General features: G+C 45.2%; 1 protein-coding gene across 1 annotated transcript; it reads right to left on the bottom strand.

Annotated features, from left to right (window-relative positions):
- Window positions 1–65925: 65925 nt before the first annotated feature.
- LOC124716868 lies at window positions 65926–143225 on the bottom strand. Its single transcript, XM_047243421.1, has 7 exons — window positions 143176–143225; window positions 119258–119566; window positions 106267–106660; window positions 98055–98437; window positions 88432–88591; window positions 81934–82222; window positions 65926–66742 (listed from the first exon to the last, which is right to left on the bottom strand). Exons 1-7 carry the CDS (start codon window positions 143185–143187, stop codon window positions 66430–66432), a joined length of 1860 nt encoding a protein of 619 aa, XP_047099377.1. The 5' UTR covers window positions 143188–143225; the 3' UTR covers window positions 65926–66429.
- Between the last annotated feature and the right edge of the window lie 954 nt (window positions 143226–144179).

The following is a 144179-nucleotide window of genomic DNA, read 5'->3' as shown; positions in this document are numbered from 1 at the left end:
TCTCAGGACTGAAGACCACAACAACAACAGCGGCCAAACAATGGAACTACAAACATCAAAAAAAGTTTTGCATCATCCCAGTTCACAAAACTCCTGACGACAGACGTTGACTATGGATACTGTATCACAGACACAGTCCTCTTGACTGTTCAGAGATGTCACTAAACCCGCCTGAAGATGTAAACAAACATGCATGAACAGCGCCTATTAGACGGAGGGGGTCCGACAGCCGATCAGTTACATTCATTCCACCAGGAAGGAGGTACACGGCTCGTGTTGTCTGTAGTTCAACCATGCCTAGGCGGTCAATACCGCGACTCGATCGCGTCCGCATTATTACTTTGTGCCAAGGGAAGTGTCCAGGCGTCGCGGAATCGACAAAAGCGATGTTGTTCGGACATGGAGGAGGTACAGGGAGACAGAAACTGTCGATGACATGCCTCGCTCAAGGGTATGACCGCTAACCACGGGTTACGGCACGGAGGAACCCTGACAGTAACGCCACCATGTTGAACAATGCTTTTCGTGCAGCCACAGAACGTCGTGTTACGACTCAAATTGTGCGAAAAAGCCTGCATGATGCCAACTTCACCCCCGACGTCCATGGCAACCACGACACCATGCAGCGCGGTACAGATGGGTCCAACAACATGCCGAACATCGTGAGGTGTTAGGGGTCCTCTTTCACCACACAAAATTTCGGACAAATCCCCGACCCCACGCTCGTGCCGCCTCGTTGTGAGTCGTAATTTTCATATTTAATGAGAAAGCTCGAAAACTGTATCAATAATTTGCTCGAGGCATTTCTCGTTATTTTTTTGTGGTATTTAATGCTGCAGAAGGAGAGGAACTGGGAAGGCGGTGGCGGCGCGCCCACCTGGACGGCGGCGGCGGCGTGGGCGGCGGCCTGCGACCTCTGCAGCGCGTCGGCGGCGGCGGCGGCGGCGTCGGCCCGCTGCTGCGCGGCGGCGGCGGCCGCCTCCTTGGCGGCGGCCACGTGGGCGCCCTCGGCGGCGGCGTCGCGGGCGGCGGCGGCCTTGGCGCGCGCCGCGGCGGCGGCGTGGGCGGCGTCGCGGGCGGCGGCCAGCGCGGCGGCCAGCTCCGTCGGGCTCGGGCCCACCGGCACTGTGCGGCAGGGGGGCCAACTTAACGGGCTGCACCTCCGGCCGCGGACTGTGCGCTGACATGGAACTTCCTGGCAGATTAAAAATGCGTGCCGGACCGAGACTCGAACTCGGGCCACTGGGCCAAAGCTGTGAGGCCGGGGCGTGAGTCGTGCTTGGGTAGCTCAGTTGGTAGAGCACTCGCCCGCGAAAGGCAAAGGTCCCGATTTCGAGTCTCGGTCCGGCACACAGTTTTAATCTGCCAGGGAGTTTCAAGAAGCTCTTTGTTAGTCACATTCATTCCATTCCATTTTGACCGGCTAGTGTAGCAACATTTTTGAATTATTTTAAATTGAAAAAAAAAGTCTGGGTTGCAAAGTTATTTCATTTCAATAAGACGTTTTTTCCTTTCTGGGCAACATCAGATTGTCTACAAAACATTAAAATGCGGCACAACTACACTTACGAGCGCCCCCGCAGACATAGGTACCCAGAATGTGGTGTGTACAAATTGGAATGCATTGACTGCGAAATGGCTTGTATGGTGTGTTCGTTTCCCTTTACAGACAAAATTATATTGAAGAGCGGAATTTTACGTGTCCATTGGACAGAGCACCAGGAGATTAGTCTAATGCGATGTTCCTCTTATGGAATCGTATTAACGAGAACGCCAAAACACGGAGAATAATCAGTAGCTACTCAAGCAGCGACTGAGCGGCGATGCTGCATTGGCGTCTCCAGGAAACGTGGACCAGGGCAGTGTTGTGGCTGCTGGAGTACCCGTTACTGTTCGAGATTTTCTGTCCCTGTTAGTACATATCTCACGACTGATTTTGAAGAGCTCTATCGTGCTGGCATACAAAATTCGTTGTAACGGGAAATAAACCTACATTTTCCCCAGAAAGGGCGTCGCATGAAACACGTGATGAACAGTATTGTTTCATGGTTCAATTCAGCTACACAACGGACTATCGAAATTTCAGATACCTGCCGGCACACCAGTGAAAATGCACCTGATGACTCTCAGGTGGGACATTCTCTATAGGCCAGACCCGCAGGACGCTGAAGACTACGTTCAGTGAGCATCTTTTACCTGACAAAGGCCAGGTTAAACAGTGTTCCGCTTCTACCGAGCATCTTGAGTCAAGGGGGGTACCAGTCTCCCACATTGGGAAACTTGAGAGTGGTACATCTTGCTCAGTATGTGGGGGGGGGGGGGGGGGGGGGGGGAGGGAACTGCATCTGCTCGAAGTAGTTAGAAATGGCTGAACACCTGTGTGTCGATGACGATAATTCGCTGAACGACCAACTGATTTCTAAAAATAAAGTGTATTACCATTCCGTACGACAGATTTTGACAATGTTGGTGCAATGATACTTTCTGGTTTCCGTTATAAGTCGTCTCACACGACAGGATTATTCTGTTATTGGCCTTTTGGTTTGAGAGAAGTTACGGCAAGATTTGCTACTAGAGTTTTTATATTGTATATGACATATCTTCTTTTTTACATTTCTAAATTTTTGTATTTGTTCCCTTTTTAATGTCTAAGGACGCGTCTTTTTTTTATTTTGAAACTCCTGATTCCGGTACCTTGATATTCGGACTTTTTCATTATTGAGTAACTGCTCTGTCAAGTACATTTCAAATGTTAGCAGTGTTATGTTCTTACACAATTCGTATCATTTGTTATGTTTTGCACATACGCCTTGTAACCTATTCGTCTTACATTTATATTCATGTACTCGCCTTATATCTAGTTCCGCGCGCCACCTAGCCACCTTTTGGTACACTAGCGCCGCGCGTGCTTTCTGGCCTGCCATAATATTTGTGCGAGCACTAAACGGACATACTGTGCCGTGCACAGCGTGATGGCGCATCTAGACTCGAGTAAGCGTGGTCCTCTGCTCTGCTGCTATGGCGTTGTCTGCTGTTGTGCTTAAGGTAAGACGGTTTCTTGAAATATTTCTTGTGGCATATTGTCGTATTTTCTTTCTTTTAGTAAGGTCCACCTCTCGTTCTTCACGTCCCTGTCACAGATGGGTTTTACATCCAGCAACTTTTACTTCAGTTTTAATAAATGCTTTAGTTTATTTATTCGCTTCGTCGTTCAAGATAGGACCATGTCCCTCCCTCTAATTGTTCTTATGGATTGTTTTGTTATTTTGTAGATAGTTTGCAGATGTCCCAGAAAGGTGAAACGCGTTATGAAATTAAATAACTTTGCGACCCAGTCTGCTTTTCTTCCTATTATAAATCATCTGCCGGCTGTGATGGCCGAGCGGTTCTAGGCGCTTCAGTCGGGAACCGCGCGACTGGTTCGGTCGCAGGTTCGAATCCTGCCTCGGGCATGGATGTGTGTGATGTCCTTAGGCTAATTAGTTCTACGTTCTAGGGGACTGATGACCTCAGACGTTAAATCCCATAGTGCTCAGAGCCATTTTCTTGAATTTTTTTTTTTTTTTGTTCATGGGGTCTGCAAGTTAATTTTCGAATTTGGCAACATTAATGTGCAGAGAGTGGACGTATGCCCTTAATGTTGCCAACTCTGCCCTACCTAGAACGGAATTTGTGTACCGCGAGCTGTCTGAGTCTTAGTGTTATCCCATGTGAAAGTGTACGAACGTTTTCTAAATATTGGTTTATTTGGTGGGGAGGGGACCAAATAGCGAGGTCATTGGTCCCATCGGATTAGGGAAGGATGTCGGCCGTAGCGTTTCAAAGCAACCATCCCAGCACTTGGCTGAAGCGATTTAGGGAAATCACAGGAAAATCAGGATGGTCGGAGGCAGGTTTGAACCGTCGCCCTCCCGAATGTGAGTCCAGTGTGCTAACCACTGCGCCACCTCGCTCGGTTCTCTAAACGTACGCAACAGTTTAACTAACGTCAAGTCCGGCCGCTGCCCCAGCTGGCCACACAGGTCTCCTGCTCTGACAGTGTGCGACTGCTGCGCGTGGGGAGAGCCCAAGCCCGAGGTGTATCGGAACAGCCCTCGTAGTCTTAAAGAGTTGCAGCAAAACGTTTCGGATGGCACTGCGGCAATTCCAGCTGTCTAGCTTCCGTCCGCCTGCACAAACTTGCTGACCAGGGGCCAAAAATGGTGGTCAGTTTCAACATTTGCTATAGTCAGGTTAGTACTGTATTTCCTCTCCTCTCTTGTGTTTTGTGCGCCGGTCCTCTGTTCTCCGGGCCACCTTTATTTGCCCCACCCTGCAGCACGTTCTTGCCACTACATCTGCACTACTGGCCATTACAATTGCTACACCAAGAAGAAATGCAAATGTTAAACGGATATCCATTGGACAAATATATCATACTAGAACTGACATGTGATGAGAAATCAGTACCCAGAACAACCACCTCTGGCCGTAATAACGGCCTTGATGCGCTTGCGTATTGAGTCAAACAGAGCTTGGATGGCGTGCACAGGTACAGCTGCCCATGCAGCTTCAACACGATACCACAGTTCATCAAGAGTAGTGACTGGCGTATTGTGACGGGCCAGTTGCTCGGTCACCATTGACCAGACGTTTTCAATTGGTGAGAGATCTGGAGAATGTGCTGCCAGGGCAGCAGTCGAACATTTTCTGTATCAAGAAAGTCCCGTAGAGGACCTGCAACCTGCGGTCGTGCATTATCCTGCTGAAATGTAGGGTTTCGCAAGGATCGAATGAAGGGTAGAGCCACGGGTAGTAACACATATGAAATGTAACGTCCGCTGTTCAAAGTGCCGTCAATGCGAACAAGAGGTGACCGAGACGTGTAACCAATGGCACCCCATACCATCACGCCGGGTGATACGCCAGTATGGCGATGGCGAATACACGTTTCCAATGTGGGTTCACCGCGATGTCGCCAAACACGGATGCGACCATCATGATGCTGTAAACAGAACCTGGATTCATCCGAAAAAATGACGTTTTGCTATTCGTGCACCCAAGTTCGTCGTTGAGTACACCATCGCAGGCGCTCCTGTATGTGATGCAGCGTCAAGGGTAACAGCAGTCACGGTCCCCGAGCTGATAGTCCGTGCTGCTGCAAACGTCGTCGAACTGTTCGTGCAGATGGTTGTTGTCTTGCAAACGTCCCCATCTGTTGACTCAGGGATCGAGACGTGGCTGCACGATCCGTTACAGCCATGCGGATAAGATGCCTGTCATCTCAACTGCTAATGATACGAGGCCGTTGGGATCCAGCACGGCGTACCGTATTACCCTCGTGAACCCACCGATTCCATATTCTGCTAACAGACATTGGATGTCGACCAATGCGAGCAGCAATGTCGCCATACGATAAACCGCAATCGCAGTAGGCTACAATCCGACCTTTATCAAAGTCTGAAACATAATGGTACGCATTTCTCCTCCTTAGACGAGGCATCACAACAACGTTTCACCAGGCAACGCCGGTCAACTGCTGTTTGTGTATGAGAAATCTTCTTCCTGTGGGTTAAATTTCGCGTCTGTAGCACGTCATCTTCGTTGTGAAACAATTTTAATGGGCAGTAGTTTAGTTATGAGTGCCATTTCAGTAAGTGTCAATGTATTAGGATAATCATAGCAGCAACCTTAAAAAGCGGTTTTTTTTCAGTGATAACAAATGGCTTACTGTATCTCGCGGTACAATCATCTCCATATGTTTGTAGATGTGCAGCTTCACTGTTCGGAGTTTGGCATAAAGGTCAGCCGAACTTTCGTTCTTTTCTAGGCGATAAATCCTAGTGTCGACCTACGATTTAATAGTTAATTTGTCTGGATGACATTTCAGAATTATCGCAGCTCGTGGTCTTGCGGCAGCGTTCTCGATTCCCGCGCACGGGGTCCCGGGTTCGATTCCCGGCAGGGTCAGGGATTTTCTCTGCCTCGTGATGACTGTGTGTTGTGTGTCTTTCATCATCATTTCATCGTCATTGAGTCGCAAGTCGCCGAAGTGGCATCAACTAAAAAAGGACTTGCAACACGGCGGCCTAACTTCCCCGCATGGCCAACAATGCCATACGATCATTTCATGTACTTGACTTGCTGCAGGAACGTAACTATTTCGCAGTCATTTCATTTACTTGACCGGCTGCAGGACCGTAACTATTTCGCAGTCTTGCATGTTGTGGGGCAGTGTGCGAGGGAAATGAAGGTTCTCAGCGAAACAGAAGCTAGTGCTGAGGAAAAGTTACCCGCCCCGCTTCCCACACACACGACGACAAGTAACCACTCTCTCCCCCGCCATCTGACACACGGTACAGGGAAATTACAGAAAACGTAGCTGCCAGTATCAGGTGTGGATTATGTGTGCAGTCCTTTCTAATACGAAGCGAGAATGTTACGACACCTCGCTGAGTCTTGCGATGCCATCTCAGGTGAGCTGCAGAATTTTGTTAGGTGAATACGTAGCACTACACTATAAGAACAGCCGGCCAGAAGCTGACACGCTGGTGTACGTCGTTATTGCTTCTGCCAGCTAGTATCAACAAGCAGTAACGAGTTCAAGTACTCTTGGGCCTAGCAATTCGGTGAAGCAGGTGTGGCACCTCTACAACTGACAGAGTAGCAAATACCTGCAGCCCTACATCTCAGTAATAGCCACTCCCAAATAAGCACAGTGACGTGTCATATTCCTAGTACCACCACCTAGTATCGAAAACCGATACGCAGTTTAATAGCACATGTTCCCAGTAGCTCAGTGAATGGGAGATACAAACTGTAGAAATGACTGTGTAGCTCATACCAATAGCAGTACGCATTATGGGCACGTGCTCACGAGCAGACACACAGACATGTCACGCTGCTGCGATCGCCAGCTAAAGTGCGCGTCATTTACGACGGCGGCCGAGTTTAGGTTCGTTCTGTGCATCTGACGTCACAAAACACAGTCAGCCAATGAACAGAGAACGACGTTGCCAGAGCTCGACTGCTGTGCAGAGCATGGACGAGTGTCTTCAGTTTTAGAAACGGTCAGTCGTAAATAAAGTAATTGAACAAAAGCAATGTCTTGATAGAAGACTTTCTATAAAAGAAAGTTTGGAAAAAGCATTCTTTATACCAACTGCTTCATATTCTATTAATTAATTAAACCAAACAAGCAATAAGCCTCCTAATTCAGGCGATAGCAAGGAAATTCATTCTCACCAACCGCTTTTTCGCAGTAAAGAACAGCGGTAATTATTTATTTCCTATTGTACTTCGGCGGAAACGTGAGTAATTCATAGTCATACCAACATTGTTTGTCGGTATTTTGCGTGACGTTTAAACTACTCCAGGAATTCTACTGAACGACGAGCTGCGTTAGCGTAACGGCTAAGTGTTTCGCTGCTAAGCGAAAGGTTCCGAGTTCAAATATTTTTCAGCACTTAATATTTTCTTTATTTAAAAACAATATCGAAGTGTATTACTTCATGAATTTTATTCGTTTGAATGTAATTTTTTGAAATTTCTAGTGGCAACTGAAATCGACCATACGGAAAGTATACGCTGTAGACTTTTATCTCTGCAAACTCTTCAAATTTTCGTGCAATGGTTTACTACATTTAATGCTGTACAATAACTGCGTTCAACATCGAAACAAAATTAAGTCATTTATGGGGGGAAGGTATAAGTCAAGAAGATGTGTAAAAATCAAATTTTTGGGCCAAATAGTTTTTGTGAAATCGAATGATAAGTGTGTCAAAGCAGTCGGAACACGATGTGTCTGCACAGGCGAGCAGTGCAGTGATGACAAAATCGCGCACAGCGCGGAATGCGGGGAGCACGTCTCTCAAAAATGGTTCAAATGGCTCTGAGCACTATGGGACTCAACTGCTGAGGTCATTAGTCCCCTAGAACTTAGAACGAGTTAAACCTAACTAACCTAAGGACATCACACACATCCATGCCCGAGGCAGGATTCGAACCTGCGACCGTAGCGGTCTCGCGGTTCCAGACTGCAGCGCCAGAACCGCGCGGCCACTTCGGCCGGCGGAGCACGTCTCTGAAGCAGCGAAAGGGTTAATGCGGCCGTGGTGGCTTTACTTCATAAATTGCGCGATCCCTCCTAAATGTAAGTTTGCGAACTATGTTATACTATGGCGCTGCTTCTCTTGGCGCGTGCAACTGGCAGCGCAGCAATCTCCCGCTTCTGGGCGGACATGCGCGAACCGCCAAGATAAAAGAATTGAACTATAGAATCAACAGCCAATAACCACTTTAATGGCTCTCTGGCGCTATATCTGAATGAAATAAGATTACCAACCGTGTTACCTCAATGTGTAATTGATACTGTCTACGCTGAACCTTAAGAATGGCTAGTCACAAGCTAATTAACTAGCACGTCACAGTATTCTATCAAGTATTATCTACAGCCAGCAACTAGTTTGATGGTACTGGGACTCACCATCTACCTAAAGCATGGCACCAATTTTATTACCTAAATGTTTACCCCATACGTCTTAAATTTCCTAGTCACAAGCAAATATACTGGCATGGGACATTACTACGAGCACTTGCCAGTGCCCATAGCCAGTTACCCGTTAAACGGAACTCGGACGAACCAGCACAGACAAGCGAAAGTATCAACCGTATTAGCAGAACTGTAGCCATTATCACGAGCTTACGAACTGATGTTGAAAAGCAAATATACTGGCATGTCAGTATGGTCAAAAGATGTTGTCCACGGCCAGTAACCAATTCCCTCAATGGATCACGGGTACCAACTACATTGGCATTAGCTTTATACTTTCAGAATGATTAGCTACTAGCCATTACTTTGGCATTTCGAATTATTACGACGACCAATTAGAATTCACAATTTGATAGCACATTGGTTAATGAGCAAAGTGAATCAGTGGTAACAACTGCATTGGATGTGTTTACACTCCTTTACTAGAATTTCCTGCTTGAATTAGGGACACGTTTCGAAAACAGTTGGTTTGCAGTGCAGCAATGAGTGACATCGGATGTTGGCTGTGGGAAAACTGTAAATGACGAAACTGCCGCTGATTGAAACTTATTTCAGTGTACATCTACATCTGCACCATACTCCGCGAGCCACCTAATGGTGTGGGGCGGAGGTACTTTTGGTACTGCTTACTGATCCCTCCGTCCCCGTTCCACTCGCGAATTGCGCGTGGGAAGAATGACTGTCGGTAAGTCTCCGTATTGGTTCTAATTTCTCGAATTTTCTCGCCGTGGTCATTTCTCGAGATGCATGTGCGACGAAGTAATATGTTGATCGACCCGTCCGAGGAAGTCCTCCCGCAAAATTTCAATAGTGAACCTCTCCGTGATGCATAACGCTTCTCTTGTAGCGTCTGCCAATAGATTATGTTGAACATCTCCGTAACGCTGTCGCGCCAGCTAAACGACCCCGCGATGACACTCGCCGCTCTTCGTTTGATCTTCTCTACGTCTTCCACCAGACCTGCTCGGTAAGGGTCCCAGACAGATGAACAATACTCAAGATCGGCCGAACAAGCGCCTCGTAAGCCATGTATATCGTGAACGAGTTACATTGCCTTAAGGTTCAAATGGCTCTAAGCACTATGGGACAACATCTGAGATCATCAGTCCCCTACATTTAGAACTGCTTAAACCTAACATCACACACATCCATTCCTGAGTCAAGATTCGAACCTGTGACCGTAGCAGCAGCGCGGTTCCGGACTGAAGCGAGTGCCTTAAGGTTCTTCGTACGAATATCAGTCTGGTATCTACTTTTCGTACTCTTTATTTTATGTGGCCTGTCCTCTTAAGGTCGCTCTGGATAGTTACTCAAAGATATTTCACAGTAGATTCTGTTTCCAGCAGTTTCTCATCAATAGTGTAATTGTACAGTAGTGGCTTTCTTATCCTATGTATGCACAATATGTTGCATTTATTATTTACAATGTTAGAGGTTAGTTCGAGAAATGAACTACAAAATGAAGTTAAGGCAGAAATTGTTACAAGATGGAGGGATAGGCTGAGAATTATTCCAATCTGGAACGTGGCAAAGTACTTCAAAGGAATGGAACTTAGTTCGCAGAAGAATCACGGAGATTATATGGAGAAATGAAGTAGAAAAAAATGGTTCAAATGGCTCTGAGCACTATGGGACTTAACATCTGTGGTCATCAGTCCCCTAGAACTTAGAACTACTTAAACCTAACTAACCTAAGGACATCACACACATCCATGCCCGAGGCAGGATTCGAACCTGCGACCGTACCAGTCACACGGTTCCAGACTGAAGCCCCTAGAACCACACGGCCACACCGGCCGGCAATGAAGTAGAGAATGAATCGTGAAATCCATGGACAACTTCTCACAAGAAGAAGAAACCATTTGTCAAACATCAGTCTGCATGGAAGCAGATATAATTTCGTAATACAAGATGCTCGACAGAGGTAATTTACAAATTAAGAATAGTATGTAAAAGAAACTGGAGAAATCTGGACCGAAAGAAGCAGAGTACGAAGTCAAAATAAAAAATTGGCGGGATAGAAAAAAAAAGAATTTTAATGAGAGATGGTGGAATCTGGACCGAAAGTATGACTCAGAGCGATAAATTGTCAGAGTAGAAGAAGGGAGATATGAAATGAAATCGTGAAGTGAGAAAACAGGTGGAAGATAAAAAGGATACTGTAGGAAAAAGACGAGAAAGTAGAAAAGAGATGGAAGATTGAAGAGAAAAGGAAGAAGAAGGAAGAGAGAAGATAGATCAGAAATAAGAGAGGAGAAGGGAAGCTTAACTTTGTGTCTAATGTGTTTGAGACACCGTAGTCTGGATGTAGATAGGAATGAGTGAAAATCTAACATCGTGACGTAGGCAAGAGCAGAGTCGTGTGGCGAGTGAGAGGATGAAGTTCAAGAAGAGTAGAGCGAGGGTGGGGATGAAGAGTAAGTTAGGGAAGCCAGTGGAGAGAGAGAGAGAGAGAGAGAGAGAGGGGGGGGGTGGGGGGCGGTCGTGCACTCACCGGCGATGTGGGGCTGCGACTTGGCGAGCAGCTTGCCGACCAGGAAGGGGTCGTCCAGGGGGTATGCGGGGGCGGAGGGGGCGGGCGGGTAGCCCAGGGCCAGCACGCCTCTCTTCGCCAGCTGTCGCTCTCCGGAGGGCAGCGACTCGGCGAGGCAGGCGACGGCCAGGGAGAGCAGCACCTGCAATCAGAGCCACCAGCTGCCGACAACCAAGTACCTCGCTAGCTTTGTCAGTGTAGGTGACTCACATTCAAATGTAGTAGCTACAGTTCTGGAATACCTGCACAGATGTTCGAGGGGTAGCCATAAAGTTTTAAATGTTGTTGTTGTGGTCTTCAGTCGTGAGACTGGTTTGATGCAGCTCTCCATGCTACTCTATCCTGTGCAAGCTTCTTCATCTCCCAGTACTTACTGCAACCTACATCCTTCTGAATCTGCTTAGTGTATTCAATTCTTGGTCTTCCTCTACGATTTTTACCCTCCACGCTGCCCTCCAGTACTAAATTGGTGATCCCTTGATGCCTCAGAACACGTCCTACCAACAGATCCCTTCTTCTAGTCAAGTTGTGCCACAAATTCCTCTTCTCCCCAGTTCTGTTCAATACCTCCGCATTAGTTTTGATCTACCTATCTAATCTTCAGCATTCTTCTGTAGCACCACATCTCGAAAGGTTCTATTCTCTTCTTGTCCAAACTATTAATCGTCCATGTTTCACTTCCATACATGGCTACACTCCATACAAATACTTTCAGAAACGACTTCCTGACACTTAAATCAATACTCGATGTTAACAAATTTCTCTTCTTCAGAAACGCTTTCCTTGCCATTGCCAGTCTACATTTTGTATCCTCTCTACTTCGACCATCATCAGTTATTTTGCTTCCCAAATAGCAAAACTCCTTTACTACTTTCAGTGTCTCTTCTCCTAATCTAATTCTCTCAGCATCACCGGACTTAATTAGACTACATTCCATTATCCTCGTTTTGCTTTTGTTTATGTTCATCTTATACCCTCTTTCAAGACACTGTCCATTCCGTTCAACTGCTCTTTCAAGTTCTTTGCTGTCTCTGACAGAATTACAATCTCATCGGCGAACCTCGAATTTTTTATTTCTTCTCCATGGATTTTAATACCTACTCCGAACTTTTCTTTCGTTTCCTTTACTGCTTGCTCAATATACAGATTGAATAGCATCGGGGAGAGGCTACAACCCTGTCTCACTCCCTTCCCAACCACTGCTTCCCTTTCATGTCCCTCGACTCTTATAACTGCCATCTGCTTTCTGTACAAATTGTAAATAGCATTTCGATCCCTGTATTTTACCCCTGCCACCTTCAGAATTTGAAAGAGAGTATTCCAATCAAAACCTTTCTCTAAGTCTACAAATGCTAGAAACGTAGGTTTGCCTTTCCTTAATCCTTCTTCTAAGAAAAGTAGTAGGGTCAGCATTGCCTCACGTGTTCCAACATATCTACGGAATCCAAACTGATCTTCCGCGAGGTCGGGCTTCTACCAGTTTTTCTATTCGTCTGTAAAGAATTCGCGTTAGTATTTTGCAGCTGTGACTTATTAAACCGATAGTTCGGTAATTTTCACATCTGTCAACACCTGTTTTCTTTGGTATTGGAATTATTATATTCTTCTTGAAGTGTGAGCGAATTTCGCCTGTCTCATACATCTTGCTCACCAGATGGTAGAGTTTTGTGAGAACTGGCTCTCCCAAGGCCGTCAGTAGTTCTAATGGAATGTTGTCTACTTCCGGGGCCTTCTTTCGACTTGGGTATTTCAATGCTCTGTCAAACTCTTCACGTACTATCATATCTCCCATTTCATCTTCATCTACCTCCTCTTCCATTTGTACACTCCTGGAAATGGAAAAAATAACACATTGACACCGGTGTGTCAGACCCACCATACTTGCTCCGGACACTGCGGGAGGGCTGTACAAGCAATGATCACACGCACGGCACAGCGGACACACCAGGAACCGCGGTGTTGGCCGTCGAATGGCGCTAGCTGTGCAGCATTTGTGCACCGCCGCCGTCAGTGTCAGCGAGTTTGCCGTGGCATACGGAGCTCCATCGCAGTCTTTAACACTGGTAGCATGCCGCGACAGCGTGGACGTGAACCGTATGTGCAGTTGACGGACTTTGAGCGAGGGCGTATAGTGGGCATGCGGGAGGCCGGGTGGACGTACCGCCGAATTGCTCAACACGTGGGGCGTGAGGTCTCCACAGTACATCGATGTTGTCGCCAGTGGTCGGCGGAAGGTGCACGTGCCCGTCGACCTGGGATCGGACCGCAGCGACGCACGGATGCACGCCAAGACCGTAGGATCCTACGCAGTGCCGTAGGGGACCGCACCGCCACTTCCCAGCAAATTAGGGACACTGTTGCTCCTGGGGTATCGGCGAGGACCATTCGCAACCGTCTCCATGAAGCTGGGCTACGGTCCCGCACACCGTTAGGCCGTCTTCCGCTCACGCCCCAACATCGTGCAGCCCACCTCCAGTGGTGTCGCGACAGGCGTGAATGGAGGGACGAATGGAGACGTGTCGTCTTCAGCGATGAGAGTCGCTTCTGCCTTGGTGCCAATGATGGTCGTATGCGTGTTTGGCGCCGTGCAGGTGAGCGCCACAATCAGGACTGCATACGACCGAGGCACACAGGGCCAACACCCGGCATCATGGTGTGGGGAGCGATCTCCTACACTGGCCGTACACCACTGGTGATCGTCGAGGGGACACTGAATAGTGCACGGTACATCCAAACCGTCATCGAACCCATCGTTCTACCATTCCTAGACCGGCAAGAGAACTTGCTGTTCCAACAGGACAATGCACGTCCGCATGTATCCCGTGCCACCCAACGTGCTCTAGAAGGTGTAAGTCAACTACCCCGGCCAGCAAGATCTCCGGATCTGTCCCCCATTGAGCATGTTTGGGACTGGATGAAGCGTCGTCTCACGCGGTCTGCACGTCCAGCACGAACGCTGGTCCAATTGAGGCGCCAGGTGGAAATGGCATGGCAAGCCGTTCCACAGGACTACATCCAGAATCTCTACGATCGTCTCCATTGGAGAATAGCAGCCTGCATTGCTGCGAAAGGTGGATATACACTGTACTAGTGCCGACATTGTGCATGCTCTGTTGCCTGTGTCTATGTGCCTGTGGTTCTGTCAGTGTGATCATGTGATGTATCTGACCCCAGGAATGTGTCAATAAAGTTTCCCCTTCCTGGGACAATGAATTCACGGTGTTCTTATTTCAATTTCCAGGAGTGTATAATACCACCTCGAAAAAAAAAAAAAAAAATCGAGCCGCGACCAAGAAAAGGTGATATTGTTACTGCCTGACGTGTTCAGCGAGGAGAAAGCGATCTTACGCAATATTCCTAAAATTTAAGAAATACTCTTTTTTCAAAAATCTTTAAATTTCCGAGATGTCGCACATACATAAGAATTAAAATATGACTACTACACTAGTTCCAGTTGTCCATACAATCTTCCTCAGATAAATGACAAACACGATTTAGGAGTTTTTTTTCTTTACCACTGATGGTAAAAATGCCAGAATATGACGTGCGGAATGAACATCATATACAAGCTGATTCAGCTGCCCGTGCCTATGCGTTATATGCAACCCACATCGCGCGAGATTTTCATATTCTCTCGCTTGCAACGTGTGAAATATTAGTCCTACAGAAAAAAGAAACAGCATATTTCCGTAGGAAATTCAGTGTAGTTAAATTTTGTACTGGATACGTTTTCGCAGGAGGTCATGCTTTTCTTGTTAATCAAGAAAAACGCGTTCGAAGGTTATTTCTGCACGTTTTCCTTGAATAACTGGAAAGCTACAGGCTCTAACGAAAACGTATCCCAGTATGAAATTTAACTACGTTAAACTTCCTACAGAAAGGTCCTGTGGGACTAATAGAGCGCACATAAAGAGCGAGAGAATATGAAAGTCTTGGGTATTAGAATTTTATGACTTTGTGGATGCATAAAACCCATAGAAGGTGCAGCTGAATAGCTGAATCACTTTGTGTTACACCGAAGAGAAACTTTATGATCCCAAGAGACGAAAGTCGAACAAAAACTAGATGTACCTCTGATAACCATATCACACAATAACTTTCACGAACCTCTCTGTATAAATGTTAGATGAACGTATACAGCTATGCAGAGTTACACCGATGAAACATTTTGTGATCGCAAGAGACGAAAGTTGAACAAAACATTCATGTACCAGCCGGCTGAAGTGGCCGTGCGGTTAAAGGCGCTGCAGTCTGGAACCGCAAGACCGCTACGGTCGCAGGTTCGAATCCTGCTTCGGGCATGGATGTTTGTGATGTCCTTAGGTTAGTTAGGTTTCAGTAGTTCAAAGTTCTAGGGGACTAATGACCTCAGCAGTTGAGTCCCATAGTGCTCAGAGCCATTTGAACCATTTTTTTCATGTACCAGTAATAAACATATCACGCAATAACTTGCGCTACTTTAAGAGGCAAGTTGAATGAAAAATTTGGTTGTAACAGTATAACAATAATGAAAATGGTTCTACACATCCGTGAATAGAGAAACCAAAGAAGTAAATAGTAAGGAGTAAAATATGACGTCTAAAGTTAGAAGGTGCGATAATATTCAAAAGGAAGAACGTAGTAAGGGAAGCAAAATCATAGTCGAAAGCCAAACAGGAAAATCTCATAGTTACACCATGTAAATTGTTGAGATAAAAAAAAAAGTTTCAGTGTCCAGCAGGGGTACACGCATTCGGAGCCATAGCATAACTGAACGTTTCCAACCCTTCTCCGTATATTCACCCTTCAGTGCGACACACTCCTCGAAGTAATGGAGCACTTGGCGAAGATCTTCTAAGCACAATTTCGACTATTCCTGGGACGATTCAGCTTGAAAATAACGTCGTCGCCGTTGTGGGAATGCTAACCAAGCAAAGGAAGAACCATTGCTTGGCTAGAATTTCCACAACGGCGACGACGTAATTTTCAAGCTGAATCGTTCCAGGAATAGTCCAAATTGTGCTTAGAACATCTCCGCCAAGTAACCCATCAGGGAAGACGAAGAAGTCACTCCCCTTATCATATGTACCACTGTGTCCTTTACAGGCAGACCAGAAGCGAAAGCACCCTCTTCGCGAGTTTCCGTAGCTCTTCGGCATAATCCCCTGCCGTAAGCCCTACGCATTAGAAGTGGTTTAAAATGGAACGATCATATAAAGTTGATCGTCGGTAAAGGAGATGCCAGACTGAGATTCATTGGAAGAATCCTAAGGATATGCAATCCGAAAACAAAGGAAATAGGTTACAGTACACTTGTTCGCCCACTGCTTGAATACTGCTCAGCAGTGTGGGATCCGTACCAGATAGGGTTGATAGAAGAGATAGAGAACATCCAAAGGAGAGCAGCGCCCTTCGTTACAGGATCATCTAGTACTCGCGAAAGCGTTACGGAGATGATAGATAAACTCCAGTGGAAGACTCTGCAGGAGAGACGCTTAGTAGCTCGGTACGGGCTTTTGTTGAAGTTTCGAGAACATACCTTCACCGAGCAGTCAAGCAGTATATTGCTCCCTCCTACGTATATCTCGCGAAGACCCCACGAGGATAAAATCAGAGAGATTAGAGCCCACACAGAGGCATACCGACAATCCTTCTTTCCACGGACAACACGAGACTGGAATAGAAGGGAGAACCGATAGAAGTACTTAAGGTACCCTCCGCCACCCACCGTCAGGTGGCTTGCGGAGTATGGATGTAGATGTAGATGTAGATGGAGGTTTCGGTAGCGAGCTGCTGTGACACCACGGCAGACCCAGACAACTACCAGCCAGCGCGATTCCGTCTGGCGTTCGCCTTTCTCGGTGACGGTGAATCCGTCGTCTGTCGCAGGCCCACAATGATACACCCAGCGCTCTCCCACGGTGATGTCTGCTAGACTGCCCCCTGTCACATCTGCAGCATATCAGACGCTGCCTGGGTGCTCCAGCTTCTCGAATGAGTTACTGAGAGCTGTCGCAGAAACCAGCGGATGGCGACTTCTTCACGTTCGTAACGTATTGCAAGATACTGAAAATTGATCCGTGGGTGATTTTTCACATTTTCCACTACCGCCTCGGTTGTGATACGCCGGGCTCCTCGGGAAATCAGCCGCTCCACTTTTCTTGTGGTTCCCGATTCGTCACGGAGAGACGGAAAGCCATCTCATTCGGACCCGCGTGACCGCACTGCAAAATCTGCCCCATCCAAGCACTGCGTCACATAATTGTGCAAGTTGCAGTGCACGGTCAGTTATTCCACGAAACTACCTTTGTAAGTCCAGAAGGAAGAAATAAGAAACTTTGAGGTTTGCTGATAACATGGTAATTCTATCAGAAACAGCAAAGGACTTGGAAGACCAGATGAGGGTAATGAACAATGTCTTAAAAGGAGGATATAAATCAACATCGACATAAGGATAATGGAATGTAGTTGAATTAAATCGGGTGATGGTGAGAGAAATAGATTAGGAAATCAGACACTTAAAGTAGTAGATGAGTTTTGCTATTTGGGGAGCAAATTAACTGACGATGGTCGAAGTAGAGAGGATATAAATGGCTCTCAGCACTATGCGACTTAACTTCTCAGGTCATCAGTCGCCTAGAACTTAGAACTAATTAAACCTAATTAAGCTAAGGAATCACACACATCCATGCCCGAGGCAGGATTCGAACCTGCGACCGTAGTAGTCGCTCGGCTCCACACTGCAGCGCCTAGAACCGCACGGCCACTCCGGCCGGCTAGAGAGGATATAAAATGTTGACTGGCAATGGCAAGAAAGGCGTTTCTAAGAAGAGAAATTTCTTAGCATCCAGTATAGATTTGTTAGGAATTCTTTTCTGGAAGTATTTGTACGGTGTGTAGCCATGTGTGGAAGCAAAATATGGGCGATAAACAGTTCAGACAAGAGGATAAAAGCTTTGGAAATGTGGTGCTACAGAAGAATGCTCAAGATTAGATGGACGGATCACGTAGCTAGTGGGGAGGTACTGAAAAGAACTGGGGAGAAAAGAAATTTGTGGCACAATCTGACTAGAAAAGCGGTCGGTTGACAGGACAGATTCTGAGGCATCAAGGACACATCAGTTTAGTATTGGACGGAAGGGTGAGGTTAAAAAATGTAGTGGGAGACCAAGAGATGAATACATCAACCAGTTTCAGAAGTATGTATGTTGCAGTAGTTATTCGGAGATGAAGAGGTTTACGCAGGATAGAATAGCGTGAAGAGTTGCGTCGAACCAGTCCTCTCGGACGGAAGACTACAACAACAACAACAACGACAACAACAACGTCGTTTCAACAGCAAACACGCAACAAACTAAAGTACTCCCTACCGTTTTGTCGTGATTCGCAAAATAACTTATCGCGTAGCTCTTACGCCTAAAAATGTGAAAAATTTTCTGAGTGAAATGGCCACCGTACTTTGTGCAGAATATACGAGTAAATTGAGGGTAAAACAAAGCTAAGGTTACGGTGGTGGCACTTAGTAAAATTAACAACAGCTAGTAGTTACTGGTGTCTAAACATTGGATGAAAAAGTCTAGCAGTTATATTTAGGATGTAAGAGTTAGTTAGTTACGTGTTCCATTGATCAACAGCAAGGAAAACCGTTATGATGTGCAACATGTCAAATGCACAAGAAATGCGCACAGGAAACAAGCTTCTTTTCTTTTTCTTTTTTTGTTTACATTATAGCGTTACATCTAAATATTTCTATTATCTGTCCCATTCCCTTACATGGCACAAAATGCATATAATATATCTCCAGATTTATTTACTCATGATCAAGAATTCATCTATGATATCGAAGGAGTTGTCAAGGAGGTATGATTTCAATTTGTTTTTGAAACTATTACTGCTGTCTGTCAGACATTTTATTTCATCTGGTAATTTATCAAAAAGTTTTATAGCAGCATATTTTACCCCTTTCTGTGCCAAAGATAAGTTAAGTAAAGGATAGTGTAGGTCTTTCTTTCTTCTGGTATTTTAATCATAAATATCGCTGTTGATTTTAAACTGGCCCTTGTTGATGAGAAAAAATTTCATTGCTGAGTAAATGTACTGTGAAGCAATTGTAAGAATACCTAACCTTTTAAACAGATGCCTACAAGATGTGCGACTATGAACCCCACACATTATTCTAACTACTTTCTTTTGAGCAGTGGATACTTTTTGCCTAAGTATTGAGTTGCCCCAGAATATTATTCCGTATGACATCAGAGAGTGGAAGTATGCAAATTATTTTAGCTTACTAATTTCTACATCATCAAAAGTGGCAGTTATTCTGATTGCAAAAGTTGCTGAACCTAATCGTTTTAGGAGATCCAAAATATGAATTTTCCAAATAAGATTCTATATGTACACCCATAGGAAATGAGACGCTTAAAGTAGTAAATGAGCTTTGCTATTTGGGGAGCAAATTAACTGACAATGCTCGAAGTAGAGAGGATATATTATCTAGACTGGCAATGGCAAGAAAGGCGTTTCTAAGAAGAGAAATTTCTTAGCCTCCAGTATAGATTTGTTAGGAATTATTTTCTGGAAGTATTTGTACGGAGTGTAGGCATGTATGGAAGTGAAACGTGGACGATAAGTAGCTTAGACAAAAAGAGAACAGAAGCTATGGTGCTACAGAAGAATGCTGAAGATTAGATGGGTAGATCACATAACTAATGAGGAGGTATCGAATAGAATTAGGGAGAAGAGGAGTTTCTGGCACAATTTGACTAGATGAAGGGATCGGTTGGTAGGCCATATTCTGAGGCATAAAGGGATCACCAATTTAGTATTGGAAGGCAGCACGGAGGGTAAAAATCGTAGAGGGAGACCAAGAGACGAATACACTAAGGAGATTCTGAAGGATGTAGGTTGCAGTAGGTACTGGGAGATGTAGAAGCTTGCACAGGATAGAGTAGCATGGAGAGCTGCATCAAACCAGTCTCTGGACTGAAGACCACAACAACAACAATGTACACCCAAAAACTTAGTATGCTCTACCCTGGCTACTGATTTCTTTTGATGTGTTACGTTTATTGAAGGAATTATACTTTTTGCAGCAGAAAATTGGATGTACTGTGTTTTTTCAAAGTTCAGAGCAAGCCCATTCGCAATTAATAACTTTTCCAAAGACCTTATTTGTGTCATTTTCTATGGAACTTTCTTTCAGTGGATGAATAATTACGCTTGTATCATCAGCAAAGAGTGTCAGTTCAGCATCTTGTTTCACAGGCCGAACTATTGTCATAAGTTCGTTCAGCAAACGCGAAAGTGCCGATAAGGTTCGCAGTCAACTCCACTGGCTGACGCGACAAGCCAAGCGTTGTAGATCGCGGTGCAGTTTACTGTTGAAATTCCGTGAGCGTACTCAACTGTGCAGTTAACAGAGTAAACGTTTTGCTTAAGAATGGCTAGACAGTTCTAACGTCGTAGTGCACAAAACAAAAATAAAAGGGGAGAGCAATAACGGTCGATGCTGTGAACTTGTTTATTACTTGTCGCCTAGAACAGATAAGCAATGTATTGCTGCTACCTACTACGTATATCTCTCGAAAAGACCATGAAGCTAAAGTTAGAGAAATGCCACTTCAGACTCAGTCTTGCCAACAATCTTTTACCCGTGGGCCACTCGTGATTGGAAAAGGAAAAGGGTGTTAGTGAGAGTGGTACACCTAAATCTACTTTCATACTCTGTAAAAAAAAATAAAAAAAAATAAAAAAAAACCTCTGTCCGGTTCGTGGCGGAAGGTACCCTGTGCCAAAACTGTACCGTTCAAAAACAGAGCGAGGGAAAGAAGACTATATACCACGCTATCAGCCCTAATATCTCGTATCTTATCTTCGCGATCCCTACGCGATGTTGGTGGCAGTAGAATGTTCTGCTCTCAGTTTCAAATGCCGGTTCTCTAAATTTTCTCAATAGCGTTCCTCGAAAAGAACTTCACCTTTCCTCCAAGGATTCCAATTTGAGTTCTTGAAGCTTCTCCGCAAAACTTGGGTGTTGTTCGAATCTACCGGTAACAAATCTAGCAGCCCACCTCAAAATTGCTTCGATATCTTCCTTTAATCCTACCCAGTATGCATCCCAGACATGCGAGAAGTTAACAAGAATATCTTGTACTAGGGCTCAGTACCTGACTCCTTTACACACGAACCACTTTTTCCCAAAATCCTTCCAGTAGACTCCCCTACTACTATCCTTACATGCTAGTTCCATTTCATATCGCTTTGCAACATCACGCCTAGATATTTAATCGATCGGACTCTTTTAAGCAACACACTACTAATTCTGTGTTCCAACATTATGGGTTTGTTTCTCCTGCTCATCTGCATTAACTTACATTTTAAAACATTTACAATTAACTGCCAGTGAAAACAACATATAAAATTTTTGTCTCAGTCATTTCGTATCCTCCTACAGTAACTCAACTTCATCGCCCTCTCATGCACTACAGCATCATCAGCAAACAGCTGCTTAGTGCTGCTTATCCCGTTCGACAGATCATTTATGTATACAGAAAATAACAGCCGTCCTATCGTATTTCCCTAGGGCACTCGAAACGAAAATCTTATCTCTGATGAACACCCGTTGTTGAGGACGACATACTGGGATCTATTGCGTAAGAAGTCTTCGAACCACTGACATATCTGGGAATCTATTCCATATATTCGTATCTATGTCAACAGTCTGCAGTGCGACATGGTATCAAATGTTGTTGTTGTTGTTGTGGCTACATTCCATACAAATACTTTCAGAAACGACTTCCTGACACTTTAATCTATAGTCGATGTTAACAAATTTCTCTTCTTCAGAAACGCTTTCCTTGCCATTGCCAGTCTACATTTTATATCCTTTATACTTCGACCGTCATCAGTTATTTTGCTCCCCAAATAGCAAAACTCCTTTAAGTGTCTCATTTCCTAATCTAATTCCCTCAGCATCACCCGACTTAGTTCGACTACATTCCATTATCCTCCTTTTGCTTTTGTTGATGTTCATCTTATACCCTCCTTTCAAGACGCTGTTCATTCCGTTCAACTGCTCTTCCAAGTCCTTTGCTGTCTCTGACAGAATTACAATGTCATCGGTGAACCTGAAAGTTTTTATTTCTTCTCCATCGATTTTAATACCTAATCCGAATTTTTCTTTTGTTTCCTTTACTGATTGCTCAATATACAGATTAAATAACATCGGGGAGAGGCTACAACCCTGTCTCACTCCCTTCCCAACCACTGCTTCCCTTTCATGCCCCTCGACTCTTATAACTGCCATCTGGTTTCTGTACAAGTTGTAAATAGCCTTTCGCGCCCTGTATTTTACCCCTGCCACTTTCAGAATTTGAAAGAGAGTATTCCAGTCAACATTGTCAAAAGCTTTCTCTAAGTCTACAAATACTAGAAACGTATGTTTGCCTTTCCTTAATCTTTCCTTAAGGTATCAAATACCTTCCGGAAATCTAGAAATGTTGTATCTTTCTGTATCCATAATTGGTAGTGTTTTCTTGTCAGGAAAGGGGCGATGCTTTCTAAGACCATGCCGATTCGTGGCCATAAGCTTCCCAGTCTCAAGAAAACATATTATATTCGAACTGGGAATGAGTTCGAGAATCCTGCAGCAGACCGATGTTAGGAATGTTAGTCCGGTACTGATACACAAAGAACCCTCCGCCATACACCGTAGGGTGGCTTGCGGAGCGTGAATGTGGAGATGTATTGTGCAGCTTGACTGAAAAAAGGAATAGGTCGGGAGGACACATCCTGAGTCATCACAGCATAGTTGGTTTGATGACTGAGAGAAATCTAGATAGTGAAAATCTTTGTGCTCTACAGTAAGATACTTTGAGTGAATTTCGGCACAGGACCCACTACTGTGGCGAGCTGTATCAAATGAGTCTTCAGACCGAAGACCTCAGCAGCAGCATAGATGCCACTTCCTGCAGTATGTACTACTGACGGAGCTGATTTGTGGGCTTAATCTACTTGGTCTCAAGAAATTTATGACATTCCGAGAACACGTTCGGGGATTGTGCAACAGACCGATGTTAGAAATGTTGGTTGTTATTGGTATTTGAAGAACCCTCCGCCACACACCATACTGTGGGTTGCGGAGCATAGTTGTGGAAATGGATGGTGCAACTTGACTGGAAAAAAGGAATAGGTCGATGTTGTGTACATAGTTCCGCGTAGTCAGCGCGTACACAAATTTCCCACTAGAGCGCGCCCCGCTAAGCACAACAGCGCAGGCGCAGCGCTCGTCCGTCTCCGCACTACGAGATGGCGCTGCCTTAGAGATGGACCAAATTCTGCTTCCGCTGATCCGCGTATTAATATGTAACGCAGCCAATGAGATTGCTGCTAACGTAGAACCTTTACTCCTCGCGGATCACACTGGCGCAGTGATACCTGAACGCTCGAGGTATTATAACGAGTGTACAGACCTCCGATCAGTGAGTCTGCATTAGTCTGTACCAGTATATAGTCAAGTTTCAGTCTGCGTGTAATAAGATTTTCATATTCCTGTACATAGCCATGAAGATAAATGAATAGGCACTTTGTCAAGTATCAGAGATATGTGAGAATAAGATTAACGTACCAAGACCGAAGGAACTTCAGATTTTCAATTGTAAATAGCATCCAGAACCAAGTTAAGTAGTTTTTAGGCTTGTTATTATTTTAATAAATGTGTGCGAAAATTAATCAAGTTCTGTTTAAAGTTGATCACTGTCAATCTGCTACTCTAAGCGTGCAAGTGGCATTTCTATCGTCTGACCTAACGGCAGAAGATAAACACGCCACGATAAGACCACGAGACATATTGCTGACACTCACCTACTTCGTTAGAGCGACAAGTGAAATAATCTGATGGTGTGTGTACCGAAGGCCTTACAGTATGCACGGCACAGTCGAGAAGACATCTCCTGAGCCATCAAAGAATAGTTGGTTTGGCAACTGAGAAAGGTATAGATGGTGTAAATCTTTGTGCTATAGAGTAAGATGCTTCAGGTGCATTTGGGCACAGGGAAAACTACAGTGGCGTGCTGCGTCAAGCGAGTCTTGAGACCAAAGACAGCAGGAACAACAGACTCGTCAGTACCTGCTACAGAGACGCGCAGTGTACTCACCGCGACGTTCCTCATCATGGTTCTTGCGAGAGGATGTGGGCTCGTCCTGGTAGACGGAGGAACTGCTGCTGCCTGTGGAGCGACTGGTGCCCGGTCCACCGTCCAGCCCAATATTTATACTCCGGCGCCGCTTCCTCCAGTTTACCGTTCCAGCGGACCGCTGCCGGCCCGGCTGGGGTCCCCAGGGGTGGGGCCAGCGCTGATGATGATGACTCCAATTACCCGCCGCCTCCGCCTCCGCCTCCCACAGCCGGCCGTCGTGACGGTATTGTTCGCCGCGTCGCCCTTCACTCGACCCGTCAGCGGACGGTCACCCGCGGACGGCGTTCCAGGCCGAGCGGGCCATCAAGCGGATTGGCTTCCTACTTCCAGGTTTCTCCTCTAATACCAGGGCTACGATGTGTTTACGGCGGGTGGCTACTGCCGCTGGACAATCACCTCTCACGACACTCGACAAGACTGCTCTGCATCTGCACATACAGAGTGTTACAAAAAGGTACGGCCAAACTTTCAGGAAACATTTCTCACACACAAAGAAAGAAAATATGTTATGTGGACATGTGTTCGGAAACGCTTACTTTCCATCTTAGAGGTCATTTTATTACTTCTCTTCAAATCACATTAATCATGGAATGGAAACACACAGCAACAAAACGTACCAGCGTGACTTCAAACACTTTGTTACAGGAAATGTTCAAAATGTCCTCCGTTAGCGAGGATACATGCATCCACCCTCCGTCGCATGGAATCCCTGATGCGCTGATGCAGCCCTGGAGAATGGCGTATTGTATCACAGCCGTCCACAATACGAGCACGAAGAGTCTCTACATTTGGTACCGGGGATGCGTAGACAAGAGCTTTCAAACGCCCCCATAAATGAAAGGCACATGTTCTAGCAGCACAGGTAGAGTACCCCCTATCAAATCATGATAACGTGCTCCATTGAGCGTAGGTGGAAGAACATGGGGCCCAATCGAGACATCACCAACAATGCCTGCCCAAACGTTAGCATAAAATCTGTGTTGATGACGTGATTGCACAATTGTATGCGGATTTTCGTCAGGCCACACATGTTGATTGTGAAAATTTACAATTTGATCACGTTGGAATGAGGAAGTACAGTACATACTGACGAGACTAAAATTAGCTCTAACATGCAAATTAAGCGTTTCCGGACACATGTCCACATAACATCTTTTCTTTATTTGTGTGTGAGGAATGTTTCCTGAAAGTTTGGCCATACCTTTATGTAACACCCTGTATACTGAGTCGATGGAGGAACGTACATTGTACGACAATTATAGGTTTTATGCAGACTTGACATGACGTCGCGCTAAATCTGCAACAACTGCATTATTACTCTAGTATATTTATATACAGAAATACTGGAACACGTGAGGCAATACTGACTCTACGACTTATCTTAGAAGAAAGATTAAGGAAAGGCAAACCTACATTTCTAGCATTTGTAGACTTAGAGAAAGCTTTTGACAATGTTGACTGGAATACTCCCTTTCAAATTCTAAAGGTGGCAGCGGTAAAATACAGGGAGCGAAAGGCTATTTACAATTTGTACAGAAACCAGATGGCAGTTATAAGAGTCGAGGGGCATGAAAGGGAAGCAGTGGTTGGGAAAGGAGTGAGACAGGGTTGTAGCCTCTCCCCGATGTTATTCAATCTGTATATTGAGCAAGCAGTAAAGGAAACAAAAGAAAAATTCGGAGTAGGTATTAAAATCCGTGGAGAAGAAATAAAAACTTTGAGGTTCGCCGATTCTGTCTGTAATTCTGTCAGAGACAGCAAAGGACTTGGAAGAGCAGTTGAACGGAATGGACAGTGTCTTGAAAGGAGGGTATAAGATGAACATCAACAAAAGCAAAACGAGGACAATGGAATGTAGTCGAACTAAATCGGGTGATGCTGCGGGAATGAGATTAGGAAATGAGACACTTAAAGTAGTAAAGGAGTTATGCTATTTGTGGAGCAAAATAACTGATACTGGTCGAAGTGGAGAGGATATAAAACGTAGACTGGCAATGGCAAGGAAAGCGTTTCCGAAGAAGAGAAATTTGTTAACATCGAGTATAGATTTAAGTGACAGGAAGTCGTTTCTGAAAGTAGTTGTATGGAGTGTAGCCATGTATGGAAGTGAAACATGGACGATAAATAATTTGGACCAGCAGAGAATACAAACTTTCGAAATGTGGTGCTACAGAAGAATGCTGAAGATTAGATGGGTAGATCACATAACTATTGAGGAAGTATTGAATAGAATTGGGGAGAAGTGGAGTTTGTGGCACAATCTGACAAAAAGAAGGGACCGGTTGGTAGGCTATGTTCCGAGGCATCAAGGGATCACAAATTTATCGTTGGAGGGCAGCATGGAGGGTAAAAATCGTAGAGGGAGACCAAGAGATGAATACACTAAGCAGATTCAGAAGGATGAAGATTGCAGTAGGTACTGAGAGATGAAGAAGCTTGCACAGGATAGGGTAGCATGGAGGGCTGCATCAAACCAGTCTCAGGACTGAAGACCACAACAACAACATTTATTGCAGCAGATTTAAAATGATTCAGCCTTGCATTACTGGCCTCCAAGGTCACCGGACCTGACTGCGTGTGGTTATTACTTGTGGAGGTTTATAAAAGACTCTGTTTATGTGCCTCCGTTACCAACAAGAATGAATGAACTGAGACATCGCGTAACAGCCGCTGTGGAAACTGTAACTCGAGACATGCTAGCTGCAGTGTGGCAACAATTTGAATACCGTATTGACATATGCTGTGCATCTCAAGGGGGACATATCAAACACGTATGAATAAAACTTTGAGTTTCCAGTTTATGGAAAAACAAAATTCTTTGTATATGTTTATTAGCTTTAGAAATATAAACGCCCCAAATTGGATGATTCTTTTTGATAAGATGAAAACTGATTTCAAACTTGAGTGATACCACACACCAGAGATTCAATGAATTTTGCGGGGCGCCTTGGAAGAAGAGTTGTGATGCATTCAGAGCTCGAAGCCGATGTCCGCCACGTCAGTTGCGGCAAACAGCAGTTTCTGCTGGGTAATTTTTGATCGGAAACACCAGCTTGTGCCATTTACGGGCGTACTGATAATTCAAATTACAATCTACAGTGTAAAGGAATCATACTTCATTCATAATCTGACTCGTTGAATCGATATTTTCTTTCATGTACCATGAATTTTGGTTGTGATGACTACTTTTACTGTAGTGGTTTTATTTTTGGCAGTCAAATTTAAATTTATTACGACTTCAATTCTAAAAGCTCTATGGGTGGTCGCTGTGAAAAGGCAGGGATGGAAACCGACCAACATTTCAAAATATGTTCTCACTATTCGACAAGATGACATAGACCGAACATCAGTAACGCCTGTCCGTATTAAGGAAAATGCCAGATTACGGAATCAGGCTTGCCGCGTTACATACTGTACTTCTTGTTCATTTGATACATACAGGGTGGTCCATCGATCGTGACCGGGCCAAATATCTCGCGCAATAAGAGTCAAACGAAAAAACTACTATGAATGAAACTTGTCTAGCTTGAAGGGGGAAACCAGATGGCGCTATGGTTGGCCCGCTAGATGACGCTGCCATAGGACAAGCGGATATCAAGTGTGTTTTTTTAAATAGGAACCCTCATTTTTATTACATATTCGTGTAGTACATAAAGAAATATGAATGTTTTAGTTGAACTACTTTTTTCGCTTTGTGATAGATGGCGCTGTAATAGTCAGAAACATATGGCTCACACTACGCAGCTCGTGGTCGTGCGGTAGCGTTCTCGCTTCCCACGCCCGGGTTCGATTCCCGGTGGGGTCAGGGATTTTCTCTGCCTCGTGATGACTGGGTGTTGTGTGCTGTCCTTAGGTTAGTTAGGTTTAAGTAGTTCTAAGTTCTAGGGGACTGATGACCATACATGTTAAGTCCCATAGTGCCCAGAGCCATTTTTTTTATGGCTCACAATTTTAGACGAACAGTGGTAACAGGTTTTTTAAATTAAAATGCAGAACGGAGGCACGTTTGAACATTTTATTTTGGTTGTTCCAATGTGATACACGTACCTTTGTGAACTTATCATTTCTGAGAGCGCATGCTGTTACAGCGTGCCGGCCGGAGTGACCGAGCGGTCCTAGGCGCTTCCGTCTGGAACCGCGCCACTGCAACGGTCGCAGGTTCGAATCCTGCCTCGGGCATGGATGTGTGTGATGTCCTTAGGTTAGTTAGGTTTAAGTAGTTCTAAGTTCTTGGGAAATGATGACCTCAGATGTTAAGTCTCATAGTGCTCAGAGCCATTTGAACCATTTGTTACAGCGTGATTACCTGTAAATACCGCATTAATGCACTAAATGCTCAAAATGATGTCCGTCACTCTCGATGCATTTGGCAATACGTGTAACGTCATTCCTCTCAACAGCGAGTAGTTCGCCTTCCGTAATGTTCGCACGTGCATTGACAATGCGCTGACGCATGTTGTCAGGCGTTGTCGGTGGATCACGATAGCGAATATCCTTCAACTTTCCCCACAGAAGGAAATCCGGGGACGTCAGATCCGTTGAACGTGCAGGCCATGGTATGGTGCTTCGACGACCAATCCACCTCTCATGAAACATGCTATTCAATACCGCTTCATCCGCACGCGAGCTATGTGTCGGACATCCATCATGTTGGAAGTACATCGCCATTCTGTCATGCAGTGAAACATCTTGTAGTAACATCGGTAGAACATTACGCAGGAAATCAGCATACATTGCACCATTTAGATTGCCATTGATAAAATGGGGGCCAATTATCCTTCCTCCCATAATGCCGCACCATACATTAACCCGCCAAAGTCGCTGATGTTCCACTTGTCGCAGCCATCGTGGGCTTTCCGTTGCCCAGTTGTGTATATTCTGCCGGTTTACGTTACCGCTGTTGGTTAATGAAGCTTCGTCGCTAAACAGAACGCGCGCAAAAAAATCTATCATCGTCCCGTAATTTCTCTTGTGCCCAGTGGCAGGACTGTACACGACGTTCAAAGTCGTCGCCATGCAATTCCTGGTGCATAGAAATATGGTACGAGTGCAATCGATGTTGATGTAGCATTGTCAACACCGACGTTTGGAGATTCCCGATTCTCGCGCAACTTGTGTGCTACTGATGTGCGGATTAGCCGCGACAGCAGCTAAAACACCTACTTGGCCATCATCATTTGTTGCAGGTCGTGGTTGACGTTTCACATGTGGCTGAACACTTTGTTTCCTTAAATAACGTAACTATCCGGCGAACGATCCGGACACTTGGATGATGTCGAGGATACCGAGCAGCATACACAGCACACGCCCGTTGGGCATTTTGATCACAATAGCCATACATCAACACGATATCGACCTTTTCCGCAGTTGGTAAACGGTCCATTTTAACACGGGTAATGTATCACGAAGCAAACACCGTCCGTACTGGCGGAATGTTAGGTGATACCACGAACTTATACGTTTTGTGACTATTAAGGCGCCATCTATCACAAAGCGAAGAAAGTGGTCCAAGTAAAACATTCGTAATTCTTCACGTACTACAAGAATATGTAAAAAAATGGGGGTACCTATTTTAAAAAACGCAGCTGATATTGTAAGTAGGCTGTTTATGTTTTCTTATTGGCAACGTTACGTAGCGCTCTGTATGAAAATCACTGGCTGTGCTGTGTGCAGTCTGTGGCTAATTTGCATTGTTTCTGCCATTGTAGTGTTGGGCAGCTTGATGTTAACAGCGCGTAGCGTTGCGCAGTTGGGGGTGAGCCGCCAGCAGTGGTGGATGTGGGGAGAGTTTTGAAATTTGTAAGACTGGTTGTCATGAACTGCTATATATATATATTATGACTTTTGAACACTAGTAAGGTAAATACATTGTTTGTTCTCTATCAAAATCTTTAATTTGCTAAATATGCATATCAGCAGTTAGTGCCTTCGGTAGTTTGAATCTCTTATTTAGCTGGCAGTAGTGGCGCTCGCTGTATTGCAGTAGTTCGAGTAACCAAGATTTTTGTGAGGTAAGTGATTTGTGAAAGGTATAGGTTAATGTTAGGGCCATTCTTTTGTAGGGATTTTTGAAAGTCAGATTGCGTTGCGCTAAAAATATTGTGTGTCAGTTTAAACACAGTCATGTATAATTTTTCAAAGGGGGCGTTTCAATATCCTTTTGACCTATGGAAGCGCCATCTGGCGGGCCATCCGTAGCGCCATCTGGTTTCCCCCTTCTAGCTAGACAAGTTTCGTTCTTTGTAGTTTTTTCGTTTGACCCTTATTTCGTGAGATATTTGGCTCGGTCACGATCAGTGGACCACCCTGTATACATACACGACGTACAGTACAGATTGTAGACAGATGGTTCACGACATACGGGAGTTTGGGTTTGGCCCTGAAGCGTGCTCGGATAGACTAATTGTAAGGCGATCGCTCACAATAAGCGGAGAACCTGGGTTCGAATACCAGTCCAGCACAAATTTTCATTGTCGACATTCCATTATACAGCCGATGGTTGCCCATGTTTGTGACTGCAAATACATTTAACGTATGTCGTAACGGCTGTAGTCGCCGCATGCGTGTCCGAAGGAACATTGCACCAAACTTCTGAACAACACCAGCACTGCAATATCACGTTTATTTCTGCGTGCATCTCGTTTTCCAACTAACTATTTCTTCCACATCTACGTCGATACTGTGCAAATCACACTTAAGTGCCTGCCAGAGAGTTCATAGAAACACCTTTGTTTTAATTCTCTGTTATTTCGATCTCGAACAGCGTGCGAAAAAAACGGACACACATCTTTCCGTGCGAGCTCTGATTTCCCTTATTTTATTATGATGATCGCTTCGCCCTATGTTGGGCGGCGTCAAAAAAATATTTTCGCATTCGGAGGAGAAAGCTGGTGTTCGAAATTCCGTAAGGAGATCCCACCGCAACGAAAAATGCCTTTGCGTTAATCATGTCCACCCCAAATCCCGTATCATTTCAGTGACGCTGTCTCCCCTATTTTGTGATAATAAAACCGTGCTGCTCTTCTTTGAACTTTTTCGATGTACTCCGTCAGTCCTATCTCGTAAGGATCCCACACCGCGCAGCAGTACTCCGAAAGAGGACGTACAAGTCCAGTGTAGGCAGTCTCTTTAGTAGATGTGTTACTTTTTCTAAGTGTCCTGCCAATAAAACGTAGTCTTTGGTTAGCCTTCCCCACAACATGTTCTATATGTTCCTTCCAATGAAGTTGTTCGTAATTGTAATTCCTAAGTTTTAGTTGAACTAGCGGTCTTTAACTGTGGCTCATTTATCGTTCGAAGTTTAGCGGATTCTTTTTAGCACTCATGTAGACGATTTCACACTTTTCGTTATTTCAGGTCAATTACTAATTTTTGCACCATACAGATATCTTTTTGAAATCATTTTGACAATTTGTTTTGATCTTCTGATGAGATTACTAGACGATAAACGACAGTATCACCTGCAAACAACCTAAGATGGCTGCTCAGATTGTCTCGTAAATCGGTTATATAGATAAGGAACAGCAGAGGGCCTATAACACTACCTTGGAGAACGCCGGAAATCACTTCTGTTTTACTCGATAGTTTCCGATCAATTACTACGAACTGCGACCTCTCTGACATGAACATCTACATCTACATGATTACTCTGCAATTCACTTTTAAGAGCTTGGCAGAGGGTTCATCGAACCACAATCATACTATCTCTCTACCATTCCACTCCCGAACAGCGCGCGGGAAAAACGAACACCTGAACCTTTCTGTTCGAGCTCTGATTTCTCTTACTTTATTTTGATGATCATTCCTACCTATGTAGGTTGGGCTCAACAAAATATTTTCGCGTTCGGAAGAGAAAGTTGCTGACCGAAATTTCGTAAATAGATCTCGACGTGACGAAAAACGTCTTTACTTTAATGACTTCCATCCCAACTCGCGTATCATATCTGCCACACTCTCCCCCCTATTACGTGATAACACAAAACGAGCTGCCCTTTTTTTGCACCCTTTCGACGTCCTCCGTCAATCCCACCTGGTAAGGATCCCACCCCGCGCAACAATATTCTAACAGAGGACGGACGAGTGTAGTGTAAGCTGTCTCTTTAGTGGATTTGTTGCATCTTCTAAGTGTCCTGCCAATGAAACGCAACCTTTGGCTCGCCTTCCCCACAATATTATCTATGTGGTCTTTCCAACTGAAGTTGTTCGTAATTTTAACACACAGGTACTTAGTTGAATTGACAGCCTTCTCAGAATTGTACTACTTATCGAGTAATCGAATTACAACGGATTTCTTTTGGAACTCATGTGGATCACCTCACACTTTTCGTTATTCAGCGTCAACTGCCACCTGCCACACCATGCAGCAATGTTTCCTAAATCGCTTTGCAACTGATACTGGTCTTCGGATGACCTTACTAGACGGTAAATTACAGCATCATCTGCGAACAACCTAAGAGAACTGCTCAGATTTTCACCCAGGTCATTTATGTAGATCAGGAACAGCAGAGGTCCCAGGACGCTCTCCTGGGGAACATCTGATATCACTTCAGTTTTACTCGATGATTTGCCGTCTATTACTACGAATTGCGACCTGCCTGACAGGAATCATGAATCAAATCACATAACAGACAATACTCCACAAACACGTAATTTCACTACAAGCTGTTTGTGTGATACAGCGTCAAAAAGCCTTCTGAAAATCTAGAAATACGAAATCAATTCGAAATCCCTCGCCAGTAGCACTCAACACTTTGTGTGTGTAAAAGAGCTAGTTGTGTTTCACAAGATCGATGTTCCCTAAATCTGTGCTGACTGCTTGTGAATAAACAGTTCTCTTCCAGGTAGTTCATAATGTTCGAACAGAATATATGTTCCACAATCTTGCTGCATATCGACGTTAATGGTATTGGTCTGTAATTTAGTAGATTACTCCTATTACCTTTCTTGAATACTGGTGCGACCGGTTCAACTTTCCAGTCTCTGGGTACAGATATTTCGCCGAGCGAACGGCTGTATATGGTAGTTAAGCATGGAGCTATTACATCAGCATACTCTAAAAGTAGTCTTTATTCAAATTACTGACATTTTTAAACAATTTTATTTTCTGAATAACTGTTTAAACTAGATTATAAAGGAGCTCCTTACGTTACACTTGATTCAACAAATTACAGCCGAAGCATTCACTGAACAAGGACTCTATACAGTTTTCAAAATTACCATATTTTTTTATCATCTTCCGATTGCGAAGTATCTTCACGCGCACTTTGAACTTGTGGAATTCCTGTACTTCTTATCGTTTCTTCCGCATCCTACAACTTGCAAGCACTAATTTATGTTTCCGTAGTTCTTGATTTGTTAACCTGTGATGCCTCAGTAGAGAGTGCTGTCCACGGCAAAAGAGTCTCAAACAGCCTCTACTGCCTTCCTCATCCCTTAGCGTCGTCGTGTACGAATCCGATTTCCTACTCAGTTATATTACATTTAATTTCTGTTTCTGTTTGATTTCTGTTTCTATTTGATGTCACTTTCGTAATTATAATACTTCTAAAATAGTAACAAAAATAAGTTCAAATAAAATAAAAATAAAAAAATAGGAATTAGTTTTTTCACATATCAGCCCACTATTTTATGTATCGCTTTGCATTTACAGCATCATCCATTTTTGAATTATTGCTGCAGGGATATTTTGCATTAACTTTATTAAATTACGTAATCCCCTGTAATTATCAGAGCCTACTTGTGGCTATTTTTGGAAGTTTAGGAGTGATTTGCACTTTTATGTGAGTGTTTACTATACAAATTGATCTGGGTGCAAGTTGGTACATATTATTTACGTTTTAAGAGACATTTATTTTTCCGGTTATTATGTTGTTAAAGTCTGTGCAGCTAGTCACTGCAGTTCTAAGTTTAGTGCAGCAACGTATTTCTGCCTATACGGTGCAAGTGAATGTATGTTCTCTAGTGTTCTCATTTTGACAGTCTAAACGTTTAAGGGTCTTACATACCTCAAAGCTTTCCGTTTTCTGTAGTTGATCTCAAATTATTCACAGTTATTTTACCCTTTTACCTAACTTAACAGATAAATCTGAAACACTGTTCTTTCCCTCACCGAACTTAATGAGTTAAATACCTGATTTCAAATGGTTGTAGGAAAGATATTAGTACTGTTCCGGACATATACAAGAGTGGTTTGGTAAGTCTAGTAGAAAAGCAAGGAGAAGTAATGACCTTTGAGGAATGTACACTTGGTCCAGCGATACTCCACATTTTTCATCCCATAGGAAAAATAGACTGTCAAACTCTGCAAAATGCTCGTTGTCTTCAACTATCACTTCCTCATTTGACGACTGTTTCTTCCCAGAAAGCCAAAGTTTCATGTTAGGTAACACGAAGAAGTCGTTTGGGGCTAAGTCTGGTGAACAGCATGGATGAGAAGCCAATTCATGCACTTCGGCTGTTTCTGTCGCTGATGTGTGGGATGGTGCAGTATTCTGGTGAACAGGCACTTTTTTTGTGTGCCAACCTTGGTCTTTTCTCAGCCGACGCAAGCGTAATAGGGTCCAGTTTTGGTTTTGCCTTTTTCTAAGTAATCTATGAGGATTATTTCTTGGGAATCCCACGAAACAGTGGCCACTGCCTTAGCAGCTGACGAAATGGTCATTGCCTTCTACAGTGCACTGTCACCAGCGTTTGTCTATTTTTTTGACTGCCGTTTTGACTCTGATGTGTAATGGTGGATCCAGGTTTCATTAACAGTCACAAATCGGAGCAGAAAGTCATTCGGATCGCGATTGACCATCGCCGGACATTGTGTTAAAATGCTGTGCTGGATGCGCTTTTCGTCGACTGTGAGCAATCGCGACACCCACCTAGCACAGAACTCCTTCATAGCCAATTGTCCATGCAAGATATTATGTACTCATTCTGATGACATGCCTACAGTCTCAGAAACCTCAGAATTTTTATTCTGCTGTCTTACATTACCGTGTCATGGATTTTGTCAATGGTTTCACCTGTGGTGACTTAGATTGGTCGGCTGGAGCGCGCTTCGTCTTCGGTGTTTGTCCGGCCACATTCCAGTTGATCAATCCAAAAGTAAATGGCCTTCAATAAAGGTGCAGAATGCGTGCGAACTTTATCCAGTTCTGTTTTGATTTGCGCAGCAGTCCAACCCTTCAAATAAAAATGTTCAATAACAACACGAAACTCTGTTTTCTTAATTTTCAATCGCAGCTGATGCACTGACCATTTCAGACGGCCATCAGCAATGAACAGTATTTTTGTACATTGTTGAAATTCTTTATACGATCCTTGGAATAATCATGCTAACCAACCATGAACGCACTACAGAAATATTCCAATCTTTCATGTAAAATTACCAAGCATATCAAACCAACCCAGTTTATGTCTAGTAAGCCCCTGTAAACTTCTTAGACGTTTGTAAAGGGAATTCCCTAACACCTTCGCCGGCGGTTGTGGCCGAGCGATTCTAGGTGCTTCAGTCCGGAACCGCGCTGCTGCTACGGTCGCAGTTTCGAATCCTGCCTCGGGCATGGACGTACATGATGTCCTTAGGTTAGTTGGGTTTAAGTAGGGGACAGATGACCTCAGATGTAAAGACCCATAGTGCTCAGAGCCATTTGAACCATTTTTGCACCCTAACACCCTATATTCTTCTTTTGTATGAAGCGATGGTAACAGAAGAAATACTTCAGTTGATTGATGAAAGGAGGAGGTACAAACATGTTCCGGGAAAATCAGGAATACAGAAATACAAGTCGCTGAGGAATGAAATAAATAGGAAGTGCAGGGAAGCTAAGACGAAATGGCTGCAGGAAAAATGTGAAGACATCGAAAAAGATATGATAGTCGGAAGGACAGACGCAGCATCCAGGAAAGTCAAAACAACCTTTGGTGACATTAAAAGCAACGGTGGTAACATTAAGAGTGCAACGGGAATTCCACTGTTAAATGCAGAGGAGAGAGCAGATAGGTGGAAAGAATACATTGAAAGCTTCTATGAGGGTGAAGATTTGTCTGATGTGATAGAAGAAGAAACATGAGTCGATATAGAAGAGATAGGGGATCCAGTATTAGAATCGGAATTTAAAAGAGCTTTGGAGGACTTACGGTCAAATAAGGCAGAAGGGATAGATAACATTCCATCAGAATTTCTAAAATCATTGGGGGAAGTGGCAACAAAACGACTATTCACGTTGGTGTGTAGAATATATGAGTCTGGCGACATACCATCTGACTTTCGGAAAAGCATCATCCACACAATTCCGAAGACGGCAAGAGCTGACAAGTGCGAGAATTATCGCACAATCAGCTTAACAGCTCATGTATCGAAGCTGCTTACAAGAACAATATACAGAAGAATGGAAAAGAAAATTGAGAATGCGCTAGGTGACGATCAGTTTGGCTTTAGGAAAAGTAAAGGAACGAGAGAGGCAATTCTGACGTTACGGCTAATAATTGAAGCAAGGCTAAAGAAAAATCAGGACACTTTCATAGGATTTGTCGACCTGGTAAAAGCGTTCGACAATATAAAATGGTGTATTGCCATCAATCCAATTATGGATTGTCTCCTTCCTGATGTCTCGGGCTCCCTCTTTGTGGACGATTTTGCGATCTACTACAGCTCTCAACGGACCAGCCTTCTTGAACGACGTCTTCAAGGATGTCTCGATCGCCTCCACTCTTGGAGCATCGAAACCGGCTTCCGTTTTTCTCCCAGTAAGACCGTTTGTGTTAATTTTTGGCGACGTAAGGAGTTTCTTCCGCCCTCCTTACATCTAGGTCCTGTCAACCTTCCGTTTTCAGACGTCGCTAAATTCTTGGGTCTTATGTTTGACAGAAAACTGTGCTGGTCCTCCCACGTTTCCTATCTTTCGCCTCGCTGTCTGCGATCCCTCAACACCCTCCGTGTCCTGAATGGTACCTCCTGGGGAGCGGACCGAGTGGTCCTTCTCCGCCTCTATCGCGCCTTAGTGCGCTCGAAATTGGACTACGGAAGCATAGTCTACTCCTCTGCTCGGCCGTCTATTCTTCGGCGTCTCGACTCTATCCACCACCGTGGATTACGTTTAGTGTCTGGAGCTTTTTACACCAGCCCTTTGGAAAGCCTTTATGCTGAGACTCCTGAACCTCCGCTGTCCAATCGGCGAGCAGTCCTTCTGAGTGGTTATGCTAGCCATCTGTCTTCCATGCCTGCTAATCCAGCCCATGACATTTTTTTCGACGCCTCCTTTGATGTAGGGTATGCAGGCCCCCCCTCCTCCCTATTACCACCGGGAGTCCGCTTCCGTCAACTGCTCCATTCTCTTTCCTTCCGCTTTCCTAAAACCTTCTTCACAACTTGGGGTACAGCACCGCCTTGGCTCCGTCCCCGGATCTGCCTGCTCCGTGACCTTTGTCGATTTCCCAAGGATGGTACCCCTTCACTTGTTTATCGTCGGGCATTTGCTGCTCTATGTGCACAAATGACGGACGCCACATTTATTTACACCGACGGCTCGAAAACATCGTTAGGTTTAGGGAGTGCCTATATTGTTGGCGACACCCCAAATCACTTTCGGCTTCCCGACCAGTGTTCGGTTTATACTGCGGAGCTTTACGCTGTTCTCCAGGCTGTCCACTACATCCGCCGCCATCAGCGGATACAGTACGTTATCTGCTCAGTTTCTCTCAGCTCTCCTCAGTCTCCAAGCTCTTTATCCTGTCCACCCTCTGATCCACCGGATTCAGGACTGTCTGCGCTTGCTCCACCTGGGGGGCGTCTCGGTGGCGTTCCTCTGGCTCCCGGGACACGTTGGTATCTGTGGAAACGAGGCGGCCGATATTGCAGCCAAGGCTGCAGTCTCTCTTCTTCGGCCAGCTATTCAATCGATTCCCTTCGCCGATCTACGGAGCGTTCTATGTCGACGTGTTGTTCATTTATGGCACACGCATTGGTCGACACTTACCCATAATAAATTGCGGGACATGAAAGCTCTTCCTTGTGCTCGGACCTCTTCCTCCCGAACGCGTCGTCGGGAGGAGGTAATTTTAACTAGACTCCGGATAGGGCACTGTCTTTTTAGCCATCGACATCTTTTAAGCGGCGATCCTCCCCCACTCTGTCCCCACTGCTCTCAGCTGTGGACGGTAAGACACCTTTTAATTGAGTGCCCCTATTTTAATCCGTTACGCTCCCGTCTACAGCTATCGCCTGATATATCGTCGATTTTAGCAGATGATACGCGCTCAGCCGACCGCGTTCTCAAGTTTATTAGTGCCAGTGAAATGACGTCAGTCATTTGAAGCTGTTTTTGGGGACAACCAACCCCTTTCTGTAGTGGATTTTAAGCCTTCCTTCTGCTTTTAGTTTCTCCAATTTTATGACTTTCGTTCCCATTGCTGCTGGTTTTCAATTTCGGTTTTTTACTGTTTCTTAAGTCACGGACCGGGCGCTAATGACCATAGAAGTTTTGCGCCCTAAAACCAAAACAAAAAAAAAATAAAATGGTGCAAGCTGTTCGAGATTCTGAAAAAAGTAGGGGTAAGCTGTAGGGAGAGACGGGTCATATACAATATGTACAACAACCAAGAGGGAATAATAAGAGTGGACGATCAAGAACGAAGTGCTCGTATTAAGAAGGGTGTAAGACAAGGCTGTAGCCTTTCGCCCCTACTCTTCAATCTGTACATCGAGGAAGCAATGATGGAAATAAAAGAAAGGTTCAGGAGTGGAATTAAAATACAAGGTGAAAGGATATCAATGATACGATTCGCTGATGACATTGCTATCCTGAGTGAAAGTGAGGAAGAATTAAAAGATCGGCTGGCCGTGGTGGTCTAGCGGTTCTAGGCGCGCAGTCCGGAACCGCGCGACTGCTACGGTCGCAGGTTCGAATCCTGCCTCGGGCATGGATGTGTGTGATGTCCTTAGGTTAGTTAGGTTTAAGTAGTTCTAAGTTCTAGGGGACTGATGACCACAGTAGTTAAGTCCCATAATGCTCAGAGCCATTTGTACCAATTAAATGATCTGCTGAACGGAATGAACAGTCTAATGAGTACACAGTATGGTTTGAGAGTAAATCGGAGAAAGCCGAAGGTAATGAGAAGTAGTAGAAATGAGAACAGCGAGAAAGTTAATATCAGGATTGATGGTCACGAAGTCAATGAAGTTAAGGAATTCTGCTACCTAGGCAGTAAAATAACCAATGACGGACGGAGCAAGGAGGACATCAAAAGCAGACTCGCTATGGCAAAAAAGGCATTTCTGGCCAAGAGAAGTCTACTAATATCAAATACCGGCCTTAATTTGAGGAAGAAATTTCTGAGGATGTACGTCTCCAGTTCAGCATTGTATGGTAGTGAAACATGGACTGTGAGAAAACCGGAACAGAAGAGAATCGAAGCATTTGAGATGTGGTGCTATAGACTAATGTTGAAAATTAGGTGGACTGATAAGGTAAGGAATGAGGAGGTTCTACGCAGAATCGGAGAAGAAAGTAATATGTGGGAAAAACTGATAAGGAGAAGGGGCAGGATGATAGGACATCTGCTAAGACATGAGGGAATGACTTCCATGGTACTAGAGGGAGCTGTAGAGGGCAAAAACTGTAGAGGAAGACAGAGATTGGAATACGTCAAGCAAATAATTGAGGACGTAGGTTGCAAGTGCTACTCTGAGATGAAGAGGTTAGCACAGGAAAGGAATTCGTGGCGTGCCGCATCAAACCAGTCATTAGACTGATGACAAAAAAAAAAAAAAAAAAAAAAAAAAAAAAAAATGAAGCGATGAAGATAAACTCTGGCACTATGCCCCTCAGTTTAGATCCGTTCTGTATAGCAGAACTCTTACTTCAATCTATAAACAAATTATAGTTTGTTGAATATTGCACAATTCTAAACAACGTCGAGTGTTTGACTTGCTTCCTCTACCATGAGTTGTGTCGTTTCGTGTGTGACAACTACAAAGTAAGATAATTGTTTCCCTATTGCTAGCATTATCTGACAAGACGTTGGCGTACACGAAAACTAATATTGGTCCTAGGACGCTTCCCCGAGGAAGATTACATCCAAAGCTTAATCTCTTTCAGTTTCAAGGGCTTTTTTTAATCTGTAAATCATTATTTTTTATTATACTTTGCCCGACTGCATTTGCTTCCTCTGACAGAAAGTCTGATATTTTTGTCAGTGATTAAAGTGTTTGCTATGATCACGAAAGAGAATGTCTTCCTCATGACTAGCACGCTAGTGTACCGGGAACAATATTGGTCCGAGGATGCTACCCTGAGGAACCTTCCATTCTCTCGCCGCCTCCCGCCGAGTATTCAGTCACGCCGTCTAGTCTAACCACAGGGTGAGGCCGCACGACGGTAGTCGTGAAAGTCGAGGTCAGTAGCGGAAGAGGGAAAGGAAGAACTGGAGAGGCCCTTATAAAACGGACCGCACTGTGCGGTCCCGGTTTACACAGCCCGCGTGAAGTCTGCTACCTGAGTTAAAGCCACTCACACTAAGTTACTTTGTTCCGCCAAGCGAACTGGCGTTAACGGCGAGCCTGCTAGGAGGAACGCGTCAACACATTCGGAGGCACGAATGCGAGAATTAGGAGCATAGGATGATGAGAGCGATCGTCCAAAAATTTTATTTTCTCTGTGAATGGCAACTGCTTCACCTTCAGAGCGAAAAAAAAATCAGACGTACTATTTTTCTGACTTATTTGGCTGTCATTCATTCGTGCAGCGTGTTCTGCAGATTCCACGAACATGAAGAACCTCCATGGGTGTGGAGCGAGTAAGGTACACATCAAGAAAAAAAGGAAATCATAGAAACAATAAGCTATGACTATGCTGCTTAATTATACTTACGTTTATGCTATCGAAATTTGATGGAGTACAATAGTAACACAGGTGCTATTTTGAAACAAAACTACTACATCTTCAGTATTACCATATAGCTGCTTTTTATCTGCTATTTATTTTCAATCACCATGGTATTATTCAAATACACTGAAGAGCCAAGGAATCTGATACAACTGCCTAATATCGTGTAGGGCACCCGCAGAAGTGCCGCAAGACGACGTGGCGTGGACTCGATTAATGTCTCAAGTAGTGCTGGAGGGAAATGACACCATGAATCCTGAAGGGCTGTCCATAAATCCGTAAGAGTACCGGGCCGTGGGTGTCTCTTCTCAACAGCACGTTGCAAGGCATATGCTCAATAATGTTCATGTCTAGGGAGTTTGGTTGCCAGCGGAAGTGTTTAAACTCAGAAGAGTGTCCCTGGAGCCATTCTGTGGCGATTCCGGATGTGTGGGGTGTCGCATTGTCGTCATGGAATTGCCCACTTATGTCCGAATGCACAATAGACATGAATGGATGCAGGTGATCAGACAGGATGCTTACGTACGCGTCACCTGTCAAAATGGTATCTAGACGTATCAGGGATCCCACGTAACTCTAACTGCACACGACCCACATCATTACAGAGCCTCCAAGAGCTTCAACAGTCCCCTGTTTACATGCAGGATCCATGGATTGATGAGGTTAACTCCATACCCGTACACGTCCATCCGCTCGATACAATTTGAATGGAGTCTCGTCCGACCAGGCAACATGTTTCCAGTCATCAACAGGCCAATGTCGGTGTTGGCGGGCCCAGACGAAGCGTAAGGCTTTCTGTCGTTCAGTCGTCAAGGGTACACGAGAGGGCCTTCTGCTCCGAAAGCAAATATCGATGATGTTTCGTCGAATGGTTCGCACGCTGATAGTTGGCCGAGTATTGAAATCTGCAGCTGTTTGTGGAAGGGTTGCAGTTCTGTCACGTTGAACTATTCTCTTCAGTCGTCGTTGGTCCCGTTCCTGCAGGGTCTTTTTCCGCCCGCAGCAGTATCAGAGATTTGATATTTTACTGGATTCCTGATATTCACAATACAGTCTTGAAATGGTCGTACGGGAAAATCCCTACTTCATCGCTACCTCGGAGATGCTGTGTCGTATATCGCTTGTACGCCGACTATAACACCACGTTGAAACTGACTTAAATCTCGATAACCCGCCATTGTAGCAGCAGTAACCGATCCAACAACAGTGGCAGACACTTGTTGTCTTATATACGCTGCTTGTTTACATATCTCTATTTGAATACCCGTGCCTATACAAGTTTCTTCGGCGCTTCTGTGTAAAACACGAGAGCTATTCGGAAAGTCTACATCTACGTCTACATCTACGTGATTACTCTGCTGTTCACAATAAAGTGCCTGGCAGAGGGTTGAATGAACCACCTTCAAGCTGTCTCTGTACCGTTCCACTCTCGAACGGCACGCGAGAAAAACTAGAACTTAAATTTTTCTGTACGAGCCCTGATTTCTCTTATTTTATCGTGATGATCATTTCTCCCTATGTAGGTGGGTGCCAACAGAATGTTTTCGCAATCGCAGGAGAAAACTGGTGATTGAAATTTCATGAGAAGATCCCGTCGCAACGAAAAACGCCTTTGTTTTAATGATTGCCACTCCAATTCACGTATCATGTCTGTGACACTATCTCCCCTATTTCGCGATAATACAAAACGAGCTGCCCTTCTTTGTACTTTTTCGATGTCATCCGTCAGTCCCACGTGATGTGGATCCCACAACGCACAGCAGTACTCCAGAATAGGGCGGACAAGCGTGGTGTAAGCAGTCTCTTTTTGTACACCTGTTGCACCTTCTAAGTATTCTGCCAATGAATCGCAGTCTTTGGTTTGCTCTACCCACAACGTAAGTTCAGATCGGTCACGAAATGGCAACCACTGCGAAAATCCGATGAAGCTTTGCATATTTGAGTTGGGCAATGTCTTTAGTATGCCTGTCGATCGCGTCGTGTCACTCTTTTCTGGTCTGAGACCACAGCGAGTACGTCAAGATGTCTAGAACAATAGCGTCTACCGGCAAGTGTGGGGGCCTGGAGAGAGATTCACCTGATGTCATGCAGCCCACGTAACATAACTGTCCTACGGTTCCCTCTTCGTGGCTATTCTCGGCCGCACTCTGCAGGTGTATTGAACACGCTCCTGCAGCGTTTCGATGGGAACTGTTTGATCATCCACAATACAGCCCGTAACTGGCTCCCGCTGAGTTTCATGTCTGCTCACGTGAACTGCTGGCTATGAAGACAAAGTTTTGGCACAGACAACGACCTGTAGATCGGCGTCGAAAGACGACGCAGAGCAGAGGCGCCTGCCTTCTATGACGACGCTATGGGATAGTTATTACACGCTACGAAAAATATCTAACCCGGAGCGGTGACTATGTAGAGAAGTGGCTGGAAGGTGCGGGTAACTGTTGCAAATAAAACTTGTTTTGATTTTCACAGCGATTTCCATTTTGCGCCCGGTCGAAACTTACTATAGTCCTCGTATACAGGGTGTTACAAAAAGGTATGGCCAAACTTTCAGGAAACATTACTCACACACAAATAGAGAAAAGATGTTATGTGGACATGTGTCCGGGAACGCTTAATTTCCATGTTAGAGCTCATTTTAGTTTCGTCAGTATGTACTGTACTTCCTCGATTCACCGCCAGTTGGCCCAATTGAAGGAAGGTTATGTTGACTTCGGTGCTTGTGTTGACATGCGACCCATTGCTCTACAGTACTAGCATCAAGCACATCAGAACGTAGTATCAACAGGTTAGTGTTCATCACGAACGTGGTTTTGCAGTCAGTGCAATGTTTACAAATGCGGAGTTGGCAGATGCCCATTTGATGTACGGATTACCACGGGGCAATAGCCGTGGCGCGGTACGTTTGTATCGAGACAGATTTCCAGAACGAAGGTGTCCCGACAGGAAGACGTTCGAAGCAATTGATCGGCGTCTTAGGGAGCACGGAACATTCCAGCCTATGACTCGCGACTGGGGAAGACCTAGAACGACGAGGACACCTGCAATGGACGAAGCAATTATTCGTGCAGTTGACGATAACCCTAATGTCAGCGTCAGAGAAGTTGCTGCTGTACAAGGTAACGTTGACCACGTCACTGTATGGAGAGTGCTACGGGAGAACCAGTTGTTTCCCTACCATGTACAGCGTGTGCAGGCACTATCAGCAGCTGATTGGCCTCGAAGGGTACACTTCAGCGAATGGTTCATCCAACAATGTGTCAATCCTCATTTCAGTGCAAATGTTCTCTTTACGGATGAGGCTTCATTCCAACGTGATCAAATTGTAAATTTTCACAATCAACATGTGTGGGCTGACGAGAATTCGCACGCAGTTGTGCAATCACGTCATCAACACAGATTTTCTGTGAACGTTTCGGCAGGCATTGTTGGTGATGTCTCGATTGGGCCACGTGTTCGTCCACCTACACTCAATGGAGCACGTTATCATGATTTCATACGGGATACTCTACCTGTGCTGCTAGAACATGTGCCTTTACAAGTACGACACAACATGTGGTTCATGCACGATGGAGCTCCCGCACATTTCAGTCGAAGTGTTCGTACGCTTCTCAACAACAGATCCCGTGACCGATGGATTGGTAGAGGCGGACCAATTCCATGGCCTCTACGCTCTCCTGACCTCAACCCTCTTGACTCATTTATGGGGGCATTTGAAAGCTCTTGCCTACGCAACCCCGGTACCAGATGTAGAGACTCTTCGTGCTCGTATTGTGGACGGCTGTGCTACAATACGCCATTCTCCAGGGCTGCATCAGCGCATCAGGGAATCCATGCGACGGAGGGTGAATGCATGTATCCTCGCTAACGGAGGACATTTTGAGCATTTCCTGTAACAAAGTGTTTGATGTCACGCTGGTACATTCTGTTCTGTTGCTGTGTGTTTCCATTCCATGATTAATGTGATTTGAAGAGAAGTAATAAAATGAGCTCTAACATGTAAAGTAAGCGTTTCCGGACACATGTCCACATAACATATTTTCTTTCTTTGAGTGCGAGGAATGTTTCCTGAACGTTTGGCCGTACTTTTTTGTAACACTCTGTATATTTACATCCCTAGTTTTCTACTTGTCATGAAGGTTGGAAGCAATCACTGCTGCTTAAAATGTATTTTACAGACTTTTCAGACGCTGAATGCAGATATTCTGTTAATAAAGTCGAAAGACTGCTTCATAAAGTACGTTTTTAATTTTCTTTGGTTTTTTTAGGAACCCCCAGTATCTTACATTTGTCTCGGAAACCATCATGTTGAATATCTTCCCACCAGAGAGCATACTAAATCCTAGAGAGGGACGCAAAGTGTACAAGAAAGTTGTTTTTTGTCTTACTTTGGGACTGTGCAGATCGCAGTTCACCTGAAACTGTCTATAGTCAGCAACAAAAACTATGAAGGAGTCGGTGTACTGGAAATTGAGTGTAAGAATTCCAAGTCTTTTAAAAACGTTTATGCAAGATGTGTGGTTATCTGCTTTACTTAATATTCTTACTACCTGCTTCATCTGCACAGACTACTTAGCTTAAGTGCACTGCTCCAGATGATAATTCCACAGGACAGCGGGGAGTGAGAATTTAGGAAGTAAACGAACTCTTACCTGTAGGTCAACGCACTGAGTGATACTTATAAGTACTCGCTGAACTCAGCTTCTTGATTACATTATCCATTTTAACTTCTTGAGGGTCCATTCGAGGGCACACTGAACTCTTCATCCAAACATAATTGTAAAAGCCACCTCAATATTACATGTCAATGTATGGAAGATGTATATCCTTCTAAAATCAGAGGATCCTTTTCAAATTACACTCTAGGATGTAAAAACCGATGCTCCACCAAGACATTATCCGAATGGGACGGAAATCGTTGGATGTGATGTAAATGCACAATCAAATGATTATGCTTTCAGAAAAAGTGTATGATTTATTCAAGAGAAATACGTTCACAAACTGAGCAAGTCAGTAACGCGCTGGTCCACCTCTGGCCCTTACGCAAGCAGTGATTCTGCTTGCCATTGATTGATAGAGTTTTTCTGACGGATATCGTGTCACATTCTGTCCAACTGGCGCGTTAGACCGTCGAAATCTCGAGCTCTTTGGAGGGCGCTGACTGTAGCGCACCAAACTTTTTCAGTTGCGGAGAGATCTGGAGGCCTTGTTAACCAAGGTAGGGCGTAGCAAGGACGGAGACAAGCGCTAGAAACTCTCGCCGTGGGAGGGTGGACGTTATCTCACTTAAGTGTAAGTCCAGGATGGCTTACCATGAAGGGTAAACGATATCATAGACGTACCGATACTGTAAGGCTGCCCCGGATAACGACCGAAAGGGTTCTGCGAGGAAAAGAAATGGCATCTCAGACCATAAGTGATTGTCGCGCCATGTGCTAGGTGACAACCAGGTTGGTGTCCCACCACCATCTGGGTTGCCCCAGACAGGTCATCGTGGCTCAGTTCGGAGCGGGATTCATCACTGAAGACAGTTCTATTCCTGTCAATGAGATTCCAGGCCGAAGACGTGACTGGAGACAAGCTGGACAGTGGTGGAATACCAACCCGATTTTCACCCACCATATGGCGCGACAATCACTAATCGTCTGGGATGCCATTTCTTTTCATAGCAGGGCCCTTTTGGTTGTTAACCGCTACACCCTGTCAATACAGCGGTATGCCGTCGATATTCTACGCCCTGTTTTGCTGCTTTCCATGGCAAGCCATGCTGGGCTTACATTTCAGCAAGATAACAGCCGCCCACACACAGCATAAGTTTCTACTGCTTGTCTTCGTTCTTGCCCCTTCACGTGGGAAGCAGTAACTATCTATGGCCGAAGGGCGAGCTCATAATATCTACTAATACACGTATCTGATGTCTGCGCAGTATCCTTCCTTCCTTCCACCAGTGCTAGCCCTGCACAGTAGCTATGCAACAAGACGTCTGTGAAGTCTGGAGGGTAGTAGATGTACTGGCGGAAGTGAAGCTGTGAGGACGCGTTGTGAGTTGTGCTTGGGCAACTCAGTCGGTATAGCACCTGCCTGGAAAGGTTGTAAGACGTCGTGATCTCCTGACCTTCATTGCTTACATATTCCGCCCTCACAATCATATTCTGCACATCAAGACGCTTCATTCGAACCCAAACTCGATAAGATAAAGTCAATGTTGTATGAATTAATGTAAATGATATGCACATAACAAGTAAATCGCAAGTGCGCACCGAGGGTGAAATACTCGAGGCTGGTGTACACACACATATTCAAGACATGACGGTCACAAAAGCTTTTAGTTTGGGAGAGGCAAACCGCACGCCAGGAGGCCGGTCCCTTCAGAGGACGAGTCAACCTATCTAGGTCGGCTAGCGACCGCCCGTAGAGCAGACAGCATTTGCCCGAGTGAAAGGGAGAACGACCCCGTGTTCGCCTTAAAAGCAAATTCCGCTACATTGTGTGGGAGCGCCCAGCCTACGCATTCTTTAGAAACATAGGACGCAGTTTCAGAGGTTTTCACAGGGAGACAGCAAACGCCAAACGCCAATGGTACAGGCTTCCGGATTGGTCGCCTTAAACGAAACGTCATTCTCCCTTTTTAGAAGAGCAATGCTGATTGGCAGACGATATTCCTGAGGCCTTGAGCTGAAGGAGTAATGGAAGAGACCGAAAGATATACCCCTTCACGTCTGGCGTGGAGAGGGGCCGTTCCGTTGTCGCTCTTGGAGTGAGAACACGTAATGAGAGCGTGTGCGCTCCTACATGTACTCAAAGAGCAAGGAACAAGTCTCTCCTCAGTATTTCACTGGGAGAGCACCTCTGTTGACAGCGAACCAGAGTGCGGCTCTATATTGAATCCCTGCGATTAAGCATTGTTCACTGTGTTAGCCGCCACGCTTATTGTGTGGTGTGAACGGACAGAGTTATAGTTAAATGCCTGCGAGCGAATTTTTGAGTGGTATCCCGGTGGACTGGTTATCTGACCGGTGTAATACGCCAATAGTTAGACTAGGGGCGAATAAGAGTCCTTGACTTCATCAAGGCGTAGGGAGAGTTTGATTGGCGAAGGTCAATCCAGATAGAACGACAGTTATCTTATTTGTCAGCAGCGAGCGGCGCAGACAGCGGTCATCGCAGCTTACGGTATTGTGCACTACAGCTCTTGCGAGTGCCATGTTTCCTCCACAACAGTACACTTCACTGCAATCCACACACGATAGCCTCGACCGTACCTAGAAACATTCTAACAGATAATTATTCAAGTTGAGTAGGTGTGGCTCTCAGCCATTCTGCCAAGTCAATAACAATCTTAAACTTTGCATAGAAATTTCATTAGCGAATCCTATCCTTGAGAGGTAACTTCACATTCCGAAAAGAACCCGGAAATAACTTGTTCAGTTCATAACTAAAAGTGGCATTGTGATTTCTCAGAATTTTTGCAAAAAAAGAAAATAATAATTTTCGTTAGTTTCATGTTTTTCTTACACTAACCAGCACTACTCAAGTACCCAAGTATCCCACTAGTTACGTAAGAAATTTTGTTAATTTTTGTGTCATTTCCTTACAGCAGAAAACTCCAGAAGATATTTATTGCTGAAAGTTTTTCAGCTATTTCTCTTTAGAACGTTAGGAGCGTCTGTCTGACTTCTGTAGTAGTGTGGGGGGGGGGGGGGTGGAAATTGCATGTAGCAGGAGCCACAGGGTAAAGGGTACATCTCAATTTAATCCGTTGTGCAGAATGACAGAATAGCAGCCACACATTCACCAGAAAAGGTCCCAGGTTCGAATCCCGGTACGGCACACAGTTTTAATCTGCCACGAGCTTTCAGGGACTGGGCCGCCTTTCTTAGGTTCCATTGCAGTCATTTGATACATATCTTCATTTGAGCTCGATGCCCAACCGGTTTAGACGCGTGCACACTGCCGGGGGCTCTGCGGGCTAATTTCGCACTCTTTACGCGCCGAAATCGCTTACAACTACTATACTGTGTACGCCTACAGCTACATACATACTCTGCAAGCCACCGTACGGCGCACGGTGTAGGGTACCCTGTACCACTACTAGTTACTTCCTTCCCTTCTCCACTCGCAAATGAAGCGAGGAAAAATCGACTTTCCATACAACTCCGTGCGAGTCCTAATTTCTCTTGTCTTCACGGTTCTTAAGCAGTAGCAGCGATGCGCATTCAGCCGCAAACAGCACTTCTCGAAATTTTACTGATAGTGGTTCTGGAAAACAAAGTCGTCTACCCCCCGGGGATTCCCATTGGAATTCATGAAGCATCAGCGTAAGAGTTGCCCGTCGATCGAACCTTTTCCTTTTATTTCTTTATTTGTAATCAGTCTTCTGACTGGTTTGATGTGGTCCACCACGAATTCCTCTCCTGCGGCAACCTCTTCATCTCAGAGTAGCACTTGCAACCCACGTTCTCAATTGTTTGAGGAATGTATTCCAGTCTCTGTCTTCCTCTACAGTTTTTGCCCTTACTGCTCCCTCCAGTACCATGGAAATCATTCCCTCATGTCTTAACAGATGCCTTATCATCCTGTCCCTTCTCCTTGTCATTGTTTTCCACATGTTCCTTTCCTCTCCAGTTCTACACAGAACCTCCTCATTCCTTACCGTATCAGTCCACCTAAGCTCCAACATTCGTCCGTAGCACCACATCTCAAATGCCTCTATTCTCTTCTGTTCCGGTTTTCCCTCAGTCCATGTTTCACCACCGTACAAAGCTGTGCTGCACACGTACATTCTCAGAAATTTCTTCCTCAAATTAGGGCCTATGTTTGATGCTAGTAGACTTCTCTTGGCCAGGAACGCCCTTTTTGCCAGTGCTAGTCTGCTTTTGATGTCCTCCTTGCTCCGTCCTTCATAAGTTACGTTCCTGCCCAGGTAGCAGAATTCCTTAACTTCATCTACCTCGCGACATCAACCCTGATGTTAATTTTGTCGGTGTTCTGATTTCTGCTACTTATCATTACTTTCATCTTTCTTCGATTTACTCTCAATCCATATTCTGTACCCATTAGACTTGTAAGTAGGCTTGTTTAGTTTTTTATGTTGGTAACGCCACGTAGCGCTCTGTATGAAAATCACTGACTGTGTTGTGTGCAGTCTGTGGCTGGTTTGCATTGTTGGAATTTTTGCTATTGTAGTGTTTGACAGTTGGATGTGAACAGCGCGTAGCGTTGCGCAGTTGGAGGTGAGCCGCCAGCAGTGGTGGATGTGGGGAGAGAGATGGCGGAGTTTTGAGAGCGGACGATCTGGACGTGTCCATCAGAAAGAGTAAATTTGTAATACTGTATATCATGAACTGATATATGACTCTTGAATATTATTAAGGTAAATTCATTGTTTGTTCTCTATCAAAATCTTTCATTTGTTAACTATGCCTATCAGTAGTTAGTGCCTTTTATTTAGCTGGCAGTAGTGGCGCTCGCTGTATTGCAGTAGTTCGAGTAACGAAGATTTTTGTGAGGTAAGTGATTCATGAAAGGTATAGGTTATTGTCAGTCAGGGCCATTCTTTTGTAGGGAGTATTGAAAGGCAGATTGCGTTGCGCTAAAAATATTGTGTGTCAGTTTAGTTGGTTCAAATGGCTCTGAGCACTATGGGACTCAACTGCTGAGGTCATTAGTCCCCTAGAACTTAGAGCTAGTTAAACCTAACTAACCTAAGGACATCACAAACATCCATGCCCGAGGCAGGATTCGAACCTGCGACCGTAGCGGTCTTGCGGTTCCAGACTGCAGCGCCTTTAACCGCACGGCCACTTCGGCCGGCTGTCAGTTTAGTGTTGACCAGAATAAGTAGAGAGAGAAATGTCTGAGTACGTTCAGTTCTGCTCAGCTGTTAGAAAATCAAATAACGTAACAGGTTTATCAGCACAGTAATTCACTAATTTTTATAAGAGGATGTTTCAGACTGTTCATTCCATTCAGCAGATCATTTAATTCTTCTTCACTTTCACTCATGACAGCAACGTCACCAGCAAATCATTGATATCATTTCACGTTGAATTTTAATTCCACTCCTGAACCTTTCTTTTATTGGCATCGTGGCTTCTTCGATCTACAGATGGAACAGTAGGTGCGAAAGGCTACGTCCCTACACTATCCTGTGCAAGCTTCTTCACCTCCCAGTACTTACTGCAACCTATATCCTTCTGAATCTGCTTAGTGTATTCATCTCTTGGTCTCCCTCTACGATTTTTACCCTCCACGCTGCCCTCCAATGCTAAATTTGTGATCCCTCGATGCCTCAGAACATGTCCTACCAACCGGTCCCTTCTTTTTGTCAAGTTGGGCCACAAACTCCTCTTCTCCCCAATTAGATTCAATACCCCCTCATTAGTTATGTGATCTACCCATCTAATCTTCAGCATTCTTCTGTAGCACCACATTTCGAAAGCTTCTATTCTCTTCTTGTCCAAACTATTTATCGTCCATGTTTCACTTCCATACATGGCTACACTCCATACAAATACTTCCAAAAACGACTTCCTGACACTTAAATCTATACCTGATGTTAACAAATTTCTCTTCTTCATAAACGTTTTCCTTGCCATTGCCAGTCTACATTTTATATCCTCTCTACTTCGACCATCGTCAGTTATTTTACTCCCCAAATAGCGAAACTCCTTTACTACTTTCAGTGCCTCATTTCCTAATCTCATTCCCGCAGCATCACCCGATTTAGTTCGACTACATTCCATTGTCCTGGTTTTGCTCTTGTTGATGTTCATCTTATATCCTCCTTTCAAGACACTGTCCATTCCGTTCAACTGCCTTACTCCCCTTTTAATCCGACCACTTCGTTCTTGGCCGTCGACTCTTATTATTCCCTCTTGCCTCTTCAACATACTGTATATTATCCGTCTCTCCCTCTAGCTTACCCCAGATTTTTCTCAGAATTTCAGGCACCTTGCACCATTTTACATTGTCGAACGCTTTTACCAAGTCGACAAATCCTATGAAAGTGTCTTAATTTTTCTTTAGTCTCGCTTCCATTATCAATCGCAAGTTCAGAATTGCCTCTCTAATTGCTTTACTTTTCATAAAGCGAAACTGATCGTCAGCTAACACATTCTCAGTTTTCTTTTCCATTCTCCAGTAACAAATCTAGCAGCACGCCTGTGAATTCTTTGGATGTATCCCTTTAATCCGACCTGGTACGGATTCCAAATACTCGAGCAGTACTCAAGAATCGGTTGTGCTAGTGTTCTATATGCTGTCTCCTTTTGTATGACCAACACTTTCCTAAAATTTCACCAGTGAACCTTAGTTGATCTCATTCCGTTTCACATCGTTTTGTTACGTTCACCCTAGATATTTAGTCGGCGGGCTATGGAAAGAAGCTCAGCACTAAAGCTATATTGGAACATTACAGGATAATTTTTCCTACATATCTGTACTAACTTACATTTTTATGCATTTAGAGCAAGCTGCTATCCATCACACCAACTAGAAATTCTGAGTCGCCTTGTATCTTTCTAGAGTCACTCAACTTCGGCACCTTCCCGTGTACCACAGCCTCATCACCAAATAGCCGCGGACTAATTTCCACCCTGTTCGCCAGATGCTTTATGTACGAGGTGCATTCAAGTTCTAAGGCTCCGATTTTTTTTCTAATTAACTACTCACCCGAAATCGATGAAACTGCCATTACTTCTCGACGTAATCGCCCTGCAGACGTACACATTTTTCACAACGCTGACGCCATGATTCCATGGCAGCGGCGAAGGCTTCTTTAGGAGTCTGTTTTGACCACTGGAAAATCGCTGAGGCAATAGCAGCACGGCTGGTGAATGTGCGGCCACGGAGAGTGTCTTTCATTGTTGGAAAAAGCCAAAAGTCACTAGGAGCCAGGTCAGGTGAGTAGGGAGCATGAGCAATCACTTCAAAGTTGTTATCAGGAAGAAACTGTTGCGTAACGTTAGCTCGATGTGCGGGTGCGTTGTCTCGGTGAAACAGCACACGCGCAGCCCTTCCCGGACGTTTTTGTTGCAGTGCAGGAAGGAATTTGTTCTTCAAAACATTTTCATAGGATGCACCTGTTACCGTAGTGCCCTTTGGAACGCAATGGGTAAGGATTACGCCCTCGCTGTCCCAGAACATGGGCACCATCATTTTTTCAGCACTGGCGGTTACCTGAAATTTTTTTTGGTGGCGGTGAATCTGTGTGCTTCCATTGAGCTGACTGGCGCTTTGTTTCTGGACTGAAAAATGGCATCCACGTCTCATCCATTGTCACAACCGACGAAAAGAAAGTCCCATTCATGCTGTCGTTGCGCGTCAACATTGCTTGGCAACATGCCACACGGGCAGCCGTGTGGTCGTACGTCAGCATTAGTGGCACCCACCTGGATGACACTTTTCGCATTTTCAGGTCGTCATGCAGGATTGTGTGCACAAACCCACAGAAATGACAACTCCAGAGGCGATCTGTTCAACAGTCATTCGGCGATCCCCCAAAACAATTCTCTCCACTTTCTCGATCATGTCGTCAGACCAGCTTGTGCGAGCCCGAGGTTATTTCAGTTTGTTGTCACACGATGTTCTGCCTTCATTAAACTGTCGCACCCACGAACGCACTTTCGACACATCCATAACTCCATCACCACATCTCTTTCCAGTCCGGAGAAAAAAAATCGGAGGCCTTAGAACTTGAATGCACCTCGTATATAGAGAGCAACTGCGGTGCTATCACACTTCCCTGCGGTGCTCCTAACGACCCCTTGTCTTTAATGAATACTCGTCACCGAGGACAACATGCTAGATTCCAACACTTAAGAAATCTTCCAGCGAGTATCACATCTGGTAAGCTATTCCGTCTGCCCGTACTTTCGTTCATAATCTGCCATGGGGCGCGTAGTCAAACGCTTTTCGCGAATGTAGGAATATGAGCCTTACCTGTTGCCCTTCATCCTTGGTTTGTGCGAGGGAGGGAAGGGCACGCTGAGTTTCGCACGAGCGAAACCGTGTTGATTTGTGGACAGAAGCTTTCCCGTCTCGAGGTAATTTATTATACACTCCTGGAAATTGAAATAAGAACACCGTGAATTCATTGTCCCAGGAAGGGGAAACTTTATTGACACATTACTGGGGTCAGATACATCACATGATCACACTGACAGAACCACAGGCACATAGACACAGGCAACAGAGCATGCACAATGTCGGCACTCGTACAGTGTATATCCACTTTTCGCAGCAATGCAGGCTGCTATTCTCCCATGGAGACGATCGTAGAGATGCTGGATGTAGTCCTGTGGAACGGCTTGCCATGCCATTTCCACCTGGCGCCTCAGTTGGACCAGCGTTCGTGCGGGACGTGCAGACCGCGTGAGACGACGCTTCATCCAGTCCCAAACATGCTCAATGGGGGACAGATCCGGAGATCTTGCTGGCCAGGGTAGTTGACTTACACCTTCTAGAGCACGTTGGGTGGCACGGGATACATGCGGACGTGCATTGTCCTGTTGGAACAGCAAGTTCCCTTGCCGGTCTAGGAATGGTAGAACGATGGGTTCGATGACGGTTTGGATGTACCGTGCACTATTCAGTGTCCCCTCGACGATCACCAGTGGTGTACGGCCAGTGTAGGAGATCACTCCCCACACCATGATGCCGGGTGTTGGCCCTGTGTGCCTCGGTCGTATGCAGTCCTGATTGTGGCGCTCACCTGCACGGCGCCAAACACGCATACGAACATCATTGGCACCAAGGCAGAAGCGACTCTCATCGCTGAAGACGACACGTCTCCATTCGTCCCTCCATTCACGCCTGTCGCGACACCACTGGAGGCGGGCTGCACGATGTTGGGGCGTGAGCGGAAGACGGCCTAACGGTGTGCGGGACCGTAGCCCAGCTTCATGGAGACGGTTGCGAATGGTCCTCGCCGATACCCCAGGAGCAACAGTGTCCCTAATTTGCTGGGAAGTGGCGGTGCGGTCCCCTACGGCACTGCGTAGGATCCTACGGTCTTGGCGTGCATCCGTGCGTCGCTGCGGTCCGGTCCCAGGTCGATGGGCACGTGCACCTTCCGCCGACCACTGGCGACAACATCGATGTACTGTGGAGACCTCACGCCCCACGTGTTGAGCAATTCGGCGGTACGTCCACCCGGCCTCCCGCATGCCCACTATACGCCCTCGCTCAAAGTCCGTCAACTGCACATACGGTTCACGTCCACGCTGTCGCGGCATGCTACCAGTGTTAAAGACTGCGATGGAGCTCCGTATGCCACGGCAAACTGGCTGACACTGACGGCGGCGGTGCACAAATGCTGCGCAGCTAGCGCCATTCGATGGCCAACACCGCGGTTCCTGGTGTGTCCGCTGTGCCGTGCGTGTGATCATTGCTTGTACAGCCCTCTCGCAGTGTCCGGAGCAAGTATGGTGGGTCTGACACACCGGCGTCAATGTGTTCTTTTTTCCATTTCCAGGAGTGTATTAATCTGAGAATGTATTCAAGAATTCTGCAGCGAAGCGATGTTAAGGATATTGGTCTGTAATTATGCTGGAATGGTCTCTCATCGCTCTCGCATAGGAAGCCTCCTCCTTTTCTTCCCAATCGCTTGGGACTTTGTGCCGTGCAAGAGATGGTTCCCTTTCTGCGCCAAGCACTCCTGTTACTGCGTCTTCCATGCGGGAGTCTTCCCGTCGACCAAACGATGGTATAACTGGACGATCCTCTTGGGTAAATGCGAAATTTAAAACTTCAGCTTTCCTTCTGTTATCTTTTATTGCTGCACCAGACACGTCAAGAAAAGACCCGCTTAGTGGTTTTACGTACGACTAAAAGTCTCTCGAACACGAATTGCATCCGCATATGCGAATACGGACAACCATGAGCTGCATAATGGAATTGCGCCACTGAACATTTATGCTGCAGCGGGATTCGAACCCAGGTTTTCCCGCTTGTCGCGAACGGTCGCGTTGCTATTAGCCTATCCGAGAACACTTCACAGCCATACCCAAACTTCCATATTTCATCAACCACGTCTCTGCAGCCATTACTCGTACATCCGTTATGTATATTCCCGTACAGGAGCGATATTTTAATTGGAAGTCGCTTGTCGGCGGTTAAAAGCGATATGGCCACGCATGTGTTGTTCAGAAGGAAAGCTGCAGCGTACTTCTGAATAACACAGGCATTGCAGTATCGTACAGGAGTATCTCGGGTTCTCTGTATTGTCTTTCGGTAACGTCTTTGTAACAAGTAAAATTCCGTTATTTTCTATCCTTTCTGGGGCTACAGTTTAATGTCCATCAGCGTAACGGGGTCGCTCTAAAACTGATGAACGTTTTTACCAGACGAATCGCACAATTCTGCCCCAACACACGCCGCCGTATCGTAAAGCTTTCCACTCGCTGGCGCCAGTATGGCTCTAACAGCCACCAGGAACGGTCGTCTACGGTGTTGTGCGACTTTAAAATCTGCGAAAAAATCAACAATTTCGCCAAGTGTAAGTTTCGTAGGGTAATACTTCTTCTGAAGGCAAAATCCACTACTAGCCATTAAGATTACTACACCAAGAAGAAATGCAGATGATAAATGGGTATTCATTGGACAAATGTATTACACTAGAGCTGACATGTGATTACATTTTCACGCAATTTGGGTGCTTAGATCCTGAGAAATCAGTACGCAGAACAACCACCTCTCGCCGTAATAACGGCCTTGATACGCCTAGGCATTGAGTCAAACACTGCTTGGATGGCGTGTACAGGTACAGCTGCCCATGCAGCTTCAACACGATACCACAGTTCATCAAGAGTAGTGACTGGCCTATTGTGACGAGCCAGTTGCTCGGCCACCATTGACCAGACGTTTTCAATTGGTGAGAGATCTAGAGAATGTGCTGGCCAGGGATGCAGTCGAACATTTTCTGTGTCCAGAAAGGCCCGTACCGGACCTGCAACATGCGGTCGTACATTATGCTGCTGGAATGTAGGGTTTCGCAAGGATCGAATGAAGGATAGAGCCACGGGTCGTAACACATCTGAAATGTAACATCCACTGTTCAAAGTGCCGTCAGTGCGAACAAGACGTGACTGAGACGTGTAATCAATGGCACCCCATACCATCACGCCGGGTGATACGCCAGTATGGCGATGACGAATACACGCGTTCACCGCGATGTCGCGAAACACGGATGCGACCGTCATGATGCTGTAAACAGAATCTGGATTCATCCGAAAAAATGACGTTTTGCCATTCGTGCACCCAGGTTCTTCGTCGAGTACAGCATCGCAGGAGCTCCTGTCTGTGATGCAACGTCAAGGGTAACCGCAGCCATGATCTCCGAGCTCATAGTCCATTCTGATGCAAACGTCGTCGAACTGTTCGTGCAGATGGTTGTTGTTTTGCAAACGTCCCCATCTGTTGACTCAGGGATCGAGACGTGGCTGCACGATCCGTTACAGCCACACGAATAAGATGCCTGTCATCGCGACTGCTAGTGATACGAGGCCGTTGGGGTCCAGCACGGCGTTCCGTATTAACCTCCTGAACCCACCGATTCCATATTCTGCTAACAGGGATTGGATCTCGACCAATGCGAGCAGCAGTGTCGCGATAGGATAAATCGCAATCGCGACAGGCTACAATCGAACTTTTATCAAAGTCTGAAACGTAATGGTACGCATTACTCCTCCTTACACGAGGCATCACAGCAACGTTTCACCAGGCAACGCCGGTCAACTGCTGTTTGTGTACGAGAAATCGGTTGGAAACTTTCCTCATGTCAGCACGTTGTAGGTGTCGCCACCGACGCCAACGTTGTGTGAATGCTCTGGAAAGCTGATCATTTGCATATCACAGTATCTTCTTCCTGTCGGTTGAATTTCGCGTCTGTAGCGCGTCATCTTCGTAGTGTAGCAATTTTAATGGCCAGTAGTGAAAATAAATGCATCCTGTAGGAAGTTAAAGAAGTTCGTGGAAGTATAATACATGAAGTTTCAGTTCGAAAATGGAGTGTCATGTTCAATGGCGAACGAACGAGTAAGGGTGACGTACGATGAGGCCGGGCTTCAGTTGTGACGAACCAACCAAGTCCAAGGTTTAAGCAGAAATTCAGAAGCATACGTATTTCATTATTGACGGACAGAGTTTGTGACTTACTGAAGTTTCACGACCTGTTCCTTATCATATTTTTAGTGGTGGTGTGGGAGAAAGAAAATCGTGTGACAGTTGGGTTCCTCAGCTTCTGACGTGTGGAGAGAAAACACAGCTAATGACAGCTCCACTGACTTTTCTCACTCCGTACGATAAGGATGGAGAGAACTTTGTAACGAGACATCCTCATCTAGCGTTACTTTTCCTCAACAGTGGTTGTCGATACCAGTATTATTTTTCGAAATTTGGACAGGTCAGTATTATCTCAGCTGTTTTTCTGAAAACGTTCATACAATTTTATACACAGTATGAGCTAAAATTTATGAAAAGGAATTAATTTGTAAAATATTTCAGTTTCGATGTTAAAATCGACAAGTACTAGTTCTGAATGTACAGTTAAAACTATTTTTTTAGACACATTTGAAATTATTGACTACTGACACACTTAAAATTCCTATTATTAATTACGCAATACTGTACTGGTTACTATGTTTATTTCTGGATTCGTTTATGAAATAATAATAGAAAAAAATAATGTAACAGAAACTAATAGAAATTCATTTATCAAGAAAAATTGTAAACTCTTTGGAATATTGTTATTTTCCGCTGAGTGAGACAGTAATAACCATGCCTCTGATGTGATCGGATGTATTTTTGTATTTCGGGCGTAATTTCAGCTTTGCTAATCTGATAAATCACAAGACTGTATGATATGCTACAATGTGATAACATGTATAGGGTGGTCCATCGGTAGTGACCGGTCCAAAAATCCCACGAAATAAGCGTCATACGAAAAAAATTCAAAGAACGAAACTTGTCTAGCTTGAAGGGGGAAACCAGATGGCGCTATGGTTGGCCAGCTAGATGGCGCTGCGATAGGTCAAACGGATATCAACCGCGTTTTTTTTAAAAAAGGAACCCCCATTTTTATTACATATTCGTGTAGTACGTAAAGAAATATGGATGTTTCAGTTCGACCACTTTTTTCGCTTTCTGATAGATGGCGCTGTAATAGAAACGTATAAGTACGTGGTATGACGTAACATTCCGTCAGTGCGGACGGTGTTTGCTTCGTGATTCATTACCCGTGTTAAAATGGACCGTTTACCAACTGCGGAAAAGGTCGATATCGTGTTGATGCCGGCCGGAGTGGCCGAGCGGTTAAAGGCGCTACAGTCTGGAACCGCAAGACCGCGACGGTCGCAGGTTCGAATCCTGCCTCGGGCATGGATGTGTGTGATGTCCTTAGGTTAGTTAGGTTTAAGTAGTTCTAAGTTCTAGGGGACTTATGACCACAGCAGTTGAGTCCCATAGTGCTCAGAGCCATTTTAACTCGTGTTGATGTATGGCTATTGTGATCAAAATGCCCAACGGGCGTGTGCTATGTATGCTGTTCGGTATCCTCGGCGACATCATCCAAGTGTCCGAACCGTACGCCGGATAGTTACGTTACTTAAGAAAACAGGAAGTGTTCAGCCACATGTGAAACGTCAACCACGACCTGCAAGAAATGATGATGCCCAAGTAGGTGTTTTAGCTGCTGTCGCGGCTAATCCGCACATCAGTAGCAAACAAACTGCGCGAGAATCGGGAATCTCAAAAACGTCGATGTTGAGAATGCTACATCAACATCTATTGCACCCGTACCATATTTCTATGCACCAGGAATTGCATTTCGACGACTTTGAACGTCATGTACAGTTCTGCCACTGGGCACAAGAGAAATTACGGGACGATGACATTTTTTTTGCACGCGTTCTATTTAGCGACGAATGTTACTGCAAGATGTTTCACTGCATGACAGAATGGCGATGTACTTCCAACATGATGGATGTCCGGCACATAGCTCGCGTGCGGTTGAAGCGGTATTGGATAGCATATTTCATGACAGGTGGATTGGTCGTCGAAGCACCATACCATGGCCCGCATGTTCACCGCATCTGACGTCCCCGGATTTCTTTCTGTTGAAGGATATTTGCTATCGTGATCCACCGACAACGCCTGACAACATGCGTCAGCGCATTGTCAATGCATGTGCGAACATTACAGAAGGCGAACTCCTTGCTGTAGAGAGTAATGTCGTTACACGTTTTGCCAAATGCATTGAGGTTGACGGACATCATTTTGAGTATTTATTGCAACAATGTGGTATTTACAGGTAATCACGCTGTAACAGCATGCGTTCTCAGAAATGATAAGATCACAAAGGTACATGTATCACATTGCAACAACCGAAATAAAATGTTCAAACGTACCTACGTTCTGTATTTTAATTTAAAAAACCTACCTGTTACCAACTGTTCTTCTAAAATTGTGAGCCATATGTTTGTGACTATTACAGCGCCATCTATCACAAAGCGAAAAAAGTGGTCCAAGTAAAACACTCATATTTCTTTATGTAGCACACGAATATGTAATAAAAAATGGGGGGTCCTATTTAGAAAGACGCACTTGATATCCGTTTGTCCTATGGCAGCGCCATCTAGCGGGCTAACCCTAGCGCCATCTGGTTTCCCCCTTCAAGCTAGACAAGTTTCGTTCTTTGTAGTTTTTCGTTTGACGTTTATTTCGTGAGATGTTTGGTCCGCTCACGGCCAATGGACCACCCTGTATTTGAACGTAACAACCAAAATCCTGCAACAAAACTTTTCAAATTTATTTAGATCAATTCAACCATGGGGATATAAAATGTGGGAATTTCACCTTCAAGAATCAGACCCCTAGACAAGAAGAACTGGAGCCAATGCTACGTGAAAAGATAAGTAAACTAGAAAGTTTATTGTAATCTTCGCTCCTCTCAAATCTACGGTCGCAGGTTCGCATCCTGCCTCGGGCATGGATGTGTGTGATGTCCTTAGGATAGTTAGGTTTAAGTAGTTCTAAGTTCTAAGGGACTGATGACGTCAGTTGTTAAGTCCCATAGTCCCATTAGAACCAGCCAGCTCCTCTCAAATTTTCAAAAATGGTTCAAATGGCTTTGAGCACTATGGGACTTAACATCTAAGGTCACCAGTCCCCTAGAACTTAGAACTACCTAAACCTAACTATCCTAAGGACATCACACACATCCATGCCCGAGGCAGGATTCGAACCTGGGACCGTAGCGGTCGCACGATTTCAGGCTTAAGCGCCTAGAACCGCTCCGCCACACCGGCCGGCCTCAAATCTTGATAAAAGAGTAATGTGGACGGTAGCTGTAAGTAGGAAGGAAAGGGGGGGTGTAGATTATAATTTTTCGAACCACATTGCCGCTGGTGTCAGGACCCGTGTTTCGCATAAAAGTCTCCAAACAAAACGCCAGTCAACGGAATGGGATCGTTCAACCTCCCCAACAGCGGCTCACACAAAAAAATCTGAGCACCAAAAAGGTTATGGCCATAATGTTTCGCAATCGAAATGGCGTTCTGCTCGGTGACTTCGTACCTAGAGAAGATTCCAGAACAGCCGCCACGTGTTACTGTCCGCCTCTTCATGTTAACGCTTGCCCTCACTCTGCTGCGTTGACGAAGGATTTGCTTCAGGAACTCAAGTGATAATTTTTTGGACATCCAGGACGTGGCCGTGGATGATTACCATTTTTTCCCGAAATCAGGTTTTTTTGAGAGACTTTTTGTTATCTTAATGACGCTCATACTTCAGAGATAGCGAAACTCATTCCCCTCTTCAAGAGTCTGCTGTCTGCGTTTCTACATTTAGCCTACCAGCTTCGCGCTACGCCCACCATTATACCAGTTTTCCTCACGCCCACGTTATCGTCTGCTACTTGTTCAATTTCATTAAGCTGCAGACTCACTTGCTCTTCGCTTCCGCCGATTACTGTCATGTCGCTAGTGTGCTCTATCACGCTGATTTTCTGTCCGTGATAATCATCTCCCTTCTTCTTCTTCTTCTTCTTCTGTAGTGGTCAATCCAAGGATTGGTTTGCAACAGCTACAATGGCAGCTTGTCTCCATTCTGTGCGTCTTTCAGCTTTTCTCTTCACTTCTTTATAGGTGTTACATCCCACATCTTTCACGATTTGATCCATGTATCTCAGTCGTGGTCTTCCTCTTGGTCTTTTTCGCTCGACATAGCCCTCTATCATTGTGTTCAGGAGTCCTTTATGTCTTAAAAGATGGCCTGTAAATTGCTCTCTTCTTTTAACACAAACTCCAGAGGCTTCTCATCTCACCTGCTCTTTCCAGAACCACTTCGTTTATGACCTTATCGATACATTTTATTTTCAGCATGCGTCTATAGCACCATATTTCAAAAGAATTTAGCTTCTGGTCTTCCTCTGTCCCGAGAGTCCATGTTTCACACCCATAGCATACCACACTCCACACACATGATTTCAAAAATCTTTTCCTGATTTCAAGGCTGATGCTCTTAGATGTTAATATGTTTTTCTTCTTGTTAAAAGCAGCCTTTGCTTGAGCTATTCTACTTCTCACTTCTGCCTTGCTCCTTCCATCCCTGGTAATATTACTGCCCAGATAAGTAAATTTATCAACTTGTTCAAGCAGTTCATTGCCTACATGAACTTGGACTTTCACTTGATCTTCTTTGTCGCATGCCATTACTTTTGCTTTTCCTTTATTAATTCTCATATTATTTTCTTCCTCCATAACTTATCCATTTCATTCAGTAGGACTACAAGATCTTCTTCACTTTCAGCCAGGACAGCTATATCATCGGCATATCTTATCATATCTATTCGTTGGCCATGAATCACTACACCTGTCTGTGAATTTTCCCTTACTTTTTTCAGGGCCTCTTCAATTTATAGGTTAAAGATAACAGGGGATAGTGCCCAACCTTGTCGGACACCTTTCCGTATCTGCACCTCTTCTTGTTTTGTCAGTCCACGGATAACTGCTGTCTCGTTTTTGTACAGGTTCCATATCATTTTTCTATCTTTATTGTCTATTCCTACTTTTTTGAGTACCTCAAACATCTTATCCCATTTAACATTATCAAAGGCTTTCTCTACATCTACGAAAGCTATGTATGTTGTCAGGTTCTTATCTAGTGGTTTCTCTATTTTTAGTTTTAGAGCAAATATTGCTTCTCTGGTTCCTCTATCTCCCAATCCGATTAAATTCCCGCTGTAGTCGACACAATCGTCTTGAGAGAATTCAGCAACTGTATACGACTAAATATTTAAGGTAAATCTCATATATTGTTCCGTCCTAGTTGCATACCTTTTTAATTCGATTATGTGTTTCGAACACTCTGGATCATCTGCAGATCAAAGCAATTGCGTCAGCAACCCGTCTTCTCTACTCAGAACAAGAAATCGGGATACTCTAATATTTTGTTCTTGATTTGGCAAGACGGGTTGCTGATGAGGTTACTTAGATCTGAAGATGGCCCTACCCTGATATGTTGTTCTTAGTAGACAAGACGGGTTTCTGATGTAATCACATACATCTGAAGATGATCCAGAGTGATCGAAATATGTAATCCAATTTAAAAAAAGTGTGCGACTGAGACGGAACAGTAAATGAGAATTATCTTCAGTATCTACTGATACATTCCTTTGTTTCCCTCGCTGTCCCTTCAATTTACAAACTAAATTTCAGTGGTGTTAAAGAGTAACCCTGGTTTCCGTCTCTTGCAGCATTCCGCTACTGCTAACAAGTGAAATCTGCTTCACATAAGAAAATGGATAGGATGTGTTGTGGGCGAATCGCGTGTTCGGACGTGCAAAGAACAAAAAAATGCGCAATACGTATTATTATAACATTTATTTTAATAACAAAACATTGTTGAATAACAAACAATACACAAAATGATAAACATTGGAATTAATCCTGAGCAGATGGCGTACAATTTATACAGTGAAGTATGAGTGAAGTCTGCGATGAAATGTTGTTTCAGTGATGTGATCACCACCAAGGTTTATTGTAAAATTGTGTAATTCAGCGATTGAGCGAGGTCCATAATGAATGTTCCACAACGTGACTGTACCTTGAAGCTCTGTACTGAAACTGCACACAAGAAGCAGCAGTCAGATAACATTCATATGTTAATTACTGCTGTAGTACAAATAAAGTAGTGAGACGTATCCCAAAGAAATCTTGCGAAGAAGAAATAAAAAAAATGCCCCTAACGGAAGTGACACCTCTGTACTTATACACAGAAGTATGAAAATTGTTAGAGTGTAAATGTTTCAGGCATAAAGTAAGTTTTAAGGGGCACTGCACTTCTGTTAGACGCGGTGAAACACCTAGAAGTCAAGGTGAATGAAATGAGTAGCGTCTTGAAGTGAGGTTTTAAGATGAACACCAACAAAAGGAAAGGAAGGATAATGAAGTGCAGTCAAACTGAGAGTATTCGATCAGGAAACGATGACAGTGAAAGCAGAACACGAGTTTTGGTGTTTGGATAGTAAAATAACAAACGATGGCTCTCATGAAGAGATGTATTTTAACATAGATGGCAGTGTTAGGAAGCGTTTACAGAAAGTTTTATTAAGAAGTGGAACGTGGACAATAAACAGTTCGAACAAGACGAGAATAGAAGGCTTTTGAAATTGTAAAGATTAGAAGAGTAGACCAGATATTCGGTGAGGAGGTACTGAATCGTACTGGGGAGAAAACAATGTTACTCTGTAAGACTTTAACTGGACATCACAAGTCGTAGGGCAGACGACGTTGAATTCGTTTGAGATATGAAGCCACAGCCGCATGGTTGGGATCAAATAGACTGGCAAGATAAATGGGGAGTTACTTCTAAGAGCGGAGGAGAGGGTAAGTCTTTGGAAAGATGTGACTAGACCAGGGGTCTCCAGACGTTTTAGTCTGCGGGCCACATGATTCCTCCACGAAGTCATAAGGGCCAAGGTCTACCTAGTTGGATTAAAGAACACTAGCACTCCATGATCACCGTAATGTAAGGCTAAAGGAAAGATGAAATCGGAAAAGTCTAAGGTTGTGGGAAACGAACAACGATTTTTATTTAATTACATAATTTTGATTGGTGGATGTACCTGACCGAATTTCTGGGATATTTTATTCTGGCGAATTTCACCGACAAAAAAAGTATGTTACTGCACATTCTTCACGAAAGCGTCCAGCAAAGTTAACGAAATCTCAAAATCATTGTTAGCAACACTATTACTACAAGACGTAACAGAGGTAGAGTATGTCTACGCATTGTTATTTCAAGCGGCGCAACAATAAGTTTAGTTACGTAGTCTTGTAGCGTGTAGCAGAGCCAGAGCACATATCTGATAGTTCTGTTGCGTAATTGTGTCTATTTTGCGAGTGTCTCACAAGTTTTTTTTGTGTGTGTTTTATGCGCTGTACTAGTAGGTGTGGGACAATTCAAAGTTTGAATTCGAAGAGACAAGGAAAATCTGAAAATCGAAATACGTAAACAAACTGAAACCTCGCTTAAGAAGCATCATCTTCCGTAATGACTGATTACTAAGGCTAGTCGCCAAAGTGGAGTCCATTTGAAAGACTTGCCCCAGACTCGTGAGTAGAATAAAATGCAAAGAGTTTTTTTTACCTAAAATGTTTTCGCCAAACTAGTCTGTTAACCTTTTATTTTTATTTATTTTTTTATTTTTTTTTAACTATCGCACGGAGAATGGTCTGTCTGTTTATTCTGGATAGCCCCAAGTTCAACCATGACCTTCCGCTTTGAAAGATAGAGCTACGACAATGTCACGATAGGCCTCGAAACTCAATTGTTGGCAGTATAGGCACCACCTCAAAAATTTGGCGGACCGGATACCAGGGATGTCCGGCCAGCTAACGCGGGCCGGTTTCGGCCCGCGGGCCGTAGTTTGCAGACCCCTGGACTAGACGAACACTGTTGTGCAGGCATATTCTGAGATATGGTGAATGCTAATCACCATAACAGGGGGACGTGTGAGCGTGCGCAGAGCGAATGGAAGGTCAGAGTTGTGGTGTACGGAGCAGAGTATGGGAGAAACACGATATGATGCTGTGAACGGATTAATAGAAATCAGGAGGATCGATAACTGCTACCAAGGAACCCTCTGGCTGATTATTAATGATGATGGGGATGGCTGTGTAGCAATATGTATCTAAAATAGTATTTGTTCTTGGACAGTTTCCCAAATGGACACGGAGTGAGGTCGAGAGGTGAGCTCGGGCTATGTTCAGTGCAGTGCCAGGGGGGCACTAGAGATGGCGAGCGCGCGGTGGAGGATCACCGCCTGGAGGAGAGGGAGCGGGTGTAGGACCAGGCCGTCTTGTGGACGCGAAGCCTGGGGCTGGAGTAGTGGGCCGCCGAGTCGCCGCCGTCGCTCTCCTCGTCATCCTGGTGTGGTCGCCGCTGGGCGCCGCTCTTCGTCCTCGAGGGCCGCCCGGTGACCGGCGAGTAGGTCTCCGTCGCGTAGTCCGGAACCTTGAAGCGGTACGTGTGCAGCGTCTGGGCCGCCGGCCGGGGCCCGCCGGGGTTCGAACTCTGCGACGCCGCTGCCGCCCTGTTGAAGTGCGAGTCCAGCTCCGGCGAGGGAAACCTGGAGAGACAGACACACTGCGTCACTCGCCGTGCACACATTCAGGGTCAGGTTCAACAGTAAGCCAAATGTTGATCATCAGCTTCTTACAATGTTAGTAATGGAATGTGAGGAAATGAATTAAAATTTGTGCCATGGTCAGGACTTGAACCCGGTTCTCCTTGCCAACTAGATATGTGTGCGAGCCATTACACCACAGAAGTATAGGTAATCCAGCTGCACGGACCATCCTAGTCCAATGCCCTCCATAACACAAACTTCACGTTTTCAGCTTATTTTCCACTTCTTAAATCAGCACTACTGCTGAGATATAGTGGGAATTAGTGAAGTTCGGTGGCAGGAGGAACAAGACTTTTGGTCAGGTGAATACAGGGTTATAAATACAAAATCAAATAGGGGTAATGCAGGAGTAGGTTTAATAATGAATAAAAAAATAGGAGTGCGGGTAAGCTACTACAAACAGCATAGTGAACGTGTTATTGTGGCCAAGATGTGGACACTAAGCCCACACCTGCTACTGTAGTACAACTTTATATGCCAACTAGCTCTGCAGATGACGAAGAAATTGAAGAAATGTATGATGAAATAAAAGAAATTATTCAGATGGTGATGGGAGACGAAAATTTAATAGTCATGGGTGACTGGAATTCGGTAGTAGGAAAAGGGAGAGAAGGAAACGTAGTAGGTGAATATGGATTGGGGGGAAGAAATGAAAGAGGAAGCCGCCTGGTAGAACTTTGCACAGAGCACAACTTAATCATAGCTAACACTTGGTTCAAGAATCATAAAAGAAGGTTGTATACATGGAAGAATCCTGGAGATACTAAAAGGTATCAGATAGATTATATAATGGTAAGACAGAGATTTAAGAACCAGGTTTTAAATTGTAAGACATTTCCAGGGGCAGATGTGGACTCTGACAATATCTATTGGTTATGAACTGTAGATTAAACCTGAAGAAACTGCAAAAAGGTGGGAATTTAAGGAGATGCGACCTCGATGAAGTGAAAGAACCAGAGGCTGTACAGAGTTTCAGGGAGAGCATAAGGGAACAATTGACAGGATTGGGGGAAAGAAATACAGTAGAAGAAGAATGAACTAGTGAAGGCAGCAGAGGAACAAGTAGGTAAAAAGACGAGGGCTAGTAGAAATCCTTGGGTAACAGAAGAGATACTGAATTTAATTGATGAAAGGAGAAAATACAAAAATGCAGTAAGTGAAGCAGGCAAAAAGGAATACAAACATCTCAAAAATGAGATGGACAGGAAGTGCAAAATGGCTAAGCAGGGATGGCTAGAGGATAAATGCAAGAATGTAGAGGCTTATCTCACGAGGGGTAGAATAGATACTGCCTATAGGAAAATTAAAGAGACCTTCGGAGAAAAGAGAACCACTTACATGAATATCAAGAGCTCAGATGGAAACCCAGTTCTAAGCAAAGACGGGAAAGCAGAAAGGTGGAAGGAGTATATAGAGGATCTATACAGGGGCGATGTTCTTGAGGACAATATTATGGAAAAGGAAGAGGATGTAGATGAAGATGAAATGGGAGATATGATACTGCGTGAAGAGATTGACAGAGCACTGAAAGATCTAAGTCGAAACAAGGCCGCAGGAGTAGACAACATTCCATTAGAACTACTGACAGCCTTGGGAGAGTCAGTCCTGACAAAACTCTACCATATGGTGAGCAAGATGTATGAGACAGACGACATTCCCTCAGACTTCAGGAAGAATATAATAATTCCAATCCCAAAGAAAACAGGTGTTGACAGATGTGAAAATTACCGAACTATCAGTTTAATAAGTCACAGCTGCAAAATACTAACGCGAATTCTTTACAGACGAATGGAAAAACTGGTAGAAGCCAATCTCGGGGAAGATCAGTTTGGATTCCGTAGAAATGTTGGAACACGTGAGGCAATACTCACCCTACGACTTATCTTAGAAGAAAGATTAATGAAATGTAAACCTACGTTTCTAACATTTGTAGATTTAGAGAAAGCTTTTGACAATGTTAAATGGAATACTCTCTTTCAAATTCTAAAGATGGCAGGGGTAAAATGCAGGAAGCGAAAGGCTATTTACAATTTGTACAGAAACCAGATGGCAGTTATACGAGTCGAGGGGTATGAAAGGGAAGCAGTGGTTGGGAAGGGAGTATAACAGGGTTGTTGCCTCTCCCCGATGTTATTCAATCTGTATATTGAGCAAGCAGTAAAGGAAACAAAAGAAAAGTTCGGAGTAGGTATTAAAATCCATGGAGAAGAAATAAAAACTTTGAGGTTCGCCGATGACATTGTAATTCTGTCAGAAACAGCAAAGGACTTGGAAGAGCAGTTGAACGGAATGGACAGTGTCTTGAAAGGAGGGTAAAAGATGAACATCAACAAAAGCAAAACAAGGATAATGGAATGTAGTCGAATTAAGGCGGCTGATGCTAAGGGAATTAGATTAGGAAATGAGACACGCAAAGTAGTAAAGGAGTTTTGCTAGTTGGGGAGCAAAATAACTGATGATGGTCGAATTAGAGAGGATATAAAATGTAGACTGGCAATGGCAAGGAAAGCGTTTCTGAAGAAGAGAAATTTGTTAACATCGAGTATTGATTTAAATGTTAGGAAGTCGTTTCTGAAAGTATTTGTATGGAATGTAGCCATGTATGGAAGTGAAACGTGGACGATAAAGAGTTTAGACACGAAGAGAATAGAAGCTTTCGAAGTGTGGTGCTACAGAAGAATGCTGAAGATTAGATGGGTAGATCACATAACTAATGAGGAGGTATTGAATAGAATTGGGGAGTAGAGGAGTTTGTGGCACACCTTGACTAGAAGAAGGGATCGGTTGGTAGGACATGTTCTGAGGCATCAAGGGATCACAAATTTAGTACTGGAGGGCAGCGTGGAGGGTAGAAATCGTAGAGGTTTGTGAGGTAAGTGATTCATGAAAGGTATAGGTTAATGTTAGTCAGGGCCGTTCTTTTGTATGGATTTTTGAAAGTGAGATTGCGTTGCGCTAAAAATATTGTGTGTCAGTTTAAGCACTGTTACTTATTTCATTGAAACTCGCACAAATGGCGAATTTCGCCTTAAGGCCATTGTCAAGTGTTATAGGGGCCAATATGCCATAATACACTGAGGAGACAAAAGTCTTGCTATGCCTCCTGATATCGTGTCGGAGCTCCTTTTGCCCAGCCTTGGTGCAGCACCTCGATGCGGCGTGGACTCAACAAGTCGTTGCAAATCCCCTCCAGAAATGCTGCGCCATGGTGTCTCTGTAGCCGCCCATAGTTGTCATAGTCTGTGTCCCATAAATGTTCGATGAGATTCATGTCGGCCGATCTAGATGGCCAAATCATTCGCTCGAACGGTCCAGAATGTTCTACAAACCAACCGCGAACAATTTTGGCCCAATGACTTAGCGGATTGTCGTCCATAAAAATTCCATCGTTGGTTGGGAATATGAAGTCTATGAATGTCTGAAAATGGTCTCCAAATATGCGAATAGAACCATTTCCAGCCAGTGAGCGGTTCACTTGGACCAGAGGACACAGTGCGGTCCACTTAAACACAGCTCACACCATTATAGAGCCACCACCAGCTCACACGGTACCTTGTTGACAACTTGGGTCGAAGGTTTCATGGGGTCTACGACACACCATCAGCTCTTGCCATTGAAATCGTGACTCGTCTGACCATCCCAAGGTATTCCAGTCATTTAGGGTCCAACGAACATGGTCACGAGCCCACAACAGGCGATGTCGTGCTGCTAGCAAAGGTACTCGCGTCGGTCGTCTGTTGTTTCAAGCTTTGTTGCTTGTCTGTTAGCACTGACAATTCTGCACAAACGACGCTGCTCTCGGTCGTTAACTGAAGACCTTAGGCCACTGCGTTGTTTGTGGTGGTGGTGGTGGTGGTGGTGGTTAGAGTTTTACGTCCCGTCGACAACGAGGTCATTAGAGACGGAGCTCATGCTCGGGTTAGGGAAGGATTGGGAAGGAAATCGGCCGTGCCCTTTCAAAGAAACCATCCCGGCATTTGCCTGAAGCGATTTAGGGAAATCACGGAAAACCTAAATCAGGATGGCTGGAGACGGGATTGAACCGTCATCCTCCCGAATGCGAGTCCAGTGTGCTAACCACTGCGCCACCTCGCTCGGTCGTTGTTTGTGTTCAGGTCAGAAGTAATGCCTGAAATTTGGTATTCTCGGCTGACTCTTGACACTGTCGGTTTCGGAATATTGAATTCCGTAACAATTTCCGAAATGGAAAGTCCTATACGTGTAGCTCCAACTACCATTCCGCGTTCAAAGTCGGACGATTCCCGTCGTGCGGCGATAATGACACCGCAAACGTTTCCAAACGAATCAGGGAAACAAGCACCGTTCGAACAGGCGTTGAAGGCCCAACAGTACTGACCGGCCGCCGCGTCATCCTCAGCCCTTAGGCGTCACCGGATGCGGCTATGGAGGTCAGCACACCGCTATCCCGGCTGCAGTCAGTTTTCGTGGCTGGTGTCGCTACTCAATGCGGATATGGAGGTCAGCACACCGCTATCCCGGCTGCAGTCAGTTTTCGTGACTGGTGTCGCTACTCAATTGGACTCACAAGGCCTGAATGCACCTCGCTTGTCAACAGCACTCGGTAGACCTGGATGGTGATCGCTCCAAGTATATGTACAGCGTGATTATACACTACTGGCCATTAAAATTGCTACACCACCAAGATGACGTGCTACAGACGCGAAATTTAACCGACGGGAAGAAGATGCTGTGAGATGCAAATGATTAACTTTTCACAGCATTCACACAACGTTGGCGCCGGTGGCGACACCTACAACGTGTTGACATGAGGAAAGTTTCCAACCGATTTCTCATCCACAAACAGCAGTTGACCGGCGTTGCCTGGTGAAACGTTGTTGTGATGCCTCGTGTAAGGAGGAGAAATGCGTACCATCACGTTTCCGACTTTGATAAAGGTCGGATTGTAGTCTACCGCGGTTGCGGTTTATCCTATCGCGACATTTCTGTCGAGTTGGTCGAGATCCAATTGTTAGCAGAATTTGGAATCGGTGGGTTCAGGAGGGTAATACGGAACGCCGTGCTGGATCCCAACGGCCTCGTATCACTAGCAGTCGAGATGATAGGCATCTTATCCGCACAGCTGTAACGAATCGTGTAGCCACGTCTCGATCCCTGAGTCAACAGATGCGGACGTTTGCAAGACTACAACCATCTGCACGAACAGTTCGACGATGTTTGCAGCAGCATGGACTATCAGCTCGGAGACCGTGGCTGCGGTTACCCTTGACGCTGCATCACAGACAGGAGCCCCTGCGATGGTGTACACAACGACGAACCTGGGTGCACGAATGGCAAAAAGCCATTTTTTCGGATGAATCCAGGTTCTGTTCACAGCATCATGATGGTCATATCAGTGTTTGGCGACATCGCGGTGAACGCAAATTGGAAGCGTGTATTCGTCATCGCCATACTGGCGTATCACCCGGCATGATCGTATGGGATGCCATTGGTTACACGGTTCGGTCACCTCTTGTTCACATCCACGGCACTTTGAGCAGTGGACGTTACATTTCGGATGTGTTACGACCTGTGGCTCTACCCTTCATTCGATCCCTGCAAAATCCTACATTTCAGCAGGATAATGCACGACCGCATGTTGCAGGTCCTGTACAGCCTTCCTGGATACAGAAAATGTTCGACTGCTGCCTTGGCCAGCACATTCTCCAAATCTCTTACCAATTGAAAACGTCTGGTCAATGGTGGCCGAGCAACTGGGTCGTACAATACGCCAGTCACTACCCTCGATGAACTGTGGTACCGTGTTCAAGCTGCATGGACAACTGTACCTGTACACGCCATCCAAGCTCCGTTTGACTCAATGACCAGGCGTATTAAGGCCGTTATTGCGGCCAGAGGTGGTTGTTCTGCGTACTGATTTCTCAGGGTCTATGCACCCAAATTGCGTGAAAATGTAATCACATGTCAGTTCTAGTATAATATATTTGCCCAATGAATATCCATTTATCATCTGCACTTCTTCTTGGTGCAGCAATTTTAATGGCCAGTAGTGTAATTAAAGTTAAACTTTAAAAGTGCAGTAGAAATAACACCACTGGTCGGAATGACGTCGAATTGCAACGGAATATTATCGGAGGAGGGGGAACACGTGTGGCAGAAGAAAAACAAAGTGTGAAAATTGATCAATAGATGTATCAGAATACATAAATGAAAACACCTAATATGCGCTCGACCCATTGAAGTTGGTACAAACACGCCAGGTACATGGTTTTCCCTCCTTTCGCGTCTGCGACGTTTCCCATGACTGTGTCAATGCAGAATCGCGGTCTGCTTGTGAAGCTGTGTTACAAGAATGACGACTGTGCCCACGTCGCGCTACTTTTGTTCTGATTAATCTTACTTAGGGCATAATTTTCACTGAACGTCATACTTAACGATTTATTTTACACAAACTATAGAAACCGAAAATGTTTTCCATCTTTCAACCCCTCACCCAAAGTATGATATGAGAGGAGTGGCAACCTTTTACCATATATTAAGAGGAACCAACTAAAGAATTTGGTTCTCGGTAGAAACTTTTTCTGTAATTATTTCGAAATAAACCTAAATTTTTCCATATCACACAGGGAACTGTACTGAGGTCTAATGTGGGTCCTGCTAGCAATTAGCGTTAAGGAATGCAATTTATGTATTGAAACAAGACGTATTCATCGTCTACTCAAACAGACATTGTTTCTAAAGTTCTCTACACAATGATGCTGATTGTGATTGTTAGAAAAGCTACGACTTTTCAGACTTCAGTATTGAATCTTTCACAATTTGCAAAGAGACATTTAGCCGACTTTGTGTCGTTTCCAGGGAACACCACGAGGAGGCAGTCTCTCTTCGTCCCGCATTTTATTTATTTACAATATTTACAGGATGATTATTTATTTACAGTTTTTTACAATAGGGTTATCGGCGTGAACTGAACCCCTTTTAATTATTTACAAGTGTTGCTGTTGCTTCAGCCATTTTCTTTTCATTGTAATTTCTGTGCATAGGCCACGCAAGTAAGAAATGATTATATATTGCCCTCAACTTGGAGTCTTGTAAGGGCCCTAGAAACTATCTCATCTGTCTTAATTGCGGACTTCTTTCTTCTTTTTCCACCTAGATTTGAAACTAGTCGGTGACCATGATATTCTGCGTGTTCTCTGAGAATTTTTACTAAGGATTAAAAATTTGGATGAACCTTCGAAATTAATGTTTTTATCCTCCGATTCCATCCTTCTGAAACATTATTGGTGCGGTGACGCCTTCCTGCGCAGTTCCGTATATCCCTTGGCATGTCTTCATTATCCAGCCATTGTTCAACAAAATAGTCGTAAAAATCCTGCAGTTTTTCGTTATCTGGTGTGCTCTCCTGAATGCATAGCCACCCATCATCTACCATGTCCAGGGGAATGCGAGCCAAAGCGGAACACAATCTTACGTGAAAACGAATTTCTTCGTCTTCCTTGTAGGTAGCAACAAGGCCGCAATTCTGCCTCCACGAGCACTGACTGAAATGGTAGGTGCAGCCATTAATCTTTGAATCAGGAAACAAATGTGTTACTGATTAGATGATTGCAGCTTCAAAATCCATCATGACAGCTGCAGGATTCCATGCAGGTACGTTTCGCTCAACAGCTGTAAAAAAGCGATCGTACGTTTCTCGCATTTTATTGGGTAGCAAGGCGTACACATTTGGAAGTGTGTTTGTTTCCTGCTCAGAACTAGAAATATCGGCATGAACAATAAATAACTGTCCAAACTGCTTGCTGGAGCTTTTGAAAGTTCCATCGACAAAGAACAAACTGCAGTCTGTTAAACAGGATTTTCCCCTTTCTCTGGCGAACACCAATATCCTATCATTTGGTCCTATGTCGTCATCTGCAAGTAAAAATTTGCTCCCTTCATTCATTAGCAAATGATGTTGCAGAAATATTCCTGCAGCATCGGTCGGATCTTGCGTAGATCCCATGCTTTTTGCCTGATGCGTTTCAGCGATCGTTTTGCACCCCTGTGTGACGATGCAGTACTGGACTGCGGTGTGCCACCTGTTTGGTGTCCCTGTAGACCGCCCGCTGCCTGTTCTGCCGGGTCTCCTCGGTGTGCGGACATTTGCCACGCCGGACATTTGCCACGCCGGACATTTGCCACGATTTTACCTGCTGCGAAGCGTTGGGTCCCTTGAATCCCCCTCCTCCTCCTCATCGCTTACTGAGCCTTTCCGCTAGTTTACTTAACATAGGACCAGAATCTCTTTGGATTTTCCGCCACATGTCTAGAGAGAGTTTCGTTGTGGAAACTATTAAATGCATCTCGCATTGAAATCTGCACCAAATTTCGAGCCACAGTAAAACTTCGCCAATCTTGATTTTGCGCTCGTCTAAATTATACGTCCCTTTTTCGGTGCTCCTGCAGCAGCTTTCTGTCGTGTTTTGTGTACCATGGGGGATCAGTTCAGTCTCTTATTAATTTATTTGGTATGAATCTCTCGAGTGCTGTTGATACTATTTCTTTGAACTTAAGCCACATATAGTCTTCACTTACATAGTTTGGAAGGATTGGAGACTGTATCTTAGAAAGACGTGATCCGAATTTTTAGTTTCTTTTATAAATATATATATTTCGCGTTTAGTTTTGGTGAATTTCTTTGTTACGGAATTGAGCCTCGCTACGACTGTGTGTTCTCTAATCCCTGTAGCCGTCGTGATGCTCAGGATTATTTGTGGCTAAGAGGTCAAGTGTGTTTTCGTAACCATTTACAATTTGAATGGCCTCGTAAACTAATTGTTCAAAATAATTATAAAAAGCATTTAGAACAATTATGGAAGTTGTTTTCTATCTACAGTAGCGTCTGAAAATGTATTTTTGTCAACATACGGAAGGTAGATTGAAGTCACTGCCAACTATAACTGTATGAGTTGCGTATCTATTGGCGATGTAACTCGAGTTTTCTTTGAAATGTTTAGCAACTGTTTCATCTGAGACCGCGGGTTGGTAAAAGGAGCCAGTTATTAATTTATTCCGGTTTTCGAATATAACCTCTGTCCATACTAAGTCACAGGAACTACCCGCTTCAGTGTCGCTTGTGAGCTGGAACAAACATTACATAATTTTTCCTCAAGTTGTGCTTCTTGTTTCTGTTGCAGTGGAGATCATTACAATTACGGCTTTTCCCTCCAAAACCTAGGACGCTTTCTCTGTGACCCTGTAAATACCAGAGCTAAACAATGTAGAACAACAACGTACGTTGCAAGCATAGCATTCTGTATTACTTCATTTCCTTATTTCTAACATTTTAAAATTGTACCTCGACTTTAAGTGACATGTCAATCATAGATGTTCTTATCTCTGTTTATGAACTTATTTTCAGTCATGTTTTGAACATTGTCCCGCTACTCTTTATTAACTAATGTTTCGCCGCAAAAGATATCGGATTTTAGAGAGTAAATTAATATGGAGTATGTCGTTCTTCTTTTCAGACATTCACATACCCATTTCTTCTTTCCTTATTGTCTTTTGGGCATGCAATTGTAGTAATTAAAGTAGGTACAAATGCAGCGATCAAAAAGAACGGATTAGCGTACATTCGCATTCTCTTCACAGCGTTCCTGTCTTGTTACTCCCATGAGGATGGACTGTTTCTATCGCAATCAGTAAACGTGTAAGGAAGCTACAGTACAGACATAGGGATCTATATTTATACCTGGCAGAACTAATTATATACTATAATCGTTGGAATTGCTTTCGTTTCCCAAAAGATATAAATATTTCGATTTCGGAAAAGAAGCTCTGTATTTCGCTAAGATGTCGAAGAAGAAGGTCCCTTACATACTGGTTGTATCCAGTAAGATGTGGAGACGGCGGTTTGAAAGCGGACAGACGAAGTACGAGGAAGGGCGTCCCTTACCTGAGGGTCGCTACTCAAGCTACCTGGCGAAGGGGCAAGAGTGGCAAATGTCCGGCGTGGCAAATGTCCGGCATTCGTCTCCTCACAAGTGTCGCAGCCCCCTAGACACTAGCAGGGCTTCCCTCCCCCCTCCCTCCCTCCCCCTCACACCAGTGCCAGTGCAGTAGCGGTGAGCAGAGCTGTGCCGACCTGAGAGAGTCGTATCTGTCGGAGCCGGCCACTTCCTCTTCCAGCTCCGCCGCGGCAGGTGCTTCCTCTGGGCCGACGCCGGCCCCCGGCCTGCCGTAGTACGGCCGCGAGTACGAGCGCGAGTACGCTGACGTCACGACGAGCCGCGGGCGCCCTGCTTCCAGCTCCTCGGCTTCCTCGTCTGGGTGGTAGCGCGACGCCACGGACTGCGACTTCGCGCTGCGGCCAAGTACGAGTCTGTTAGATCGGCCGTAACGGGCCCACAAGCTTAACTCGCTGTTGACGGGCCGTAACATTTAAACCGCTTGCACACTGAAGAGGCAAACAAACTGGTATAGGCATGCATATTCAAATACGTAAACAGGCAGAATACGATGCTGCGGTGGGCAACAACAAGGATCTGGCGCATTTGGTACGTTATCAAAATCTGAGAGTCTGAACGTGGTGCCACAGTCGGCGCACTAGCTGTGAGACACAGCACCTCCGAGATGCCGGCCGGGGTGGCCGAGCGGTTCTAGGCGCTTCAGTCTGGAACCGCGCTATCGCTACGGTCGCAGGTTGGAATCCTGCCTCGGGCATGGATCTGTGTGATTTCCTTAGGTTAAAGTAGTTCTAAGTTCAACGGGACTCATGACCTCAGATGTTAAGTTCCAAAGTGCTCAGAGCCATTTGAACCATTTTTGAACCTCCGAGGTACCGATGAAGTGGGGATATTCCCGGTACGACCATTTCACGAGTGCACCGCGAATATGACGAATCCGGTAAAACATCAAATATCCGACATCACTGTGGCCGAAAAAAAGCTTCTGCAAAAACGTGACAAACAAACACTGAAGATAATCGTTCAGCGTGACAGAAACGCTAACCTTCCGCAAATTGTTGCAGATTTCAACGCTGGGCCATGAACAAGTGTCAGCGTGCGAACCATTCGACGAACCATCATCAATATGGGCTTTCGGAACCCGAACGCCCACTCGTGTACCCTTGGTGACTGCACGCCACAAAGCTATACGCCTCACCTGGGCCCTTCAACACCGACATTGGACTGTTGACGACTGGAAACATGTTGCCTGGTCAGAGGAGTCTCGTTTCAAATTGTATAGTGCCGACGGACGTGTACGGCTATGGAGACAACCTCATGGGCCTGTCCAACCTGCATATCAGCGCCGGACTGTTCAAGCTGGCGGAGGCTCTACAGCGGTGTGAGGCATGTGCAGTTGGAGTGATATGGGACCCCTGATACGTCTAGGTATAACTCTGACAGGAGACACGTACGTAAGCATCCTGCCTGATCACCGGCATCCATTCGTGTCCTCTGTGCATTCCGACGGAATAAGGCAAATCCAACAGGGCAACGCGACACTTGACAAGTCGATGATTCCTACAGAGTGGCTTCAGGAACACTATTCCGACTTTAAACACTTCCGCTGACCGCCAAACTCCCCAGACATGAACGCTATTGAGCATACCTGGGATGCTTTGCAACGTGTTGTTCAGAAGAGATCTGCACCCCCCTCGTACTCTTACGGATTTATGGACGGCCCTGCAGGAATCATGGTGTCAGTTCCCTTCAGCACTACTTCAGACATAAGTCGAGTCCATGCCACGTCGTGTCGCGGCACTTATGCGTGCTAACGGGGGCCTACACGGTATTAAGCACATATAGCAGATTCTTTGAGTGATCGTCCGCAGATGGACTGATTCGGCATATAAAAGGTCGAAACATCCCTCGGTTAAATCAGAAGAAGGGGCGTCAACGTAAAGAGCGCAGCCAGTATTCCACTACCAAGGAGAACGCAGGTGGAAGGAGAGAGGGGGACGCTTTGTCCGATGGCGTGATAGAGGAAGACACAGGAGTCGACAGGGAAGAGTTAGGGGATCGAGTATTAGAATCAGAATTTAAAAGTGCTTTCCAAGACTTGCGATCGAATGGAACAGAAGGCGTGCATAACACTCCTTGGGAATTTCTGTAGTCGCTGAGGGAAGTGCCACCCAACGACTGCTCAAGTTAGTGTGTAGAATCTCAGACTGGCGACGTACCATCTGAGTTTCGGAAAAATATCATCCGCGATATTCCGAAGATGGGACAGGTAAATGCGAGAACTATCGCACAATCGGCTGCTGACAAGAGAACGGAATAGAAAACTGAGGAAAAACTAAGGATCTATTAGATGACAATCGGATTCGCCTTAGGAAAGGTAAAGGCACCAGAGGGGCAGTTCTGACAGTGCGCTGAATAATGGAAGCAGGACCGAAGAAAAATCAACACACGTTGATGGGATCTGTCGACCTGGAATAATCGATCGACAACGTAAAATGGTGCGAGATGTTCTAAAATCTGATAAAAGTAAGAGTAGGCCATGGCGAAAGACTGGGTGACAGTTTGGGAACTATACGAAATAAAATCGTCATAACTTCTGAACGGTTTGCGTTAGAGCGTTCGAACTGCACGGCTGGCCCCGGGGCGTGATGGGTATTAGTATGCGCATGCGCAAGCATCATGTTGTTATCAGTCATTTGTTCATTTGGATTGGTTCGTCAATAAGCGAAATTGGTGCATGTGGGGGACTGAGAATCCGCATTTCGAGATCGAGAAGTCTCTTCACCCTCAACGAGTGACTGTGTGGTGTCCAATGTCCAGTCACGGAATAATCGGTGCGATATTCCTTGATGGCATGGTGACTACCGAACGGTACGTGAAAGTTTTGGAAGATTACTTCATTCCCATTATCCAAAGTGTCTCTCATTTCAACAAGATATGGTTCATGCAAGACGGAGCTCGACCTCCATCGAATCACGAGAGTGTTTGATGTCCTGGAGGAGCAGTTTGGGGATCGCATTCTGGCTCTGGGGTACCCAGAGGCCACTGGCATGGGTCTCGATTGGCCGTCATATTCTCCGTACATGAACAGCTGCAACTTCTTTTTCTGGGGCTATATTGAAGACATCCAATAATTCTGAATGTTTTCTTTGCCCTGTTCTGAACCCTTCTTGATGAAATATGTGTTCTGGTTCATGCACAGTTAAATGACCTGTGTACTTTTACCAAGTTAAGTGATCGCCAATTTATCGAGAACCAGTCATAATTTTTTTTATTTGAATAAACGAGACCGCTGCGACTAAGAATTCTTTATTGGAGAACACGACCAGTTTCGCAAATTAAATTTGCATCTTCATATGCTTCAAGTCAATATCATACCTAGATGTAAATGCTGGGAATGGCTGTATCTGGTTTGAATTGAATCTTTAATTTTTTGACATGAAGCATATGAGGATGAAATTTTATTTGCGAAACCTGTCTTGTTCTCTCAATAGAGGATTCTAACAGTCGCAGTGGTCTTTTTTTTTCACATCGTGGAATATTTCGGCTGCGGTTGCCCTACATATAAAGTAGTGAACTTTTCACACATTGTTCCTTATGGTGATTTCTATCGATTAGAGTTACGACGCTTGCATCATTAGCAAAAGCCACTATTTCTGCTTTAGCAGAGTAAGAAAGAAGCTCCTTTATACATAGCAAGAAGAGGAATGGTTCCAGTACTGAACCCTGTGGAAGACCAGTCGCAAATTTTAACCATTCATAAGATTCATTATGAAAACTGTATGCAGTATCTAGGATGTCCCTTTGCATCCTGTCAGGTCAGTATGAATGATTCATTTTCTCAATGAACTTTGAAAAATGTAAACTTTGAGCTTTCTGAGTGGAATGTGATTAGCAGAATCGACTGCCTTAGATGAATAACGATTTTATCGTAAATAGTGGCTGAGATGTTTAGTGGAGAGCATACCAGTCTCTTACAAGGAGACGGCACGACCGTGGGGTCGGGGATTTGCCCGCAATTTTGTGTGGTGAAAGAGGACCCTTAACACCTCACATGGGTAAAAATTAGGACGCACTACTCGGAAAATCCCGAGAAAAATCGATCCAAAGTTCCTTCGGTGCCTTATGAGCATAAAATGTTAGTCCATTGTCGTACCGCCGTCTGGCCTACATGGTTAGCGCTCGGACCCTTACGCCAGAGGTCTCGTATTCGATTCCTCCTCCGGCACTTTTTTTTTCTTCTGTTGCTTGCAAAATTGCAGCGCATTGTTACAGGAGAATAGTGAAATTAATTCCTGGGAAGATTGTATAAAAATTCATTCTACAATCCACCATCAATTATCGTCACCAATATTCCGAGACATGATTTAATATGCCTGGTTTGCCTCAAAATTGTCAGGAACTCGAAACATTTTCGTAAATGTTAATGGGGCATGTTTTTGTACAGATTTATTGCAAACGCCCTGTGACTGTAAAAAATCCGCTTTTATATGCTGCGCAAGATGTCGCAAAAATTATTGTTTTTTTTTTTTTTTTTGTTTTTACGATAATTAACACTACGGTTCTTGTTTATAATTGTTATATGTATAAAAATTGAATGTTTCCCAATCGACTTTGTTATTCTGATTAAAAAGGCACTGTTTCTCCTCATATACTTTACAATGAAAAATGGAAAACCCACCTCCATCAATTGTGTTGTTGAACAAAATGAAAATAATTTTTATTCAATAATGTAACTAATTTGTTAAAGATAATGTAGGTTTGGGGAAACTTTCTGAATAATCGGTGGAATAACCAAAGAAAATGAAACAGAAGAAAAAAAAAGTGCCAGAGGAGGAATCGAACACGAGACCCCTGGCGTAAGAATCCGAGGCCTGACGGCAGCTCGGCAGTGGACTAACATTTTATACTCATAAGGCACCTAAGAAACTTTGGATCGATTTTTCCCGGGATTTTCCGGGTAGTGCGTCCTAATATTTTAACCACGTGAGGTGTTACGGGTCCTCTTTCACCACACAAAATTTCGGACAAATCCCCGACCCCACGGTCGTGCGTCTCCTTGTTAGAGCGTGGAATGGAGTAGTGTGCGTGTTACAACAGGGTAGCAAAGACGACCCTTAACGACCAAGTTGTAACACTAGGCACCTCGCTAGTTCAGAAAGCGGAGTTGCAAGTAATTCCAGTCCGCACTCCGTCGCTCACCTCTGGTAGGACGAGCTGTACGCCGGCCGGCGGTCCTCGTCCTCGTCGTCGTCTTCGCCGCTGCTCTCCTGCGGCCTCCTGGAGTCCTCATCCTCGCCTTCGCCTGCGTAGTGCTTCTTGTGGTGGGCGGCCTTGGGGTAGTACCCGGGGTAGGACGACTTGCCAGACTCCTCCTCGCCGTGGTAGGGCTTGCCGTGGTAGACGACCGTCTGGTAGCTGTTGGGGTGCCTCTCTGAGCTGTCCTCGTCCTCAGACTCCTGCTCGGCCCGAATCTTGTGGTGGTCCACCCCTGGACATTCAGAGGCGCGACACTTCAGAAAGTGACACCAGATACACCACATCAGTGTTTGACAGTACGTCAGAAGACAAACAGGTGTAATCGAGATATAGGTGCTGCCGGTTAAACTACGAGGGCTGTCCAGAAAGGAAGTTACGATCGGTCGCAAAATGGAAACGACTATGAAAATCCGATAAAGCTTTGCAAAGATGTGTTGAGCAGTGTCTCTAATATGACTCTAGGTAGAATTGTCGCTCTTTTCATTCCTGAGCTCTTAGTGAGCGCGTAAGATGTTGCAGAAAATAGTGTCTCCCGCCAAGTACGAGGGCCTGGTGAGAATTGTCCCCTGAAGCTATGCAACCAACATTACATAACCGTCGTGCGGTTTCTGCTTCAAGACGATTCTCAGCCTCATTCTGCAGGGGCAAGGAAGATGTTACTGCATCGTTTCAATTGGAAATGTTCGGTTACCCACAATACAGCCCGTAATTGTCTCCCACTGAGTTTCATCTCTGCTCAGACGAACCGCTGGCTATGAAGACAACATTTTGGCACAGACAACGAGCTGTAGGCCAGCGTAGAGAATTGGCGGAAAGCACTGGCGGCTGCCTTCTATGATGAGGGTATCGGAAAGTTGGTACAACGCTACGAGGAATGTCTGAGTCAGAACGGCGACTACGTAGAGAAGTAGCTGAAAGGTCTAGCTAACTGTTACAAATGAAACATCTCTGATTTTCACTGTGATTTTCATTTCGGGATCAATCGTAACTTACTTTCTGGACAGCCCACGTATATAACAGAACCTTTGTTGCAGGCTACGCAAGTTGGAAAACGCTTGGATTTTGTTTAGCCAGTCGACAAATAGTCTTAGATAACCAGTGATGTACACGGAAAAAAATGCGATGTACTTCGAACAGCTTAAATCGAAACCGTTCGGTGTTCTCCATACATTATTAGTGGTTTTCCTGATTTTTGGCATCTTTGGCTTCGACATCAGTTTGGTACTATTTTGTAACGAAGGCTGTGGCAACTGATTAGCAGCATAGCCTGACGTGTGGCTTAGGCTGAATGGCGACAGTTTGTGAGCTGGAGAAGGCAACGAATGTGGTACATTTTTGCCTTGACCACTTCACTGATTAACCACATCTGCACTACGAAGACTGAATAGTTGCATAACACTACCGGGGGCAAACAGAAAAATCATATTGGTTGGCTACTCCATAGAGTGCTGTGTGTACAACGACCATATACAGGGTTATTACAGATGATTGAAGCGATTTCACAACTGTACAATAACTTTATTATTTGAGATATTTTCACAATGCTTTGCACACACATACAAAAACTCAAAAAGTTTTTTTAGGCATTCACAAATGTTCGTTATGTGCCCCTTTAGTGATTCGGCAGACATCAAGCCGATAATCAAGTTCCTCCCACACTCGGCGCAGCATGTCCCCATCAATGAGTTCGAAAGCATCGTTGATGCGAGCTCGCAGTTCTGGCACGTTTCTTGGTAGAGGAGGTTTAAACACTGAATATTTCACATAACCCCACAGAAAGAAATCGCATGGGGTTAAGTCGGGAGATCGCGGAGGCCATGACACGAATTGCTGATCATGATCTCCACCACGACTGATCCATCGGTTTTCCAATCTCCTGTTTAAGAAATGCCGAACATCATGATGGAAGTGCGGTGGAGCACCATCCTATGGTACGGTTAGCTCCCTGCTTGCTTTATTCGTCGACTTCCGTGGGCTGCGCGTTAAACTTGCCCGCACGCGTTCAACCGTTTCTTCGCTCACTGCAGGCCGACCCGTCGATTTCCCCTTACAGAGGCATCCAGAAGCTTTAAACTGCGCATACCATCGCCGAATGGAGTTAGCAGTTGGTGGATCTTTGTTGAACTTCGTCCTGAAGTGTCGTTGCACTGTTATGACTGACTGATGTGAGCGCATTTCAAGCACGACATACGCTTTCTCGGCTCCTGTCGCCATTTTGTCTCACTGCGCTCTCGAGCGCTCTGGCGGCAGAAACCTGAAGTGCGGCTTCAGCCGAACAAAACTTTATGAGTTTTTCTACGTATCTGTAGTGTGTCGTGACCATATGTCAATGAATGGAGCTACAGTGAATTTATGAAACCGCTTCAATAATTTGTAATAGCCCTGTATGTTAAATTAATAGGAAGGTCAGCGTTGGCCGTAACATTGATGGTTTATTGATAGAAAAATCGATTTTCAAACACCACAGCACTGAAGATGATCACTATGTGATCGATTTTGCTATCAATAAACCATCAATATTACGGCCATCGCTTTTGACCTTCCTTTTAATTTAAGAAAAAGCATAATCATTTTAAACGGAGAGAATCATATCGATAAGTCACGGCAAAGAAATGCGTGTGCGTTTACTCCTATTGTATCGATATTTTGTTTGTTCACATTATCAATGTCCCTCTCCGAGACCTTGAATACGTGGTCATGCAAATGTCTGTCGCGACAAAAGGCAAACTTTTGCATACGAATAGCTCATACCACTGTTTATTGGGATTAGCAATTTATGTTCTGAGCACGTTTTCATCCGATTCTTCTATTCTTACGTTGTCAGAAAATATCTCTAAACAAACTCCGAAATGTTGTCGTAGCAGATCTGGTTCCACTTCTACAGAGACTGAATGGGGAAGAAAGTCTGTAATATTGGTTAGTGAATTAATCTCCACATGCACCATACGGTGGCTATAATTGGTAGATAGTTAGGTAGCTGGCTATGTAGCTAGATAAGAAGCAGGTGTACTGGGAAACCACAACCTTCGTGATATCTCATGTTTCTGTCTACACGTCGGGCGCTTATTTTTGAAGTGTAGCTATTTGCGGAGATCCAGTGTGGGCTCTAATATTCATATGGCAGCGAAACTCGGTAGATATTCGAATGCGGGAAGCGATTTAGGCTGTAAATTAAATAGTTACAATTTCGACCAACAAGTGCAAATAAGGCGCTGTACAGCATCTTATCGACGTCTCCAGTCCTCATATTGAACAAGTTGTGTAAGGAGCGGTTAATAATAACACAAACGTTGTGCCTTTTTCACTTGTTTGACCTTTTCTGCCCACGACCCGTTCCTAATCCATTACGTACGGAAATACACTCCTGGAAATGGAAAAAAGAACACATTGACACCGGTGTGTCAGACCCACCATACTTGCTCCGGACACTGCGAGAGGGCTGTACAAGCAATGATCACACGCACGGCACAGCGGACACACCAGGAACTGCGGTGTTGGCCGTCGAATGGCGCTAGCTGCGCAGTATTTGTGCACCGCCGCCGTCAGTGTCAGCCAGTTTGCCGTGGCATACGGAGCTCCATCGCAGTCTTTAACACTGGTAGCATGCCGCGACAGCGTGGACGTGAACCGTATGTGCAGTTGACGGACTTTGAGCGAGGGCGTATAGTGGGCATGCGGGAGGCCGGGTGGACGTACCGCCAAATTGCTCAACACGTGGGGCGTGAGGTCTCCACAGTACATCGATGTTGTCACCAGTGGTCGGCGGAAGGTGCACGTGCCCGTCGACCTGAGACCGGACCGCAGCGACGCACGGATCCACGCCAAGACCGTAGGATCCTACGCAGTGCCGTAGGGGACCGCACCGCCACTTCCCAGCAAATTAGGGACACTGTTGCTCCTGGGGTATCGGCGAGGACCATTCGCAACCATCTCCATGAAGCTGGGCTACGGTCCCGCACATCGTTAGGCCGTCTTCTGCTCACGCCCCAACATCGTGCAGCCCGCCTCCAGTGGTGTCGCGACAGGCGTGAATTGAGGGACGAATGGAGACGTGTCGTCTTCAGCGATGAGAGTCGCTTCTGCCTTGGTGCCAATGATGGTCGTATGCATGTTTGGCGCCGTGCAGGTGAGCGCCACAATCAGGACTGCGTATGACCGAGGCACACAGGGCCAACACCCGGCATCATGGTGTGGGGAGCGATCTCCTACACTGGCCGTACACCACTGGTGATCGTCGAGGGGACACTGAATAGTGCACGGTACATCCAAACCGTCATCGAACCCATCGTTCTACCATTCCTAGACCGGCAAGGGAACTTGCTGTTCCAACAGGACAATGCACGTCCGCATGTATCCCGTGCCACCCAACGTGCTCTAGAAGGTGTAAGTCAACTACCCTGGCCAGCAAGATCTCCGGATCTGTCCCCCATTGAGCATGTTTGGGACTGGATGAAGCGTCGTCTCACGCGGTCTGCACGTCCAGCACGAACGCTGGTCCAACTGAGGCGCCAGGTGGAAATGGCATGGCAAGCCGTTCCACAGGACTTCATCCAGCATCTCTACGATCGTCTCCATGGGAGAATAGCAACCTGCATTGCTGCGAAAGGTGGATATACACTGTACTAGTGCCGACATTGTGCATGCTCTGTTGCCTGTGTCTATGTGCCTGTGGTTCTGTCAGTGTGATCATGTGATGTATCTGACCCCAGGAATGTGTCAATAAAGTTTCCCCTTCCTGGGACAATGAATTCACGGTGTTCTTATTTCAATTTCCAGGAGTGTATTTCTGTACGGCTTCCTGCATTCTGAGGGCCAGATGTGCACCTGGTGGCCAACATTAGAAAAAGTTTTTTCCAGCGTCAATGGGTTCCGCATCAACGAATCAGAATCTCTACCAAGTTTCGCTGCCATACGATAATTACAGCCACAATGGATCTGTGTGAGTAGCTGCACTTTAAGTACAGGACTATTACAAATGATTGAAGCGTTTTCATAAATTCACTGTAGCTCCATTCATTGACATATGGTCACGACACACTACAGATACGTATAAAAACTCATAAAGTTTTGTTCGGCTGAAGCCGCACTTCAGGTTTCTGCCGCCAGAGCGTAGTGAGACAAAATGGCGACAGGAGCCGAGAAAGCGTATGTCGTGCTTGAAATGCACTCACATCAGTCAGTCATAACAGTGCAACGACACTTCAGGACGAAGTTCAACGAAGATCCACCAACTGCTAACTCCATTCGGCGATGGTATGCGCAGTTTAAAGCTTCTGGATGCCTCTGTAAGGGGAAATCGATGGGTCGGCCTGCAGTGAACGAGGAAACGGTTGAACGCGTGCGGGCAAGTTTCACGCGTAGCCCGCGGAAGTCGACGAATAAAGCAAGCAGGGAGCTAAACGTACCACAGCCGACGGTTTGGAAAATATTACGGAAAAGGCTAAAGCAGAAGCCTTACCGTTTACAATTGCTACAAGCCCTGGCACCCGATGACAAAGTCAAACGCTTTGAATTTTTGGCGCGGTTACAACAGCTCGTGGAAGAGGATGCGTTCAGTGCGAAACTTGTTTTCAGTAATGAAGCAACATTTTTTCTTAATGGTGAAGTGAACAGACACAATGTGCGAATCTGGGCGGTAGAGAATCCTCACGCATTCGTGCAGCAAATTCGCAATTCACCAAAAGTTAACGTGTTTTGTGCAATCTCACGGTTTAAAGTTTACGGCCCCTTTTTCTTCTGCGAAAAATACGTTACAGGACACGTGTATCTGGACATGCCGGAAAATTGGCTCATGCCACAACTGGAGACCGACAGCGCCGACTTCATCTTTCAACAGGATGGTGCTCGACCGTTCTTCCATCATGATGTTCGGCATTTCTTAAACAGGAGATTGGAAAACCGATGGATCGGTCGTGGTGGAGATGATGACCAGCAATTCATGTCATGGGCTCCACGCTCTCCCGACTTAACCCCATGCGATTTCTTTCTGTGGGGTTATGTGAAAGATTCAGTGTTTAAACCTCCTCTACCAAGAAACGTGCCAGAACTGCGAGCTCGCATCAACGATGCTTTCGAACTCATTGATGGGGACATGCTGCGCCGAGTGTGGGAGGAACTTGATTATCGGCTTGATGTCTGCCGAATCACTAAAGGGGCACATAACGAACATTTGTGAATGCCTAAAAAAACTTTTTGAGTTTTTGTATGTGTGTGCAAAGCATTGTGAAAATATCTCAAATAATAAAGTTATTGTACAGTTGTGAAATCGCTTCAATCATTTGTAATAACCCTGTATATAGACAGAAACGCCGACAAAAGTTAGTGAGATATCACTTACGCCGTGGTTTCCTCAGTACAGTGCGATGTTTCCTGGCGCGAACTGTGACGGCTCTTAAATCGCGACTTACGCCCCATGAACGCGTGCTGTAGGAGGAGCCTCACCTGCGGCGCCGTGGTATCCGCTGGACTTGTAGGCTGGCCGCTCGTCGTAGCTGCCGTCATCGTCATCGTCATTAGCGTCGCCGGCGGCGGGGGCGAGGGCGGGGGCGGGATGGGGCCTGGCGAAGCCACTGGCCGGTCGCTCCTCTGGGAACTCCGTCACCTGTCGACGGGCACAGTGCCATTGTTAACTGCAGCGTCTTACCTTCACGCAACTGGAGGCTACAGCAGTCATTAACTTAAGCAAAGACGTATTCACACGAATATTTGAAGAAGCAAATACGAGGTGTCCAGAAAGCCTCATTTCAAATTCCAAAAAAAATTATCATCTAGACAATTAATGAGATATCTTTCTCAAATTTTTACTGTGCACGCAATGGAGATCAAAGCTTTTGAACACATTGTATTTGCATGTTTCAGGTACGCTGCTTACATTTCTGCTCCATACGATTGTGTTGAGCATCCCAATGACCTTTCTTCCACTTTTAATTCCTTCATTAATTTCTACCTCTGATTTTTCGGTCCACTCTGAAAGGGATCCAAAACAACAGAGAGTATTGACCTTCTAAATTCTCTTTCCCTCTAAGTCATCTGGATCAATACTAAGGTATTCCGTTTTCTGATAATTAATCTTCGGTCTCCAGTTTCTGTATTCCATTGCTATCTGATTGCATGTATAATTCGCATGCTTCTCGTCTTGTGCTGTAAGTCCTTGATCGTCAGCAAATAAGAGGTAATGTAAATAAACTCAGTCTTTAACGTATAGCACCATCCGATCGTATTTACAAGACTGTCTTAAGACTGATGTCTATATACATTTTAAATGATGTTGGTGAGATAGGGCAGTCTTGTAACAGATCCTTGCTTCCTCTAAATTTTCGTGAAAGTGTATTACCAGTCTTCACTTCAGGAAAATTAAGATCTTATGTAACACACGTAATAATTTCTGGGTATTTGTTACGTTGCCCGACATCTACGTCACACACCGGAAGCCACATAATGGCGTGTGGCGGAGGGTATTTTTCGCACCACTAACTGAGCCATCCAACCCTGTTCCACTCTCGAATTGTCTTCTCGTGCTCTTTACACTGGACGTATTAGGGGAAAGTAATATGTTGTCCGACTCTCCCCGGTAAGTGCTGTTTCGAAATTTCAGTAGTAAACCTCTCCGTGATTACCAACGCCTCTCTTGTAACGCCTGCCAATGGAATTTATTGAGCATCTCCCTAACGCTCTCGCGCAGGCTAAACGAACCCGTGACGAAACGTGCCCCTCTTCTTTGGATCTTCTCTATCTCTTCTACCAGTTCTATCTGGTAGCGATTCCAGACAGATGAAAAATACTCAAGAATAAGTCTAACAAGCGCCTTATAAGCCAGTTCCTTCGTGGGTGAGTTACATTTCCTTAATATTCTTCCTATGAATCTGAGTCTGGCGTCTATTTTTCCCACTATTTGTTTTATGTGGATGTTCCACTTAAGGTCACTCCGGATAGTTACTTCTAGATATTTTACGGCACATACTGCTTCCACTAGCGGATTTCGTTTCCTATGTATGTTGGAGAAAACCCCGCAACCAGTTCCACAAGAAGGTGTACACCGTAATTTTAAATGTAACCTCCGCAGCAACATCTCTGGTAGTGATCTCTAGTCTGTGACCAGTGCGCTTTTGCACGGTGTATAGATAAACAGAGTTAGTGTTGAATGTTTTGTTTTGTCGGTTGCAGTTTCAAGTGAGTGCAAAGTATCTGAAGTGTTACAAGGCAGTGTTCCTTGTAAACCGTCCAAAGGGACCAAAGCTTAGGCAGCTGCTGCTAAAACCCTTAGAAAGTCAAAGACATTCGTCGCGAAGTGGGTCAAACTATATTTAGAGGCTGGAAACATGGATCATTTATCGGAGAGATGGCTAAGGTGCCAAGCTACGATGGCAGCGATTCGATTAAGTATTAGAGAGTTGTGCAATTAGTAATAACATGTATTTTCATTTAAACATATTGCCCGCATCTCGTGGTCGTGCGGTAGCGTTCTCGCTTCCCACGCCCGGGTTCCCGGGTTCGATTCCCGGCGGGGTCAGGGATTTTCTCTGCCTCGTGATGGCTGGGTGTTGTGTGCTGTCCTTAGGTTAGTTAGGTTTAAGTAGTTCTAAGTTCTAGGGGACTTATGACCACAGCAGTTGAGTCCCATAGTGCTCAGAGTATGTATAGAGGAAAATCTCAATAAATAAACACCTGTTATAACCGAGAGCAAACAAATACCGAAAAACACCGGTTATTCGGAAGTAAGATTCCGGTATCGGTTTCAACCAGTAGGCGGCCGGAGTGGCCGGGCGATTCTAGGCGCTACAGACTGGAACTGAGCGACCGCTACGGTCGCAGGTTCGAATCCTGCCTCGGGCATGGATGTGTGTGATGTCCTTAGGTTAGTTAGGTTTAACTAGTTCTAAGTTCTAGGGGACTGCTGACCTCAGAAGTTAAGTCCCATAGTGCTCAAAGTCATTTTTAACGAGTTGGTTTTTCCCGCCCTGGAAGCGGGCACTTTTAACACACACGGCCATCCGTGCGGTATCACGATAAATATTTCCTGGTCCAATTTTGTTTTGCCCCAGTGCAGTTTGCATGAAAGTAAATGGGAGGCATTGGTGTGACCCTCATACATTGACACTTGTTTTAAACATTTCTGGAAGGAGAGTATCAACGGTCATCAAGTAATGTATGAAATGCATGTTTGACCATCAGCTGCTTTTTTTATTTAAAACCCAAATACGGACCGTTTTCAGTTATAGACCACATTCACGGATTCTATTCAACGATAAAAAAAAAAAACTTCATTGTTCTGTTTACTTATTAAACTATACCAAAGACGTTCATCAAAGACAGTCCAGCCTTCTGCTTTCAGCAAGAAACATATCATCCAAATATCTTTACACCATATGACGAAAATACTTTCTAATGATCTCTGTACCAAAGATGTTCATCAAAGACAGTTCAGTCCTATGCTTTCAGCAAGAAACCTATCATCGAAATATCTTTATACCATATGACGCAAATACTTTCTAACGATCTTTAACTAACTACTCTATATTTTGTACAATTGTAATACTTATACCTTTGATCCTATCTTCAATACTGCACTGTTTGCTCTTGTTATTAGTATGTTTGCCTTTAAAAGTCCTATGTTGTATACTGGAATTCATGACAGGCTCTACACGTGAGACGTAGCCACTCTTTAAGTAATGACAGATGTGATGTTTTAACTCTATAAGTATTTTTTTTACACTGTCCTCCATAAGTTTGGAAACACCTCGTAATTATAGACAATGGAAAGGAAATACAGCATAAAAATGCATCTTGTTGTTTTCCAAATGATTATTAAGCTCAAATAATACACAGGGAGATGCAACAATTAAATTTTCAATGAAATGAACACTCTTAGCTGCTTACAGGCGTTGACATACGTCAACGGGGACAGATGAAAATGTGTACCGCGACCGGGACTCGAACCCGGGATCTCCTGCTTACATGTCAGACGCTCTATCCATCTGAGCCACCGAGGACACAGAGGATAGCGCGACTGCAGGGATTTATCTCTGGCACGCCTCCCGCGAAACCCACATTGCCAACGTATTGTCCCGCACTACATTCGTAGTGTCCCCGCCCATTATGCTCATTACTCGCGGCGCGTTGCCGATTCCCGTAAGAGTTCGGGCACTGTTTGTACATTCGCACAGACGAAGAAGATGGTCAAGTGGCCGGTGAGCCTTAACTATATATATATACTAAGATGGACATGTCGGATGGACATGTCCGAAAGGACAGATACCATCTTAGTATACAGGGTGAGTCACCTAACGTTACCGCTGGATATATTTCGTAAACCACATCAAATACTGACGAACCGATTCCACAGACCGAACGTGAGGAGAGGGGCTAGTGTAATTGTTTAATACAAACCATACAAAAATGCACGGAAGTATGTTTTTTAAACACAAACCTACGTGTTTTTAAATGGAACCACGTTAGGTTTGTTGCACATCTGTACATACAAACAAATACGTAATCAGTGCCGTTTGTTGCATAGTAAAATGTTAATTACATCCGGAGATATTGTAACCTAAAGTTGACGCTTGAAACCTCCGACGTTCAGTTGCGTGGAGGACGTGGAGGACGCATAAATTGGCCAGCCCGTTCTCCTGATCTTACACCTATGGACTTTTTTCTGTGGGGTACGTTAAAGGAGAATGTGTACCGTGATGTGTCTACAACCCCAGAGGATATGAAACAACGTATTGTGGCAGCCTGCGGCGACATTACACCAGATGTACTGCGGCGTGTACGACATTCATTACGCCAGAGATTGCAATTGTGTGCAGCAAATGATGGTCACCGCATTGAACATCTATTGGCCTGACATGTCGGGACACACTATATTCCACTCCGTAATTGAAAACGGAAACCACGTGTGTACGTGTACCTCACCCCTCATGGTAATGTACAAGTGCGTCAGTGAAAAAGACCAATAAAAAGATGTTAGCATGTGGACGGAATGTGCTGTCCCAGTCTCTTCTGTACCTAAGGTCCATCACCGTTCCCTTTGGATCCCTACGTAATTCGGTGCTCTCCGATACACACGATCGAACAGCGGAGGAGTGGTACTCAAGCGTCAACTTCAGGTTACAATATCTCCGGATGTAATTAACATTTTACAATGCAACAAACGGCACTGATTACGTATTTGTTTACATGTTCAGATGTGCTAACAAAACTAACGGGGTTCCATTTAAAAAAAAAACGTAGGTTTGTGTTAAAAAACATACTTCCGTGCATTTTTTGTGGTTTGTATTAACGAATTACACTAGCCCCTCTTCTCACGTTCGGTCTGTGGAATCGGTTCGTCAGTATTTGATGTCGTTTACGAAATATATTCACCGGTAATGTTAGGTGACTCACCCTGTATATATAATTAAATTTTCGATTCCTCAAACTAGCCACCCTTTGCTTTCATCACTGCCTCGCACACTCTCGGCATGCGCTGCGTCAGTTTCGTCAAGGTTTCAGTTGGAATTAATCTCAATTCTTGCTGCAGGACGTCCCACAATTGTGACCCTCTCATGATTTCCCGTTTTCGGATCCTTCTGTCCAATTCATCACACAGCAGCTCCATTGGATTACAATGAGGGGATTGGGGCGGCCATTCCGTGTTTTTCAATATTTTACGAACATCTAGAGACTTCAGATAGTTCTGAAACAAGTGAGACGTATGTTTCGGGTCGTTGTCTTGCTGCAAGACAAACCCTTTCCTAATCGGACGCAAACCAGATGTCTTAGTATGTCACTGGAGATTGGCATGATAATCCTTTCGGTTGATTTTTCCACCTATTTTCACCAAATCTCCTACCTTATTCCCTCCAAAGGATTCCCATACCATCACAGAACCCCCTCCATGCTTTACAGTTGGAATTACGCTCTGAGCATTCAAGCGTTCATGGGGTAAACGGCGTACAAATTGACGGCGTTTACTTCCAAATATTTCGAACTCGGATTCATCAGTGAATAAGACTCTTTCCCAATCCCCCGCTATCCAATGTTGGTGTGTCCTAGCCCACTGAAGCCTTTTCTTTTTGTTAACAGGCGGCAACAGTGGTTGCTACATAACCTCTGAGGTTGTTGTCTGCCAGGCGTCGTATCACTGTTGACTCACTCACCGGTGTATCCCTCGTTGCGTTTCATTCAGCAGTCAATTCACGGACAGTTTTTAATCTGTTACGTTTACTGGTCGCTATCAAACACTTTCCCTGGCGTTCTGATGTTTTCCTGGGTGTTCCTGAGCGAGGACGATCTCCGTAGGAGCCTGTTTCTCGATGCCGGTATATGGTTTTGACAACTCCGCTGATCTAAGTCATCGGTTTCTGTGCTATTTGTCGGACACCATTGCCTTCTGGGTACAAAGTGATTATCATTACCCGTTATTCCTTATGAACCTGGCCCTTTTGGGCCATTTTCAATTACTTTCGCGCCGAGTTGTACCTTTATGCAAAGGCAACTACAAGTGAACAGAAATGTAAAGATCGTACCTCTACATAGCCATGCGGTCTACTCGCGGCACCTGGCGTGTTTACAACTGCTTGGACAGGTAACGTCGGTTTACATAAAACGGAGCAATACTAGCATGTTGCAATATGTATGTATATGTACAATAATTAAGTGTACAATATTGTACGTGTCATTACTAACCGTTATTTGAGCTTGCTATTCCGTATTCTAACCAATAGCTCATATAGATCACTTCCATCTTGCTCTCTTGTAATACGCAGCATGGTGTTTCCAAACTTATGGAGGGCAGTGTATATTTTTCACTTCCTTGGAAAAGAATTTGTAACGTTTCCCGTATACTACACGTACTCGTTTTTATACAGGGAATAGGCAAAATAGCATGAATAGCGGTAGTAATGGGATGTTTTTATTTGACAGTCAACAATGCAGGTAAGGCACGAGCCGCACTGGACTGTGCGTGTTCAGTACGGACTAGGCACCAATGCAGGTTGTTTACGAGTAGTCCGCACTTCGTATTTGCATTCAGAGACCGAGGTTGACGTGCAATGAAAGACCTAACAGAGTTCCAAAGAGGGCAGATTGTGGGAGCCAGAATAGCTGGAGCATCAGTAACCTAGACAGCCAACTCACTGAATCTTTCAAGATCGACTGTTCCGACAGTCATGACAGCCTATACAAAACATGGAAAGACATCTTCGTATACACGTAGTAGTGGGCGCAAATCAAAACTAAATGACAGAGATCCTAGTACGTTAACACCAATTGTGTCAAAACGACGGCGGCCAAAGGGACTGTAGAGCTCAATAGCCATCTTCGAGATCCCTTATCTATCGACACTGTCCGCCGAGAACTCTATAAAGCGAATGTTCATGGACGAGCCGCTATACGAAAACCATCAGTGACAACAACCAACGTAAAGAAGCGTAAAACAGAGTGTCAGGAGCATAAATCCTGGGTAGCGTTCTCGTTTCCCACGCCCAGGTTCCCGGGTTCGATTCCCGGCGGGGTCAGGGATTTTCTCTGCCTCGTGATGACTGGGTGTTGTGTGTTGTCCTTAGGTTAGTTACGTTTAATTAGTTCTGAGTTGTAGGGGACTGATGACCATAGATGTTAAGTCCCATAGTGCTCAGAGCCATTTGAACCATAAATCCTGGACAGCTGTTCACTGGAAACTCGTCATACAGTCCGAAGAGTCAACTTTTTCGTCATTTCCAACACCGGCCGGGTTTACGTCTGGAGAACGCCGAAAGAAGCCTACAATCCTGATAGCTTGATTCCAGCTGTTAAGCACGGAGGTGCAAGTGTGATGGTGTGGACAGCCATATCACGGTATTTTGCTGATCCCATCATTACACTCAAAGGCCTTGTTACAGCCAACGATTATGTGAACATTTTAGGTAATCAGGTGGATCTCGCGATTCAAACGTTGTTCCCCAACAATGATGCCATATTTCAGGACGATAATGCACCCATTCACACAGCCAGGACAGTACAGTGGTGGTATGAGGAGCATGCAACTGCAGTGCAACCTTTTTGCCTGGTTAGCACAGTCCCTGGACTTGAACGTTAAGGAACCCTTGTGGGCGGTATTGGAGCGCAGACTCCAGAGCAGATTTACGCCTCCCTTGTGACTACAGGAGTCAGAAGAGGTTCTGATCGATGAATGGCATAACACTCCACTGGAGACTATACAATCAAATGGTTCAAATGGGTCTGGGCACTATGAGACTTAACATCTGAGGTCATCAGTCCCCTACAACTTAGAACTACTTAAACCTAACTAACCTAAGGACATCACACACATCCATGCCCGAGGCTGGATTCGAAGCTACGACCGTAGCTGTCGCGCAGTTCCAGACTCAAGCGCCTAGAACCGCTCGGCCAAAGCGGCCGGCGACTATACAATCATCATATGCCAGTATTCCGAGAAGAATCTCAGCTGTATCACTGGCAAAAGGGGGTCCAACCCCTTATTAATAAACTATTCCCAAGTACACTACTGGCCATTAAAATTGCTGCACCAAGAAGAAATGCAGATGATAAACCGGTACTCATTGGACAAATATATTATACAAGAACTGACATGTGACTACATTTTCACACAATTTAGGTGCGTACATCCTGGGAAATCAGTACCCAGAACGACCACCTATGGCCGTATTAACGGCCTTGATACGCCTGGGCATTGGGTCAGACAGAGCTTGGATGGAGTGTACAGGTACAGCTGCCCATGCAGGTTCAACACGATACCACAGTTCATCAAGAGTAGTGACTGGTGTATTGTGACGAGCTAGTTGCTCGGCCACCATTGACGAGACGTTTTCAATTGGAGAGAGATCTGGAGAATGTGCTGGCCATGGCAGCAGTCGAATATTTTCTGTATCCAGAAAGGCCCGCACAGGGCATGCAACATGCGGTCGTGCATTGTCCTGGTGAAATGTAGGGTTTCGCAGGGATCGAACGTAGAGCCACGGGTCGTAATACATCTGAAATGTAACGTCCACTGTTCGAAGTGCCGCCAATGCGAACAAGAGGTGACCGAGACGTGTAACCAGTGGCACCCCATACCATCACGCCATGTGATACGCCAGTATGGCGATGATGAATACACCCTTCCAATGTGCGTTCACCGGAATGACGGCAAAGACGGATGCGACCATCATGATTCTGTAAACAGAACCTGGATTCATCCGAAAAAATGACGTTTTGCCATTCGTGCAGCCAGGTTCGTCGTTGAGTACACCATCACAGATGCTCCTCACTGTGATGCAGCGTCAAGGGTAACCTCAGCCATGGTCTCCGAGCTGATAGTCCATGCTGCTGCAAACGTCGTCGAACTGTTGGTGCAGATGGTTGTTATCTTGCAAACGTCCCCATCTGTTGATTCAGGAATCGAGACGTGGCTGCACGATCCGCTACAGCCGTGCGGATAAGATGCTTCTCATCTCGGCTGCTAGTGATACGAGGCCGTTGGGATCCAGCACAGCGTTCCGTATTACCCTCCTGAACCCACCGATTCCATATTCTGCTAACAGTCATTCGATCTCGACCAACGCGAGCAGCAATGTCGCGATACGATAAACCGTAATCGCGATAGGCTACAATCCGACCTTTATCAAAGTCGGAAACGCGATGGTACGCATTTATCCTCCTTACACGAGGCATCGCAACAACGTTTCACCTGGCAACGCCGGTCAACAGCTGTTCGTGTGTGAGAAATCGGTTGGAAACTTTCCTCATGTCAGCACGTTTTAGGTGTCGCCACCGGCGCCAGCCTTGTGTGAATGCTCTGAAAAGCTAATCATTTGCATATCACAGCAACTTCTTCCTGTCGGTTGAATTTCGCGTCTTAACACGTCATCTTTGTGGTGTAGCAGTTTTAATGGCCAGTAGTGTAAGTAGAGGTGTTCACATTAATTTGCCTATCCCCTGTGTGTAGATATAATGTGTGGAGATGGCCTGTGACTGATACCGTTCGATATTTGGGTTTCATGTAAGAAAGCAGGTGATGGACAAATTTCGTTCTATACATCGACACTTGCATGCGTGTAGAGTTAATACGAGGTTCTGCACGCTACCTGCGGTGGCTTCGGAGACTCTGCAGGGCCGCGGAGCTGCGGCGGCAGTGGCGGCTGCAGCTGCAGCTGCTGGGGCTGCCTCTGCGGCTGCTGGGGCTGCTGCTGCAGCTGCTGCATCTGCTGCAGCTGCTGCTGGAAACGAGCGTACGGCTCCTCGACGCCGGTGAAGTACTGCGGGAAGCGCCGCCTGGCCTGGTCCAGGCTGAGCGGCTGGTGCGGGGACAGCAGCTGGTTGCTGACGCCCACCGTGGCCACCGACTGCTGGCCCGACTTGGCCGCCACCGGGTACGAGAAGAACGTGAAGGGGCTGCCCGCCGCCCCGGGGGCGGCGCCGCCCTGCGCCACCACGCTGCCCGGGAACGCCGTCGAGGTCGTGGCCGCCCCTGCCGGCAACACACGGCCGCCCCTCAGCTGCTGCTGCATCTACATCTACATCTACATGACTGCTCCGCAATTCACATTCAAGTGCTTGGCAGAGGGTCCGTCGAACCACAATCGTACTATCTCTCTACCATTCCACTCCCGAACAGCGCGCGGGAAAAACGAACACCTAAACCTTTCTGTTAGAGCTCTGATTTTTCTTATTTTATTTTCATGATCATTCCTACCTAAGTAGGTTGGGCTCAACAAAATATTTTCGCATTCGGAAGAGAAAGTTGGTGACTCAAATTTCGTAAATAGATCTCGCCGCGACGAAAAACGTCTTTGCTTTAATGACTTCCATCCCAACTCGCGTATCATATCTGCCACACTTTCTCCCCTATTACGTGATAATACAAAACGAGCTGCCCTTTTTTGCACCCTTTCGATGTCCTCCGTCAATCCCACCTGGTAAGGATCCCACACCGCACAGCAATATTCTAACAGAGGACGAACGAGTGCAGTGTAAGCTGTCTCTTTAGTGGACTTGTTGCATCTTCTAAGTGTCCTGCCAATGAAACGCAACCTTTGGCTCGCCTTCCCCACAATATTATCTATGTGGTCTTTCCAACTGAAGTTGTTCGTAATTTTAACGCCCAGGTACTTAGTTGAATTGACAGCCTTGAGAATTGTACTATTTATCGAGTAATCGAATTCCAACGGATTTCTTTTGGAACTCGTGTGGATCGCCTCACACTTTTCGTTATTTAGCGTCAACTGCCACCTGCCACACCATACAGCAATCTCTTCTAAATCGCTTTGCAACTGATACTGGTCTTCGGATGACCTTACTAGACGGTAAATTACAGCATCATCTGCGAACAACCTAAGAGAACTGCTCAGATTGTCACCCAGGTCATTTATATAGATCAGGAACAGCACAGGTCCCAGGACGCTTCCCTGCGGAACACCTGATATCACTTCAGTTTTACTCGTTGATTTGCCTTCTATTACTACGAACTGCGACCTCCCTGACAGGAAATCACGAATCCAGTCGCACAACTGAGACGATACCCCGTAGGCCCGCAGCTTGATTAGAAGTCGCTTGTGAGGAACGGTGTCAAAAGCTGTCCGGAAATCTAGAAATACGGAATCAACTTGAGATCCCCTGTCGATAGCGGCCATTACTTCGTGCGAATAAAGAGCTAGCTGCGTTGCACAAGAACGATATTTTCTGAAACCATGCTGCCTAGTCTCCCTCAAGGCTGAACCCCCGCTACTGCTTCGCTTCGCAGTTAAGTTACGAATTACTACTCTCCATAATATTTCAAATTTATTGTAGCAGTGTAGATCACAAGGGACGTTTTCTGAAAAGCGACTTCATTCAGCGGTTCCTGCTCCATGCACAGCCATTGTTCGTCAATATGGGTGATGGTCATGCGATGATCGAAACTGGCGCCTTTTAACAAACGTGCCTTGCGATCTAGACTGTTTTATAATTAATTTCTCATCTACTGTGTGCATAGTGGTCCCCCTCCTGGCTCCGGCGTGGAGTTCCGTCAAGGACACCTGTCTGAATTTGGGGCTCCCAATGAGCAGCATTTTCTTGTTCTCCTCACGAGTTTGTGGAAAACTGGCCATGGAACCAACAGGCGAGCCATCCTTTCTTTCCACCGCATTACTCTCCAAACATTTCTTCATGTGGTTCTCCACGAGAATGCTCAAGAGATCCGTCATACTGTGCTTGACAAGTTGTTGTTGTTGTTGTGGTCTTCAGTCCTGAGACTGGTTTGATGCAGCTGTCCATGCTACTCTATCCTGTGCAAGCTTCATCTCGCGGTACCTACTGCAACCTACATCCTTCTCAATCTGCTTAGTGTATTCATCTCTTGGTGCCTGACAAGAAGGGGAAAAAATCCTGCCAAGGCATAGCGAGATGCCAATGTTTGTACACTCGCAAACCAGGGCCTTTACGTAAATGATTAGTCACTGTGACGAACACAGACATGCCATGTAGCGTTATCCGTAATTGACGAAGTTCGAGGAAGAGGACAGCATTAGTGTTAATGTCTCGTCGACAACAAGATCATTTGGAGACGGAGCGGAAGCTCGGATTAGGGAAGGATGGGGAAGGAAGTTGGCCGTGCTCTTTCAAAGAAACCACCCTCCCATTTACCTGGAGCGATTCAGGGAAATCACGGAGAACCCAAATCAGGATGGCCGGACGGGGGTTTGAACCGTCCCCCCCCCCCCCCCCCCCCCCCCCCGTATGCGAGTCCAGTGTGCCAACCACTCCGCCAGCTCGCTCGGCACAGAGTTTGACAGGGACCCCATCGTGGGTGTGAATTTGGTACGCTGGACGCATTGTGCAATATCCATATTTGTGGGTCATTCGGCTGTGACAGTGGCCCGATGTTGGTCTGCACCAGAAGGTAAAGGCAGGCACACTGGTCGTCTAGATTCATGCTGACCGTGTTTGGCCAATACAGCGGAGGATCGCAGTATTGTGCACGAAGCACAACGGAACCGCTTCACGTCTGTGCCTGCCATCTGTGAACAAGTGAGGGACTCCGTGTGGCATTCTGTGCTATTCAGCACCACTGGTCAGACACTAGCAGCAGCTGGACTATTGAATTACCGTCCAATTCGTTAGCTGCTGTGAATACCACAGCACAAATGGGTGTGTCTTGAGTGGTGCTGTGACCAGAAAGCCTGGACTGACGAAGAATGGCGTTGCAATGTGTTCAGCGATGAATGGCAGTTCCACGTTGCCCTGCGTGTCCATCGTCAACCGTGTTACTTCTAGCATTATGGTGTGGGAGACCATCAGGCATGAGTTCAGGTCACTGGTTGAGGAACCTCTGATGGCAGTACAATATGTGACAGACATCCTGCATCCTGCTGTGTTACTCCTCATTTGAGAGCGTCGTGGTGCCATTTTTTAACTACGATGCTGGTCCATTAATGGCACATGCGCCTGTGAACTGTCAGCATATTGTTGAGTTACTCCCACGGCCAGCAACTACCCAGATATGTCCCAAACAGAACCTGTGTGGGACCAGCTCAGAGGTCAACTTCGTTCCATTGCGGGCATCCATGACGTCGAGGACCAGTTACGAATGTTGTGGAGCATTTTGCCACATGAGAGGGTGCAGTGGCTTCATAACGCCCTTCTGCACCGAATCAATGCATGCCCTCAAGCCACAAGTTGGTACAATGTCGCACTGATAAGTGGCCTCAATCTGCCAAGCGCTTTATATACAGGGAGTTTGTAAATTAAACATTTGTGGAAGGTCACTATCAACAGGCATCAAGTAATGTATGAAATGCATGTTTGACCATCAGCTGTTTTTATTTGAAACCCAAATATCAACTGGTTTCTGTCTTGGACCATCTTCACAGATAAGGCCTAAGATGGTTTAAGCCACCACCTTACATCTGTCATTACTTAAATAATGAGCATCTTATGAATATCAATATAGGACACAAGACTTTTAGAAGCAAACATACTAATGCTAAATGTACACGAAGCAGTACTGAAAAGAAGATTTAGCATTAGTATGTTTGCTTCTAAAAGTCTTGTGTCCTATGTTGATATTCATGACATTTTCCACACAGTATTTAAGTAATGAAAAATGTAATGTGTTGGCTTAAACCATTTTAACCCCTATCCGTGAAGGTGGTCCAAGGCTAAAATCGGTTGATATTTGGGTTTAAAATAAAAACAGCTGATAGTCAAACATGCATTTTATACAGTTTATATATTAGTTACTACACTGCGTTCAGGGCTGTATCAAACATTTGTGTCAGTTATCTACCTTTTTCAAAGTTGAAGGTTACTTTTGCATGACTAACTTATAAATCCTCTATATCTGACTCGATCTTGTAATCACTGAAATAACATCAAGTCCATGAACTTCCATTCCATTTGCCGCTCACCATTCGCTGCTTCACGTTTTTCGTCACGCTATGTATTATGACAATATAACGACTATTCACATTGGTCTGTAGAATGTACGAGTCTGGTGACATAACATCTGATTTTCGGAAAACCATCACCCACACGATTCAGAAGACTTCAAGAGCTGACAAGTGCGAGAATTGTCGCACAATCAGCTTAAGAGCTCATGCATCCAAGTTGCTGACAAGAATAATATACAGAAGAATGGAAAACAAAACTGAGGATGTGCTAGATGACGATCAGTTTGGCTTTAGGAAAGGTAAAGGCACGAGAGAGGCAATTCTGACGTTGCGGTTGATAATGGAAGCAAGACTAAAGAAAAATCAAGACCTATTCATAGGATTTGTCGACCTGTAAAAAGCGTTAGATTATGTAAAATGGTGCAAGATGTTAGAAATTCTGAGAAAAGTAAGCTATAGGGAGAGACGGATAATATACAATATGTACAAGAGCCAAGAGCGAACTATAAGAACGGACGATCAAGAACGAAGTGATCGGATTAAAAAGGGTAAAATGGAAATGAACGTGTGGCATCGTTGAGCGGGACGACAACACAACACCCAGTCCCCGAGCGGAGAAAATCTCCAACCCGGTCGAGAGCAGAACCTGGGACCGATTGCATGGGAGCCGAGCACGTTACTACCCACGTAAGCAGGCGGACATTAAAAAGGGTGTGAGACAGGGATGTAGACTTTCGCCCCTACTGTTCAATCTGTACACGGAAAAAGCGATGATTGAAATAAAAGAAAGGTTCAGGAGTGCAATTAAAATTCAAGGTGAAAGGATATCAATGATACGATTCACTGGTGACATTGCTAACCTGAGTAAAAGCGAAGGAGAATTACACGATCTGCTGTATGGAATGAACAATCGAGTGAGTGCTGAATATGGACTGAGAGTAAATCGAAAAAAGACGAAGTAATAGGTAGCAGAAATCAGAACAGGATTGATGGTCACGAAGTAGATGAAGTTAAGGAAATCTGTTACCCAGGCTGGAAAATAACTAATGACGGACGGAGCAAGGAGGACTTCAAAAGCAGACTAGTAATGGCGAAAAAAGCATTCCTGGCCAAGAGAAGTCTACTGGGATCAAACATAGGCCTTAAATTGAGACAGAAATTTCTGAGAATGTACGTGTGCAGCACGGTGAAACATGGACTGTAGGAAAGCCGGAACAGAAGAGAATCGAAGCACTTGAGATGTGGTGCTACAGACGAATGTTGAAACTTAGGTGGACTGGTACGGTAAGGAATGAGGAGGTTCTGTGCAGAATCGGAGAGGAATGTGTGGAAAACACTGACAGGGAAAAGGGACGGGATGATAAGGCATCTGTTAAGACATGAGGGAATGATTTCCATGGTACTGGAGGGAGCGGTAGAGGGCAAAAACTGTAGAGAGAGATTGGAATACATCCGGCATTTAATTGAGGACGTAGGTTGCAAGTGCTGCTCTGAGATGAAGCGGTTGGCGCAGGAGAGAAATTCGTGGTGGGCTGCATCAAACCAGTCAGAAGACTGGTGACCCAAAAAAAGTATTATCCTACCAGAAGAGCGGAAATAATCGTTTGTAGCAAAGATATCGTCCCCTGGCGTTCAGTTCATTCTTGGTGATCAAACCTGTTACAGCACAACGGGACAGCTCAAGTTGGATACGTGTCTTACACTAGTAATCGACAGCAAATAGTTAGTTGGCAGCGCCAGGCTTTCGATAGGTGTCGTGTCGAGGTAGTAGCACAGTCTAACATAACAGTCGCGACACTTTGCCTCGATTTTGTTGCCTACAGCGCCAGCAGCGCCCCAAGCGGCCGGTAGGTTGAACTGTGAGTTCGGCGCGATCGTGAAAGCGAATAGTGATTGTTTATTTTGATTAATACAATGGTTTTTACTATCGGGAGCGTCTGTAGCGCAATAAATTGCAACAACAACAGGAAGAAGACACCACAACTGTCTTTCTTTTTAGGTTTCCTAAGCATCCTGACAGGTATATACCATCATGTTACTAACTGTATCGTGAGGATACAAACTATATGTGTTTAAATGATGAATGTTTAGTTTTAGGAGCAGAAAATGGGTAGTTAATAGCAGACGAGAAGACCTTATGAAGGAAGACCCAGTTTACCTGTATAATACTATTAGGGTTTGTTCGCTACATTTCGAACAAAACCAGTTCGTGAACGCAGACAATAACAAACTCGTTTGGAATGCAGTACATCCCAAATAAGCCACCTCAACTGACGATGAAGAGGAAACTACCACAAAGATTCGACAGTCAATCTAAAGCTGTAAAACAGTCCTATGACACAGAAGCAGCCAGTTCAACTCTCCATGTACCAGTGCCAGATTCGTGTGTATCATCAACACGGACCTGCTCTGACGATGGAGTGGTTAGATTAAGTGCAGCTTTTCGTGTCTTACAAAAGCGTGTGAAGTGTCAGAATGTGCAGATCGCTAGACCTCGAGCGAAACTATTACGGGACAAGGAAAGTGCCTACAGACAGATTGTTTGAAAATTATTCAAATATTTGGTTTCTCGTGAAATGTAATGTAATCAGCTCATTGTAATGTTTTCAGCTTATTTCTCCCACTATTTGGCAGTTGCTTGTCTCACTTAGAATAGTATAAAGATGAAGGTCGTACTTGTGGCAACAGGCGACAATGACAAACGCAGTAGGCCTACAGAACAATAAACGAGTTGTCGATCGTTACTGCATGTAGAGGTACATGCTTCTGCCATGTGAATCTGTGTGTTTATATTGTTTTGATATCAATGTGGTAAGCTGCAATTCTGTCCAATGTCATAAGTGTTTCTTCACGAATGTGTTGTAGCTTGCCACTCTATTCATGGTTTTTGTCCATACTTGCGCATATTTTAGAATCAGTTTTAGAAACGTATATGCCTTCTGTTGTGTACATAGTTCCTCGTAGTCAGCGCGTACACAGCTTTCCCACTAGAGCGCGCCCCGCTAAGCGCAACAGTGCAGGCGCAGCGCTCGTCCGTCTCCACACTACGAGAAGGCGCTGCCTTAGACACGGACCAAATTCTGCTTCCGCCGATCCGCGTATTAATATGTAACGCAGTCAATCAGATTGCTGCTAACATAGAACCTTTTCTCCTCGCGGATCACACTCGCACAGTGATACCTGAACGCGTGAGGTATTATAACGAGTGTACAGACCTCCCATTACTTAGTCTGCATTTGTCTGCACCAGTCTGTACCAGTCTGCATTAGTCTGTACCAGTCTATAGTCAAGTTTCAGTCTGCAGCCAAGAAGATTATCATATTCCTGTACATAGCCATGAAGAAAGATGTATAGACACTTTCTCAAGTATCAGAGATATGTGAGAATAAGATTAACGTACCAAGACCAAAGGAGCTTCAGATTGTCAACTGTAAGCAGCATCCAGAATCAAGTTACGTAATGTCTATGCTTTTTATTATTTTAATGAATGTGTGTGAAAATTAATCAAGTTCTGTTTAAAGATGGTCACCGTCAATCTGCTACTATAAGCATGCAAGTGGCATTTCTATCGTCTGACCTAACGGCAGAAGATAAACACGCCACAATAAGACCACGAGACATATTGCTGACGCTCGCCTACTTCGTTAGAGCGACCAGTCAAATAATCTGATGGTGTGTGTACCGAAGGTCTTACAGTAGGCACACCGCACCTTCTGATACTACACAAACTATTGGAGGCAAGAAAATAACTCGAATAATTCGGAAACTACTTAGGAAATGGATGCAAACGAACATTATGCATACGACGCGTCAGACGTTCACCTTACCTGCCGCTTGGAGCGCTAGTGTCGCTCCGTCTGTCAAACTTTTACAGCAGTGAGTGTCGCGACTGTTATGTTAGACTGTGGTAGTAGTCAGGCTGGCAACTTACCGAAGAGCCCCGCATTGAAATTCTGCCTGAAGCCCGACGGCGCCGGGTAGAAGCTGGGGTAGGCGGCAGAGTTCTGCGCGAAGAGGCTGCTGGCGGCGGGCTGGCCGAAGGTGAAGTTCTGCGGGTAGTCGGCGGCAGCGGGCGCGGCCGAGGCGTAGAGGCCGCCGCCGGGGAAGTAGGAGGGGCTCTGCGCCAGCAGGTTGGCCGCCACGGGCAGCGTGAAGTTGTGCTGGGCCGAGTACTGAGCCGCGGGGATGCCGGCCGACAGCAGCGCCGCCAGCGGCGAGCCGGCGTAAGAGTGGTTGGAGGCGGCGGTCAGCAGGCCGGAGCGCAGCAGGGAAGGCGCGTAGGCCGAGGAGGCGCTGCCGTAGCCCAGGGGCAGCCCGAGGCCCGCCTGCAAGCAGGGCAGCTGTCACTGCACGCGTTGAGCGGCCAATAATACTGCACGGAAATACAGGGTGTTTCGAGAAGGACTTCGCAACTTTGAAAATTCATATAAATTAATTCATAGTACCTAGAGAGGTGAGTGTAGTGTCAGTTTTGTCTCACATAGTTGGATAGTGCCGAATCACACCGAAAGGAGCGCTAGTGGCAGTTGCGTTAAGGGGGGTGTAGGACGTTAAACGGGCCGTCTTGGAGCAAGAGAGACACCACAGGACATTTTAATTTCCACTGTCTATGCTTTTACGAATAAATTCATAAAACTTTGTCAGCATCACCAGGAAGGATTAAGGATTCGCAATCATAGCAGTGGAAGTTAAAAAAAATAACAAAATAAATTTCTTTACATGTGAAAGTTCATCATTTTTTTCACTTCTATTGGCTGCGTTTGTTGCTATAGGTACACGTTTCTTCATAAGTAAGAGAGATTCTTCGATGAATTTTGCACAGCATACAAACCATACTTACAGGTGTATGAAACTCTAGAAATTATTTAATTTATGAAAAAATGAGTGTGATGTTATATTTTAAATTTCATGTTTAGAAAAAAACTCAAATTTTATATATTTCGGCGATCATACATGTCGCCATCATCAGGTGAACCGACGGACTGAGCTCCTGTGAACGTGCCGGCACGGGGATCCGTACGCTATGGCTGCTCAGAGGGAACTGGGTTCGGTCACGGCGGCAGCCGATTTAAATACCCTCCGCCCGCGGCGCGCTCCCTCCGCTGTCCGCGCCCCGCGCCACGGTCGCGCGGTGGAACAGATTGCGACGGCGTCTGAGATGACGTCGGAGTGATGGCTCTGTCCACCGTGGTCGTCACAACTATATGTTTGCTCGTTTTACTCTTGACTAACCCAATCGCTGGGTGCGAATTTCTATGGCCTCTCTAACAACGCTGTCCCAGTATCTCGACCTCTGTACCAGAATCCTCGTGCGTTCATACTCCATAGTGTGATTTTGAGACAAACAATGTTCAGCGACCGCCGATTTGCTCGGATACATCAGTCGAGTGTGCCTCTGGTGTTCACGGCATCGATCCTCGACGGTTCGCATCGTCTGACCAATATACAACTTGCCACATTGACACGGAACCTGGTACACGTCGGCCTTCCTCAAACGGAGGTCATCTTTGGCGCTCCCCACCAGTGCACGAGTTTTATTCGAAAGACGTGTCGGCACTTTCACAGGAGCTCAGTCAGTCAGTTCACCTGATGATGGCGACATGTATGATCGCCGAAATATTGTGCCCGTTGGACACTATAGACCGGCAGTACGCCCGTGGATATTTTGATTATCAAATACTCCGGCAGAAACTCAAGAATCACATCAAATTTTATAGTTAATTATCTCAATTTTTACCACAGTTTTTAATAGATTTGGAAAATTCTGGAGTTTCGTACACCTGTAAGTGTGGTTTGTATGTTGTGCAAAATTCATCGAAGAATCTCCCTTACTTATGAAGAAGAGTGTACCTATAGCAAAAATGCAGCCAATGGTAAGTGAAAAAAAGGTGAAATACAAACGTCAAAAAAATGAATTATTTTCTTATATTTTTCAACTTCCACCACTATAAGAGTAAATCCTGAATCCTTTCTGGTCATTCTGACAAAGTTTTATGAATTTATTTTTAAAAGTACAGACAGTGGAAATTAAAGATTCATGTGGTGTCTCTCCTGCTCCAAGTCGTCCTGTTTGACGTCCTACCCCCCTTAAAGATGGCTGCCTTCATTGGACCTTAGTGTGCTAGCTGCGTGTTTTGGTTTGAAGAATCGAAGTCGGCGACAACAGTTCAGCGTAATTTCCGTACTGAGTACGCTAAAGCCGGCCGAAGTGGCCGCGCGGTTAAAGGCGCTGCAGTCTGGAACCGCAAGACCGCTACGGTCTCAGGTTCGAATCCTGCCTCGGGCATGGATGTTTGTGATGTCCTTAGGTTAGTTAGGTTTACCTAGTTCGAAGTTCTAGGGGACTGATGACCTCAGCAGTTGAGTCCCATAGTGCTCAGAGCCATTTTTTTGAGTACGCTAAAGATCCTCCTAGTAGGCCTACAATTTATGAGTGGCATAAATGTTTTGTAGAAACCGGCTGATCGGTATGGCATGGGAAAAGCACGTCTGACGAGTTTGTTGAGTGAGTGCGACAACAATTTGTCAACAGCCCTACGAAATCGACCCGGCATGCATCTCGCGAACTGCAAATCCCACATGCGACTATTTTCGGAGAAACTGTTTGTATTTGAAACTGTACATATTGCCACAGAGCAAGCTGCAGTGCTACAGCGAGTTTGGGAAGAAATTGACTTCTGGTGGCATGTGTGCAGGTTAACCAACGGAAGCCACGTAGAAGATCTTTTGGTTAAGGTGAAAAAAGAAAACTTGATGTGTTTCCCTACAAAACAACACTAAACCCTGCTGTGTATCTTCTTTCAATAAATTTATACGAATTTTTAAAGCTGTAAAGTCGTTTTTGAAACACCCAGTATTGCACAATATTATTGACGTTACCCTGAGACTGATGAATAATATTTGCAGTTACACTCAAGTAAAAGCCATGGGTTATACTTAAGGTGGAGGGGGGAGAAAACAAAGTAAAGGGAAGGGATTATTGATGTCATTTGCATTGGGACATTACATAGAGTCAGCAGGAACGAGCGAACATGTGTGCTGGACCAGGGTTCGAACCTGGGATCTCCTGTTTACTACGCAGTCGCGTTAACCAATCCGCCGACGGACACAGTGGTTATCGCTACTGTGCGGACTATCTCAGCAGTGGCCGACCCACAGCCCCAGCTAGCGCCACCTGTCCACAGTCCCTGTCCATATCCTCTGTGCTAGCTACTCAGAGATTCCCGCAGGGGGTCGGACATACCTGTGCATCCTCACCGAAGATGGTGGACGCGTTGCCCATCAGTTACGTGAGTACGGACGTCTGTTCATTCGAACTTGTCTGAAAGAACAATCACGCATTCTTATAGATGTCATGGAAAAGCGATATGCACATATATAGATGGAGGTAGTACCGCATACGCAATGTTCCAAACGGAGTTGCAGTGGTGCGTTTCTCATTCGTACTCTGGTAGCTCATGTGAAAAGGTTGCTGAACTCATTATGCCCGCACGATGGCAATTAACTGATTTGAACGCGAAATGCTAGCTGGAGGTACACATATGGGACACTGTTGTTGTTGTTGTTGTTGTGGTCTTCAGTCCTGATACTGGTTTGATGCAGCTCTCCATGCTACCCTATCCTGTGCAAGCTTCATCATCTCCCAATAGGTACTGCAGTTTAGTGTATTCATCTCTCGGTCTCCCTCTACGATTTTTACCATCCACGCTGCCCTCCAATACTAAATTGATGATCCCTTGATGTCTCAGAACATGTCCTACCAACCGATCCCTTCTTCTTGTCAAGTTGTGCCACAAACTCCTCTTCCCCCCAATCCTATTCAATACTTCCTCATTAGTTACGTGATCTACCCATCTAATCTTCAGCATTCTTCTGTAGCACCACATTTCAAAGGCTTCTATTCTCTTCTTGTCCAAACTATTTATCGTCCATGTTTCACTTCCATACATGGCTACACTCCATACAAATACTTTCAGAAACGACTTCCTGACATTTAAATCTATACTCGATGTTAACAAAATTCTCTTTTTCAGAAACGCTTTCCTTGCTATTGCCAGCCTACATTTTATATCCTCTCTACTTCGACCATCATCAGTTACTTTGCTCCCCAAATAGCAAAACTCCTTTACTACTTTAAGTGTCTCATTTCCTAATCTAATACCCTCAGCATCACCCGACTTAATTCGACTACATTCCATTATCCTCGTTTTGCTTTTGTTGATGTTCATCTTATATCCTCCTTTCAAGACACTGTCCATTCCGTTCAACTGCTCTTCCAAGTCCTTTGCTGTCTCTGACAGAATTACAATGTCATCGGCGAACCTTAAAGTTTTTATTTCGCCTCCATGGATTTTAATACGTACTCCGAATTTTTCTTTTATTTCCTTTACTGCTTGCTCAATATACAAATTGAACGACATCGGGGAGAGGCTACAACCGTGTGTCACTCCCTTCCCAACCACTGCTTCCCTTTCATGTCCCTCGACACTTATAACCGCCATCTGGTTTCTGTACAAATTGTAAATAGCCTTTCGCTCCCTGTATTTTACCCCTGCAACCTTCAGAATTTGAAAGAGTATTCCAGTCAACATTGTCAAAAGCTTTCTCTAAGTCTACAAATGCTAGAAACGTAGGTTTGCCTTTTCTTAATCTAGCTTCTAAGATAAGTTGTAGGGTCAGTATTGCCTCACGTGTTCCCGTATTTCTACGGAATCCAAACTGATCTACCCCGAGGTCGGATTCTACCAGTTTTTCCATTCGTCTGTACAGAATTCGCGTTAGTATTTTGCAGCTGTGACTTATTAAAGTGATAGTTCGGCAATTTTCACATCGGTCACCGCCTGCTTTCTTTGGGATTGGGAGATTACATTTCGGAAATCGTTGAGAAAATCAGTATTCCGATACCCACAGTACGAACATTGTGCGGGGAGTAACAGATTTCAGGCATTACCTCTCACCACGGGCAACGCAGTGGCCGACGGCCTTCATTTGACGACCAAGAGCAGCAGCGTTTACGTAGAGTTGCCAGTGGTGACAGACAAGCAACACTGCAGAAATCACTGTGGGGCGCACGACGAACGTATCCGTTAAGACAGTACGGCGATATTTGGCGTTGACCGACTGTAGCAGCAGACGAGCTACGCGAGTGCCTTTGCTAACAGCACGACATCGCCTGCAGAACCTTTCCTGGGATCGTGACCGCAACGGTTGGACGCTAGACGACTGGAAAACCTTTTCCTGGTCGAATAACTCCCGATTTCAGTTGGTAACAGCTGATGATAGGTTTCAGGTGTGCTGCAAAGTCCACGAAGCCATGGACCCAATCTGTCGACAAGGCACTGTGCAAGGTGATGGAACCTCGATAATGGTGCGGGCTCCAGTTACATGGAATGAACCAGATCCTCTGGTCCAGCCGAACCGACCATTAGCTGGAAATGGTTATGCTGGGCTGCAGCTATTCGTAGACTTCTACTTGTCAAGCAACGATACCGTGTCACTGTGCCACAGTTGTGTGTAACTGCTATGAATGACATTCTGGACAATTGGAGTGGATGATTTCGTCGTCCGACGTGAATACCACCGAACATTTATGGGAGTTAATCGAGAGGTCAGTTCGTGTACAAAATCCTGCACCTGCAACACATTCGCCATTGTGGTCAGCTTTAGAGGCAGCAATATTTTTGCACTGGGCCTCCAAGGACTCGTTGCGTCGGTGCCAGATCTTGTTCCGACACTACGCAGCGCAAAAGGAGGACCGAGTCCATATTAGGAAGTATCACATGGCTTTTATCATCTGAGTGTACACTGACAATATTAATACTGTGCAATTGGAATGCTGGACGATACGGACTCTGCTCTACATCGTTACCAGCAGAAAAGAGGATGAAATATTGCTTCAAGGAGTGCCAAAGATCACTCACGAAAACTTGTGAAGAGAATTAAGGTTGAACTACAGAAAAAGATAAAACGGTTGTCACAACTTACTATGTGTTGATGATCCAACATTGGATATTGTACTCAAAGTGGTTCTTCCCATACATAGGAACTGCCGTAACATCTAACTATGTCAGCTATGACTTATACATTTCGATGGACTCTAATAATAATATTAGAACAAATAAGCCCTCGGTCATAAATATTAAGTCAAAATTTACCAGGTTTCGATGCTACTATGAGCGTCGTCTTCAGAATTAAACTGTTCTAAAACATAATAGGTATATAAGGCATTAATAAACTAAAGTGTGTACTTACTGGAAAGAGATGCAGTACTTACAAGTCACATTCTAAAAAAATCTAAGCCTGAATGGCGACGTCATGAAAAGTTGTAAATATGATAAGCTGGCTAAGGGCTGCTCGTACCTGAGTCAACATGGGTTGAAACAAGGGCTTATTTGTTCTAATATAATTCTGACACGGTCACCGAACCTTAGCAGCAATGTTCAAAGTCTAATAATAATACTCTTTCATCTTGTTTCGAACTCATTTTCCACGCAGCAACAAAGAAGCTGGCCTAACCTAACCTCCTCGATCTGTGTAGCTCGCGAGAGATTGCGTCAACGATATTGTCAATTATACCCACAAACGGCACAGTATCTCCAGGCAGCGTAATATATTTCCGAAGTTTCTGATATTCTCAGTTTTACTGCCCAATTTCTCAGTCTTACCCCTCAACATCATTGCGCATCCGGAAAATATTGTGAATATTGTTGACCGTCTAGGGGTCGCCTTAGGGATTACTACTGGCGGCACTAAGGTTTTTGCAGACGTTGGCATTGCCTGCAAGGCACAGTGAACATCGCCACAGGGCACATATTACTTGACTTGTTGGCCAGTGCCTCTCCACAAATTGTAGTATTAGGGTCTGACAATCACTGAAATTCGGTTGAGTGTATAGCAACATAAATTGTCCCGGTGGTAACATGGATCAAATGGCTCTGAGCACTACGGGACTTAACTTCTGAGGTAATCAGTCCCCTAGAATTTAGAACTACTTAAACCTAACTAACCTAAGGACATCACACACATCCATGCCAGAGGCAGGATTCGAACCTGCGACCTTAGCGGTCGCGCGGTTCCAGACTGTAGCGCCTAGAACCGCTCGGCCATCATGGTCGGCGGTGGTAACACGTTGGAGGTTTATAGCTCCGTTGGTTACCATCGTCAACAAGAAGCTATTGTTGTTTCACATATCTCTTCAAATGTTTAGCTTTTGGTCATTACGTCCTCTTGCTCAGTGCCTCTTTTGTCCTATGGTTAATTGTGTCTGATGTCTCCACCTCTTTCTTGTCCCACCTTTTTTTGCTTTTGTTCTCTAATTAAGTACTGTTCTGAGCACTCTGTTTTCATTCAGCCTTGTCACATGATCCGTTCATTTATTTCTATACTCGTTCATCTGCTTGTACACTTGTTAACCCCAGTTCTTGTGTGGTTGTTGTATGCCTACATCAGGCAGCCTGTAGCCACCTGCCGCCCTTGAAAGCTTCATTTCCGCAGCTTGTATTCTTGGTTCATTTCCAGCTGTTATTGTGCAAGTCTCATTGCCATTGTTTTGTAGAACTTCACCAGCGTTTCCTTCCTCACCATTTTATCCAATGTCCTGTGTCTGGTCCCGTTAATGTAACTGAAGGTTTCAATTTTTTTCGGTAATTGTTTTTTGAGGGGAACAGTATTCCGAAACAAATTTCATTCATTCGCTCAATCTGTTTTCTGGTCATTTGTTACCACTTTGCTTGGCACCGGGTCTTGACATTTAAAAGCTATGAATTTGTTTTTAATCTCGAGACTGTGAAGTTACATTTAATTTATAAGTGTATTCTTGATGGGTGTCCTCACTGTCAACTATAAGAAGTTGTTGCATGGGGTGTTTCACAATACCTGGAACAGGCTTCTAGGATTTAGTACGATTAGCAGATAAAGTTTTGATAAGGTACCCATATCAGGAAATGTGTGGCCTGGATATAAAATAAGTCTCAAGATTTCACTACTGTCAAACCTGCCGCTTCACAAACTGCACGCCCACAAACTGAGAGGGCTCTGCCATCAGTCCCTGTCGTAATTATGACATCACATATCATTTTCGTCCGAAAAACTGATGCGTTCGCAAATATGAGGGTTGAGTGTAATGCTCCACAGAAGCGCCGCAATCGGGACTTTGAATAGTATGTCCTACGCCAAGTAGAAGAGAACCTGAGGACGAAAACTTGCAACATTCCCCATGCCATTGGCTCCAGTAGAGCTCAGTGCCTCAGCTGTGCCTACCGTGAAACAGGAGGGTTGACCTTATTTCTAGACTTGGCTTCCCTATCAATAGTTTATTTACTGTCTCCCCTACAACCCCTGAAGCCCGTAGTAGGAAGTGTGAAACAGCCTGTACTTAGTAATTTCCGCAGATCTGATGATGCATCAGAAGAGCGAAACCGTCAAACAAATCAAATAATAGGCAATCTATGGCGGGTCATCCAGTACGCTAACTGGTGCTGTTTTCTCCGTATTTCGATCACTCTAATGCATTTATGTTGTCGTGATATACAGTCCAGGACTGGTTTGATGTAGCTCTCCGTACTACTCTATCCTCTTCATCTCCAAGTAACTACCGCAACCTACAGCCACTCTAACCTGGTTACGGTGTTCAGACTCCAGTCCTTCTCTACAGTTTTACCCCCCCCCCCCCCTGCCCCCCTCCCCTCTCTTCGGTCCTTCTGCTACCAAGATGACAACTTCTTGACGACTCAAGATGTGTCTTGTCAATCAGACAGGTTGTGCCACAAATTTATTATTTCCCCAGTTCGATTCAGCGCATCCTCATTTGTTATTCACTCTATCCAGGTACTCTTCAGCATTCTTGTACGCTGCTTCTACACCAACATGCTGTTAGTTTTGACGTGTCATCCCAGTCTGGTTGGGCATGTGGGATTTCAATTTTATTCTTCAACTTGCCCAATCTTTGTGAAGAGGACTATTTCACACGCCAAACTGAGCCCCTCCAGGGTAGACCAGGCCATGGAATAGCCTCGAAACGTTGGACATAATAGTACCTGCTGTACAGTTGCAAATAATGAGCGTTTTACGCAGTTTTCACTAACGCAACAGCCAATTTGCCTTCCTTATTACCGTCTTGCGAGATTATGGTTTGTTGCAACCTAGTTCGCTCACGACGATGTTTGTACCTGCATAATATCGTAGTCTCGTTGTCCCGCAATACGAATGCACGTAACTGACGATAGTTCTTGCTGCAAATACGCCGCTTTTTTTTTACGGTTTGGACGACCTGACTATGCGTTCTAGAAAGCAACCTAACCTAGTTATCCTTCTTCAGTTTTTTAAGTTCACAGAAGCGCCAAAGAATCTGGTATAGAAATGCTCATTGAAATAAGAAGATATGTAAACATGGAGAATACGCCACTGCTATCAGCAACGCGTATATAAGGACAACAAGTGTGTGCCACACTTGTTAGATCGGTTGCTGCTGCTACAATGGCAGGTTACCAAGATTTAAGAGAGTTTGTACGTGGAGTTATACTCGAGCGATGGGACACGGCGTCTCCGAGGTAGCGGGGAAGTGGGGATTTCCCCGTACGACCACTTCACGAGTGTACCGCGAATATCAGGAATCCGGGAAAACATCAAATCTCCGACATCGCTGAGGCCGGAAAAAGATCCTGCAAGAACGGGACCAAAGACGACTGAAGAGAATGGTTCAACGCGACAGAAGTACAACCCATCCGCAAACTGCTGCTGATTTCAGTGCTGCGCCATCAACAAGTGTCACCGTGCGAACCACTCAACCAAACATCATCGATATGGGCTTTCGGATTCGAAGGCCCACTCCCTGATGAGTGCACGACACAAAGCTTTACGCCTCGTCTGGGTCCATCAACACCGACATTGGTCTGTTGATGACTCGAAACGTGTTGCCTAGTCGGACGAGTCTCGTTTTAGATTGTATCGAGCGGATGGACGTGTACGGGTATGGAGAGAACCTCATGAACCCACGGACCTTGGATGTTAGCAGGGTGCTGTTCAAGCTGGTGGAGGCCCTGTAATGGTGTGGGGCGTGTGCAGTTGGAGTGATGTGGGACCCCTGATACGTCTAGATACGACTCTGACTGGTGACACGTACGTAAGCATCCTGTCTGATCACCTGCGTCCATTATGCATTCCGACGGTATTGGGCCCTTCCACCGCGACAATGCGACACCCCACACGTCCAGAATTGCTACAGAGGGCTTCAGGAACACTCCAGATAACCCGGATGGTGTAACACTGTGCCAAGATGTGCTGGCCGTGCACCAAGGCATCCGGGTTATATGGATACTTCCCACTAACACCAACCTGTCAGAACTCCGGAGATGGGAACTTGCCCTTCAGTATATCCTCTCTTCCCGTTACCCACCAGGCCTCAACCTTCGCTAATTTCAAGTTTCCGCCGCTCATACCTCACCTGTCACTCAACAACATCTTTGCCTCTGTACTTCCGCCTCGAATGACATCTGTGTCCAAATTCTTTGCCTTTCCATATGTCTGCTTGTGTCTGTATATGTGCGCGCGAGTGTATACCTGTCCCTTTTTCCCCCCAAGGTAAGACTTTCCGCTCCCGGGATTGGAATGACTCCTTAGCCTCTCCCTTAAAACCCACATCCTTTCGTCTTTCCCTCTCCTCCTCTCTTTCCTGATGAAGCAACCGTGGGTTGTGAAAGCTTGAATTTTATGTGTGTGTTTGTGTTTGTTAGTGTCTCTATCAACATCATCTTTGTTTTTAGATATATTTTTCCCACGTGGAATGTTTCCCTGAAATATATATATATATATATATATATATATATATATATATATATATATATATATATATTCCCTCTATTATGTATATTAATACCCGTTTATCATCTGCATTTCTTCTTGGTGTAGCAGTTTTAATTGCCAGTGGTATATATAGGGTGTTACAAAAAGGTACAGCCAAACTTTCAGGAAACATTCCTCACACACAAATAAAGAAAATATGTTATGTGGACATGTGTCCGGAAACGCTTACTTTCCATGTTAGAGCTCGTTTTATTACTTCTCTTCAAGTCACATTAATCATGGAATGGAAACACACAGCAACAGAACGTACCAGCGCGACTTCAAACACTTTTACAGGAAATGTTCAAAATGTCCTCCGTTAGCGAGGATACATGCATCCACCCTCCGTCGCATGGAATCCCTGATGCGCTGATGCAGCCCTGGAGAATGGCGTATTGTATCACAGCCGTCCACAATACTAGCACGAAGAGTCTCTACATTCGGTACTGGGGTTGCGTAGAGAAGAGCTTTCAAATGCCCCCATAAATGAAAGTCAGGAGGGTTGAGGTCAGGAGAGCGTGGAGGCCACGGACTTGGTCCGCCTCTACCATTCCATCAAATGGTTCAAATGGCTCTGAGCACTATGGGACTCAACTGCTGAGGTCATTAGTCCCCTAGAACTTAGAACTAGTTAAACCTAACTAACCTAAGGACATCACAAACATCTATGCCCGAGGCACGATTCGAACCTGCGACCGTAGCGGTCTTGCGGTTCCAGACTGCAGCGCCTTTAACCGCACGGCCACTACGGCCGGCTACCATTCCATCGGTCACCGAATCTGTCCTTGAGAAGCGTACGAACACTTCGACTGAAATGTGCAGGAGCTCCATCGTGCATGAACCACATGTTGTGTCGTATTGGTAAAGGCTCATGTTCTAGCAGCACATGTAGAGTATCCCGCATGAAATCATGATAACGTGCTCCATTGAGCGTAGGTGGAAGAACATGGGCCTAATCAAGACATCACCAACAATGCCTGCACAAACTTTCACAGAAAATCTGTGTTGATGACGTGATTGCACAATTGCGTGCGGATTCTCGTCAGCCCACACATGTTGATTGTGAAAATTTACAATTTGATCACGTTGCAATGAAGCCTCATCCGTAAAGAGAACATTTGCACTGAAGTGAGGATTGACACATTGTTGGATGAACCATTCGCAGAAGTGTACCCGTGGAGGCCAGTCAGCTGCTGATAGTGCCTGCACACGCTGTACATGGTACGGAAACAACTGGTTCTCCCGTAGCACTCTCCATAAAGTGACGTGGTCAACGTTACCTTGTACAGCAACAACTTCTCTGACGCTGACATTAGCGTTATCGTCAACTGCACGAAGAATTGCCTCGTCCATTGCAGGTGTCCTCGTCGTTCTAGGTCTTACCCAGTCGCGAGTCATAGGCTGGAATGTTCCGTGCTCCCTAAGACGCCGATCAATTGCTTCGAACGTCTTGCTGTCGGGACACCTTCGTTCTGGAAATCTGTCTCGATACAAACGTATCGCGCCACGGCTATTGCCCCGTGATAATCCATACATCAAATGGGCATCTGCCAACTCCGCATTTCTAAACATTGCACTGACTGCGAAACCACGTTCGTGATTAACACTAACCTGTTGATGCTACGTACTGATGTGCTTCATGCTAGTACTGTAGAGCAATGAGTCGCATGTCAACACAAGCACCGAAGTCACCATTACCTTCCTTCAATTGGGCCAACTGGCGGTGAATCGACGAAGTACAGTACATACTGACGAAACTAAAATGAGCTCTAACATGGAAATTAAGCGTTTCTGGACAGATGTCGACATAACATCTTTTCTTTATTTGTGTGTGTGGAAAGTTTCCTGAAAGTTTGGCCGTACCTTTTTGTAACACTATATATATATATATATATATATATATATATATATATATATATATATATATATATATAAGCACGCGGTCTAGGTATTAAAAATTAATTGAAAAATGTTTGTTTCATAAAGTCGAACGTTGCCTGTGTCGTCTTGTTACACCCTGTACACCGACATGAAAATCATGTGGGAACACGTCAGCGCGTCGCTTCGTACGGTCGCGCCCTTACCAGTGGCTGGTAGGCGGGCGCCTGCTGAGTGCCAGAGGAGAGCAGCACGGCGCCGGACCCGCCAGATGTCGCGGCCGGCAGCTGGTAGGCTGACGACAGCAGAGAGGAGAAGGGTCCTCCGTAGACGGCCTGCCGCTTGCCCTTGCCCTCAGGGGCCGCCGCCCCCACCACGGTGGCCGATGCCTCTTCTCCTCCTGCCACGTCCTCAGTGAGTCGCTCGACATCCGCAGCCAGAGCAGCCGACGCCAAGAGCGCCAGCAGAGCAAACACTTGCGTCTTTCTCAGGGGACTCCGCGCTCTCAAGGTACTCTGAAACACGAGAACGCGTCGCTCAGGACTCGGCAGCTCCCACACGAAAAAGTTAAACGACATTTTGAAAAATGAAAACCCAAACTCACTGATTTATGAAATTGAAATTGCAAGAGAGCTGCTGGTTTTTGGCTGAGCTCTCGATATTCATACAAGTGGTTCTCCTTTCTCCGAAGGTCTCTTTAATTTTCCTGTAGGCAGTATCTATCTTACCCCCAGTTTTATTTTTTTTTATTTACACGTCAAGTTCCGTAGGACCAAATTGAGAAGCGAATCCCCAAGGTCATGGAACGTGCCAGTACATGAACTTACAAAATAAAAGTAATAATAGATAAAAATAAATGTTAATGAACCTGAAAAAGTCAGTCCATAAGTTTAAGCAGACGCTATCAGCAATACAATGAGAATCGGCTTAATTTTTCAAGGAACTCCTCGACACAGTGGATTGAGTGACCCATGAGGAAACTCTTCAGTTTCGATTTGAAAGCGCGTGGATTACTGCTAAGATTTTTGAATTCCAGTGGCAGCTTATTGAAAATGGATGCAGCAGTATACTGCACACCTTTTTGCACAAGAGTTAATGAAGTCCGATCCAAATGGAGGTTTGATTTCTGCCGAGTATTAATCGAGTCAAAGCTGCTTATTGTTCGAAATAAACTAATTCTGGTAACAAGAAACGACAATAAGGAATATACATATTGAGAGGCCAATGTCAAAATACCCAGGCTCGTGAACAGAGGTCGACAAGAGGTACGTAAACTCACACCACTTATTGCCCGAACCGCCCGTTTCTGAGCCAAAAATATCCTTGTAGAATGAGAAGAGTTACCCCAAAACATAATACCATACGACTTAAGTGAATAAAAATAAAGTAGACTAACTTACGTGTCGAACGATCACTCACTTCTGATACCGTTCGAATAGCAAAAATGGCAGTATTAAGTCTTTCAACAAGATCCTGAATGTGGCGTTTCCACGACAGTTTACTATCTATCTGAACACCTAGAAATTTGAACTGTTTAGTTTCACTAATCATATGCCCGTTCTGTGAGATTAAAACGTCAGGTTTTGTTGAATTGTGTGTTAGAAACCGTAAAAACTGAGTCTTACTGTGATTTAACGTTAGTTTATTTTCTACAAGCCTTGAACTGAGGTTATGTACTGCACTACTTGAAACCGAGTCAATGTTGCACACAACATCCTTTACTACCAAGCTAGTGTCATCGGCAAACAGAAATATTTTAGAGTTACCCATAATACTAGAGGGCATATCATTTATATAAATAAGGAACAGGAGCGGCCCCAACACTGATCCCTGGGGCACCCCGTACTTGACAGTACCCCACTCAGGCCTACATCACAGCCGTTATCAACATTGTGAATAATGACCTTTTGCTGCCTGTTACTAAAGTAAGAGGTGAACCAATTGTGAGCTACTCCCCTTATTCCCTAATGATCCAACTTCTGGAGCAATATTGTGAGATCAACACAGTCAAATGCCTTTGTTAAATCAAAAAATACGCCAAGCGTTCGAAACTTTTTGCTTAGCCCATCCAGTACCTCACAGAGAAAAGATAAGCCTCTACATCAGGGATTCCCAAAGTGGTCCAAATCGACCCCTTGGGGTCGATATCGGTTTCCTAGGGGTCGACATAAACGAAGACTGATTTTGGTGATCGACGAGGTCTAAAAATCGCCCCCTATTAAATTAACACAAGTTCATCAGCACAGACGAAGAGCTTAAGCAGAAGTTCAACCAAGGCTATCAGAAGTTCTGGTTACAACGCAACAGTGAAACACAGTATCCTACATTGTGGAACATTGCTGAAAGATACCTTATCGCTTTTCCATCATCATACCTAGTCCAAGAAAGCTTCAGTGTGGTAACAAACATTTTGACGAAACAAAGAAAGCGTTTGAAAATCTATGAACGTGGAGATTTATGGTTGCAACTCACCAATATTGAACCAGATGTAGCTAGATTGGTAGATAGTCACCAGGTTCATCAATCACACTTAATGTTTTATTTTCTCTTTGCGAATTAATACTTTTTTAAATATAATTTCCTACCTACTTAAGATAAGTTAAGTACTTAATTTGTAATAATCATTATAAATTAAACTTGATATTTACTGAATTGTATGTCTTTTTATTTTGTTAAATTTTGATGAGAAAATGAAGTCAACTTTACTCACTTAACCAAGTGCAAAGTTTTCCAATTGGTACCTTAGTACCTAGCTATTTTTTTTAATAGGAAAAAATTAAAAATAGGCCCCCTCTATTCATAATACTCTGCTAACTTAAAGCATTGCTAATTCTCACTCTGTCTTCTTCTATTGGCCTAAGCCAGAATGAAAAATAACTGTAGCAGCTGTTTTAAGTTAGCGGACCATTATGAATAAGGGGGTTGATCTTAAAAGTAGGTAATTTGGCCGTGGGGTCAGAGGTAACAGTTCATTTTGGAAAAGGGGTCACTTGTCCAAAATAGTTTGGGGATCCCTTCTCTACATCCTTACATTTGTCCTCTAGCCATCCCTGCTTAGCCATTTTGCACTTCCTGTTGATTTCATTTTTGAGACGTTTGTATTCCTTTTTGACTGCTTCATTTACTGCATTTTTACATTTTCTCCTATCATCAATTAAATTCAATATTTCTTCTGTTACTCAAGGATTTCTACTAGCCCTCGTCTTTTTACCTACCTGATCCTCTGCTGCCTTCACTACTTCATCCCTCAAAGCTACCCATTCTTCTTCTACTGTGTTTCTTTCCCCCATTCTTGTCAATTGTTCCCTTAAGCTCTCCCTGAAACTCTCTACAACCTCTGGTTTAGTCAGTTTATCCAGGTCCCATCTCCTTAAATCACCACCTTTTTGTAGTTTCTTCAGTTTTCATCTACAGTTCATAACCAATAGATTCTGGTCAGAGTCAACATCTGCCCCTGGAAATGGTTCCTAAGTCTCTGTCTTACCATTATATAATCTATCTGAAACTTGTCAGTATCTCCAGGCTTCTTCCATGTATACAACCTTGTTTTATGATTCTTGAACCAAGTGTTAGCTTTTCTGAAACTATTTGTATGGAGTGTAGCCATGTATGGAAGTGAAACATGGACGATAAATAGTTTGGACAAGAAGAGAATAGAAGCTTTCGAAATGTGGTGCTACAGAAGAATGTTGAAGATTAGATGGGTAGATCACATAAGTAATGAGGAGGTATTAAATAGGATTGGGGAGAAGACGAGTTTGTGGCAGAACTTGACTAGAAGAAGGGATCGGTTGGTAGGACATGTTCTGAGGCATCAAGGGATCACCAACGCAGCATGGAGGGTAAAAATCGTAGAGGGAGACCAAGAGATGAATACACTAAGCAGATTCAGAAGGATGTAGGTTGCAGTAAGTACTGGGAGATGAAGAAGCTTGCAGAGGATAGAGTAGCATGGAGAGCTGCATCAAACCAGTCTCAGGACTGAAGACCACAACAACAACAACAAGAGAGCCGCAAGAAATTGGTATAAATCAACATGAGGTTGAAGTCAGAACAAAATATAGCAACAAAATTAAGAGGTGAGGGATATTTCCATGACAAAACAATTCCAAAATATGGGAAGAAAATCCTCTGTGCGAGAGTTGGAAGGCAAAAGTGAGCAAATGAAGGAAAGTCGGAGGAAGTTTAAAGTCCCATAGCATAGTGAACGTGTTCATTAGACGGACTGTAATTAAAGAAGAAGATCAAAAATGTTCAAATGTGTGTGAAATCTTATGGGACTCAACTGCTAAGGTCATGAGTCCCTAAGCTTACACACTACTTAACCTAAATTATCCTTAAGGACAAACACACACACCCATGTCCGAGGGAGGACTCGAACCTCCGCCGGGACCAGCAGAAGAAGATCAAATAGCCATTTGGCTTCCGGTCGTGTGCACTCGGGATGGTAACGTACTGCTTCCTGTTTCTATGCAAAATCGGTGGAAAAACAATGTGGATCGCGATGGTTATTTTATTAAAATTACAGGTTTCGGCCTGAGGCCATTGTCAGACAGCATCATCAATCAAATGAAGTTGACGATGCGTCGAACGGTCAGTTGACCTCAGTCACTAAAACTGCTTTTAGCAGTTTCAGCGGCTGAGGTCAACTCATACATTTAGACTAGTCTATGGAGGACAGTGACCTTCACCTGCACATAAGTTACACCACTGGCCATTAAAATTGCAACACAACGAAGATGACGTACTACAGACGCGAAATTTAACCGACAGGAGGAAGAGACTGTGATGTGAAAATGATTAGCTTTTCAGAGCATTCACACAAGGTTGGCGCCGGTTGGGACACATACAAAGTGCTGACATGAGGAAAGTTTCCAACTGATTTCTCATACACAAACAGCAGTTGACCGGCGTTGCCTCATGAAACATTGTTGTGATGCCTCGTGTAAGAAGGAGAAATGCGTACCATCACATTTCGCCTATCGCGATTGCGGTTTATCGTATCGCAACACTGCTGTTCGCGTTGGTCGAGATCAAATGACTGTTAGCAGAATATGGAATCGGTGGATTCAGGAGGGTAATACGGAACACCCTGCTGGATCCCAACAGCCTCGTATCACTAGCAGTCGAGATGACAGGCATCTTATCCGCATGGCTGTAACGGATCGTGCAGCCACGTCTCCATCCCTGAGTCAACAGATGGGGACGTTTTCAAGACAATAACCAACTACACGAACAGTTCGACGACGTTTGCAGCAGCATGGACTATCAGCTCGGAGACCATGGCTGCGGTTACCCTCTACGCCGCATCACCGACAGGAGCGCCTGCGATGGTGTACTCAACGACGAACTTGAGTTCACGAATGGCAAAACGTCATTTTATCGGATGAATGCAGGTTCTGTTTACAGAATCATGATGGTCGCATCCGTGTTTGGCGACATTGCGGTGAACGCACATTGGAAGTGTGTATTCGTCATGGCCATACTGGCGTATCACCCGGCGTGATGGTATGGGGTGCCACTGGTTACACGTCACGGTCACCTCTTGTTCGCATTGGCGGCACTTTGAACAATGGACGTTACATTTCATATGTGTAACGACCCGTAGCTCTACCCTTCATTCGATCCCTGCGAAATCCTACATTTCAGCAGGATAATGCACGACCGCATGTTGTAGGTCCTGTATGGGCCTTTCTGGATACAGAAAATGTTCGACTGCTGCCCTGTCCAGCACATTCTCCAGATCTCTCACTAATTGAAGACGTCGGTCAATGGTGGCCGAGCAACTGGATCGTCACAATACGCCAGTCACTACTCTTGATGAACTGTGGTATTGTGTTGAAGCTGCATGGACAGCTGTACCTGTACACGGCATCCAAGCTCTGTTTGACTCAATGCCCAGGCGTATCAAGGCCGTTATTACGGCCAGAGGTGGTTGTTCTGGATACTGATTTCTCAGGATCTATGCACCCAAATTGCGTGAAAATGTAATCACATGTCAGTTCTTGTATAATAATATATTTGTCCAATGAATACCCGTTTATCATCTGCATTTCTTCTTGGTGTAGCAATTTTAATGGCCAGTAGTGTAGAATTAGCAGTCAAGACCGCAATAATATTTGTTTATTTACCAGTTTCGGCTTATGTAAAAGCCATCTTCAGAATTTTGGGCCGTGTAACGATGGGAAGAGCAAAGTTACAAACAGTGTTATTGCACACGGCTTTAAAATAAGATACGGAAAAGCTGTAGCAGGAATTACAAGCAGTACTATTGTATATGGCGTTAACAAAAAGACAGAGAAAGGTTATAGCGACTACCCCCATGACTGGTGCTGGAGCCTCCTCGGTTGTCTCGTGGTACCACGATTGTGTACTCTGACTGACGGCTGTGGAGCCGGGGGTAAACAGTGTGTGATTCGCGCGCCGACTATGGCTTACGTCATCACCAATCAATGCCAAACGCTTCACAGGAGCTGCATGAAATTCGCACAGTAAGGTCTCTTGTCCCACGTACGAGCGCGTAAGCATGGTAGAAGCCAAGGCGAGCACTCTACTCCACTTTACTGAGAGGATTCTAGGAAAGTGTAGCCGCTCTATCAGGGAGACCGCGTGCAGAACCCTACTGCCGCCCATTCTTGAGTACTGGTAGACTGTTTTGGATCTCAACTGACTCTTCTACACGTCGTCAACTTCAGCTGGTGGTGCTGTCTGAAGGTGGCGGAAGCCCAGGTCGGAACCGGTCGTTTCAGTATAGCTATGAATATTATATTATTTGTGATAATAAAAATTTGTAGACACAGAAATAACGTTGTAAATTTAATAAAAGTTCACCCGATTTCACGTATTTTTCGCATTATATCAATTGTAATATAAATAGTAAAGGAAATGACTGTGTTGAAAATAAAAAAAAGAAACTGACGAACGGGACTCGATCCAGCGATACAGCGATTACGGGGCTTGAACGCTAAACACTCGGCTGCCACGCGCAGGTATATTTCTGTTGTTGTTGTGGTCTTCAGTCCTGAGACTGGTTTGATGCAGCTCTCCAAGCTACTCTATCCTGTGCAAGCTTCTTCATCTCGCAGTACCTCCCGCAACCTACATCCTTCTGAATCTGCTTAGTGTATTCATCTCACGGTCTCCCTCTACGATTTTCACCCTCCGCGCTGCCCTCCAATGCTAAATTGGTGATCTCCTGATGCCGCAGAACATGTCCTAACAACCGATCCCTTCTTCTGGTCAAGTTGTGCCACAAACTTCTCTTCTCCCCAATCCTATTCAATACTTCCTCATTAGTTATGTGATCTACCCATCTAATCTTCAGCATTCTTCTGTGGCACCACATTTCGAAAGCTTCTATTCTCTTCTTGTCTAAACTATTTATCGTCCATGTTTCACTTCCATACATGGCTACACACCATACAAATACTTTCAGAAACGACTTCCTAACACTTAAATCAATACTCGATGTTAACAATTTTCTCTTCTTCAGAAACGCTTTCCTTGCCATTGCCAGTCTACATTTTATATCCTCTCTACTTCGACCATCATCAGTTATTTTGCTCCCCAAATAGCAAAACTCCTTTACTACTTTAAGTGTCTCATTTCCTAATCTAATGCCCTCAGCATCACCCGACTTAATTCGACTACATTCCATTATCCTCGTTTTGCTTTTGTTGATGTTCATCTCATATCCTCCCTTCAAGACACCATCCATTCCGTTCAACTGCTCTTCCAAGTCCTTTGCTGTCTCTGACAGAATTACAATGCCATCGGCGAACCTCAAAGTTTTTATTTCCTCTCCATCGATTTTAGTACCTACTTCGAATTTTTCTTTTGTTTCCTTCGCTGCTTGCTCAATATACAGATTGAATAACATCGGGGAGAGGCTACAACCCTGTCTCACTCCCTTCCCAACCACTGCTTCCCTTTCATGTCCCTCGACTCTTATAACTGCCATCTGGTTTCTGTACAAATTGTAAATAGCCTTTCGCTCCCTATATTTTAGCCCTGCCGCCTTCAGAATTTGAAAGAGAGTATTCCAGTCAACATTGTCAAAAGCTTTCTCTCAAGTGTACGAATGCTAGAAGCGTAGGTTTGCCTTTCCTTAATCTTTCTTCTAAGATACGCCGTAGTGTGAGTATTGCCTCACGTGTTCCAACATTTCTACGGAATCCAAACTGATCTTCCCCGAGGTCGGGCTTCTACCAGTTATTCCATTCGTCTGTAAAGAATTCGCGCTAGTATTTTGCAGCTGTGACTTATTAAACTGATAGTTCGGTAATTTTCACATTTGTCAAGACCTGTTTTCTTTGGGATTGGAATTATTATATTCTTCTTGAAGTCTGAGTGTATTTCACCTGTCTCATAAATGTTGCTCACCAGATGGTAGAGTTTTGTCAGGAGTGGCTCTCTCAAGGACGTCAGTAGTTGTAATGGAATGTTGTCTACTCCCGGGGCCTTGTTTCGACTCAGGTCTTTCAGTGCTCTGTCGAACTGCTCACGCAGTATCATATCTCCCATTTCATCTTCATCTACATCCTCTTCCATTTAATATATTTGACGACCGAAATTACCTTGCGATTTTCTTGAGAAGTACGCGCTACTGCTCACACCTTTTGTTGTCCTCGTGGAGTACTACGAGTGTACGAAGTTTCCAGTAAATCCGCGTCCCAAACGTCGTGGCCTCCCCTTGTAAATTGTACGCACAGCCGGCCGGGGTGGCCGAGCGGTTCTAGGCGCTACAGTCGGAAACCGCGCGACCGCTACGGTCGCAGGTTCGAACCCTGCCTCGGGCTTGGATGTGTGTGATGTCCTTGGGTTAGTCAGGTTTAAGTAGTTCTGAGTTCTAGGGGACTGATGACCTTAGAAGTTAAGTCCCATAGTGCTCAGAGCCATTTGTAAGCACATAATGAAAACAAATGCACTAACTCAAGGAAATTTTAAAAAAATGGGTCTGAGCACTATGGGACTTAACTTCTGAGGTCATCAGTCCCCTAGAACTTAGAACTACTTAAATCTAAGTAACTTAAGGACATCACACACATCCATGCCCGAGGCAGGATTCGAAACCTGCGACCGTAGCAGTTGCTCGGTTCCAGACTGTAGCGCCTAGAACCGCACGGCCACTCCGGCCGGCAAGGAAATTTAACACTGGTACGTCGATTACTATAAAGAGTGTTTAGTGGACGGGACTTGCTACTGACTGCAGCACGAGTCTGCTGCCTCCAACGCACATATTGCCAAAGAAGGATATAAGTGTAGCCCGAGGTCGTCCGCACGCTTATGGACAGCCCTTTCCCCTCGCTCCGTTTGCATAAGTAACAGGCTGGGGAGTAACAAGTAGTGGTCGTGGGTGTGGTCCACCACGGGCCATGTGATAGCTTGTTGAATACGTATGTGGATATGAATGTGGAAGGCAGTATCTACTCCCAGACTGGGAACCGCTATACTCTGGCCTGCAGGAAAGCTGTTAAGTCTGTCACTAAAATATGCAACGCAGGACGCAGTCATCTGTACGTACGCCGATGCAGAGACGGACTCAGCTTACGCGTCCCGATAAAGAGGAATGCGTCGGCGGTTAAGCGCTTTCGCCCCGGGAGGAAAGCATCGCGTCTCGCGGAGACCGCTCGAGTGCTTCCATTCCCTGCTGATCCGACCGGAAAAACAGAGAGAATGGAGCGAGCGGACCGAAAGGTATCCGCAGCACGAAGACAAGTCACGCCTCCGCCGCCGACAAAGTCGGGGAAAAGTCTCCGCGAGAGGGCAGGCCGCGCAAAAAGCGCCGCTTTCTCCGAGAAATCGCGCGCCTTTCAAGTTCGACATGTCGCTTCCTCCCGCGCCAGTTTTCGCGCCCCGTTGGCGCTCGTGCGACACACCACAGCAAAGTGGACTGCTCGGTGTGAATACCGCAACGGGAACCCGAGGCGACCGCCGAGAAGTGACAGCGCTGTGGGATGGCGCCGGAGTCACAAATTCCCGTCTGGCCATTCAGGTGTACGTATCCCGCGATCTTCGCCTGCGGCAGCGGCCTTCCAGCAGTGGATACACCGGTTCCCGCGAGATCACCGAAGTTAAGCGATGTCGGGCGTGGCCGGCACTTGGATGGGTGACCATCCAGGCCGCCATGCGCTCTTGCCACTTTTCGGGGTCCACTCATCCTCGTGATGACAACTGAGGAGCTACTCGACCGAATGGTGGCGGCTCCGGTCACAAAAAACCATCGTAACGACCGGGAGAGCGGTGTGCTGACCACATGCCCCTCATATCCGCATCCTCACCTGAGGATGACGCGGCGGTCGGATGGTCCCGATGGGCCACTTGTGGCCTGAAGACGGAGTGAGTGCGATTTTCGCTTGAATCGCTTAAGATGAACGCTAGAGTGGTTTCTTTGAAAGGACGCGGCCGATTCCCTTCCCAGTCCATGTGCTCCGATTGGCCTCGTGGACGTCTTGTGTTCTGAGGGACTACACATAATAATTGAAATAGGAAAAATATCTCCCATGTAATACGACCAACCAAGGCACCTATTCTGTCGTGGATGTGGATTCCCCATATGGTATATTATTCGCTGATAATTGAGTTGTGTTGGCTGCAGATGACTCTGATGTAGAGTAAGTTATGAAGAAAATCGTAGAAGCGTATAAGGTCTGACTAACAATATTTTTTGCTGAAATAAAATATCTCTCTGCAGGATGCAAAAACGACATAATCAATCATGGAAATATCAGTGAGGTATATCAATAGTACACTACTGGCCATTAAAACAGCTACACCACGAAGATGATGTGCTACAGACGCGACATTTAACCGACAGGAAGAAGATGCTGTGACATGCAAATGATTAGCTTTTCACAGCATTCACACAAGGTTGGCGCCGCTGGCGACACCTACAACGTGCTGACATGAGGAAAGTTCCCAACCCATTTCTCATACACAAACAGTAGTTGACCGGCGTTGCCTCGTGTAAGGAGGAGTAATGCGTACCATCACGTTTCCGACCTTGATAAAGGTCGGATCGTAGCCTATCGCGATTGCGGTTTATCGTATCGCGACATTGCTGCTCGCGTTAGTCGAGATCCAATGACTGTTAACAGAATATCGAATCGGTGGGTTCAGGAGGCCAATACGGAACGCCGTGCTGGCTCCCAACGGCCTCGTATCACTAGCAGTCCAGATGTCAGGCATCTTATTCGCATGGCTGTAACGGATCGTGCAGCCACGTCTCGATCCCTGAGTTAACAGATGGGGACGTTTGCAAGACAATAACCATCTGCACGAACAGTTCGACGACGTTTGGACTATCAGCTCGGAGACCATGTCTGCGGTTACCCTTGACGCTGCATCACAGACAGGAGCGCCTACGATGGTGTACTCAACGACGAACCTGGGTGCACGAATGGCAAAACGTCACTTTTTCGGACGAATCCAGGTTCTGTTTACAGCATCATGATGGTCGCATCCGTGTTTGGCGACATTGCTGGGACGCACATTGGAAGGGTGTATTCGTCATCGCCATACTGGCATATCACCCGGCGTGATGGTATGGGGTGCCATTGGTTACACGTCTCGGTCACCTCTTGTTCGCATCCACGGCACTTTGAACAGTGGACGTTACATTTCAGATGTGTTACGACCCGTGGCTCTACCCTTCATTCGATCCCTGCGAAACCCTACATTTCAGCAGGATAATGCACGACCTCATGTTGCAGGTCCTGTACGGGCCTTTCTGGATACTGAAAATGTTCGACTGCTTCCCTGGCCAACACATTCTCCAGATCTCTCACCAACTGAAAACGTCTGGTCAATGGTGGCCGAGCAACTGGCTCGTCACATTACGCTAGTCACTACTCTTGATGAACTGTGGTATCGTGTTGAAGCTGCATGGGCAGCTGTACCTGTACACGCCGTCCAAGCTCTGTTTGACTCAATGCCCAGGCGTATCAAGGCCGTTACTACAGTCAGAGGTGGTTGTTCTGGGTACTGATTTCTCTGGATCTATGCACCCAAATTGCGTGAAAATGTAAGCTCATGTCAGTTCTAGTGTAATATATTTGTCCAATGAATACCCGTTTATCATCTGAATTTCTTCTTGGTGTAGCAATTTTAATGGCCAGTAGTGTATATGGTGTGCCCATACAATATATCCTATTAATCCAATGGATGATATGGCTTAAATTACACCTAATGTTCCAAATGATTCGATTTTCCCTCTTTCCTGTCATACAATATGCGAAATAATACCAAGTCCTAGTAAAATTGAAATATACTTGATCTATGGATGTCCACATAAATGTTCCCCAGGGCGTGATGAAGCCGCCGCCAGCTTGTCTCCATCCTGCAGTACAGGATTCAAGAAGCTGTTCCCCTGGAAAACGATTGATTCGCGGCCTCCCGTCGGCATGATTAAGCAGGTATGGGAAACCATCAGACCGTGAAACGCTCCGCCATTGCGCCAGCGTCCAGTGCCGACGGCCACGTGCACATTTCAGTCGCAGTTGTCGATGTCGTGGTGTCAACATTGGCACGTGCTCGGGTGGTCAGCTGCGGAGGCTCACCGTTAGGAGTGTTCAGTGGGCTGTGTGTTCGGACACACTTGTACTCCGGCCAGCGTCAATGTCGGATGTCAGTTCCGATATAGTTCGCCGCCTGTCCTGTTTTACCAGTCTGCTCAACCTACGACGTTCTACGTCCGCCCCGGTAGCGGATTGGTCAGCGCTACAGAATTTCAGTCCTCTTTGCCCGGGTTCGATTCCCGTTTGGGTCGGAGATTTTCTCCGGTCAGGAACTGGGTGTTGTGTTGTCCTAATCTTCCTCTGCGGACAACGCACGAACATAAGACACACAGTACACATAAATCGCCTGAACACACAGAACGAACTACATGCCATAATACGCGACCCGGAAAGGTGGACTGAACTCAACAAACTAACGGACGAAATCTCGAAGATCCAACAAATAGAATACTTGCGTAACAGACCCTACCGAAGGCAAGTCGGTCCAAACAGACGTCACGATGCCCAGGGGGACACAGATATGATTAGCACCACGAGTGATGAAGAAGAAACAGATACAGACCAGGGCACCAACACAGATATTGAAGCGTCCAGCGCGGATGATCCATAGTGTCAACCAAGTCAAATTCAAAGAACAGAGTGGGACAACCGACAAGAGGTGCAAAAGTCACACACAATCCTAAAAACAGATTGCACCTTATATGTAAATAGTTAACAGCATCTCCATGTCTAATAAGAGATTAAAGCTGGATACCTCTTCAAGGGACCTACGCCTTCCGTTAAGAGGGAGCGCACAGTCTGGATGGAAGGATCTTAATTGTGGTCCCTCTCTTTTGAGCCCAACCCGACGGATACCTATGGTAGATCGGGGAAAACCACCGTTCAGGTCGTGTTGTCGGCAGGGCCGGGAGGTGCTTGCGCCTGATGTACTCTACACGGAGCCTTGTAGGCTCAACACAAACCGTTAGCGTCATTACCTTATTACTTTTACCACAAGTACCCTTTCATTAGCAACTTTGAGCCAAGCACAAAATCAGTTACCTCTCTATTGTATATCGTAAATAGTTTAGCAGGCTGGACATGGAGGTCTTAGTTTCTAGCTTTAACGTACCCTAATCTCTTCTAGTTAAGTTAGTTTTTAGGGTGGTAGATGTTAAAGGCATGGTGAGCGATGGCCAGCGTCTTGAGGGTCATTCCAAGACCCGGGCCGACGCCCACAACCAGGTGACGGGCAGCATTATACCTATCTCTTCTCTATTAAATTCTCTTCCTCCCTTCTTTCTAAATATTTAATTTCGTTTTGTTTATTAGTATCTCACTTGATTTTGTATTATAAGTTTTTCTAATGCTGCAGAAAAAAAAGATGTCAAATGGATGTAAACAAATAGAGCCCGCCTCCACGTGGCGGGACACGGGCAACGGTGTGAGTGGGGGCGGGAGCCAGTGTGGTGTCACTTTCAGTCACTCCGGACCCCGGACCCAGTCACAGCGGCTAAGTGGCAACATACGACCCACCATGAGAAATTACACGGTGGGTCATAAAATATAAGCAGCTAGTGAAAAAAAAAAGTGTCCTAATCATTTCATCTCCCACGACGCGCAAGTCGCCGAAGTGACGGCAAATCGAAAGACTTGCACCCGGCGAACTGTCTACCCGACTCAAACGACATTTATTTATTTGTTTACGACGTTCGACATCTGTAAAGAGGGGTGGCCTCCCAAAGCCAAGACGTCTGGACGCAGTTTCTCCCTGGTTTCGCCACGTGTTGAAGACACTCCCCACAGCACTCGTCGAACACCAGACAACTCGTGCAGTTTTCGATATGCTCTCGCCGAGCCTCCAGGACATCACAATCTGCCCTCGGTCAAACTCAGATAGACCGGACACCTTCCCCATTCTAGAGGCGGACAGCATTTTCACCGGTACTACATGCACGGTAAGTGTGTCTAGCAGTCATTCCTCGCCAGGTCTCGCTGCTATCGCCTGGACGTGTTTACATCGCTAGTAGGTCTGTGGCGATAATGTTCTCGCTGATCAGTGTATCTGTGTCACTATGAAGTGTGGTGCAGTACTGAATAAGACTTACTAGCACTGCCACAGTAATGTGTATCTTACTTTTTGATATCGCCTCGTATCTGTCCAGGATGATTTAAACTGGAGCGACCACATAAAACTAGCCGTGATGAGGACAGATGCCAGAGATTTTACTGGAAAAAACTTTTTTTTCCTTTTGGGTCATCAGTCTTCTGACTGGTTTGATGCGGTCCGCCACAAATTCCTCTCCTCTGCCAACCTCGAGGAAATATTTGCGGACGAGTGGCGTCACGTACAAACTCCTCGCTGGACCATTTCTTATGTACTGCTCGTCGGATTCGGAACCCTTGCTAGCTTAGAGATAAGGTCGGGATCTCCAGGAGACGGTTCGTGGATTATGCTGACCAATAGAGAAGACGCTACGTCAGAAAATTGCAACGAAGTGCAGAAAGACCTGCAGAGCATCGAAGCTTGATTGAGGGATCGGCAGTTGACCCTCAGTATAACTAGATGAGACATATTGCGCAAGAGAAAAGACGCGGTGTTGTTTGATTGTAGGAATGCAGACCGAGATCTGGAAGCAACCACATTTATCAAATATCTGGGAGTATGCGTATAGGGCGATGTAAAGTGGAACGACCACAGAATACTAAACTCAGGTAAGGAAGATGCGGGTGTAAGATTCACTGGAAGAATCCTTAGGAAATGGAGTCCATCCACAAGAAAGGTCGCTGCCAAAATCCGCGTTCGACCAACACTTGCTTACTGACTGTCAGTCTGGGATCCTTAGCGGACAGGATTAGAATAAATTTATTTTTGTTCGGTCTACGATCACAAAACTTTTGTATCCTAACGGTTTCGGTCGGCGGTGACCATCTTCAGGTCTGTTTTGAGACAAGTCCAAATATAAGAAAGGTATAGCACATGGTTGTAAAACAAGACTGAAGCTGGTCACTGCAGACTGAAACCGGCAGTCTGAGAACAAACATTTTGTGCTCACAGATTGAAATAAAAGCGATTTATTCTGCAGTTTACGGTTCCCTGTTTTATTCGCGGCGATGTCGCAGCTTGTGGAGCCAGGTGGGACTGATACAGTAAACAGAGAAAATCCAAAGAAGAGCAAGGAAGGCCAGCTATCAAAAGTAACATTGATGAATTGTACCTCACGTGGTCCTATTGGGTCCACACGTGAATAATAAAGCAATAAAATCAGTTCTGCAATCAAGACTGTTGTTTTCACGACTTCCTATGTGTATATCGCGAAAATGTCATGAATGCAAAACTAGGCAGACAGAAAGTAGAGATAAACCTCCCTTTCCAGCTTAAATATTCCCCATCACGACAAATCGAGACATTAAGTTTTTGTTTATCCATCCTTTCGACTGGGGGTCTTGGACACACGGCCGTTCACTGTGGTAAAAAAATGAGACGCCTACATCCACCCTTATGATCTTGTTTATTGTGTAGCTACCAGTTTCGGCGCTTCAGTGCGCCATCTTCAGGTCTTACTTCATGCTGAAGTGGTTATCACAATCCATATAAACGCTGCGTCAGTTGGAAGTTAATGATTGGAGTGCTGACATCACAGTTACAGACAGTCTGCGTAAACCAGTTATGTTGGCCACTGACGCAGCGTATAGGCTGATTCACGAAGATGTGCAAATATTTTAATATGTTATCCTACAAGTAAAACTAAACAAAACAGTTCACGTAAACATACGTCCGCAAATGTTTAGTCATGGAGTTACGGCTAATAAAAAGATTTTGCCTGAAATTTAGCAACTTCGCTAATATGAAGCCATCGCAAAAGGGCACGAGGTTAAAGTGAAGCACGATTTCCACTTATTTTGTTTCGATGCCTGAAGATCGCGCATCGAAGTGACGAAACTGGTAGCTACACAATAAGTAAGATCACAAGGGCATCTGTAGTCGTTTCATTTTCTAGCAATCGAGATATCATTTTATAGCTCTCTCCTTCATGCACACCAGTTACCAAGTACGACATCGCCCGTATTCTATTTTGCTGGCCTCCACCGCCGTATAACGCTGCGGCGGAGACCCTCTAAATTGACTTTCGAGACGCCCGAAGCGCGGTTTGCTTTCTGCCTGAGCAATAAACGGGAGAAACTTACGTTCCGTTTACTGTCGTAATTAGCTCCTAAGTAGCATGGTCTAAATCAGCCGAATGTGGGTCAATGCGACATTTACGGTAGCGTCTGACTTAGGGTGCTGATGGACGCAAGGGAAAAGTAGAAACCCCTGCAGCAAGTAATAACGTACACGTGCAGTGAAACCAGCTTTCGTTAGCCGAGATCGCTACCACACGTCTGTGTTGTGGCTGCCAGTATTTACCCCGCATAATGTCCCTGGTTAGCAGACTTTGCGCCAAATGTCACGGTTTAAACTCCAGTCGTCTTCGCACTGTTTCATGAAGCGAGGCCATGTGACGCTGTTGACGGTGATCCGTCTTCGGATGGGGAAGTTAAGCTCGCCGAGCCACCTCCGTGCTATTCGAGAGCAGTAGTTTGCGTGTACTAGCATCAGGATTCAGTCTATCTTCTCTCGTGCTCATCTTTGGGCCACCAACATAGCACCACACTCATTACACTCATCTACTTGTACATTTACATTGTTGTTGTTGTTGTGGTCTTCAGTCCTGAGAGTGGTTTGATGCAGCTCTCCATGCTACTCTACCCTGTGCAAGCTTCTTCATCTCCCAGTACCTACTGCAACCTACATCCTTCTGAATCTGCTTAGTGTACTCATCTCTTGGTCTCCCTCTACGATTTTTACCCTCCACGCTGCCCTCCAATACTAAATTGGTGATCTCTTGATGCCTCAGAACATGTCCTACCAACCGATCCCTTCTTCTGGTCAAGTTGTGCCAGAAGCTTCTCTTCTCCCCAATCCTATTCAATACTTCCTCATTAGTTATGTGATGTACCCATCTAATCTTGAGCATTCTTCTGTAGCACCACATTTCGAAAGCTTCTATTCTCTTCTTGTGCAAACTATTTATCGTCCATGTTTCACTTCCATACATGGCTACACTCCACACAAATACTTTCAGAAATGACTTCCTGACACTTAAATCTATACTCGATGTTAACAAATTTCTCTTCTTCAGAAACGCTTTCCTTGCCATTGACAATCTACATTTTATATCCTCTCTGCTTCGACCATCATCAGTTATTTTTCTCCCCAAATAGCAAAACTCCTTTACTACTTTAAGTGTCTCATTTCCTAATCTAATTCCCGGAGCATCACCCGACTTAATTCGACTACATTCCATTATCCTCGTTTTCCTTCTGTTGATGTTCATCTTATATCCTCCTTTCAAGACGCTATCCACTCCATTCAACTGCTCTTCCAAGTCCTTTGCTGTCTCTGACAGAATTACAATGTCATCGGCGAACCTCAAAGTTTTTATTTCTTATCCATGGATTTTAATACCTACTCTGCAATTCACACTCAAGTGCCTGGCAGATGGTTCATCGATCCACTTTCCCGCTTTTCCTCTACCTTTGCACTCTCGAACAGCGCGCGGGAAAAAATGGTTCAAATGGCTCTGAGCACAATGGGACCTAACTTCGGAGGTCATCAGTCCCCTAGAACTTAGAACTACTTAAACCTAACTAACCTAAGGACATTACACACATCCATGCCCGAGGCAGGATTCGATCCTGCGACCGTAGCGGTCGCGCGGTTCCAGACTGTAGCGCCTAGAACCGCAAGGCCACTCCGGCTGGCTTTTAGTGATTTAGTTGACTGAGTTATCCAGTGATTCTTCTGAGTGAAGTCAGTCTGTAGTACTTTCATCAAGTGAAATAAAGCAATGGTTCAACCGCGCGGGAAAGAAGGAACAGTTAAACCTTTGCGTGCGATCTCTGATTTCTCTTATTTTAATTACGGTGGTCATTTCTCCCTATCTAGGGGTGGGCGTCAATATTTTCGCATTTGGGGGGAGAAAATTGGAGACTGAAACATCGTGGAAAGGTCTCCTCGCAACGAAGACAACCTTCGTTTTACTGTTTGCCACATCAACTCTGTCCCCTATTTCTCGGTAATACAAAAGCTGCTGCCCTTTTTGTACGTCCTCCTCAGTCCTTTCTGGTAATGACCATACTTCACAGAAGAACGGACAAGCTTAGTGCTTGCATTTCTGTGGTAGATCAGCTGGATCTTCTTAGCGTCCTATCAATAGAACATAGTCTTTGGTTTGCCTTCCCAACAACATTATCTGTGGGATCGTTGCAGTTTACGTTGTTCGGAATTGTAGTTCCTAGGTAGTTAGATGCAACATATACCCTAAGACACAAGTTTCGCGGAACAAGAAAACCATTTCCAGTCAATGATCGGTTCAGTTAGGCCAGAGGATCCAGTCCCTATAAGCACAGTCCACAGCTTTAAGGAGCCACCACCAGCTTTGCACAGTGCCTTGTTGACAACAACAACGGCTTCGTGGGGTCTGCGACACACTCGAACTCTACCATCAGCTCCTACCAACTGAAACCTGGACTGATCGGACCAGGCCACGGTTTCCCAGCCGTCTACGGTTCTGCCGATAGGTCACCGGCCCAGGAGAGGCGGTGCACGCGATGAAGTGCTGTTAGCAAAGGTACTCGCATCGGTCGTCTGCTGCCACAGCCCATTAACGCCAAAAATCGCTGCACTTCCTAATGTTTATGTCCGTCTTACGTCTCACACTGATTTTTTAAGTAGGCTGTTTAGGTTTCTGTATTCGTAACGTCACGTAGCACTCTGTATGAAAATCACTGACTGTGTTGTGTGCAGTCTGTGGCTGGTTTGCATTGTTGGAGTATTTGCCATTGTTCTATGTAAGTAGGCTGTTTAGGTTTTTATATTGGTAACGCCACGTAGCGCTCTGTATGAAAATCACTGACTGTGCTGTGTGCAGTCTGTGGCTGGTTTGCATTGTTGGAGTATTTGCCATTGTTCTATGTAAGTAGGCTGTTTAGGTTTTTATATTGGTAACGCCACGTAGCGCTCTGTATGAAAATCACTGACTGTGCTGTGTGCAGTCTGTGGCTGGTTTGCATTGTTGGAGTATTTGCCATTGTTCTATGTAAGTAGGCTGTTTAGGTTTTATATTGGTAACGCCACGTAGCGCTCTGTATGAAAATCACTGACTGTGCTGTGTGCAGTCTGTGGCTGGTTTGCATTGTTGGAGTATTTGCCATTGTTCTATGTAAGTAGGCTGTTTAGGTTTTTGTATTGGTAACGCCACGTAGCGCTCTGTATGAAAATCACTGACTGTGCTGTGTGCAGTCTGTGGCTGGTTGGACTCATTGTTGGAATAGTCGCTATTGTTGGATGTGAACAGCGCGAAACGTTGCGCAGTTGGAGGTGAGCCGCCAGCAGTGGTGGATGTGGGCAGAGAGAAGGCAGAAATTTAAGAGCGGACGATCTGGACGTGTGTCCGCGAGAAAGAATAAACTTGTAAGACTGGATGTCATGAACTGATATATATATATATATATATATATATATATATATATATATATATATATATATATATGACTTTTGAACACTATTAAAGTAAATACATTGTTTGTTCTCTATCAAAATCTTTCATTTGCTAACTATGCCTATCAGTAGTTAGTGCCTTCAGTAGTTAGAATCTTTTATTTAGCTGGCAGTATTGGCGCTCGCTGTATTGCACTAGTCCGAGTAACGACGATTTTTGTGAGGTAAGTGATTCATGAAAGGTATAGGTTATTGTTACTCAGGGCCATTCTTTTGTAGAGATTATTGAAAGTCAGATTGCGTTGCGCTAAAAATATTGTGTGTTACTTTAGTGTTGAGCAGACTAAGTAAAGAGCGAAATGTCTGAGTACGTTCAGTTCTGCTCAGCTATTTGAAAATCAAATAATGTAAGAGGTTTATCAGCACAGTAATTCATAAATTTTTCTAAGGGGATGTTTGAATTTCTGCAATTACTTCACGGGGAGTAGCTTGTCTCTTAGCACAAACAACTGCAAGCAAACGCCGCTGCTCTCCGTAGTTAAGTGAAGACCATCAGCCACTGCATTGTCCGTAGTGAGAGGTAATTCCTGAAATTTAGTGTTCTCGGAAACACTCCTGACACAGTGGATCGCGGAATATTGAATTCCCGAACCATTTCCAAAATGGAATGTCCCATGCGTCTAGCTGAAAAAACAATTCCGCGTTCAGAGTCTATTAATTCCCGTCGTGCAGCCATAATCAGCCCGCAAACACTTTCACAAGAACCTATTGACTACAAATGACAGTTGTACCGATGCACTGCCCATTCGTGTCTTGTGTACGCGATACTACCGTCATCTGTATGTGTGCATATCGTCGTCCCGCGACTTTTGTCACGTCAGTGAGAAATAGCGACACGATACTGCCGCATACGAGGTAATGCGTGAGAAGCCAGGATGTCCGTGACATACAGTTATGCCATCAGAGTTCCATCAATCACGACCAGCTTTGACATTAGCAGATGGCTGTACACACCACGAAGCCTGGAATATCACTTCTGCGTCTCTCCAAAACGTTAGAAGAACAAGACCTCTCCCCAGATCGCCGCCATACTGCCGAAGATGAGCACAGTGCGATACCATTCGTCAGCGTTCTATACTTCCCGGTCACTCCACCACACCAAACCCGTCCATTTGTGTTGTGGTGCCAACAGCACCCTACACGTGGACCGGTAATATCCAAGTCGGGCTGCTGCCAGTTTCTGACCAACGGTGCGGAATGACAGACAATGATCCAGCGGGTCCATTACTTGTGTTCTCGAATCGCAGGCGAAGGTGTGAAGGGGTTACGATATGCTTGGTGCACCAGCGATCCTCCGTTGGGGCGGTCAGACATGGTCGATTGGAGCCCTAACGATGGGTTTGCCTGCCCTCGCGTTTCCACGCTCTCCAACATCAGGCCACTGTCACATCAAAATGTCCCACACATGTCGATACTTTACGATTCGACCAGCCAGCCATAATGGGCCCTACAATGAGACTCCTTTCAAATTTTTTGTCAGGTGCTGATAACGCTGTCTCACACGAGTACACGATTCTCGGGGCCCTACACAGTGATCACTCAGCTTCTGACGCTGTTCGCGCCCCTTATATACCCTACCAGATCACCAGGACTGGTAACGCCAGCTGTTTACGAAGTTCAAACCTGAATACGGTTCGACCTATACGCCAACAATACAGAAACCTTCCTCGCAAATTAGTCTCACCTAGTAGTGAAATCCGTACCAAAATCACTACAGTAGTTCCTGAGATTTGCCTTCACATACAGACACAAAAACGCGTCGTGGACTACAAATTACTAATGTGTACACTGATCTGCCATCTCATGCATACAACTTGCTGACAAGAATGATACACTGAAGAACGGAAAATAAAACTGAGGATATGTAAGATAACGATCGCTTTTCGTTTACGAAAAGTAAAGGTACCAGAGGAGCAGTTCTGACGTTCCAGTTGACAATAGCTGAAGACTGGAGCAAAACCAAGATAGGTCGTAGGCTTTGTCGACATATGAAAACCGTTCGATAGTGTAACATGGTGCAAGACGATCAAAATCCTGAGAAAGATAGGGGTAAGCTGTGGCGAAAGATGGGTTATACATAATGTGGAAGAATAGGACTGGAAGACCAAGAACGAAATACTTGGATTAAGAAGGGTATAAGACATGTATGTAGTGTTTCGCCCCTGCTGCTGTTGCTTGTATACGTTGAGAAAGCAATAACAGAAACAAAAGAGAGGTTCAAGTGTAGGATTAGAATTCAAGGTAAAAGGATATCGGCGTTAAGATTCAATGATGAAATTGCTATCCTCAATGAAAGTGAAGAAGAATTACAGGATCTGTTCAGTGGAATGAAAATCTAATGAGTACAGAATACGGACTGACAGTAAATCGAAGAAAGACGAAAGTAATGAGAAGTAGCAGAAACGAGAACAGTGAGAAACTTAAGATGAAAATCGTTGAACACGAAGTGAATGCAGTTAAGAAAATCTGCTGTTTAGGCAGCAAAATAACTCGTGATCGAGGGAAGTAGGGAGGACATAAAAATCAGACTAGCACTGGAGAAAAGGGCATTCTGGTATCAATCATGGGCCTTGATTTGAGGAAGAAATTTCTGAGAATGTACGTTTGGAGCACAGCATTGTATGGTAGTGAGAAATGGACTGTGGGGAAACCGGAAAAGAAGAGAATAGAAGCAATTGACGTGTGCTGCTACAGAAGAATGTTGGAAATCAGGTGAAGCGATAAGGCAAGGAATGAGGAAGTTCTACAGAGAGCAGACCGGGGTAGCCGTGGACGCCTTGCCACGGTTCGTGCGCCTGCCCCCGTCGGAGGTTCGAGTCCACTCCTGGGCATGAGTGTGTATGTTGTCCTTAGTTTAAGTTAGTTTAAGTTAGATTAAGTAGTGTGTAAGCTTAGGGACCGATGACCTCACCAGTTTGGACCCTTAGAACTTAGCACAAATTTCCTAATTTTCTACAGAGAACCGGCGAGGAAAGCAATGTGTGATTAACACTGACAAAAAGAAGGGACAGGATAGTAAGTTAGATTAAGTAGTGTTTAAGCCTAGGGACCGATGACCACAGCAGTTTGGTCCCATAGAGCTTACCACAAATTTCCAAATTTTCTACAGAGAATAGGCGAGGAAAGCAATGTGTGGTTAACACTGACAAAAAGAAGGCACATAATGGTAGGACATCTGTTAAGACATCAAGGAATAGCCTCCATGGTACTAGAAGGAGCTGTAGAACGCAAAAACTGAAGAATAAGACAGAGATTTGAATGCATCCAGCAAATAATTGAGGACATAGGTTGCAAGTGTCACTGTAAGATGAAGAGGTTGGCAGAGAAGAGGAATTCGTGGTGGGCCACATAAAACTGGTCAGAAGGCTGATGATTCAAAAAAATGTTGGACTCCTGAAGAATCCCAACCTCCTTTCAGAAAAAAAAATGAGTTTCATTGAAACGTCCCCTTAGAGAAACTATTGAATTACTGTGCTGGTAAACCCCTTACGTTATTTGATTTTCAAACAGCTGAGCAGAACTGAACGTACTCAGACATTTCACTCTTTACTTATTCTGATCAACACTAAACTAACACACAGTATTTTTAGCGCAACGCAATTTCACTTTCAAAAAATCCCTACAAAAGAATGGCCCTGACTAACAATAACCTATACCTTTCATCAATCACTTACCTCATAAAAATCTTCGTTACTCGAACTACTGCAATACAGCGAGCGCCAATACTGCCAGCTAAATAAAAGATTCTAACTACATCATTACTTATTGAATGCCCCTAGTAGATATTGTAGACATCTGATCTTTAGAGCCAAATATCCCAATATGCACAGCAATTCACCAGCTGGGAATAGCTAGTGGTGGGGGATGGGGGGAGGGGGAACATGTAGCTGTGGCATTCGCCTGATGACCAGGGGAAAACCCCCGAAAACCTCGGTCAGCTTCGGAGCTAGTAGTGACTAAAAGGACGAAGAGCTGGAGATGCGGTAGTGGAGCTGTGGGTGGTGGAGAGAGTCGCAGACGCACTCACCGTGGTTGCCATGGCGTCCCGTGTGGTCTCCGGACGGCTGCGGCTGCTGCTGGTGGTCTTGTCTGTGAGACGGCGCCTGCCGGCGGTCCGCTTTATACCGCCGCGGCCTCGTGGTGGTGGTGGGGAGCCTGGAGAGACAGACGGACGCCGCTGAGGTAGCCTCCCCGACGGCCGACGGCCGTGAGCGCGGACCCCGGGGGAACAGTAAAAAACAGCGGCGGCGACATTGGCGCTTTTATCGAGTTGTCCGCGGGGCGCAGAAAACAGCGAGGCTCTCTGCACTACTGTAGCGGGGGCCGTTTCCTCCGCGAGATTAGCTGAGTAACGATGCTTTCTCCCTGCGAACGGTACAGGACAGGTAGATATACGATACAACTCCTGTGAAGCGATGACCGTGGTGCCAGGAACAAAATGGTCTGGCCGTTAACAGCAGAAGGAGCAGCAAATAACTAATTGCTAACTACCACCTTAGCGCCCGCTCCTTCGCTTGTATATCCATATGAACCAAAACAAAATTAATTTTATGAACACACATTATTCCCACTGAAAAATTAATCTATTAACCCTTTGTATGTCAACAGTTTAAATTGAACTGACATAGCTAAAAGTACGTTGAGGCGATAAAAGTCATGGGATACCCCTAATGTGGGGTCGGAACTACACCACTAGCCATTAAAATTGCTACACCACGAAGACGACGTGCTACAGACGCGAAATTTAACCGACAGGAAGAAGATGCTGTGATATGCAAATGATTAGCTTTTCAAAGCATTCACACAAGGTTGGCTCCGGTGGCGACACCTACACCGTGCTGACATGAGGAAAGTTTCCAACCGATCCTCATACACAAACAGCTGTTGACCGGCGTTGCCTGGTGAAACGTTGTTTGATGCCTCGTGTAAGGAGGAGAAATGCGTAGCATCGCGTTTCCGACTGTTAAAGGTCGGATTGTAGCCTATCGCGATTGCGGTTTATCGTATCGCGACATTGCTGCTCGCGTTGGT

This window comes from Schistocerca piceifrons, chromosome 9 (assembly GCF_021461385.2).
Source record: "Schistocerca piceifrons isolate TAMUIC-IGC-003096 chromosome 9, iqSchPice1.1, whole genome shotgun sequence".
NCBI classification, from domain to species: Eukaryota; Metazoa; Arthropoda; class Insecta; order Orthoptera; family Acrididae; genus Schistocerca; species Schistocerca piceifrons.
The sequence above is the reverse complement of the archived record's forward strand: the minus strand, read 5'-3'. Positions and strand labels throughout refer to the sequence as shown.

Coding starts and splice junctions, on each gene's coding strand:
- LOC124716868 (XM_047243421.1), bottom strand. Junction 106,661..119,257: donor CGCCCGCCTACCAGCCACTG/GTAAGGGCGCGA, acceptor CCCTGCTTGCAG/GCGGGCCTCGGGCTGCCCCT. Junction 88,592..98,054: donor AGTCTCCGAAGCCACCGCAG/GTAGCGTGCAGA, acceptor GCCCGTCGACAG/GTGACGGAGTTCCCAGAGGA.